General features: G+C 52.9%; 1 protein-coding gene across 1 annotated transcript; it reads right to left on the minus strand.

The window, feature by feature from the left end:
- Positions 1-12,607: 12,607 nt before the first annotated feature.
- On the minus strand, positions 12,608-121,244 carry LOC140109497 (uncharacterized). The gene is made up of 7 exons (XM_072132021.1): positions 121,223-121,244; positions 19,006-19,359; positions 17,993-18,106; positions 16,878-16,899; positions 16,494-16,528; positions 14,114-14,160; positions 12,608-14,020 (listed from the first exon to the last, which is right to left on the minus strand). Exons 1-7 carry the CDS (start codon positions 121,242-121,244, stop codon positions 13,922-13,924), a joined length of 693 nt encoding a protein of 230 aa, XP_071988122.1. The 3' UTR covers positions 12,608-13,921.
- Between the last annotated feature and the right edge of the window lie 22,935 nt (positions 121,245-144,179).

A 144,179-nucleotide genomic window follows, 5' to 3' on the forward strand; every position in this document is an offset into this window, starting at 1 on the left:
GCCTGGCGATTGAAGGGCTCGCCCTCAAGAAATCGCCAGGTCCGGATGGCTTAACATCCGAGTTTTATAAGACCTTTAAGGACGCCTTGGTTCCCCTCTTGACTGAGGTATTCAATGAGTGTCTTTCCTCGGGCGCTCTGCCGAAGTCAATGAGGAGGTCTGCCCTGATCATCCTGTCAAAGGGTAAGGACCGATCTCGTGTTGAGAACTGGCGTCCCATAGCGCTTCTCAATACGGACAGAAAGGTTTTCATAGTTTCATAGTTTATACGGTTGAAAAAAGACACTTGTCCATCAAGTTCAACCAAGGAAGGGAAGGGATTGGATGAGGAAGGGATTTAGGGGAAACAATTCTATATAACATAACCATCAATGTTATTTAGGTGTAAAAAGGCATCTAGACCCTTCTTAAAGCTCTCTGCTGTCCCTGCTGTGACCAGCGCCTGAGGCAGGCTATTCCACAGAGTGACAGTTCTTATAGTAAAAAAGCCCTGTCGCCTCCGGTGATTAAACCTTGTTTTCTCCAGACGGAGACAGTGCCCCCTCGTCTTTTGATTTGATCTAATCTGAAACAACTTTCCACCATATTTTTTATATGGACCATTCATATATTTAAATAAATTAATCATGTCCCCTCGTAGTCGTCTCTTTTCCAGACTAAATAAATCTAGTTGATTTAATCTTTCCTCATAACCAAGACCCTCCATACCCCTTATCATTTTTGTGGCTCTACGTTGAACCCTCTCCAGCTCCAGGGCATCCTTTTTATGGACCGGTGCCCAGAACTGGACAGCATATTCCAGGTGAGGCCGAACCAGTGCCTTGTTCAGGGGTAATATTACATCCCTATCACGAGAGTCCATACCACTTTTGATACACGACAAGATCCTACTAGCTTTAGAGGCAGCTGATTGACATTGCATGCTGTTATTCAATTTATGATCTACTAGTACCCCCAGGTCCTTCTCAACAAGGGACTCTCCCAGATTTACTCCCCCAAGTACATATTTTGCCTTTGGATTATTGGCCCCCAGGTGCATAACCTTACATTTATCCACATTAAACCTCATTTGCCAAGTGGATGACCAAACATTCAGTTTGTCCAAGTCACCCTGCAGCCTATGTACATCCTCCATAGACTGGCAAAGGTGCTGTTTAATCGGCTGGTGCAGTTTGCGCCCCGGCTCCTTTCGGGGACCCAGCACTGCTCTGTTCCAGGCCGCAGTACATTTAGTGCTGTGCTTTGTGTCCGGGAGGCAGTGGAGCAGGGCAGGGCTGGTAACTGGAAGGGGTACTTGCTGTCCTTGGATCAGGCAAAAGCGTTTGATCGGGTTAACCACGAGTACCTCTGGTCTGTCCTTCTGAGGTATGGCCTGCCGGGTTGGTTTGTCAATTGGCTTAAGGTTTTGTACGCAGGGGCAGAGAGTTTCCCGCTTGTGAACGGTTGGATTGGCCGCTCTTTTGATGTCGGGTCTGGTGTTCGCCAGGGTTGTCCTCTGAGCCCACTACTGTACGTGTTCGCGATCGACCCATTCCTTAGGAGGGTTGATCGTGGGCCATTGGTGGGAGTCGGGATGGATCGGGCAGCACCGGAAGCCACTCTTAGAGTGGTAGCGTATGCCGATGATGTCACCGTTTTCGTGTCCTCGGGATGGGAGGCGCAATGGGTGATGTCAGAGGTTGACCGCTACTCAGAGGCTTCTGGGTCCAAGATCAACCGGGATAAGTGTGAGAGTCTCTGGCTGGGAGAGGGAGGTCCAGGCTTTGATCTCCCGGACACTCTTCCAGGGCCCCAGGACTCTGCCAAAGTTCTCGGCATCGAATTTGGCCAGGGGGATTACCCCATGCAAAACTGGGACGGCAGGCTTAAGATCGCCGCCCAGAAGGTGGACCAGTGGAAGGGTTGGTCTTTGACCCTCAGAGAAAGGGTTAATCTGATCAAAACCTACCTGCTCCCGTTGATGATTTATCTGGGCAGTGTGTGCATGTTGCCAGAACCCCTCTGGACTCGGGTGTACAGTCTGTTCTTCCAGCTGTTATGGGGGAATAGGCTGAACCTTATCAAGAGGGAGGTTACTTACCGCACGAGGAGACAAGGAGGGTTGTGTATGGTCAACCCTGTGGTGTTCCTAGTGAATACCTTTCTTAAGATCAATGTAGCAAACCTCTGGAAAGAGAGGGCTCCTCCGTGGGTATACTCCTGTAGGGGATGGTTTCGGCCTTTCTTCCAGGAATGGGAGACAGGAGGGCAAGTGAAGGATCTTCGCACACCGCATGGGCATCTTCCGGCTTACGCTACCCCGGTTCTGAAGGTGATTCGCCGGTGGGGTCTGGGAATGTGGGAGATCAGGACCATGTCGAGGAAAGTCCTTGACAAGAGGGTTCTGTTGACCCATTTCCAGAAGCCTCAGGGCCCTCAGGGATTGCCTAAGTCGGGATCTGGGGGTGGGTTTGAGTTTATTGAATTCCATCAGGATCCCCTTGAAGTTTTGGGACGTGACTTGGCGCTGCTTCCATGGAAAGCTGTGTGTGAGGGACAATCTGAAGTGTAGGAGCTCTGAGGAAAGGGGTTGTCCCCGGGAGGAGTGCGGTGGTCTGCTGGAGAGCATGGACCACTTCCTGCTTCATTGTCCTTTTAACACAGAGGTGTACAGCCGGGTGGGCGCTTCCATCCATTGGCCCGGGTTGGCCGGTCTCTCCTATGCGGAGTGGGCCTATGGAGCATTCAGAGGCCTGGGTGGCCGGGACCGCTGCACGTTATTCCTAGTCAGTCTAGTGGTCAGGTACCACACGTGGAACGCACGGTGTTTAGTATCGACGCAGCGTAAAATCCTCCCAGTGGATGAGGTGGTTAGGAACATTCTGGGTGACCTGGTGAAGGTGCGCTCTCTGGAGTATGAGAGGCTGGGCACGGGGAGGGCCTCTCTCCTTAGTGTCCCTTAGTCTGTCCTCTCCCTCCTGATGAAGGTGCGCTCTCTGGAGTATGAGAGGCTGGGCACGGGGAGGACCTCTCTCCTTAGTGCCCCTTAGTCTGTCCTCTCCCTCCTGGTGAAGGTGCGCTCTCTGGAGTATGAGAGGCTGGGCACGGGGAGGGCCTCTCTTTTTTGGAGGGGGTTCTCCTTTAGTGTCCCTTAGTCTGTCATCTCCTCTCCTGGTGTTGGGCTGATGCTGCACTGTAGATTTTTGTTTTGTGTTCTGAGCATGTAGTGATGTTGAGCTTGCAGGCGCCGAACCTGGGCTTTATGTGGTTTGTATTTATGTTGTTGAGATTTTATTTGTATTCTGTTTTCTTTATGTTGTGTTGTAAATACTGTATATATTGTATATATTGTATATAGTGGGGTTTGGGATTAGTGTTAGGTTGAGAGGGGGGTGATGGTGGTGGGATTTACGAACTGACCTTGGACTCTATGACCCTGGGCACTGGTCTGGACTACTTAACGCAAACTTTGGACGTTAGACCAGTGTCTGGGGGGAAGGGGAGGTTGCGGGCGAGGGATTTAGTTTAGTGTAGTGTTGTGTGTATTATGTATTATATATTTAAAAAAAAAAAAAAAAACGGGTGTGGGATGTGGTCTGTGTGGGGTGGTTTGTTATTAGAGGGTGTGGGGTGGGTTTATGTATATTTATAGTCATTTTTGTTTATTTGTGGGTGTGGCTTGTCTTATTGTTTATTGGTTTGGTTTAGGTTGTGATAATCGGTTGGGTGGGGGTTGTGGTATTTGGTGTTCATTCATTTCGGTGTATTGTAAGTTATTGTTTTTGCTAGGAGTGAATGTGGCTGGACCAGCAGGTAAGATATTGTATATAGTGTATATTAGGTTTTGTTTGTATTGTTATGTTTTTTTACTTTTATATAAAATAAAAGATCTACAGGATGTAACTCAGGATCAGTACAGGATAAGTAATGTCATGTATGTACACAGTGACTGCACCAGCAGCAGAATAGTGAGTGCAGCTCTGGGGTATAATACAGGATGTAACTCAGGATCAGTACAGGATAAGTAATGTCATGTATGTACACAGTGACTGCACCAGCAGCAGAATAGTGAGTGCAGCTCTGGGGTATAATACAGGATGTAACTCAGGATCAGTACAGGATAAGTAATGTCATGTATGTACACAGTGACTACACCAGCAGCAGAATAGTGAGTGCAGCTCTGGGGTATAATACAGGATGTAACTCAGGATCAGTACAGGATAAGTAATGTCATGTATGTACACAGTGACTGCACCAGCAGCAGAATAGTGAGTGCAGCTCTGGGATATAATACAGGATGTAACTCAGGATCAGTACAGGATAAGTAATGTCATGTATGTACAGTGACTGCACCAGCAGCAGAATAGTGAGTGCAGCTCTGGAGTATAATACAGGATGTAACTCAGGATCAGTACAGGATAAGTAATGTCATGTATGTACACAGTGACTGCACCAGCAGCAGAATAGTGAGTGCAGCTCTGGTGTATAATACAGGATGTAACTCCGTATCAGTACAGGATAAGTAATGTCATGTATGTACAGTGACTGCACCAGCAGCAGAATAGTGAGAGCAGCTCTGGGGTATAATACAGGATGTAACTCAGGATCAGTACAGGATAAGTAATGTCATGTATGTACACAGTGACTGCACCAGCAGCAGAATAGTGAGTGCAGCTCTGGGATATAATACAGGATGTAACTCAGGATCAGTACAGGATAAGTAATGTCATGTATGTACAGTGACTGCACCAGCAGCAGAATAGTGAGTGCTGGATCATTCTGCTGTGAACTGCTGACGGGTGTGGTTGTGTTCAGCTGAGCTCCTGCACCACCTGGAGCAAACCCAATCCACCCAGGCCTGCTCTCTCCTCCCCAGGGAGGGAGTGGGTTCTGTGGGATGAATCCTGCAGGAAAGTCCCAGGCTCCTGTCTCCCGGACCAGGCCGGCGGGGGGCAGGAGAAGCCAGTTACCGGCCAAATCGGAGGGGGTGAGAAGATCTGCCCGGAGCCAAGGACGCAGCGATGTGACCTCGGCTGCCACCCCCAAGACCCAGGGAAGCCGCAAGGTCTCCGGAACACAGAAGATCAAGGCAAGTGACATCAGCCTGAGTGCTCCTCCTGGAAAGCTGGATGTATGTGCGGGAAAGCTGGGTGGTTCAGCTGGAAAGCTGGGTGCTCACGGAGGTGTGCAAAAAGCATGGGGTGATCTTAAGGCCCGGGAGTCTGCTACCATCTATGGCTCCCGGATTGCTGAGCACCTCCGTGAGTACGAGGAAGCTGGAAAAGCGCTGAGGAGGCTCCAGGAGGAGATAAGGGAGACCTTGGCCCTAGCGGGGGTGGCTACGCAGAGAAAGAAAAAGTCTGATCTACTTACCACCATAGACAGACTAAAAGCCGAGGTCACCGCTCTGCAGGAGAAGCGACATCTAATCCGCAAGCACAGCGGTCCGTTCCGCGAAAAGTTGGAGAATGATGCCCGGTTTGAGGAAATGCGCCTGGAGCAGTTAAGAAAACTGAAGGGGCTTCAGATCCAGGCGGATGATGGCGATGATGAGGAGGATGAGGAAGACCTGCCGTGTCCGTCTGGTGGCCTGCACCAACACCAGCAGGCCTCGCACGACAGGCTGCCTGCGGAGCAAGCGCCATTACCATCAGGCTGCGGCTCTGCCAACCTGGAGGAGGAAAGTGATGACAGCGGCCAGGGGGGGGCGCTAATGGCTCAAATACGTCAGCTTGAGTCTCCAGTTCACCTCCAGAACTTTTCCTTTGGTGATGATATCCCGAGTGACGACCAAAAGAGGAAGAAGACGAGACCCAAGAAGACCAAGGCGTCTCAGGAGGTGAATCTGGTGTTTCGTCCCCTCCCTGTTCCCTCCGGGCGGGCAGCAGTGCCAGCCTGTCGTGTAGGCCCCGTTACCCAGCCCAGCACGAATCCTGCAGTGGACTCGGTGCCAGGGTGCGGGGAGAGTGCAAAGCCACGTTCCATCATGGCGCAGAGCACCAGCCTTGTTTGCAGTAGCAAGGATGGTGCAGGGAAGGCATCGGCCGAAAGGCCGGACAGTGAGGGCGATCCGGCAGGTCCTGGTACTGTGCGCTGCCCCCCAGTGGGAGGGGGGGGTGGCCCGGTGCCAGGGGCAGTGGCGGTGGCTCCTGTGGCCCCTAGCACTGTGGCTGCATCTAGCTCCGGTGAGCAGCGGCAGTGTGATGGGGCTGCTGGGGCTTGTGGTGCGGCGCCTCCCAAGCATCCCGAACAGCCTGCAGAGAAAGGCGCAGGAAAAGTGTTGTTTTGCATTGGATCATCAGACCCTGGAGAGGGCACAAAAAGACTGTCCGGAGTCTGCAAGGGCAAGTGGCCTCTTGCATCCAGCGAGCAGCAGAGCAGAAATATTAAAAAAACTACTGGACAACAAGGGGTTAATGCCAATGAGGCAGAGGGCACAAGTAAGATCGGGGTTGGAGCTGCCTCTTCTCAGGCTGTATCAGCTATGGAGGTGGCTCTACCCCCAGTGCCCAGTGACGCCGAGGCAACCCCAGGTCCTCCTGGCCCAGCTGGTGTGAGTGATGCAAGGAAGCGAGGCAGTGATGCAAGGAAGCGAGGCAGTAATGCACATAGTGTGGTGAATGTGGGAGTGGTGAATGGTGCTGAGGGGGGTGATCCTGTTGTGCGTGCTGGACCTTCTGCACCCCCAGTGGTGGCCGCTCCCATAAGGAGCTATGCGAGTGTCACTGCTGGGGCAAGTGGGGTTAACTCCTTGTCTCCTGGCTCTGGGAACAGCGTTTTGCAAAGGCGTCTTCTGGAGGCTCTCAGGAGAGGGGAAAAGTCAATCACTGTAGAGGGGAGAGATGTTGATCTGTCCTTCTGGACAGACAGGCATGGTCTGGCAGCCTTCCAAGAGAAAAGGGGGGGAGAGACTGTATGGTCTTTACCCACAACTGGGCCCGGAGCTTCCCGTAGGAATGTGGTTCGTCTTCGCTGGAGGGGCAGTGACGCATGCCCACCCAGGTCAAGGGTGGTGGAGCTCCTCCTGAAGATGAACTTCAGGGCTAGTGACATCTTTGCCCTGATACATCCTTATGGTACTCCGGAGTTCGATGTCAGCTTTGTTCGGCCGGAGGGCTTAGAGCTCTTCTGGTCAAATTATGAGCTGGCAAAGAACGAGCCCGCATGGCGAGACTTTGCTGTGCAAGCAGTGTCTCGCCAAAACACAGTCAAGAAGGTGACCGTTTTGACCCGTAACGAGTCACTTTCTTGCATGGACATCATGACTTGGCTAAGTCGTTATGGTGAGGTTGTACAGGTACCTCAGAAAAACCGCGATGAATTTGGCATTTGGTCTGGAGCCTGGACCTTCATGATGAAGTTGAAGTGTTCAGGCGGCACAGTCGCCCACATTCCTTCTTCAGCCTTTCTTGGACGGGACAGAATCCTGATTTTCTACCAGGGGCAGCCGAAGATCTGTCACAGGTGCGGTGACCCCACACACTTTAGCGCCAGCTGCCAAGTGCAGAAGTGCGCTTTGTGTGGTGGGCTAGGTCATCTCGCTGCATCCTGTAAGGACATTAGGTGTAACCTGTGTGGTGAGCTCGGTCACCCTTTCAGCCGTTGTCCTCGCTCCTTTGCCAATGCGGTTGTGACCCCAGTGGAGGAGAGCCATGAGGTTGCTTCTGCTGGGGAAGGTACCAGCAGAGGTGGAGGAGCTGAGGGGCCTGTGAAGAAAAGTAAGAATAAGTCACCTTCTCAGTTGAGGCGGCTTGAAGCCAGACAAAAAGGGAGAGAACTGGGGAAGCCTCAGGTTGCTGGGGTGACCCTTGGTCCTTCCTCAGAGGCTGGTCTTGCTACTGAGGCCCTGAGGGATGATGAGTTGGATGAGGAGGTCAGGAGGATGGAGCGCGAGAAAGGTGCCATGTCCTCCACGTCCTCCCATTATGAGAGTATGGATGAGGATAACAGGATTTGGCTAGAAAATAAGCGCAAGCAGAAAAAGAAAAAGCGCAGCGCATCTAAGGTACCTAAGGAAGGGAAAACTTCCTCCCCTCTGGTTGAGCTTTCCAACCGGTTCCTCACCCTCGATGAGATCGCCTCCTCGGGAAGAGAGGCTGAGGGTGGGGTTCTGGAGGTGGCGGCGGAGCAGCCTGTAGGGGGCGCCGAGTCTCTATCCTCTGGGGAAGCTGGGTCCTCAGAGTGGGAGACTGACTCAGAGTCAGGAGACAAGGACGAAGGAGAGGGTGGTCCGGGTGGGTCCTTGGGGTCCAATAATAACATGGACACCACAATTTCATTAAAAAGAAGTTGCCCTAAATCTGATGGGAAAAAAGAAAGGGGATCATCGTCAGAGGAGAGTCGGGGGAGGGGAAGCAATAAGAAAAAAGCCGTTTAACTCAATCACTCATGATGGCGGCACCCACTCCGTTGACGCTGGCGTCCATTAATGTCGCCAGCATTAAGTCTGATGCGGCTAGATTTGCAGCCTTTGATTTTCTCGGCCGTGTTGAAGCCGACATTTTATTTTTGCAGGAGACCAGGCTGCCAGATTTGGCGGCCGTGTTTAAAGCTAAGAGGGAATGGAGACACGGGCCTTCCTATTGGTCTCTTGCGGCCGAGCCGTATAGCGGAGTGGCGGTCCTCTTTACCGCACCGGTAGAATGCCGACGAGTTATTGAGTTAGAAATGGGGAGGTGCCTGATCCTGGATGTCCTCATGAAGGGACAAGAACTTCGCCTAATTAATATCTATGGTCCCCAGTCCAAGTGGGACAGGAAGTGTCTCTTTATGAGGATCAAGCCCTACCTTTTTACTAGTCGGCAGGTGGTCTTTGGAGGGGACTTCAATGCTGTCACGAGGTCCCAGGATAGGGGAGGTTCCAGAGACAAGCTGACTTATGATAGCGTCGCTCTTAATAGCATAGCCAGTGAGGCTCGCCTGGTGGATGTCCACATCCGGCACACCCCAGGCCACGCGGGGTTCACCTATTATAGGGGTAGCTGCAGGTCTAGAATAGACAGGTTTTATTTAAAGGAGGAAGCCATTTCTTCAGCAGTGTCCGTTGTTGAGGTGGAGTTCTCCGACCACTGTCTAATTTTGTTTTCTCTGAATGTTACAGAGACCCCCCGGATGGGAAGAGGCTACTGGAAGCTCAATTCGTCTCTCCTGGAAGAAGCGGAAATAAGACAATCCTTTGAGGACTTTCTTCAGAGCCAGGTACCATTGCTGGGCCTTTGTAGCAGTAAGTCAGAGTGGTGGGAGATGCTCAAGAAAAGGGTGGCGAGATTCTTCCGCCAGCTCTCGAGCCTCAGGAGCCTGGACAGGTACCGCCTGTATCAGGGCCTGAGGAGGAAACTCGAGCATCTCGTCTCGACTGGAGGTAGTCGTGAGGACATCTCCAGAGTGAAATCCTTGCTGAAGAGGTGTCAGTACGATAGACACGCATCTTTGGTTTTTGAGAGGGATTACGGGAAATACCGCTCGCCCGACCCTTACAGAAACTGCAAGATGTCAGTGAATGGTAAAGTTGTCACAGGACTGGTTGACAGTACGGGATCCCTGAAAAGGTCCAGATCAGGGATTCTGGAGGTCGTCAGATCCTTCTACTCGCACCTCTTGGGCAGGAAGGATCTAGATCGGGATGTGATGTCGGCTTTCCTGGCTGAAACTGTCCCTGAGCCAGGAGTAGACCCCTCTCTTGATGTTTTGACAGAGATGATCAGTGAAGAGGAAGTTAGCCGGGCGATTGAAGGGCTCGCCCTCAAGAAATCGCCAGGTCCGGATGGCTTAACATCTGAGTTTTATAAGACCTTTAAGGACGCCTTGGTTCCCCTCTTGACTGAGGTATTCAATGAGTGTCTTTCCTCGGGCGCTCTGCCGAAGTCAATGAGGAGGTCTGCCCTGATCATTCTGTCAAAGGGTAAGGACCGATCTCGTATTGAGAACTGGCGTCCCATAGCGCTTCTCAATACGGACAGAAAGGTTTTGGCAAAGGTGCTGTTTAATCGGCTGGTGCAGTTTGCGCCCCGGCTCCTTTCGGGGACCCAGCACTGCTCTGTTCCAGGCCGCAGTACATTTAGTGCTGTGCTCTGTGTTCGGGAGGCAGTGGAGCAGGGCAGGGCTGGTAACTGGAAGGGGTACTTGCTGTCCTTGGATCAGGCAAAAGCGTTTGATCGGGTTAACCACGAGTACCTCTGGTCTGTCCTTCTGAGGTATGGCCTGCCGGGGGAGTTTGTCAATTGGCTAAAGGTTTTGTACGCAGGGGCAGAGAGTTTCCCGCTTGTGAACGGTTGGATTGGCCGCTCTTTTGAGGTCGGGTCTGGTGTTCGCCAGGGTTGTCCTCTGAGCCCACTCTTATACGTGTTCGCGATTGACCCATTCCTTAGGAGGGTTGATCGTGGGCCGTTGGTGGGAGTCGGGATGGACCAGGCGGCACCGGAAGCCACTCTAAGGGTGGTAGCGTACGCCGATGACGTCACTGTTTTTGTGTCCTCGAGAGGGGAGGCGCAATGGGTGATGTCAGAGGTTGACCGCTACTCAGAGGCTTCTGGGTCCAAGATCAACCGGGATAAGTGTGAGAGTCTCTGGCTGGGAGAGGGGGATCCAGGCTTTGATCTCCCGGACACTCTTCCAGGGCCCCAGGACTCTGCCAAAGTTCTCGGCATCGAATTTGGCCAGGGGGATTACCCCATGCAAAACTGGGACGGCAGGCTTAAGATCGCCGCTCAGAGGGTAGACCAGTGGAAGGGTTGGTCTTTGACCCTCAGAGAAAGGGTTAATCTGATCAAAACCTACCTGCTCCCATTGCTGATATATCTGGGCAGTGTGTGCATGTTGCCAGAACCCCTCTGGACTCGGGTCTACAGTCTGTTCTTCCAGCTGTTATGGGGGAATAGGCTGAACCTAATCAAGAGGGAGGTTACTTACCGCACGAGGAGACAAGGAGGGTTGTGTATGGTCAACCCTGTGGTGTTCCTAGTGAATACCTTTCTTAAGATCAATATCGCCAACCTCTGGAAAGAGAGGGCTCCTCCGTGGGTATACTCCTGCAGGGGATGGTTTCGGCCTTTCTTCCAGGAATGGGAGACAGGAGGGCGAGTGAAGGATCTCCGTACACCACATGGGCATCTTCCGGCTTACGCTACCCCGGTTCTGAAGGTGATTCGCCGGTGGGGTCTGGGAATGTGGGAGATCAGGACCATGTCGAGGAAACTCCTTGACAAGAGGGTTCTGTTTGCCCGTTTCCAGAAGCCTCTGGCCCTCAGGGATTGCCCAAGTCGGGATCTGGGGGTGGGTTTAGGTCTTTTGAATTCTATCAGGATCCCCTTGAAGTTTTGGGACGTGACTTGGCGCTGCTTCCATGGAAAGCTGTGTGTGAGGGACAATCTGAAGTGTAGGAGCTCTGAGGAAAGGGGTTGTCCCCGGGAGGAGTGCGGTGGTCTGCTGGAGAGCATGGACCACTTCCTGCTTCAGTGCCCCTTTAACACAGAGGTGTACAACCGGGTGGGTGCTTCCATCCATTGGCCCGGGTTGGCCGGTCTCTCCTATGCGGAGTGGGCCTATGGAGCATTCAGAGGCCTGGGTGGCCGGGACCGCTGCACGTTATTCCTAGTCAGTCTAGTGGTCAGGTACCACACGTGGAACGCACGGTGCTTAGTGTCGACGCAGCGTAAAATCCTCCCGGTGGATGAGGTGGTTAGGAACATTCTGGGTGACCTGGTGAAGGTGCGCTCTCTGGAGTATGAGAGGCGGGGCACGGGGAGGGCCTCTCTCCTTTGGAGGGGGTTCTCCTTTAGTGTCCCTTAGTCTGTCATCTCCTCTCCTGGTGTTGGGCTGAAGCTGACACTGTAGATTTTTGTTTTGTGTCCTGAGGTTATAGTGATGTTGGGCTTGCAGGTGCCGAACCTGGGCTTTATGTGGTTGGGATTTGTTATGTTGATTTGTTTAATGTGTTTGTATTTTGTGTACATTGTGTATTTATGTAGTTATAGTTCTTGTGTATATAGGTTGGTTGGTTTTGGGGTGTTGATGTTAGGGTGTTAGGTTGGGAGGGGGGTGGACGGGATGTGGACAGTATGATCCTGGGCACTGGTCTGGACTATATAGCGCGGACTTTGGACGTTAGACCAGTGTCTGGGTGGGAGGGTGATGGGCGTGGGGATTTAGTTAGTTATATTTAATGTTTTTATTTCCTGTTTATGTCTTTTTTTGTGTATTCTTTAGTTATTCATAAAAAAAAAAAAAAAAAAAAATAATTAATAGGTGGTGGGATTGGGTGAAGGTTTTGTTTTATAATGCTGATTGTGTGGTGTGTGTGTGGCTGGGCCAGGAGATTTTCGTAAGACTCTTTTAGTTTGTATTATTGTTTTGTTATTATTATTATTATTGTTTTATTTTGCCAGAAGTTATGGCTTGATTTATGTTTATGATTGTTTTGTTTTTCATTTTTATATATAAAATAAAAGATTTACAGGATGTAACTAAGGATCAGTACAGGATAAGTAATGTCATGTATGTACACAGTGACTGCACCAGCAGCAGAATAGTGAGTGCAGCTCTGGAGTATAATACAGGATGTAACTCAGGATCAGTACAGGATAAGTAATGTCATGTATGTACAGTGACTGCACCAGCAGCAGAATAGTGAGTGCAGCTCTGAGGTATAATACAGGATGTAACTCAGGATCAGTACAGGATAAGTAATGTCATGTATGTACAGTGACTGCACCAGCAGCAGAATAGTGAGTGCAGCTCTGGAGTATAATACAGGATGTAACTCAGGATCAGTACAGGATAAGTAATGTCATGTATGTACACAGTGACTGCACCAGCAGCAGAATAGTGAGTGCAGCTCTGGAGTATAATACAGGATGTAACTCAGGATCAGTACAGGAGAAGTAATGTCATGTATGTACACAGTGACTGCACCAGCAGCAGAATAGTGAGTTCTATCTCCTCAGACTGTAAGCTCTGGTGATCTTTTGTCTCCTGTTGGGGTTTTGCTCTAATATTTGGGTCGGTGGTGATGATTCTTCCTCAGTCGGTTTATGGTCCAAACTGTGCGTTTACTTTGCAAACATCCAGCATCAAATAAAACATAAAATAAAAAAGTTCTTCGTTGCTGGGCTCTAAGTATTCCCCAGCGGAGGCCTCGGACCTCTGCACCTCCCGGCCTGAGGACTGGTTACTGGTACTGGTTCTCTATGGGTTCCGGGTCAGTACTCTGGTGGTGGCGTCTTTATGTGATCCGGGTCGGTACTCTGGTGGTGGGGTCTTCTCTATGGGATCCGGGTTGGTTCTCTGGTGGTGGGGTCCTCTCTATGGGATCCGGGTCAGTTCTCTGGTGGTGGGGTCTTCTCTATGGGATCCGGGTTGGTTCTCTGGTGGTGGGGTCTTCTCTATGGGATCCGGGTCGGTACTCTGGTGGTGGGGTCTTCTCTATGGGATCCGGGTCAGTTCTCTGGTGGTGGGGTCTTCTCTATGGGATCCGGGTTGGTTCTCCGGTGGTGGGGTCTTCTCTATGGGATCCGGGTTGGTTCTCCGGTGGTGGGGTCTTCTCTGTGGGATCTGGGTGGTACTCTGGTGGTGGGGTCTTCTCTATGAGGTCCTAGTCGGTTCTCCTGTGGTGGGGGCTTCTCCATGGGATCCGGGTCAGTTCTCCTGTGGGGGGGGGGGTCTTCTCTATGTGATCCGGGTCGGTACTCTGGTGGTGGGGTCTTCTCTATGTGATCCGGGTCGGTACTCTGGTGGTGGGGTCTTCTCTATGGGATCCGGGTCGGTACTCTGGTGTAGGGGACTTCTCTATGGGATCCGGGTCAGTTCTCCTGTGGGGGGGTCTTCTCTATGTGATCCGGGTCAGTACTCTGGTGGTGGGGTCTTCTCTATGTGATCCGGGTCGGTACTCTGGTGGTGGGGTCTTCTCTATGGGATCCGGGTTGGTACTCCAGTGGTGGGGACTTCTCTATGGGATGACACTGTACAGGTTCACAAGCTGATTGTCCTCCGGCAGGAATTGGTTGTATTGTTGGTTTTCGATCATGTAGGGTGATATCTCCATATTCTGCAAAGTCATGACCAGAAGAAAGACAGATGAGAAATATTCTCCCCCACCCCCATGGTCCCCCCCCCCCCCGGAGTATATAACGTCTGATACCTGAAGCTCAGGGCGGCCGCGGGATCCACACTGCTCCACACCTGCAACTACACACATCATATCAGAGGAGGAAAAGGAACACTCAAGTCTGTAAAGTCCACCCTATAAGGTGGATCCTCGAAGAACACAACATTCATCCAGGTCCAGTCTAGATATACGACATCCACAGCCTCCTCCAGGTCCAGTCTAGATATACGACATCCACAGCCTCCTCCAGGTCCAGTCTAGATACACAACATCCACGGCCTCCTCCAGGTCCAGTCTAGATACACAACATCCACAGCCTCCTCCAGCTCCAGTCTAGATACACAACATCCACAGCCTCCTCCAGGCCCAGTCTAGATACACAACATCCACAGCCTCCTCCAGGCCCAGTCTAGATACACAACATCCACACCCTCCTCCAGCTCCAGTCTAGATACACAACATCCACAGCCTCCTCCAGGTCCAGTCTAGATACACAACATCCACACCCTCCTCCAGCTCCAGTCTAGATACACAACATCCACAGCGTCCTCCAGCTCCAGTCTAGATACACAACATCCACAGCGTCCTCCAGCTCCAGTCTAGATACACAACATCCACAGCCTCTTCCAGGTCCAGTCTAGATATACAACATCCACAGCCTCCTCCAGCTCCAGTCTAGATACACAACATCCACACCCTCCTCCAGCTCCAGTCTAGATACACAACATCCACAGCCTCTTCCAGGTCCAGTCTAGATACACAACATCCACAGCCTCCTCCAGGTCCAGTCTAGATACACAACATCCACAGCCTCCTCCAGGTCCAGTCTAGATACACAACATCCACAGCCTCCTCCAGGTCCAGTCTAGATACACAACATCCACAGCCTCCTCCAGGTCCAGTCTAGATACACAACATCCACAGCCTCCTCCAGGTCCAGTCTAGATACACAACATCCACAGCCTCCTCCAGGTCCAGTCTAGATACACAACATCCACAGCCTCCTCCAGGTCCAGTCTAGATACACAACATCCACAGCCTCCTCCAGGTCCAGTCTAGATACACAACATCCACAGCCTCCTCCAGGTCCAGTCTAGATACACAACATCCACAGCCTCCTCCAGGTCCAGTCTAGATACACAACATCCACAGCCTCCTCCAGGTCCAGTCTAGATACACAACATCCACAGCCTCCTCCAGGTCCAGTCTAGATACACAACATCCACAGCCTCCTCCAGGTCCAGTCTAGATACACAACATCCACAGCCTCCTCCAGGTCCAGTCTAGATACACGACATCCACAGCCTCCTCCAGGTCCAGTCTAGATACACGACATCCACAGCCTCCTCCAGGTCCAGTCTAGATACACGACATCCACAGCCTCCTCCAGGTCCAGTCTAGATACACGACATCCACAGCCTCCTCCAGGTCCAGTCTAGATACACGACATCCACAGCCTCCTCCAGGTCCAGTCTAGATACACGACATCCACAGCCTCCTCCAGGTCCAGTCTAGATACACGACATCCACAGCCTCCTCCAGGTCCAGTCTAGATACACGACATCCACAGCCTCCTCCAGGTCCAGTCTAGATACGCAACTACACACCCTCCTCCAGGTCCAGTCTAGATACGCAACTACACACCCTCCTCCAGGTCCTGTCTAGATACGCAACTACACACCCTCCTCCAGGTCCAGTCTAGATAAGAGAGCTTACAGTCTATGAGGATGAGGGGAGGACACAAGAGCTTACAGTCTATGAGGATGAGGGGGTGACACAAGAGCTTACAGTCTATGAGGATGAGGGAGGACACAAGAGCTTACAGTCTATGAGGATGAGGGGGGACACAAGAGCTTACAGTCTATGAGGATGAAGGGGGGGGACACAAGAGCTTACAGTCTATGAGGATGAGGGGGTGGCACAAGAGCTTACAGTCTATGAGGATGAGGGAGGACACAAGAGCTTACAGTCTATGAGGATGAGGGGGTGACACAAGAGCTTACAGTCTATGAGGATGAGGGGGGACACAAGAGCTTACAGTCTATGAGGATGAGGGGGTGACACAAGAGCTTACAGTCTATGAGGATGAGGGGGGGACACAAGAGCTTACAGTCTATGAGGATGAGGGGGGACACAAGAGCTTACAGTCTATGAGGATGAGGGGGTGACACAAGAGCTTACAGTCTATGAGGATGAGGGGGGACACAAGAGCTTACAGTCTATGAGGATGAGGGGGGACATAGAGCTTACAGTCTATGAGGATGAGGGGGGGGGCACATGTATTTGCATATTTCCCAGAATCGTACAGTGGAGCATCCACAGGCCTGTAATGTAATATGGAGCCTTCATGTCATTCACATCCCCCCTCTTATAACAGCCTGTAGTATTATATTGTAGTATTATATGTTAGTACCTGGAGCGGAGTAATCGCTGTAGACAATGTGACTCCTAACAGAGAAGAGAAATATGTAAAATACAACATTATATACAGCACATACATGCTAAACGCTGTGTATCATGTGTGTATTGTATATGTATAAAGTACAGAAGGGAAATACTGTGTACCTACATTTCACACGCCCAGGACACGCACTGCACCTACATGTCACACGCCCAGGACACGCGCTGCACCTACATGTCACACGCCCAGGACACGCGCTGCACCTACATGTCACACGCCCAGGACACGCGCTGCACCTACATGTCACACGCCCAGGACACGCGCTGCACCTACATGTCACACGCCCAGGACACGCGCTGCACCTACATGTCACACGCACAGTAACGTGTAACTTACTCTTCCTGTCTGGATCTTGGTTCTGAGGAGAAAAGAGAATTGTTAGTAGTTGAATTGCCTGGTTCCCGTTATCCTTCTCCTTCCACCGTTATCCGTCACCCCCCCCTCCCGTTATCCATCTCCCCCCCCCTCCCGTTATCCTTCACCTCTAACCCCCCTCCCGTTATCCGTCTCCTCTAACCCCCCTCCCGTTATCTGTCTCCTCTAACCCCCCTCCCGTTATCTGTCTCCTCTAACCCCCCTCCCGTTATCCGTCTCCTCTAACCCCCCTCCCGTTATCCGTCTCCTCTAACCCCCCTCCCGTTATCCGTCTCCTCTAACCCCCCTCCCGTTATCCGTCTCCTCTAACCCCCCTCCCGTTATCCGTCTCCTCTAACCCCCCTCCCGTTATCCGTCTCCTCTAACCCCCCTCCCGTTATCCGTCTCCTCTAACCCCCCTCCCGTTATCCGTCTCCTCTAACCCCCCTCCCGTTATCCGTCTCCCCTAACCCCCCTCCCGTTATCCGTCTCCCCTAACCCCCCTCCCGTTATCCGTCTCCCCTAACCCCCCTCCCGTTATCCGTCTCCCCTAACCCCCCTCCCGTTATCCGTCTCCCCTAACACCCCTCCCGTTATCCGTCTCCCCTAACCCCCCTCCCGTTATCCGTCTCCCCTAACCCCCCTCCCGTTATCCGTCTCCTCTAACCCCCCTCCCGTTATCCGTCTCCCCTAACCCCCCTCCCGTTATCCGTCTCCCCTCCCCAAACCCCCCCCCCCCCCCCGGTTATCGGTCTTCCCCCACCTCCCTTATCCGTCTCCTCTAACCCCCCTCCCTTATCCGTCTCCTCCCCCCGTTATCCGTCTCCTCCCTCCCCCGTTATCCGTCTCCTCCCTCCCCCGTTATCAGTCTCCTCCCTCCCCCGTTATCAGTCTCCTCCCTCCTCCATTATCAGTCTCCTCCCTCCTCCATTATCAGTCTCCTCCCCCCGTTATCCATCTCCTTACCCCCCCCCCCCCCGTTATCAGTCTCCAACCCCCTCCCCCTGGTTATCCGTCTCCTTCCCCCCTCCGTTATCCATCTCTCCCCCCCCCCCCTTTCCCCTTTTATCCTTATTCGTCTCGCAGTTCATAGTCACCTCTTTTGGAGATCCTGTAAGACGCGACCACCAGGAGGAGGAGAGCTACCACAGATACGACTCCCAGAGAGACAGAGAGAGAGAGGTGATCCCAGGAGCCGCGGGTCACTGCATCTACACAACAGAGGGTCAAAGGTCACCTGGGCCCACACCCCCCAAATAAATAAACTTTCCTGTAATCAGATGTCACAAACCTACAAAGTACAAAGAGATGGGGAGAGAGAGAGAGAGATGGGGAGAGAGAGAGAGAGATGGGGAGAGAGAGAGAGATATAGAGAGATAGATAGATAGGAGAAACAGATAGATAGATAGATAGGAGAGAGAGAGAGACAGATATATAGATAGGAGAGAGATAGGAGAGAGATGGACAGATAGAGAGATAGGATCGAGAGAGATGGATAGATAGGAGATAGATAGATAGATAGGGGAGAGAGAGATAGATAAGAGAGAGACGTAGAGATAGATAGAGGGGAGATAGATAGGAGCAGGGCTGGATTAAGGGTGGTGGGGGTCCCTGGGCGCAAACTGTTAGGGGCCCTTCCAACAATGTTTTTGGAAGTATATAGCCTGCCAGCCCCCTGTAGTATATAGCCTGCCATAGGGGTTTAGGATGTCAGCTGTGCCATCGCTGGGGGAGATTTTGTGCAGCAGCATGTTGTGATTGGACGCCGACAGCATGACGTCATCACTCGCCGCCAGTGTCCCATTACAACCTGCTACCAAAACAGTGCATCGGCAAACTCCCCCAGTGATGGCAGCTGTGTCTCACTGACACAGCTGACATCCTAGACCCCTATGTGCGATGCGGGCGGCCACGGGCCACTGCCTATCACACACAGAGACAGTCAGCGACTCAGCTGGAAACTGGTGGGGGCCCCTTAAAAAGTGAAAGTGGTGGGGGCCCCGGGGGTAGAGCCCAAGGAGCCCCTCCTTTAATCCGGCCCTGGATAGGAGAGAGATGGATAGATAGCAGAGAGATAGATAGGAGAGGGAGAGAGAGAGATGGATCTGACCTGTGACATTGAGGAAGGTCCCGTTGCCTTCCACGGATACATTTAGGGTGATGAAGGACACCCGGCAGTAGTACATTGCGGTGTCTGTGGTGTCCGTGTTGCGGATGGTGATTTGCGCTTCTCTCTTCTGGATAAATTGTTCGGTGTTCGCTCTAAAGATCCGTCCGGTGAATCCCTCGGTGTCATCCAGCACCTCTGACCCGCTGCTCACCACGTGTCGGTACCACTTGGAGAAGCCGGCGGTCACCTCCTCCACTCCAGACAGGCTGTAGGTGCAGGGCAGGGTGACATCGCAGCCCGCCCTGGTGTGGAGCTCCGGGACCTGAAAGACCTGGATCTCCTGGGAGAGGAGCCCTGGGACATAGAGAAGATGGATGTAGGGAGAACATGAGGAGATCCTGGGAGAGGAGCCCTGGGACAGAGAGAAGATGTATGTAAGGAGAACATGTGGAGATCCCGGGAGAGGAGCCTGGGACAGAGAGAAGATGGATGTAGGGAGAACATGTGAAGATCGTGGGAGAGGAGTCCTGGGATGGAGAGAAGATGGATGTAGGGAGAACATGAGGAGATCCTGGGAGAGGAGCCCAGGGACAGAGAGAAGATGGATGTATGAAGAACATGTGGAGATCCCGGGAGAGGAGCCTGGGACAGAGAGAAGATGGATGTAGGGAGAACATGTGGAGATCGTGGGAGAGGAGCCCTGGGACAGAGAGAAGATGGATGTAGGGAGAACATGTGGAGATCCTGGGAGAGGAGCCCTGGGACAGAGAGAAGATGGATGTAGGGAGAACATGAGGAGATCCTGGGAGAGGAGCCCTGGGACAGAGAGAAGATGTATGTAAGGAGAACATGTGGAGATCCCGGGAGAGGAGCCTGGGACAGAGAGAAGATGGATGTAGGGAGAACATGTGAAGATCGTGGGAGAGGAGTCCTGGGATGGAGAGAAGATGGATGTAGGGAGAACATGAGGAGATCCTGGGAGAGGAGCCCAGGGACAGAGAGAAGATGGATGTATGAAGAACATGTGGAGATCCCGGGAGAGGAGCCTGGGACAGAGAGAAGATGGATGTAGGGAGAACATGTGGAGATCGTGGGAGAGGAGCCCTGGGACAGAGAGAAGATGGATGTAGGGAGAACATGTGGAGATCCTGGGAGAGGAGCCCTGGGACAGAGAGAAGATGGATGTAGGGAGAACATGAGGATCTCCTTTGAGAGGAGCCCTGGCACAGAGAGAAGATGGATGTATGGAGTACATGAGGAGATCCCGGGAGAGGAGCCCTGGGACAGAGAGAAGATGGATGTAGGGAGAACATGAGGAGATCCTGGGAGAGGAGCCCTGGGACAGAGAGAAGATGGATGTAGGGAGAACATGAGGAGATCCTGGGAGAGGAGCCCTGGGACAGAGAGAAGATGGATGTATGGAGAACATGAGGAGATCCCGGGAGAGGAGCCTTGGGACAGAGAGAAGATGGATGTAGGGAGAACATGTGGAGATCCTGGGAGAGGAGCCTGGGACAGAGAGAAGATGGATGTATGGAGAACATGTGGAGATCCCGGGAGAGGAGCCTGGGACAGAGAGAAGATGGATGTAGGGAGAACATGTGAAAATCGTGGGAGAGGAGTCCTGGGATGGAGAGAAGATGGATGTAGGGAGAACATGAGGAGATCCTGGGAGAGGAGCCCTGGGACAGAGAGAAGATGGATGTATGGAGAACATGTGGAGATCCCGGGAGAGGAGCCTGAGACAGAGAGAAGATGGATGTAGGGAGAACATGTGGAGATCCTGGGAGAGGAGCCTGGGACAGAGAGAAGATGGATGTAGGGAGAACATGTGGAGATCCTGGGAGAGGAGCCTGGGACAGAGAGAAGATGGATGTAGGGAGAACATGAGGAGATCCCGGGAGAGGATCCTTGGGACAGAGAGAAGATGGATGTATGGAGAACATGAGGAGATCCCGGGAGAGGAGCCCTGGGACAGAGAGAAGATGGATGTAGGGAGAACATGTGGAGATCCTGGGAGAGGAGCCCTGGGACAGAGAGAAGATGGATGTAGGGAGAACATGTGGAGATCCTGGGAGAGGAGCCCTGGGACAGAGAGAAGATGGATGTAGGGAGAACATGAGGAGTTCCCGGGAGAGGATCCTTGGGACAGAGAGAAGATGGATGTATGGAGAACATGAGGAGATCCCGGGAGAGGAGCCCTGGGACAGAGAGAAGATGGATGTAGGGAGAACATGAGGAGATCCTGGGAGAGGAGCCTGGGACAGAGAGAAGATGGATGTAGGGAGAACATGTGAAAATCGTGGGAGAGGAGTCCTGGGATGGAGAGAAGATGGATGTAGGGAGAACATGAGGAGATCCTGGGAGAGGAGCCCTGGGACAGAGAGAAGATGGATGTATGGAGAACATGTGGAGATCCCGGGAGAGGAGCCTGAGACAGAGAGAAGATGGATGTAGGGAGAACATGTGGAGATCCTGGGAGAGGAGCCTGGGACAGAGAGAAGATGGATGTAGGGAGAACATGTGGAGATCCTGGGAGAGGAGCCTGGGACAGAGAGAAGATGGATGTAGGGAGAACATGAGGAGATCCCGGGAGAGGATCCTTGGGACAGAGAGAAGATGGATGTATGGAGAACATGAGGAGATCCCGGGAGAGGAGCCCTGGGACAGAGAGAAGATGGATGTCGGGAGAACATGTGGAGATCCTGGGAGAGGAGCCTGGGACAGAGAGAAGATGGATGTAGGGAGAACATGTGGAGATCCTGGGAGAGGAGCCTGGGACAGAGAGAAGATGGATGTAGGGAGAACATGAGGAGATCCCGGGAGAGGATCCTTGGGACAGAGAGAAGATGGATGTATGGAGAACATGTGGAGATCCCGGGAGAGGAGCCTGAGACAGAGAGAAGATGGATGTAGGGAGAACATGTGGAGATCCTGGGAGAGGAGCCTGGGACAGAGAGAAGATGGATGTAGGGAGAACATGTGGAGATCCTGGGAGAGGAGCCTGGGACAGAGAGAAGATGGATGTAGGGAGAACATGAGGAGATCCCGGGAGAGGATCCTTGGGACAGAGAGAAGATGGATGTATGGAGAACATGAGGAGATCCCGGGAGAGGAGCCCTGGGACAGAGAGAAGATGGATGTAGGGAGAACATGAGGAGATCCTGGGAGAGGAGCCTGGGACAGAGAGAAGATGGATGTAGGGAGAACATGAGGAAATCTTGGGAGAGGAGCCTGGGACAGAGAGAAGATGGATGTAGGGAGAACATGAGGAGATCCTGGGAGAGGAGCCCTGGGACAGAGAGAAGATGGATGTATGGAGAACATGAGGAGATCCTGGGAGAGGAGCCTGGGACAGAGAGAAGATGGATGTAGGGAGAACATGAGGAGATCCTGGGAGAGGAGCCTGGGACAGAGAGAAGATGGATGTAGGGAGAACATGAGGAGATCCCGTGAGAGAGGAGCCTTGGGACAGAGAGAAGATGGATGTAGGGAGAACATGTGGAGATCCCGGGAGAGGAGCCCTGGGACAGAGAGAAGATGGATGTAGGGAGAACATGAGGAAATCTTGGGAGAGGAGCCTGGGACAGAGAGAAGATGGATGTAGGGAGAACATGAGGAGATCCTGGGAGAGGAGCCCTGGGACAGAGAGAAGATGGATGTATGGAGAAGATGAGGAGATCCTGGGAGAGGAGCCTGGGACAGAGAGAAGATGGATGTAGGGAGAACATGAGGAGATCCTGGGAGAGGAGCCTTGGGACAGAGAGAAGATGGATGTAGGGAGAACATGAGGAGATCCCGTGAGAGAGGAGCCTTGGGACAGAGAGAAGATGGATGTAGGGAGAACATGTGGAGATCCCGGGAGAGGAGCCCTGGGACAGAGAGAAGATGGATGTAGGGAGAACATGAGTAGATCCTGGGAGAGGAGCCTGGGACAGAGAGAAGATGGATGTAGGGAGAACGTGAGGAGATCCTGGGAGAGGAGCCTGGGACAGAGAGAAGATGGATGCAGGGAGAACATGGGGAGATCCTGGGAGAGGAGCCCTGGTACAGAGAGTAGATGGATGTAGGGAGAACATGAGGAGATCCTGGGAGAGGAGCCCTGGCACAAAGAGAAGATGGATGTAGGGAGAACATGAGGAGATCCCGGGAAAGGAGCCCTGGGACAGAGAGAAGATGGATGTAGGGAGATCATGAAGAGATCCTTGGAGAGGAGCCTTGGCACAGAGAGAAGATGGATGTAAGGAGAACATGAGGAGATCCTGGGAGAGGAGCCTGGGAAAGAGAGAAGATGGATGTATGGAGTACATGTGGAGATCCCGGGAGAGGAGCCTGAGACAGAAAGAAGATGGATGTAGGGAGAACATGAGGAGATCCTGGGAGAGGAGCCCTGGGACGGAGAGAAGATGGATGTATGGAGTACATGTGGAGATCCCGGGAGAGGAGCCTGAGACAGAAAGAAGATGGATGTAGGGAGAACATGTGAAGATCGTGGGAGAGGAGTCCTGGGATGGAGAGAAGATGGATGTAGGGAGAACATGAGAAGATCCTGGGAGAGGAGCCCTGGGACGGAGAGAAGATGGATGTATGGAGTACATGTGGAGATCCCGGGAGAGGAGCCTGAGACAGAAAGAAGATGGATGTAGGGAGAACATGAGGAGATCCTGGGAGAGGAGTCCTGGGATGGATAGAAGATGGGTGTAGGGAGAACATGAGGAGATCCTGGGAGAGTAGCTTGGGACAGAGAGAAGATGGATGTAGGAAGAACATGAGGAGATCCTGGTAGAGGAGCCCTGGGACAGAGAGAAGATGGATGTAGGGAGAACATGTGGAGATCCTGGGAGAGGAGCCTGGCACAGAGAGAAGATGGATGTAGGGAGAACATGTGGAGATCCTGGGAGAGGAGCCTGGCACAGAGAGAAGATGGATGTAGGGAGAACATGTGGAGATCCTGGGAGAGGAGCCGGAGACAGAGAGAAGATGGATGTAGGGAGAACATGTGGAGATCGTGGGAGAGGAGCCCTGGGACAGAGAGAAGATGGATGTAGGGAGAACATGTGGAGATCGTGGGAGAGGAGCTCTGGGACAGAGAGAAGATGGATGTATGGAGAACATGTGGAGATCCTGGGAGAGGAGCTCTGGGACAGAGAGAAGATGGATGTAGGGAGAACATGTGGAGATCGTGGGAGAGGAGCCTGGGACAGAGAGAAGATGGATGTAGGGAGAACATGAGGAGATCCTGGGAGAGGAGCCTGGGACAGAGAGAAGATGGATGTAGGGAGAACATGAGGAGATCCTGGGAGAGGAGCCTGGGACAGAGAGAAGATGGATGTAAGGAGAACATGAGGAGATCCTGGGAGAGGAGCCTGCGACAGAGAGAAGATGGATGTAGGGAGAACATGAGGAGATCCTGGGAGAGGAGCCCTGGGACAGAGAGAAGATGGATGTATGGAGAACATGAGGAGATCCTGGGAGAGGAGCCCTGGGAAAGAGAGAAAATGGATGTATGGAGAACATGAGGAGATCCTGGGAGAGGAGCCCTGGGAAAGAGAGAAGATGGATGTATGGAGAACATGAGGAGATCCTGGGAGAGGAGCCTAGGAAAGAGAGAAGATGGATGTAGGGAGAACATGGAGAGATCCTGGGAGAGGAGCCTGGGACAGAGATACGATGGATGTAGGGAGAACATGAGGAGATCCCGGGAGAGGAGCCCTGGGACAGAGAGAAGATGGATGTAGGGAGAACATGAGGAGATCCTGGGAGAGGAGCCCTGGCATAGAGAGAAGATGGATGTAGGGTGAACATGAGGAGATCCCGGGAGAGGAGCCCTGGGACAGAGGGAAGATGGATGTAGGGAGAACATGTGGAGATCCTGGGAGAGTAGCCTGGGACAGAGAGAAGATGGATGTAGGGAGAACATGAGGAGATCCTGGGAGAGGAGCCTGGGACATAGAGAAGATGGATGTAGGGAGAACATGAGGAGATCCCGGGAGAGGAGCCCTGGGACAGAGAGAAGATGGATGTAGGGAGAACATGAGGAGATCCTGGGAGAGCAGCATTGGACAGAGAGAAGATGGATGTAGGGAGAACATGAGGAGATCCTGGGAGAGTAGCCCTGGGACAGAGAGAAGATGGATGTAGGGAGAACATGGAGAGATCCTGGGAGAGGAGCCCTGGGACAGAGAGAAGATGGATGTAGAGAGAACATGAGGAGATCCTGGGAGAGGAGCCCTGGGACAGAGAGAAGATGGATGTATGGAGAACATGAGGAGATCCGGGGAGAGGAGCCCTGGGACAGAGAGAAGATGGATGAAGGGAGAACATGAGGAGATCCTGGGAGAGGAGCCCTGGGACAGAGAGAAGATAGGAGAACATGAGGAGATCCTGGGAGAGGAGCCCTGGGAAAGAGAGAAGATGGATGTATGGAGAACATGAGGAGATCCCGGGGAGGAGCCCTGGGACAGAGAGAAGATGGATGTATGGAGAACATGTGGAGATCCTGGGAGAGGAGCCCTGGGACAGAGAGAAGATGGATGTAGGGAGAACATGAGGATATTCTGGGAGAGGAGCCCTGGGACAGAGAGAAGATGGATGTAGGGAGAACATGAGGAGATTCTGGGAGAGGAGCCTGGTACAGAGAGAAGATGGATGTAGGGAGAACATGAGGAGATCCTGGGAGAGGAGCCCTGGGACAGAGAGAAGATGGATGTAGGGAGAACATGTGGAGATCCTGAGAGAGGAGCCCTGGGACAGAGAGAAGATGGATGTATGGAGAACACTAGGAGATCCTGGGAGAGGAGCCCTGGGACAGAGAGAAGATGGATGTAGGGAGAACATGAGGAGATCCTGGGAGAGGAGCCCTGGCTTAGAGAGAAGATGGATGTATGGAGAACATGATGAGATCCTGGGAGAGGAGCCCTGGGACAGAGAGAAGATGGATGTATCTAGAACATGAGGATATCCTGGGAGAGGAGCCCTGGGAAAGAGAGAAGATGGATGTAGGGAGAACATGAGGAGATCCTGGGAGAGGAGCCCTTTGACAGAGAGAAGATGGATGTAAGGAGAACATGGAGAGATCCTGGGAGAGGAGCCCTGGGACAGAGAGAAGATGGATGTAGGGAGAACATGAGGAGATCCCGGGAGAGGAGCCCTGGGACAGGGAGAAGATGGATGTAAGGAGAACATGGAGAGATCCTGGGAGAGGAGCCCTGGGACAGAGAGAAGATGGATGTAGGGAGAACATGAGGAGATCCTGGGAGAGGAGCCCTGGGACAGAGAGAAGATGGATGTAGGGAGAACATGAGGAGAACCCGGGAAAGGAGCCTGGGACAGAGAGAAGATGGATGTATGGAGAACATGAGGAGATCCCGGGAGAGGAGCCTGGGACAGAGAGAAGATGGATGTAGGGAGAACATGAGGAGATCCTGGGAGAGGAACCTGGGACAGAGAGAAGATGGATGTAGGGAGAACATGAGGAGATCCTGGGAGAGGAGCCTGGGACAGAGAGAATATGGATGTAGGGAGAACATGAGGAGATCCTGGGAGAGGAGCCTGGGACAGAGAGAAGATGGATGTATGGAGAACATGAGGAGATCCTGGGAGAGGAGCCTGGGACAGAGAGAAGATGGATGTAAGGAGAACATGGAGAGATCCTGGGAGAGGAGCCTGGGACAGAGAGAAGATGGATGTAGGGAGAACATGAGGAGATCCTGGGAGAGGAGTCCGGGGACAGAGAGAAGATGGATATATGGAGAACATGAGAAGATCCTGGGAGAGGAGCCTGGGTCAGAGAGAATATGGATGTAGGGAGAACATGAGGAGATCCTGGGAGAGTAGCCTGGGACAGAGAGAAGATGGATGTAGGGAGAACATGAGGAGATCCTGGGAGAGGAGCCCTGGGACGGAGAGAAGATGGATGTATGGAGTACATGTGGAGATCCCGGGAGAGGAGCCTGAGACAGAAAGAAGATGGATGTAGGGAGAACATGAGGAGATCCTGGGAGAGGAGTCCTGGGATGGATAGAAGATGGGTGTAGGGAGAACATGAGGAGATCCTGGGAGAGTAGCTTGGGACAGAGAGAAGATGGATGTAGGAAGAACATGAGGAGATCCTGGTAGAGGAGCCCTGAGACAGAGAGAAGATGGATGTAGGGAGAACATGTGGAGATCCTGGGAGAGGAGCCTGGCACAGAGAGAAGATGGATGTAGGGAGAACATGTGGAGATCCTGGGAGAGGAGCCTGGCACAGAGAGAAGATGGATGTAGGGAGAACAATTGGAGATCCTGGGAGAGGAGCCGGAGACAGAGAGAAGATGGATGTAGGGAGAACATGTGGAGATCGTGGGAGAGGAGCCCTGGGACAGAGAGAAGATGGATGTAGGGAGAACATGTGGAGATCGTGGGAGAGGAGCTCTGGGACAGAGAGAAGATGGATGTATGGAGAACATGTGGAGATCCTGGGAGAGGAGCTCTGGGACAGAGAGAAGATGGATGTAGGGAGAACATGTGGAGATCGTGGGAGAGGAGCCTGGGACAGAGAGAAGATGGATGTAGGGAGAACATGAGGAGATCCTGGGAGAGGAGCCTGGGACAGAGAGAAGATGGATGTAGGGAGAACATGAGGAGATCCTGGGAGAGGAGCCTGGGACAGAGAGAAGATGGATGTAAGGAGAACATGAGGAGATCCTGGGAGAGGAGCCTGGGACAGAGAGAAGATGGATGTAGGGAGAACATGAGGAGATCCTGGGAGAGGAGCCCTGGGACAGAGAGAAGATGGATGTATGGAGAACATGAGGAGATCCTGGGAGAGGAACCCTGGGAAAGAGAGAAGATGGATGTATGGAGAACATGAGGAGATCCCGGGAGAGGAGCCTTGGGACAGAGAGAAGATGGATGTATGGAGAACATGTGGAGATCCCGGGAGAGGAGCCTGGGACAGAGAGAAGATGGATGTAGGGAGAACATGTGAAAATCGTGGGAGAGGAGTCCTGGGATGGAGAGAAGATGGATGTAGGGAGAACATGAGGAGATCCTGGGAGAGGAGCCCTGGGACAGAGAGAAGATGGATGTATGGAGAACATGTGGAGATCCCGGGAGAGGAGCCTGAGACAGAGAGAAGATGGATGTAGGGAGAACATGTGGAGATCCTGGGAGAGGAGCCTGGGACAGAGAGAAGATGGATGTAGGGAGAACATGTGGAGATCCTGGGAGAGGAGCCTGGGACAGAGAGAAGATGGATGTAGGGAGAACATGAGGAGATCCCGGGAGAGGATCCTTGGGACAGAGAGAAGATGGATGTATGGAGAACATGAGGAGATCCCGGGAGAGGAGCCCTGGGACAGAGAGAAGATGGATGTAGGGAGAACATGAGGAGATCCTGGGAGAGGAGCCTGGGACAGAGAGAAGATGGATGTAGGGAGAACATGAGGAAATCTTGGGAGAGGAGCCTGGGACAGAGAGAAGATGGATGTAGGGAGAACATGAGGAGATCCTGGGAGAGGAGCCCTGGGACAGAGAGAAGATGGATGTATGGAGAACATGAGGAGATCCTGGGAGAGGAGCCTGGGACAGAGAGAAGATGGATGTAGGGAGAACATGAGGAGATCCTGGGAGAGGAGCCTGGGACAGAGAGAAGATGGATGTAGGGAGAACATGAGGAGATCCCGTGAGAGAGGAGCCTTGGGACAGAGAGAAGATGGATGTAGGGAGAACATGTGGAGATCCCGGGAGAGGAGCCCTGGGACAGAGAGAAGATGGATGTAGGGAGAACATGAGTAGATCCTGGGAGAGGAGCCTGGGACAGAGAGAAGATGGATGTAGGGAGAACGTGAGGAGATCCTGGGAGAGGAGCCTGGGACAGAGAGAAGATGGATGCAGGGAGAACATGGGGAGATCCTGGGAGAGGAGCCCTGGTACAGAGAGTAGATGGATGTAGGGAGAACATGAGGAGATCCTGGGAGAGGAGCCCTGGCACAAAGAGAAGATGGATGTAGGGAGAACATGAGGAGATCCCGGGAAAGGAGCCCTGGGACAGAGAGAAGATGGATGTAGGAAGATCATGAAGAGATCCTTGGAGAGGAGCCTTGGCACAGAGAGAAGATGGATGTAAGGAGAACATGAGGAGATCCTGGGAGAGGAGCCTGGGACAGAGAGAAGATGGATGTATGGAGTACATGTGGAGATCCCGGGAGAGGAGCCTGAGACAGAAAGAAGATGGATGTAGGGAGAACATGAGGAGATCCTGGGAGAGGAGCCCTGGGACGGAGAGAAGATGGATGTATGGAGTACATGTGGAGATCCCGGGAGAGGAGCCTGAGACAGAAAGAAGATGGATGTAGGGAGAACATGTGAAGATCGTGGGAGAGGAGTCCTGGGATGGAGAGAAGATGGATGTAGGGAGAACATGAGAAGATCCTGGGAGAGGAGCCCTGGGACGGAGAGAAGATGGATGTATGGAGTACATGTGGAGATCCCGGGAGAGGAGCCTGAGACAGAAAGAAGATGGATGTAGGGAGAACATGAGGAGATCCTGGGAGAGGAGTCCTGGGATGGATAGAAGATGGGTGTAGGGAGAACATGAGGAGATCCTGGGAGAGTAGCTTGGGACAGAGAGAAGATGGATGTAGGAAGAACATGAGGAGATCCTGGTAGAGGAGCCCTGGGACAGAGAGAAGATGGATGTAGGGAGAACATGTGGAGATCCTGGGAGAGGAGCCTGGCACAGAGAGAAGATGGATGTAGGGAGAACATGTGGAGATCCTGGGAGAGGAGCCTGGCACAGAGAGAAGATGGATGTAGGGAGAACATGTGGAGATCCTGGGAGAGGAGCCGGAGACAGAGAGAAGATGGATGTAGGGAGAACATGTGGAGATCGTGGGAGAGGAGCCCTGGGACAGAGAGAAGATGGATGTAGGGAGAACATGTGGAGATCGTGGGAGAGGAGCTCTGGGACAGAGAGAAGATGGATGTATGGAGAACATGTGGAGATCCTGGGAGAGGAGCTCTGGGACAGAGAGAAGATGGATGTAGGGAGAACATGTGGAGATCGTGGGAGAGGAGCCTGGGACAGAGAGAAGATGGATGTAGGGAGAACATGAGGAGATCCTGGGAGAGGAGCCTGGGACAGAGAGAAGATGGATGTAGGGAGAACATGAGGAGATCCTGGGAGAGGAGCCCTGGGACAGAGAGAAGATGGATGTATGGAGAACATGAGGAGATCCTGGGAGAGGAGCCTGGGACAGAGAGAAGATGGATGTAGGGAGAACATGAGGAGATCCTGGGAGAGGAGCCTGGGACAGAGAGAAGATGGATGTAGGGAGAACATGAGGAGATCCCGTGAGAGAGGAGCCTTGGGACAGAGAGAAGATGGATGTAGGGAGAACATGTGGAGATCCCGGGAGAGGAGCCCTGGGACAGAGAGAAGATGGATGTAGGGAGAACATGAGTAGATCCTGGGAGAGGAGCCTGGGACAGAGAGAAGATGGATGTAGGGAGAACGTGAGGAGATCCTGGGAGAGGAGCCTGGGACAGAGAGAAGATGGATGCAGGGAGAACATGGGGAGATCCTGGGAGAGGAGCCCTGGTACAGAGAGTAGATGGATGTAGGGAGAACATGAGGAGATCCTGGGAGAGGAGCCCTGGCACAAAGAGAAGATGGATGTAGGGAGAACATGAGGAGATCCCGGGAAAGGAGCCCTGGGACAGAGAGAAGATGGATGTAGGAAGATCATGAAGAGATCCTTGGAGAGGAGCCTTGGCACAGAGAGAAGATGGATGTAAGGAGAACATGAGGAGATCCTGGGAGAGGAGCCTGGGACAGAGAGAAGATGGATGTATGGAGTACATGTGGAGATCCCGGGAGAGGAGCCTGAGACAGAAAGAAGATGGATGTAGGGAGAACATGAGGAGATCCTGGGAGAGGAGCCCTGGGACGGAGAGAAGATGGATGTATGGAGTACATGTGGAGATCCCGGGAGAGGAGCCTGAGACAGAAAGAAGATGGATGTAGGGAGAACATGTGAAGATCGTGGGAGAGGAGTCCTGGGATGGAGAGAAGATGGATGTAGGGAGAACATGAGAAGATCCTGGGAGAGGAGCCCTGGGACGGAGAGAAGATGGATGTATGGAGTACATGTGGAGATCCCGGGAGAGGAGCCTGAGACAGAAAGAAGATGGATGTAGGGAGAACATGAGGAGATCCTGGGAGAGGAGTCCTGGGATGGATAGAAGATGGGTGTAGGGAGAACATGAGGAGATCCTGGGAGAGTAGCTTGGGACAGAGAGAAGATGGATGTAGGAAGAACATGAGGAGATCCTGGTAGAGGAGCCCTGGGACAGAGAGAAGATGGATGTAGGGAGAACATGTGGAGATCCTGGGAGAGGAGCCTGGCACAGAGAGAAGATGGATGTAGGGAGAACATGTGGAGATCCTGGGAGAGGAGCCTGGCACAGAGAGAAGATGGATGTAGGGAGAACATGTGGAGATCCTGGGAGAGGAGCCGGAGACAGAGAGAAGATGGATGTAGGGAGAACATGTGGAGATCGTGGGAGAGGAGCCCTGGGACAGAGAGAAGATGGATGTAGGGAGAACATGTGGAGATCGTGGGAGAGGAGCTCTGGGACAGAGAGAAGATGGATGTATGGAGAACATGTGGAGATCCTGGGAGAGGAGCTCTGGGACAGAGAGAAGATGGATGTAGGGAGAACATGTGGAGATCGTGGGAGAGGAGCCTGGGACAGAGAGAAGATGGATGTAGGGAGAACATGAGGAGATCCTGGGAGAGGAGCCTGGGACAGAGAGAAGATGGATGTAGGGAGAACATGAGGAGATCCTGGGAGAGGAGCCTGGGACAGAGAGAAGATGGATGTAAGGAGAACATGAGGAGATCCTGGGAGAGGAGCCTGCGACAGAGAGAAGATGGATGTAGGGAGAACATGAGGAGATCCTGGGAGAGGAGCCCTGGGACAGAGAGAAGATGGATGTATGGAGAACATGAGGAGATCCTGGGAGAGGAGCCCTGGGAAAGAGAGAAGATGGATGTATGGAGAACATGAGGAGATCCTGGGAGAGGAGCCCTGGGAAAGAGAGAAGATGGATGTATGGAGAACATGAGGAGATCCTGGGAGTTGAGCCTGGGAAAGAGAGAAGATGGATGTAGGGAGAACATGGAGAGATCCTGGGAGAGGAGCCTGGGACAGAGATACGATGGATGTAGGGAGAACATGAGGAGATCCCGGGAGAGGAGCCCTGGGACAGAGAGAAGATGGATGTAGGGAGAACATGAGGAGATCCTGGGAGTGGAGCCCCGGGATAGAGAGAAGATGGATGTAGGGTGAACATGAGGAGATCCCGGGAGAGGAGCCCTGGGACAGAGGGAAGATGGATGTAGGGAGAACATGTGGAGATCCTGGGAGAGTAGCCTGGGACAGAGAGAAGATGGATGTAGGGAGAACATGAGGAGATCCTGGGAGAGGAGCCTGGGACATAGAGAAGATGGATGTAGGGAGAACATGAGGAGATCCCGGGAGAGGAGCCCTGGGACAGAGAGAAGATGGATGTAGGGAGAACATGAGGAGATCCTGGGAGAGCAGCCTTGGACAGAGAGAAGATGGATGTAGGGAGAACATGAGGAGATCCTGGGAGAGTAGCCCTGGGACAGAGAGAAGATGGATGTAGGGAGAACATGGAGAGATCCTGGGAGAGGAGCCCTGGGACAGAGAGAAGATGGATGTAGAGAGAACATGAGGAGATCCTGGGAGAGGAGCCCTGGGACAGAGAGAAGATGGATGTATGGAGAACATGAGGAGATCCGGGGAGAGGAGCCCTGGGACAGAGAGAAGATGGATGTAGGGAGAACATGAGGAGATCCTGGGAGAGGAGCCCTGGGACAGAGAGAAGATAGGAGAACATGAGGAGATCCTGGGAGAGGAGCCCTGGGAAAGAGAGAAGATGGATGTATGGAGAACATGAGGAGATCCCGGGGAGGAGCCCTGGGACAGAGAGAAGATGGATGTATGGAGAACATGTGGAGATCCTGGGAGAGGAGCCCTGGGACAGAGAGAAGATGGATGTAGGGAGAACATGAGGAGATCCTGGGAGAGGAGCCTTTTGACAGAGAGAAGATGGATGTAAGGAGAACATGGAGAGATCCTGGGAGAGGAGCCCTGGGACAGAGAGAAGATGGATGTAGGGAGAACATGAGGAGATCCTGGGAGAGGAGCCTTTTGACAGAGAGAAGATGGATGTAAGGAGAACATGGAGAGATCCTGGGAGAGGAGCCCTGGGACAGAGAGAAGATGGATGTAGGGAGAACATGAGGAGATCCCGGGAGAGGAGCCCTGGGACAGAGAGAAGATGGATGTAAGGAGAACATGGAGAGATCCTGGGAGAGGAGCCCTGGGACAGAGAGAAGATGGATGTAGGGAGAACATGAGGAGATCCTGGGAGAGGAGCCCTGGGACAGAGAGAAGATGGATGTAGGGAGAACATGAGGAGAACCCGGGAAAGGAGCCTGGGACAGAGAGAAGATGGATGTATGGAGAACATGAGGAGATCCCGGGAGAGGAGCCTGGGACAGAGAGAAGATGGATGTAGGGAGAACATGAGGAGATCCTGGGAGAGGAACCTGGGACAGAGAGAAGATGGATGTAGGGAGAACATGAGGAGATCCTGGGAGAGGAGCCTGGGACAGAGAGAATATGGATGTATGGAGAACATGGAGAGATCCTGGGAGAGGAGCCTGGGACAGAGAGAAGATGGATGTATGGAGAACATGAGGAGATCCTGGGAGAGGAGCCTGGGACAGAGAGAAGATGGATGTAAGGAGAACATGGAGAGATCCTGGGAGAGGAGCCTGGGACAGAGAGAAGATGGATGTAGGGAGAACATGAGGAGATCCTGGGAGAGAAGTCCGGGGACAGAGAGAAGATGGATATATGGAGAACATGAGAAGATCCTGGGAGAGGAGCCTGGGTCAGAGAGAATATGGATGTAGGGAGAACATGAGGAGATCCTGGGAGAGTAGCCTGGGACAGAGAGAAGATGGATGTAGGGAGAACATGAGGAGATCCCGGGAGAGGAGCCCTGGGACGGAGAGAAGATGGATGTATGGAGTACATGTGGAGATCCCGGGAGAGGAGCCTGAGACAGAAAGAAGATGGATGTAGGGAGAACATGAGGAGATCCTGGGAGAGGAGTCCTGGGATGGATAGAAGATGGGTGTAGGGAGAACATGAGGAGATCCTGGGAGAGTAGCTTGGGACAGAGAGAAGATGGATGTAGGAAGAACATGAGGAGATCCTGGTAGAGGAGCCCTGAGACAGAGAGAAGATGGATGTAGGGAGAACATGTGGAGATCCTGGGAGAGGAGCCTGGCACAGAGAGAAGATGGATGTAGGGAGAACATGTGGAGATCCTGGGAGAGGAGCCTGGCACAGAGAGAAGATGGATGTAGGGAGAACATGTGGAGATCCTGGGAGAGGAGCCGGAGACAGAGAGAAGATGGATGTAGGGAGAACATGTGGAGATCGTGGGAGAGGAGCCCTGGGACAGAGAGAAGATGGATGTAGGGAGAACATGTGGAGATCGTGGGAGAGGAGCTCTGGGACAGAGAGAAGATGGATGTATGGAGAACATGTGGAGATCCTGGGAGAGGAGCTCTGGGACAGAGAGAAGATGGATGTAAGGAGAACATGTGGAGATCGTGGGAGAGGAGCCTGGGACAGAGAGAAGATGGATGTAGGGAGAACATGAGGAGATCCTGGGAGAGGAGCCTGGGACAGAGAGAAGATGGATGTAGGGAGAACATGAGGAGATCCTGGGAGAGGAGCCTGGGACAGAGAGAAGATGGATGTAAGGAGAACATGAGGAGATCCTGGGAGAGGAGCCTGGGACAGAGAGAAGATGGATGTAGGGAGAACATGAGGAGATCCTGGGAGAGGAGCCCTGGGACAGAGAGAAGATGGATGTATGGAGAACATGAGGAGATCCTGGGAGAGGAGCCCTGGGAAAGAGAGAAGATGGATGTATGGAGAACATGAGGAGATCCTGGGAGAGGAGCCCTGGGTAAGAGAGAAGATGGATGTATGGAGAACATGAGGAGATCCTGGGAGAGGAGCCTGGGAAAGAGACAAGATGGATGTAGGGAGAACATGGAGAGATCCTGGGAGAGGAGCCTGGGACAGAGATACGATGGATGTAGGGAGAACATGAGGAGATCCCGGGAGAGGAGCCCTGGGACAGAGAGAAGATGGATGTAGGGAGAACATGAGGAGATCCTGGGAGAGGAGCCCTGGGATAGAGAGAAGATGGATGTAGGGTGAACATGAGGAGATCCCGGGAGAGGAGCCCTGGGACAGAGGGAAGATGGATGTAGGGAGAACATGTGGAGATCCTGGGAGAGTAGCCTGGGACAGAGAGAAGATGGATGTAGGGAGAACATGAGGAGATCCTGGGAGAGGAGCCTGGGACATAGAGAAGATGGATGTAGGGAGAACATGAGGAGATCCCGGGAGAGGAGCCCTGGGACAGAGAGAAGATGGATGTAGGGAGAACATGAGGAGATCCTGGGAGAGCAGCCTTGGACAGAGAGAAGATGGATGTAGGGAGAACATGAGGAGATCCTGGGAGAGTAGCCCTGGGACAGAGAGAACATGGAGAGATCCTGGGAGAGGAGCCCTGGGACAGAGAGAAGATGGATGGAGAGAGAACATGAGGAGATCCTGGGAGAGGAGCCCTGGGACAGAGAGAAGATGGATGTATGGAGAACATGAGGAGATCCGGGGAGAGGAGCCCTGGGACAGAGAGAAGATGGATGAAGGGAGAACATGAGGAGATCCTGGGAGAGGAGCCCTGGGACAGAGAGAAGATAGGAGAACATGAGGAGATCTTGGGAGAGGAGCCCTGGGAAAGAGAGAAGATGGATGTATGGAGAACATGAGGAGATCCCGGGGAGGAGCCCTGGGACAGAGAGAAGATGGATGTATGGAGAACATGTGGAGATCCTGGGAGAGGAGCCCTGGGACAGAGAGAAGATGGATGTAGGGAGAACATGAGGATATTCTGGGAGAGGAGCCCTGGGACAGAGAGAAGATGGATGTAGGGAGAACATGAGGAGATTCTGGGAGAGGAGCCTGGTACAGAGAGAAGATGGATGTAGGGAGAACATGAGGAGATCCTGGGAGAGGAGCCCTGGGACAGAGAGAAGATGGATGTAGGGAGAACATGTGGAGATCCTGAGAGAGGAGCCCTGGGACAGAGAGAAGATGGATGTATGGAGAACACTAGGAGATCCTGGGAGAGGAGCCCTGGGACAGAGAGAAGATGGATGTAGGGAGAACATGAGGAGATCCTGGGAGAGGAGCCCTGGCTTAGAGAGAAGATGGATGTATGGAGAACATGATGAGATCCTGGGAGAGGAGCCCTGGGACAGAGAGAAGATGTATGTATCTAGAACATGAGGATATCCTGGGAGAGGAGCCCTGGGAAAGAGAGAAGATGGATGTAGGGAGAACATGAGGAGATCCTGGGAGAGGAGCCCTGGGACAGAGAGAAGATGGATGTAAGGAGAACATGGAGAGATCCTGGGAGAGGAGCCCTGGGACAGAGAGAAGATGGATGTAGGGAGAACATGAGGAGATCCCGGGAGAGGAGCCCTGGGACAGAGAGAAGATGGATGTAAGGAGAACATGGAGAGATCCTGGGAGAGGAGCCCTGGGACAGAGAGAAGATGGATGTATGGAGAACATGAGGAGATCCTGGGAGAGGAGCCCTGGGACAGAGAGAAGATGGATGTAGGGAGAACATGAGGAGAACCCGGGAAAGGAGCCTGGGACAGAGAGAAGATGGATGTATGGAGAACATGAGGAGATCCCGGGAGAGGAGCCTGGGACAGAGAGAAGATGGATGTAGGGAGAACATGAGGAGATCCTGGGAGAGGAACCTGGGACAGAGAGAAGATGGATGTAGGGAGAACATGAGGAGATCCTGGGAGAGGAGCCTGGGACAGAGAGAATATGGATGTATGGAGAACATGGAGAGATCCTGGGAGAGGAGCCTGGGACAGAGAGAAGATGGATGTATGGAGAACATGAGGAGATCCTGGGAGAGGAGCCTGGGACAGAGAGAAGATGGATGTAAGGAGAACATGGAGAGATCCTGGGAGAGGAGCCTGGGACAGAGAGAAGATGGATGTAGGGAGAACATGAGGAGATCCTGGGAGAGGAGTCCGGGGACAGAGAGAAGATGGATATATGGAGAACATGAGAAGATCCTGGGAGAGGAGCCTGGGTCAGAGAGAATATGGATGTAGGGAGAACATGAGGAGATCCTGGGAGAGTAGCCTGGGACAGAGAGAAGATGGATGTAGGGAGAACATGAGGAGATCCTGGGAGAGGAGCCTGGGACAGAGATAAGATGAATGTAGGGAGAACATGAGGAGATCCCGGGAGAGGAGCCCTGGGACAGAGAGAAGATGAATATAGGGAGGACATGTGGACATCGTGGGAGAGGAGCCCTGGGACAGAGAGAAGATGGATGTATGGAGAACACGAGGAGATCCTGGGAGAGGAGCCCTGGGACAGAGAGAAGATGGATGTAGGGAGAACATGAGGAGATCCTGGGAGAGGAGCCCTGGGACAGAGAGAAGATGGATGTAGGGAGAACATGAGGAGATCCTGGGAGAGGAGCCTGGGACAGAGAGAAGATGGATGTAGGGAGAACATGGGGAGATCCTGGGAGAGGAGCCCTGGCACAGAGAGAAGATGGATGTAGGGAGAACATGTGAAAATCGTGGGAGAGGAGTCCTGGGATGGAGAGAAGATGGATGTAGGGAGAACACGAGGAGATCCTGGGAGAGGAGCCCTGGGACGGAGAGAAGATGGATGTAGGGAGAACATGAGGAGATCCTGGGAGAGGAGCCCTGGGAAAGAGAGAAGATGGATGTATGGAGAACATGTGGAGATCCCGGGAGAGGAGCCTGGGACAGAGAGAAGATGGATGTAGGGAGAACATGTGGAGATCATGGGAGAGGAGCCCTGGGACAGAGAGAAGATGGATGTATGGAGAACATGAGGAGATCCCGGGAGAGGAGCCCTGGGACAGAGAGAAGATGGATGTAGGGAGAACATGTGAAAATCGTGGGAGAGGAGTCCTGGGATGGAGAGAAGATGGATGTAGGGAGAACATGAGGAGATCCTGGGAGAGGAGCCTGGGACAAAGAGAAGATGGATGTATGGAGAACATGTGGAGATCCTGGGAGAGGAGCCCTGGGACAGAGAGAAGATGGATGTAGGGAGAACATGAGGAGATCCTGGGAGAGGAGCCCTGGGACAGAGAGAAGATGGATGTATGGAGAACATGAGGAGATCCCGGGAGAGGAGCCTTGGGACAGAGAGAAGAAGGATGTATGGAGGACATGAGGAGATTCTGGGACAGGAGCCCTGGGACAGAGAGAAGATGGATGTAGGGAGAACATGAGGAGATCCTGGGAGAGGAGCCCTGGGACAGAGAGAAGATGGATGTAGGGAGAACATGAGGAGATCCAGGGAGAGGAGCCTGGGACAGAGAGAAGATGGATGTAGGGAGAACATGTGGAGATCCTGGGAGAGGAGCCCTGGCACAGAGAGAAGATGGATGTATGGAGAACATGTGGAGATCCCGGGAGAGGAGCCTGGGACACAGAGAAGATGGATGTAGGGAGAACATGGGGAGAACCCGGGAGAGGGGCCTTGGGACAGAGAGAAGATGGATGTATGGAGAACATGGAGAGATCCTGGGAGAGGTGCCCTGGGACAGAGAGAAGATGGATGTAGGGAGAACATGAGGAGATCCCGGGAGAGGAGCCTTGGCACAGAGAGAAGATGGATGTAAGGAGAACATGAGGAGATCCTGGGAGAGGAGCCTGGGACAGAGAGAAGATGGATGTAGGGAGAACATGAGGAGATCCTGGGAGAGGAGCCTGGGACAGAGAGAAGATGGATGTAGGGAGAACATGGGGAGATCCTGGGAGAGGAGCCCTGGCACAGAGAGAAGATGGATGTAGGGAGAACATGTGAAAATCGTGGGAGAGGAGTCCTGGGATGGAGAGAAGATGGATGTAGGGAGAACACGAGGAGATCCTGGGAGAGGAGCCCTGGGACGGAGAGAAGATGGATGTAGGGAGAACATGAGGAGATCCTGGGAGAGGAGCCCTGGGAAAGAGAGAAGATGGATGTATGGAGAACATGTGGAGATCCCGGGAGAGGAGCCTGGGACAGAGAGAAGATGGATGTAGGGAGAACATGTGGAGATCATGGGAGAGGAGCCCTGGGACAGAGAGAAGATGGATGTATGGAGAACATGAGGAGATCCCGGGAGAGGAGCCCTGGGACAGAGAGAAGATGGATGTAGGGAGAACATGTGAAAATCGTGGGAGAGGAGTCCTGGGATGGAGAGAAGATGGATGTAGGGAGAACATGAGGAGATCCTGGGAGAGGAGCCTGGGACAAAGAGAAGATGGATGTATGGAGAACATGTGGAGATCCTGGGAGAGGAGCCCTGGGACAGAGAGAAGATGGATGTAGGGAGAACATGAGGAGATCCTGGGAGAGGAGCCCTGGGACAGAGAGAAGATGGATGTATGGAGAACATGAGGAGATCCCGGGAGAGGAGCCTTGGGACAGAGAGAAGAAGGATGTATGGAGGACATGAGGAGATTCTGGGACAGGAGCCCTGGGACAGAGAGAAGATGGATGTAGGGAGAACATGAGGAGATCCTGGGAGAGGAGCCCTGGGACAGAGAGAAGATGGATGTAGGGAGAACATGAGGAGATCCAGGGAGAGGAGCCTGGGACAGAGAGAAGATGGATGTAGGGAGAACATGTGGAGATCCTGGGAGAGGAGCCCTGGCACAGAGAGAAGATGGATGTATGGAGAACATGTGGAGATCCCGGGAGAGGAGCCTGGGACACAGAGAAGATGGATGTAGGGAGAACATGGGGAGAACCCGGGAGAGGGGCCTTGGGACAGAGAGAAGATGGATGTATGGAGAACATGGAGAGATCCTGGGAGAGGTGCCCTGGGACAGAGAGAAGATGGATGTAGGGAGAACATGAGGAGATCTCGGGAGAGGAGCCTTGGCACAGAGAGAAGATGGATGTAAGGAGAACATGAGGAGATCCTGGGAGAGGAGCCTGGGACAGAGAGAAGATGGATGTATGGAGAACATGTGGAGATCCCGGGAGAGGAACCTGGGACAGAGAGAAGATGGATGTATGGAGAACATGAGGAGATCCTGTCAGTGGAGCCCTGGCACCGAGAGAAGATGGATGTAGGGAGAACATGTGGAGATCCCGGGAGAGGAGTCCTGGCACAGAGAGAAGATGGATGTATGGAGAACATGTGGAGATCCCGGGAGAGGAGCCTGGGACACAGAGAAGATGGATGTATGGAGAACATGAGGAGATTCTGGGAGAGGAGCCCTGGGACAGAGAGAAGATGGATGTAGGGAGAACATGAGGAGATCCTGGGAGAGGAGCCCTGGGAAAGAGAAAAGCTGGTTGTAGGGAGAACATAAGGAAATCCTGGGAGAGGAGCCTGGGAAAGAGAGAAGATGGATGTATGGAGAACATGTGGAGATCCCAGGAGAGGAGCCTGGGACAGAGAGAAGATGGATGTAGGGAGAACATGTGGAGATCATGGGAGAGGAGCCCTGGGACAGAGAGAAGATGGATGTAGGGAGAACATGAGGAGATCCTGGGAGAGGAGCCTGGGACAGAGAGAAGATGGATGTAGGGAGAACATAAGGAAATCCTGGGAGAGGAGCCTGGGAAAGAGAGAAGATGGATGTATGGAGAACATGTGGAGATCCCGGGAGAGGAGCCTGGGAAAGAGAGAAGATGGATGTAGGGAGAACATGAGGAGATCCTGGGAGAGGAGCCCTGGGACAGAGAGAAGATGGATGTAGGGAGAACATGAGGAGATCCTGGGAGAGGAGCCTGGGACAGAGAGAAGATGGATGTAGGGAGAACATGTGGAGATCCCGGGAGAGGAGCCCTGGCACAGAGAGAAGATGGATGTATGGAGAACATGTGGAGATCCCGGGAGAGGAGCCTGGGACACAGAGAAGATGGATGTATGGAGAACATGAGGAGATTCTGGGAGAGGAGCCCTGGGACAGAGAGAAGATGGATGTAGGGAGAACATGAGGAGATCCTGGGAGAGGAGCCCTGGGAAAGAGAGAAGATGGATGTAGGGAGAACATAAGGAAATCCTGGGAGAGGAGCCTGGGAAAGAGAGAAGATGGATGTATGGAGAACATGTGGAGAACCCGGGAGAGGAGCCTGGGACAGAGAGAAGATGGATGTAGGGAGAACATGTGGAGATCGTGGGAGAGGAGCCCTGGGACAGAGAGAAGATGGATGTAGGGAGAACATGAGGAGATCCTGGGAGAGGAGCCTGGGACAGAGAGAAGATGGATGTAGGGAGAACATAAGGAAATCCTGGGAGAGGAGCCTGGGAAAGAGAGAAGATGGATGTATGTAGAACATGTGGAGATCCCGGGAGAGGAGCCTTGGGACAGAGAGAAGATGGCTGTAAGGAGAACATGAGGAGATCCTGGGAGAGGAGCCCTGGGACAGAGAGAAGATGGATGTATGGAGAACATGAGGAGATCCTGGGAGAGGAGCCTGGGACAGAGAGAAGATGGATGTATGGAGAACATGTGGAGATCCTGGCAGTGGAGCCCTGGGAAAGAGAGAAGATGGATGTAGGGAGAACATGGAGAGATCCTGGGAGAGGAGCCGGGGACAGAGATAAGATGGATGTAGGGAGAACATAGGGAGATCCTGGGAGAGGAGCCCTGGTACAGAGAGAAGATGGATGTAGGGAGAACATGAGGAGATCCTGGGAGAGGAGCCCTGGGAAAGAGAGAAGATGGATGTATGGAGAACATGGAGAGATCCTGGGAGAGGAGCCTGGGACAAAGAGAAGATGGATGTAGGGAGAACATGGGGAGATTCCGGGAGAGGAGCCTGGGACAGAGAGAAGATGGATGTATGGAGAACATGAGGAGATCCCGGGAGAGGAGCCTGGGAAAGAGAGAAGATGGATGTAGAAAGAACATGGAGAGATCCTGGGAGAGGAGCCCTGGGACAGAGATAAGATGGATGTAGGGAGAACATGTGGAGATCCTGGGAGAGGAGCCCTGGGACAGAGAGAAGATGGATGTAGGGAGGACATGAGGAGAGATCCTGGGAGAGGAGCCCTGGGACAGAGAGAAGATGGATGTAGGGAGAACATGAGGAGATCCTGGGAGAGTAGCCTGGGACAGAGAGAAGATGGATGTAGGGAGAACATGAGGAGATCTTGGGAGAGTAGCCTGGGACAGAGAGAAGATGGATGTAGGGAGAACATGTGGAGATCCTGGGAGAGGAGCCTTGGGAAAGAGAGAAGATGGATGTAGGGAGAACATGAGGAGATCCTGGGAGAGGAGCCTGGGACAGAGATAAGATGGATGTAGGGAGAACATGAGGAGATCCCGGGAGAGGAGCCCTGGGACAGAGAGAAGATGGATATAGGGAGAACATGTGGACATCCTGGGAGAGGAGCCCTGGGACAGAGAGAAGATGGATTTAGGGAGAACATGAGGAGATCCTGGGAGAGGAGCCTGGGAAAGAGAGAAGATGGATGTATGGAGAACATGAGGAGATCCTGGGAGAGGAGCCTGGGACGGAGAGAAGATGGATGTAGGGAGAACATGAGGAGATCCTGGGAGAGGAGCCTGGGACAGAGAGAAGATGGATATAGGGAGAACATGAGGAGATCCCGGGAGAGAAGCCTTGGGACAGAGAGAAGATGGAAGTAGGGAGAACATGGGGAGATCCCGGGAGAGGAGCCCTGGGACAGAGAGAAGGTGGATGTAGGGAGAACATTAGGAGATCCCGGGAGAGGAGCCCTGGGACAGAGAGAAGATGGATGTAGGGAGATCATGAAGAGATCCTTGGAGAGGAGCCTTGGCACAGAGAGAAGATGGATGTAGGGAGAACATGGGGAGATCCTGGGAGAGGAGCCCTGGGACAGAGAGAAGATGGATGTAGGGAGAACATGTGGAGATCCTGGGAGAGGAGCCCTGGGACAGAGAGAAGATGGATGTAGGGAGGACATGAGGAGAGATCCTGGGAGAGGAGCCCTGGGACAGAGAGAAGATGGATGTAGGGAGAACATGAGGAGATCCTGGGAGAGTAGCCTGGGACAGAGAGAAGATGGATGTAGGGAGAACATGAGGAGATCTTGGGAGAGTAGCCTGGGACCGAGAGAAGATGGATGTAGGGAGAACATGTGGAGATCCTGGGAGAGGAGCCCTGGGAAAGAGAGAAGATGGATGTAGGGAGAACATGAGGAGATCCTGGGAGAGGAGCCTGGGACAGAGAGAAGATGGATATAGGGAGAACATGTGCACATCCTGGGAGAGGAGCCCTGGGACAGAGAGAAGATGGATTTAGGGAGAACATGAGGAGATCCTGGGAGAGGAGCCTGGGAAAGAGAGAAGATGGAAGTAGGGAGAACATGGGGAGATCCCGGGAGAGGAGCCCTGGGACAGAGAGAAGATGGATGTAGGGAGAACATTAGGAGATCCCGGGAGAGGAGCCCTGGGACAGAGAGAAGATGGATGTAGGGAGAACATGAGGAGATCCTGGGAGAGGAGCCTGGGACAGAGAGAAGATGGATATAGGGAGAACATGTGCACATCCTGGGAGAGGAGCCCTGGGACAGAGAGAAGATGGATTTAGGGAGAACATGAGGAGATCCTGGGAGAGGAGCCTGGGAAAGAGAGAAGATGGAAGTAGGGAGAACATGGGGAGATCCCGGGAGAGGAGCCCTGGGACAGAGAGAAGATGGATGTAGGGAGAACATTAGGAGATCCCGGGAGAGGAGCCCTGGGACAGAGAGAAGATGGATGTAGGGAGAACATGAGGAGATCCTGGGAGAGGAGCCTGGGACAGAGAGAAGATGGATGTAGGGAGAACATGTGGAGATCCTGGGAGAGGAGCCCTGGGATAGAGAGAAGATGGATGTAGGGAGAACATGAGGAGATCCTGGGAGAGGAGCCTGGGACAGAGAGAAGATGGATGTATGGAGAACATGTGGAGATCCTGGGAGAGGAGCCTGGGACAGAGAGAAGATGGATGTAGGGAGAACATGAGGAGATTCTGGGAGAGGAGCCTGGGGCAGAGAGAAGATGGATGTAGGGAGAACATGAGGAGATTCTGGGAGAGGAGCCTGGGACAGAGAGAAGATGGATGTAGGGAGAACATGAGGAGATCCTGGGAGAGGAGCCCTGGCACAGAGAGAAGATGGATGTAGGGAGAACATGAGGAGATCCTGGGAGAGGAGCCCTGGGACAGAGAGAAGATGGATGTAGGGAGAACATGAGGAGATTCTGGGAGAGGAGCCTGGGACAGAGAGAAGATGGATGTAGGGAGAACATGAGGAGATCCTGGGAGAGGAGCCCTGGCACAGAGAGAAGATGGATGTATGGAGAACATGTGGAGATCCCGGGAGAGGAGCCCTGGGACAGAGAGAAGATGGATGTATGGAGAACATGAGGATCTCCTGGGAGAGGAGCCCTGGGACAGAGAGAAGATGGATGTATCTAGAACATGAGGAGATCCTGGGAGAGGAGCCCTGGGAAAGAGAGAAGATGGATGTAGGGAGAATATGAGGAGGTCTTGGGAGAAGAGCCCTGCGACAGAGAGAAGATGGATGTAGGGAGAACATGAGGAGATCATGGGAGAGGAGCCTGGGACACAGAGAAGATGGATGTAGGGAGAACAAGAGGAGATCCTGGGAGAGGAGCCTGGGACACAGAGAAGATGGATGTAGGGAGAACATGTGGAGATCCTAGGAGAAGAGCCTGGGACAGAGAGAAGATGGATGTAGGGAGAACATGAGGAGATCCTGGGAGAGGAGCCCTGGGACAGAGAGAAGATGGATGTAGGGAGAACATGAGGAGATCCTGGGAGAGATGCCCTGGGACAGAGAGAAGATGGATGTAGGGAGAACATGAGGAGATCCTGGGAGAGGAGCCCTGGGACAGAAAGAAGATGGATGTAGGGAGAACATGAGGAGATCCTGGGAGAGGAGCCCAGGGACAGAGAGAAGATGGATGTAGGGAGAACATGAGGAGATCCTGGGAGAGGAGCCTGGGACAGAGAGAAGATGGATGTAGGGAGAACATGAGGAGATCCTGGGAGAGGAGCCCTGGCACAGAAAGAAGATGGATGTAGGGAGAACATGAGGAGATCCTGGGAGAGGAGCCCTGGGACAGAAAGAAGATGGATGTAGGGAGAACATGAGGAGATCCTCGGAGAGAAGCCTGGGACAGAGAGAAGATGGATGTATGGAGAACATGAGGATCTCCTGGGAGAGGAGCCCTGGGACAGAGAGAAGATGGATGTATCTAGAACATGAGGAGATCCTGGGAGAGGAGCCCTGGGAAAGAGAGAAGATGGATGTAGGGAGAATATGAGGAGGTCTTGGGAGAAGAGCCCTGCGACAGAGAGAAGATGGATGTAGGGAGAACATGAGGAGATCATGGGAGATGAGCCTGGGACACAGAGAAGATGGATGTAGGGAGAACATGAGGAGATCCTGGGAGAGGAGCCTGGGACACAGAGAAGATGGATGTAGGGAGAACATGTGGAGATCCTAGGAGAAGAGCCTGGGACAGAGAGAAGATGGATGTAGGGAGAACATGAGGAGATCCTGGGAGAGGAGCCCTGGGACAGAGAGAAGATGGATGTAGGGAGAACATGAGGAGATCCTGGGAGAGAAGCCCTGGGACAGAGAGAAGATGGATGTAGGGATAACATGAGGAGATCCTGGGAGAGGAGCCCTGGGACAGAAAGAAGATGGATGTAGGGAGAACATGAGGAGATCCTGGGAGAGGAGCCCAGGGACAGAGAGAAGATGGATGTAGGGAGAACATGAGGAGATCCTGGGAGAGGAGCCTGGGACAGAGAGAAGATGGATGTAGGAAGAACATGAGGAGATCCTGGGAGAGGAGCCCTGGGACAGAAAGAAGATGGATGTAGGGAGAACATGAGGAGATCCTGGGAGAGGAGCCCTGGGACAGAAAGAAGATGGATGTAGGGAGAACATGAGGAGATCCTCGGAGAGAAGCCTGGGACAGAGAGAAGATGGATATAGGGAGAAGATGAGGAGATACAGGGAGAGGAGCCCTGGGACAGAGAGAAGATGGATGTATGGAGAACATGTGGAGATCCTGGGAGAGGAGCCCTGGGACAGAGAGAAGATGGATGTAGGGAGAACATGAGGAGATCCCGGGAGAGGATCCTTGGGACAGAGAGAAGATGGATGTAAGGAGAACATGAGGAGATCCTGGGAGAGGAGCCTGGGACAGAGAGAAGATGGAGGTAGGGAGAACATGAGGAGATCCTGAGAGAGGAGCCTAGGACAGAGAAAAGATGGTTGTAGGGAGAACATGAGGAGATACTGGGAGAGGAGCCCTGGGACAGAGAGAAGATTGATGTATGGAGAACATGTGCAGATCCTGGGAGAGGAGCCCTGGGACAGAGAGAAGATGGATGTATGGAGAACATGAGGAGATCCCGGGAGAGGATCCTTGGGACAGAGAGAAGATGGATGTAAGGAGAACATGAGGAGATCCTGGGAGAGGAGCCCTGGGACAGAGAGAAGATGGATGTATGGAGAACATGTGGAGATCTGGGAGAGGAGCCTGGGACAGAGAGAAGATGGATGTAAGGAGAACATGAGGAGATCCTGGGAGAGGAGCCCTGGGACAGAGAAAAGATGGATGTAGGGAGAACATGAGGAGATCCTGAGAGAGGAGCCCTGGGACAGAGAGAAGATGGATGTATGGAGAACATGAGGAGATCCCGGGAGAGGAGCCCTGGGACAGAGAGAAGATGGATGTAGGGAGAACATGAGGAGATCCTGGGAGAGGAGCCCAGGGACAGAGAGAAGATGGATGTAGGGAGAACATGTGGAGATCTGGGAGAGGAGCCTGGGACAGAGAGAAGATGGATGTAAGGAGAACATGAGGAGATCCTGGGAGAGGAGCCCTGGGACAGAGAAACGATGGATGTAGGGAGAACATGAGGAGATCCTGAGAGAGGAGCCCTGGGACAGAGAGAAGATGGATGTATGGAGAACATGAGGAGATCCCGGGAGAGGAGCCCTGGGACAGAGAGAAGATGGATGTAGGGAGAACATGAGGAGATCCTGGGAGAGGAGCCCAGGGAAAGAGAGAAGATGGATGTAGGGAGAACATGAGGAGATCTTGGGAGAGGAGCCCTGGGACAGAGAACAGATGGATGTATGGAGAACATGTGGAGATCCCGGGAGAGGACCTGGGACAGAGAGAAGATGGATGTAGGGAGAACATGAGGAGATCCCGGGAGAGGAGCCCTGGGACAGAGAGAAGATGGATGTAGGGAGAACATGTGGAGATCCTGGTAGAGGAGCCCTGGGAAAGAGTGAAGATGGATGTATGGAGAACATGAGGAGATCCTGGGAGAGGACCTGGGACAGAGAGAAGATGGATGTATGGAGAACATGAGGAGATCCTGGGATAGGAGCCTGGGACAGAGAGAAGATGGATGTAGAGAGAACATGAGGATATCCTGGGAGAGGAGCCCTGGGACAGAGAGAAGATGGATGTATGGAGAACATGTGGAGATCTGGGAGAGGAGCCTGGGACAGAGAGAAGATGGATGTAGGGAGAACATGAGGAGATCCCGGGAGAGGAGCCCTGGGACAGAGAGAAGATGGATGTAGGGAGAACATGAGGAGATCCTGGGAGAGGAGCCTGGGACAGAGAGAAGATGGATGTAGGGAGAACATGTGGAGATCCTGGGAGAGGACCTGGGACAGAGAGAAGATGGATGTAGGGAGAACATGAGGAGATCCCGGGAGAGGAGCCCTGGGACAGAGAGAAGATGGATGTAGGGAGAACATGTGGAGATCCTGGTAGAGGAGCCCTGGGAAAGAGTGAAGATGGATGTATGGAGAACATGAGGATATCCTGGGAGAGGAGCCCTGGGCCAGAGAGAAGATGGATGTAGGGAAAACATGAGGAGATCCCGGGAGAGGAGCCCTGGCACAGAGAGAAGATGGATGTAAGGAGAACATGAGGAGATCCTGGGAGAGGAGCCTGGGACAGATAGAAGATGGATGTAGAGAGAACATGAGGATATCCTGGGAGAGGAGCCCTGGGCCAGAGAGAAGATGGATGTAGGGAAAACATGAGGAGATCCCGGGAGAGGAGCCTTGGGACAGAGAGAAGATGGATGTAGGGAGAACATGGGGAGAACCCGGGAGAGGAGCCCTAGGATAGAGAGAAGATGGATGTAGGGAGAACATGAGGAGATCCTGGGAGAGGAGCGCTGGGACAGAGAGAAGATGGATGTAGGGAGAACATGAGGAGATCCTGGGAGAGGAGCCTGGGACAGAGAGAAGATGGATGTATGGAGAACATGTGGAGATCCTGGGAGAGGAGCCTGGGACAGAGAGAAGATGGATGTAGGGAGAACATGAGGAGATCCTGGGAGAGGAGCCTGGGACAGAGCGAAGATAAATGTAGGGAGAACATGAGGAGATCCTGGGAGAGGAGCCCTGGGACAGAGAGAAGATGGATGTAGGGAGAACATGAGGAGATCCCGGGAGAGGAGCCCTGGGACAGAGAGAAGATGGATGTAGGGAGAACATGTGGAGATCCTGGTAGAGGAGCCCTGAGAAAGAGTGAAGATGGATGTATGGAGAACATGAGGAGATCCTGGGAGAGGACCTGGGACAGAGAGAAGATGGATGTATGGAGAACATGAGGAGATCCTGGGATAGGAGCCTGGGACAGAGAGAAGATGGATGTAGGGAAAACATGAGGAGATCCCGGGAGAGGAGCCCTGGCACAGAGAGAAGATGGATGTAGAGAGAACATGAGGATATCCTGGGAGAGGAGCCCTGGGCCAGAGAGAAGATGGATGTAGGGAAAACATGAGGAGATCCCGGGAGAGGAGCCTGGGACAGAGAGAAGATGGATGTATGGAGAACATGTGGAGATCCTGGGAGAGGAGCCTGGGACAGAGAGAAGATGGATGTAGGGAGAACATGAGGAGATCCTGGGAGAGGAGCCTGGGACAGAGCGAAGATAAATGTAGGGAGAACATGAGGAGATCCTGGGAGAGGAGCCTGGGACAGAGAGAAGATGGATGTATGGAGAACAAGTGGAGATCCTGGGAGAGGAGCCTGGGACAGAGAGAAGATGGATGTATGGAGAACATGTGGAGATCCTGGGAGAGGAGCCTGGGACAGAGAGAAGATGGATGTAGGGAGAACATGAGGAGATCCTGGGAGAGGAGCCCTGGCACAGAGAGAAGATGGATGTAGGGAGAACATGTGGAGATCCTGGGAGAGGAGCCTGGGACAGAGCGAAGATAAATGTAGGGAGAACATGAGGAGATCGTGGGAGAGGAGCCCTGGGACACAGAGAAGATGGATGTAGGGAGAACATGAGGATCTCCTGGGAGAGGAGCCCTGGGACAGAGAGAAGATGGATGTATCTAGAACATGAGGAGATCCTGGGAGAGGAGACCTCGGACAGAGAGAAGATGGTTGTAGGGAGAATATGAGGAGACCTTGGGAGAAGAGCCCTGGGACAGAGAGAAGATGGATGTAGGGAGAACATGGAGAGATCCTGGGAGAGGAGCCCTGGGGCAGAGAGAAGATGGATTTAGGGAGAACATGGAGAGATCCTGGGAGAGGAGCCTGGGACAGAGAGAAGATGGATGTATCTAGAACATGAGGAGATCCTGGGAGAGGAGCCCTGGGACAGAGATAAGATGGATGTAGGGAGAACATGAGGAGATCCTGGGAGAGGAGCCCTGGGACAGTGAGAAGATGGATATAGGGAGAACATGTGGACATCCTGGGAGAGGAGCCCTGGGACAGAGAGATGATGGATTTAGGGAGAACATGAGGAGATCCTGGGAGAGGAGCCTGGGAAAGAGAGAAGATCGATGTATGGAGAACATGAGGAGATCCTGGGAGAGGAGCCTGGGATGGAGAGAAGATGGATGTAGGGAGAACATGAGGAGATCCTGGGAGAGGAGCCTGGGACAGAGAGAAGATGGATATAGGGAGAACATGAGGAGATCCCGGGAGAGAAGCCTTGGGACAGAGAGAAGATGGAAGTAGGGAGAACATGGGGAGATCCCGGGAGAGGAGCCCTGGGACAGAGAGAAGATGGATGTAGGGAGAACATTAGGAGATCCCGGGAGAGGAGCCCTGGGACAGAGAGATGATGGATGTAGGGAGATCATGAAGAGATCCTTGGAGAGGAGCCTTGGCACAGAGAGAAGATGGATGTAGGGAGAACATGGGGAGATCCTGGGAGAGGAGCCCTGGGACAGAGAGAAGATGGATGTAGGGAGAACATGTGGACATCCTTGGAGAGGAGCCCTGGGACAGAGAGAAGATGGATTTAGGGAGAACATGAGGAGATCCTGGGAGAGGAGCCTGGGAAAGAGAGAAGATGGATGTATGGAGAACATGAGGAGATCCTGGGAGAGGAGCCTTGGACAGAGAGAAGATGGATGTAGGGAGAACATGAGGAGATCCTGGGAGAGGAGCCTGGGACAGAGAGAAGATGGATATAGGGAGAACATGAGGAGATCCCGGGAGAGGAGCCTTGGGACAGAGAGAAGATGGAAGTAGGGAGAACATGGGGAGATCCCGGGAGAGGAGCCCTGGGACAGAGAGATGATGGATGTAGGGAGAACATTAGGAGATCCCGGGAGAGGAGCCCTGGGACAGAGAGAAGATGGATGTAGGGAGATCATGAAGAGATCCTTGGAGAGGAGCCTTGGCACAGAGAGAAGATGGATGTAGGGAGAACATGGGGAGATCCTGGGAGAGGAGCCCTGGGACAGAGAGAAGATGGATGTAGGGAGAACATGGGGAGATCCTGGGAGAGGAGCCCTGGGACAGAGAGAAGATGGATGTAGGAAGATCATGAAGAGATCCTGGGAGAGGAGCCTGGGACAGAGAGAAGATGGATGTATGGAGAACATGTGGAGATCCTGGGAGAGCACCTGGGACAGAGAGAAGATGGATGTATGGAGAACATGTGGAGATCCTGGGAGAGGAGCCCTGGGACAGAGAGAAGATGGATGTAGGGAGAACATGAGGAGATCCTGGGAGAGGAGCCTGGGAAAGAGAGAAGATGGATGTAGGGAGAACATAAGGAGATCTTGGGAGAGGAGCCTTGGGACAGAGAGAAGATGGATGTATGGAGAACATGAAGAGATTCTGGGAGAGGAGCCCTGGGACAGAGAGAAGATGGATGTAGGGAGAACATGAGGAGATCCTGGGAGAGGAGCCCTGGGACAGAGAGAAGATGGATGAATGGAGAACATGTGGAAATCCTGGGAGAGGAGCCCTGGGACAGAGAGAAGATGGATGTAGGGAGAACATGAGGAGATCCTGGGAGAGGAGCCTGGGACAGAGAGAAGATGGATGTATGGAGAACATGTGGAGATCCTGGGAGAGGACCTGGGACAGAGAGAAGATGGATGTAGGGAGAACATAAGGAAATCCTGGGAGAGGAGCCTGGGACAGAGAGAAGATGGATGTATGGAGAACATGTGGAGATTCTGGGAGAGGAGCCCTGGGACAGAGAGAAGATGGATGTAGGGAGAACATAAGGAAATCCTGGGAGAGGAGCCTGGGAAAGAGAGAAGATGGATGTATGGAGAAAATGTGGAGATCCTGGGAGAGGACCTGGGACAGAGAGAAGATGGATGTAGGGAGAACATGAGGAGATCCCGGGAGAGGAGCCTGGGACACAGAGAAGATGGATGTAGGGAAAACATGAGGATATCCTGGGAGAGGAGCCTGGGACAGAGAGAAGATGGATGTAGGGAGAACACGGGGAGAACCCGGGAGAGGAGCCCTGGCACAGAGAGAAGATGTATGTAAGGAGAACATGAGGAGATCCTGGGAGAGGAGCCTGGGACAGATAGAAGATGGATGTAGGGAGAACATGAGGAGATCCTGGGAGAGGAGCCCTGGGACAGAGAGAAGATGGATGTAGGGAGAACATGAGGAGATCCTGGGAGAGGAGCCTGGGACAGAGAGAAGATGGATGTAGGGAGAACATGAGGAGATTCTGGGAGAGGAGCCCTGGGACAGAGAGAAGATGGATGTAGGGAGAACATGAGGAGATCCTGGGAGAGGAGCCCTGGGACAGAGAGAAGATGGATGAATGGAGAACATGTGGAAATCCTGGGAGAGGAGCCCTGGGACAGAGAGAAGATGGATGTAGGGAGAACATGAGGAGATCCTGGGAGAGGAGCCTGGGACAGAGAGAAGATGGATGTATGGAGAACATGTGGAGATCCTGGGAGAGGACCTGGGACAGAGAGAAGATGGATGTAGGGAGAACATGAGGAGATCCCGGGAGAGGAGCCTGGGACAGAGAGAAGATGGATGTAGGGAGAACACGGGGAGAACCCGGGAGAGGAGCCCTGGGACAGAGAGAAGATGGATGTAAGGAGAACATGAGGAGATCCTGGGAGAGGAGCCTGGGACAGATAGAAGATGGATGTAGGTAGAACATGAGGAGATCCTGGGAGAGGAGCCCTGGGACAGAGAGAAGATGGATGTAGGGAGAACATGAGGAGATCCTGGGAGAGGAGCCTGGGACAGAGAGAAGATGGATGTAGGGAGAACATGTGGAGATCCTGGGAAAGGAGCCCTGGGATAGAGAGAAGATGGATGTAGGGAGAACATGAGGAGATCCTGGGAGAGAAGCGCTAGGACAGAGAGAAGATGGATGTAGGGAGAACATGAGGAGATCCTGGGAGAGGAGCCTGGGACAGAGAGAAGATGGATGTAGGGAGAACATGAGGAGATCCCGGGAGAGGAGCCTGGGACAGAGAGAAGATGGATGTAGGGAGAACACGGGGAGAACCCGGGAGAGGAGCCCTGGGACAGAGAGAAGATGGATGTAAGGAGAACATGAGGAGATCCTGGGAGAGGAGCCTGGGACAGATAGAAGATGGATGTAGGTAGAACATGAGGAGATCCTGGGAGAGGAGCCCTGGGACAGAGAGAAGATGGATGTAGGGAGAACATGAGGAGATCCTGGGAGAGGAGCCTGGGACAGAGAGAAGATGGATGTAGGGAGAACATGTGGAGATCCTGGGAAAGGAGCCCTGGGATAGAGAGAAGATGGATGTAGGGAGAACATGAGGAGATCCTGGGAGAGAAGCGCTAGGACAGAGAGAAGATGGATGTAGGGAGAACATGAGGAGATCCTGGGAGAGGAGCCTGGGACAGAGAGAAGATGGATGTATAAAGAACATGTGGAGATCCTGGGAGAGGAGCCTGGGACAGAGAGAAGATGGATGTAGGGAGAACATGAGGAGATTCTGGGAGAGGAGCCTGGGGCAGAGAGAAGATGGATGTAGGGAGAACATGAGGAGATTCTGGGAGAGGAGCCTGGGACAGAGAGAAGATGGATGTAGGGAGAACATGAGGAGATCCTGGGAGAGGAGCCCTGGCACAGAGAGAAGATGGATGTAGGGAGAACATGTGGAGATCCTGGGAGAGGAGCCCTGGGACAGAGAGAAGATGGATGTAGGGAGAACATGAGGAGATTCTGGGAGAGGAGCCTTGGGCAGAGAGAAGATGGATGTAGGGAGAACATGAGGAGATCCTGGGAGAGGAGCCCTGGCACAGAGAGAAGATGGATGTATGGAGAACAAGTGGAGATCCCGGGAGAGGAGCCCTGGGACAGAGAGAAGATGGATGTATGGAGAACATGAGGATCTCCTGGGAGAGGAGCCCTGGGACAGAGAGAAGATGGATGTATCTAGAACATGAGGAGATCCTGGGAGAGGAGCCCTGGGAAAGAGAGAAGATGGATGTAGGGGGAATATGAGGAGATCTTGGGAGAAGAGCCCTGGGACAGAGAGAAGATGGATGTAGGGAGAACATGAGGAGATCATGGGAGAGGAGCCTGGGACACAGAGAAGATGGATGGAGGGAGAACATGAGGAGATCCTGGGAGAGGAGCCTGGGACACAGAGAAGATGGATGTAGGGAGAGCATGTGGAGATCCTAGGAGAAGAGCCTGGGACAGAGAGAAGATGGATGTAGGGAGAACATGAGGAGATCCTGGGAGAGGAGCCCTGGGACAGAGAGAAGATGGATGTAGGGAGAACATGAGGAGATCCTGAGAGAGAAGCCCTGGGACAGAGAGAAGATGGATGTAGGGAGAACATGAGGAGATCCCGGGAGAGGAGCCCTGGGACAGAAAGAAGATGGATGTAGGGAGAACATGAGGAGATCATGGGAGAGGAGCCCAGGGACAGAGAGAAGATGGATGTAGGGAGAACATGAGGAGATCCTGGGAGAGGAGCCTGGGACAGAGAGAAGATGGATGTAGGGAGAACATGAGGAGATCCTGGGAGAGGAGCCCTGGGACAGAAAGAAGATGGATGTAGGGAGAACATGTGGAGATCCTGGGAGAGGAGCCCTGGGACAGAAAGAAGATGGATGTAGGGAGAACATGAGGAGATCCTCGGAGAGGAGCCTGGGACAGAGAGAAGATGGATATAGGGAGAACATGAGGAGATACAGGGAGAGGAGCCCTGGGACAGAGAAAAGTTGGATGTAGGGAGAACATGAGGAGATTCTGGGAGAGGAGCCTGGGGCAGAGAGAAGATGGATGTAGGGAGAACATGAGGAGATACTGGGAGAGGAGCCCTGGGACAGAGAAAAGATGGATGTAGGGAGAACATGAGGAGATACTGGGAGAGGAGCCCTGGGACAGAGAGAAGATGGATGTATGGAGAACATGTGGAGATCCTGGGAGAGGAGCCCTGGGACAGAGAGAAGATGGATGTAGGGAGAACATGAGGAGATCCCGGGAGAGGATCCTTGGGACAGAGAGAAGATGGATGTAAGGAGAACATGAGGAGATCCTGGGAGAGGAGCCTGGGACAGAGAGAAGATGGAGGTAGGGAGAACATGAGGAGATCCTGAGAGAGGAGCCCTGGGACAGAGAGAAGATGGATGTAAGGCGAACGTGAGGAGATCCTGGGAGAGGAGCCTAGGACAGAGAAAAGATGGATGTAGGGAGAACATGAGGAGATACTGGGAGAGGAGCCCTGGGACAGAGAGAAGATTGATGTAGGGAGAACATGTGCAGATCCTGGGAGAGGAGCCCTGGGACAGAGAGAAGATGGATGTATGGAGAACATGAGGAGATCCCGGGAGAGGATCCTTGGGACAGAGAGAAGATGGATATAAGGAGAACATGAGGAGATCCTGGGAGAGGAGCCTGGGACAGAGAGAAGATGGATGTAGGGAGAACATGAGGAGATCCTGGGAGAGGAGCCCTGGGACAGAGAGAAGATGGATGTATGGAGAACATGTGGAGATCTGGGAGAGGAGCCTGGGACAGAGAGAAGATGGATGTAAGGAGAACATGAGGAGATCCTGGGAGAGGAGCCCTGGGACAGAGAAAAGATGGATGTAGGGAGAACATGAGGAGATCCTGAGAGAGGAGCCCTGGGACAGAGAGAAGATGGATGTATGGAGAACATGAGGAGATCCCGGGAGAGGAGCCCTGGGACAGAGAGAAGATGGATGTAGGGAGAACATGAGGAGATCCTGGGAGAGGAGCCCAGGGACAGAGAGAAGATGGATGTAGGGAGAACATGAGGAGATCCTGGGAGAGGAGCCCTGGGACAGAGAGAAGATGGATGTATGGAGAACATGAGGAGATCCTGGGAGAGGAGCCTTGGGACAGAGAGAAGATGGATGTAGGGAGAACATGAGGAGATACTGGGAGAGGAGCCCTGGGACAGAGAGAAGATGGATGTAGGGAGAACATGAGGAGATCCTGGGAGAGGAGCCCTGGGACAGAGAGAAGATGGATGTAGGGAGAACATGAGGAGATACTGGGAGAGGAGCCCTGGGACAGAGAGAAGATGGATGTAGGGAGAACATGTGGAGATCCTGGGAGAGGAGCCCTGGGACAGAGAGAAGATGGATGTAAGGAGAACATGAGGAGATCCTGGGAGAGGAGCCCTGGGACAGAGAGAAGATGGATGTATGGAGAACATGTGGAGATCTGGGAGAGGAGCCTGGGACAGAGAGAAGATGGATGTAGGGAGAACATGAGGAGATACTGGGAGAGGAGCCCTGGGACAGAGAGAAGATGGATGTAGGGAGAACATGAGGAGATCCTGGGAGAGGAGCCCTGGCACAGAGAGAAGATGGATGTAGGGAGAACATGTGGAGATCCTGGGAGAGGAGCCCTGGGACAGAGAGAAGATGGATGTAGGGAGAACATGAGGAGATACTGGGAGAGGAGCCCTGGGACAGAGAGAAGATGGATGTAGGGAGAACATGAGGAGATCCTGGGAGAGGAGCCCTGGCACAGAGAGAAGATGGATGTAGGGAGAACATGTGGAGATCCTGGGAGAGGAGCCCTGGGACAGAGAGAAGATGGATGTAAGGAGAACATGAGGAGATCCTGGGAGAGGAGCCCTGGGACAGAGAGAAGATGGATGTAGGGAGAACATGAGGAGATCCCGGGAGAGGAGCCCTGGGACAGAGAGAAGATGGATGTAGGGAGAACATGAGGAGATCCTGGGAGAGGAGCCTGGGACAGAGAGAAGATGGATGTAGGGAGAACATGAGGAGATACTGGGAGAGGAGCCCTGGGACAGAGAGAAGATGGATGTAGGGAGAACATGAGGAGATCCTGGGAGAGGAGCCCTGGCACAGAGAGAAGATGGATGTAGGGAGAACATGTGGAGATCCTGGGAGAGGAGCCCTGGGACAGAGAGAAGATGGATGTAAGGAGAACATGAGGAGATCCTGGGAGAGGAGCCCTGGGACAGAGAGAAGATGGATGTAGGGAGAACATGAGGAGATCCCGGGAGAGGAGCCCTGGGACAGAGAGAAGATGGATGTAGGGAGAACATGAGGAGATCCTGGGAGAGGAGCCTGGGACAGAGAGAAGATGGATGTATGGAGAACATGTGGAGATCCTGGGAGAGGACCTGGGACAGAGAGAAGATGGATGTAGGGAGAACATGAGGAGATCCCGGGAGAGGAGCCCTGGGACAGAGAGAAGATGGATGTATGGAGAACATGAGGAGATCCTGGGATAGGAGCCTGGGACAGAGAGAAGATGGATGTAGAGAGAACATGAGGATATCCTGGGAGAGGAGCCCTGGGCCAGAGAGAAGATGGATGTAGGGAAAACATGAGGAGATCCCGGGAGAGGAGCCCTGGCACAGAGAGAAGATGGATGTAAGGAGAACATGAGGAGATCCTGGGAGAGGAGCCATGGGACAGATAGAAGATGGATGTAGGGAGAACATGAGGAGTTCCTGGGAGAGGAGCCCTGGGATAGAGAGAAGATGGATGTAGGGAGAACATGAGGAGATCCTGGGAGAGGAGCCCTGGGACAGAAAGAAGATGGATGTAGGGAGAACATGGGGAGATCCTGGGAGAGGAGCCTGAGACAGAGAGAAGATGGATGTAGGGAGAACATGAGGAGATCCTGGGAGAGGAGCCTTCGACAGAGAGAAGATGGATGTATGGAGAACATGTGGAGATCCTGGGAGAGGAGCCTGGGACAGAGAGAAGATGGATGTAGGGAGAACATGAGGAGATTCTGGGAGAGGAGCCTGGGGCAGAGAGAAGATGGATGTAGGGAGAACATGAGGAGATTCTGGGAGAGGAGCCTGGGGCAGAGAGAAGATGGATGTAGGGAGAACATGAGGAGATCCTGGGAGAGGAGCCCAGGGACAGAGAGAAGATGGATGTAGGGAGAACATGAGGAGATTCTGGGAGAGGAGCCTGGGGCAGAGAGAAGATGGATGTAGGGAGAACATGAGGAGATCCTGGGAGAGGAGCCTGGGACAGAGAGAAGATGGATGTAGGGAGAACATGAGGAGATCCTGGGAGAGGAGCCCTGGCACAGAGAGAAGATGGATGTAGGGAGAACATGTGGAGATCCTGGGAGAGGAGCCTGGGACAGAGCGAAGATAAATGTAGGGAGAACATGAGGAGATCGTGGGAGAGGAGCCCTGGGACACAGAAGATGGATGTAGGGAGAACATGAGGAGATCCTGGGAGAGGAGCCCTGGTACAGAGAGAAGATGGATGTAGGGAGAACATGGGGAGATCCTGGGAGAGGAGCCTGAGACAGAGAGAAGATGGATGTAGGGAGAACATGAGGAGATCCTGGGAGAGGAGCCTGGGACAGAGAGAAGATGGATGTATGGAGAACATGTGGAGATCCTGGGAGAGGAGCCTGGGACAGAGAGAAGATGGATGTAGGGAGAACATGAGGAGATTCTGGGAGAGGAGCCTGGGGCAGAGAGAAAATGGATGTAGGGAGAACATGAGGAGATTCTGGGAGAGGAGCCCTTGGACAGAGAGAAGATGGATGTAGGGAGAACATGAGGAGATTCTGGGAGAGGAGCCTGGGGCAGAGAGAAGATGGATGTAGGGAGAACATGAGGAGATCCTGGGAGAGGAGCCTGGGACAGAGAGAAGATGGATGTAGGGAGAACATGAGGAGATCCTGGGAGAGGAGCCCTGGCACAGAGAGAAGATGGATGTATGGAGAACATGTGGAGATCCTGGGAGAGGAGCCTGGGACAGAGCGAAGATAAATGTAGGGAGAACATGAGGAGATCGTGGGAGAGGAGCCCTGGGACACAGAGAAGATGGATGTAGGGAGAACATGAGGAGATCCTGGGAGAGGAGCCCTGGTACAGAGAGAAGATGGATGTAGGGAGAACATGTGGAGATCGTGGGAGAGGAGCCCTGGGACACAGAGAAGATGGATGTAGAGAGAACATAAGGAGATCATGGGAGAGGAGCCTGGGACAGAGAGAAGATGGATGTAGGGAGAACATGTGGAGATCCTGGGAAAGGAGCCTGGGACAGAGAGAAGATGGATGTAGGGAGAACATGAGGAGATCCCGGGAGAGGAGCCTGGGACAGAGAGAAGATGGATGTAGGGAGAACATGGGGAGATCCTGGGAGAGGAGCCCTGGGACAGAGAGAAGATGGATGTAGGAAGATCATGAAGAGATCCTTGGAGAGGAGCCTGGGACAGAGAGAAGATGGATGTATGGAGAACATGTGGAGATCCTGGGAGAGCACCTGGGACAGAGAGAAGATGGATGTATGGAGAACATGTGGAGATCCTGGGAGAGGAGCCCTGGGACAGAGAGAAGATGGATGTAGGGAGAACATGAGGAGATCCTGGGAGAGGAGCCTGGGAAAGAGAGAAGATGGATGTAGGGAGAACATAAGGAGATCTTGGGAGAGGAGCCTTGGGACAGAGAGAAGATGGATGTATGGAGAACATGAGGAGATTCTGGGAGAGGAGCCCTGGGACAGAGAGAAGATGGATGTAGGGAGAACATGAGGAGATCCTGGGAGAGGAGCCCTGGGACAGAGAGAAGATGGATGAATGGAGAACATGTGGAAATCCTGGGAGAGGAGCCCTGGGACAGAGAGAAGATGGATGTAGGGAGAACATGAGGAGATCCTGGGAGAGGAGCCTGGGACAGAGAGAAGATGGATGTATGGAGAACATGTGGAGATCCTGGGAGAGGACCTGGGACAGAGAGAAGATGGATGTAGGGGGGAGAACATAAGGAAATCCTGGGAGAGGAGCCTGGGACAGAGAGAAGATGGATGTATGGAGAACATGTGGAGATTCTGGGAGAGGAGCCCTGGGACAGAGAGAAGATGGATGTAGGGAGAACATAAGGAAATCCTGGGAGAGGAGCCTGGGAAAGAGAGAAGATGGATGTATGGAGAAAATGTGGAGATCCTGGGAGAGGACCTGGGACAGAGAGAAGATGGATGTAGGGAGAACATGAGGAGATCCCGGGAGAGGAGCCTGGGACAGAGAGAAGATGGATGTAGGGAAAACATGAGGATATCCTGGGAGAGGAGCCTGGGACAGAGAGAAGATGGATGTAGGGAGAACACGGGGAGAACCCGGGAGAGGAGCCCTGGCACAGAGAGAAGATGTATGTAAGGAGAACATGAGGAGATCCTGGGAGAGGAGCCTGGGACAGATAGAAGATGGATGTAGGGAGAACATGAGGAGATCCTGGGAGAGGAGCCCTGGGACAGAGAGAAGATGGATGTAGGGAGAACATGAGGAGATCCTGGGAGAGGAGCCTGGGACAGAGAGAAGATGGATGTAGGGAGAACATGAGGAGATTCTGGGAGAGGAGCCCTGGGACAGAGAGAAGATGGATGTAGGGAGAACATGAGGAGATCCTGGGAGAGGAGCCCTGGGACAGAGAGAAGATGGATGAATGGAGAACATGTGGAAATCCTGGGAGAGGAGCCCTGGGACAGAGAGAAGATGGATGTAGGGAGAACATGAGGAGATCCTGGGAGAGGAGCCTGGGACAGAGAGAAGATGGATGTATGGAGAACATGTGGAGATCCTGGGAGAGGACCTGGGACAGAGAGAAGATGGATGTAGGGAGAACATAAGGAAATCCTGGGAGAGGAGCCTGGGACAGAGAGAAGATGGATGTATGGAGAACATGTGGAGATTCTGGGAGAGGAGCCCTGGGACAGAGAGAAGATGGATGTAGGGAGAACATAAGGAAATCCTGGGAGAGGAGCCTGGGACAGAGAGAAGATGGATGTATGGAGAAAATGTGGAGATCCTGGGAGAGGACCTGGGACAGAGAGAAGATGGATGTAGGGAGAACATGAGGAGATCCCGGGAGAGGAGCCTGGGACAGAGAGAAGATGGATGTAGGGAAAACATGAGGATATCCTGGGAGAGGAGCCTGGGACAGAGAGAAGATGGATGTAGGGAGAACACGGGGAGAACCCGGGAGAGGAGCCCTGGCACAGAGAGAAGATGTATGTAAGGAGAACATGAGGAGATCCTGGGAGAGGAGCCTGGGACAGATAGAAGATGGATGTAGGGAGAACATGAGGAGATCCTGGGAGAGGAGCCCTGGGACAGAGAGAAGATGGATGTAGGGAGAACATGAGGAGATCCTGGGAGAGGAGCCTGGGACAGAGAGAAGATGGATGTAGGGAGAACATGTGGAGATCCTGGGAAAGGAGCCCTGGGATAGAGAGAAGATGGATGTAGGGAGAACATGAGGAGATCCTGGGAGAGAAGCGCTAGGACAGAGAGAAGATGGATGTAGGGAGAACATGAGGAGATCCTGGGAGAGGAGCCTGGGACAGAGAGAAGATGGATGTATAAAGAACATGTGGAGATCCTGGGAGAGGAGCCTGGGACAGAGAGAAGATGGATGTAGGGAGAACATGAGGAGATTCTGGGAGAGGAGCCTGGGGCAGAGAGAAGATGGATGTAGGGAGAACATGAGGAGATTCTGGGAGAGGAGCCTGGGACAGAGAGAAGATGGATGTAGGGAGAACATGAGGAGATCCTGGGAGAGGAGCCCTGGCACAGAGAGAAGATGGATGTAGGGAGAACATGTGGAGATCCTGGGAGAGGAGCCCTGGGACAGAGAGAAGATGGATGTAGGGAGAACATGAGGAGATTCTGGGAGAGGAGCCTTGGGCAGAGAGAAGATGGATGTAGGGAGAACATGAGGAGATCCTGGGAGAGGAGCCCTGGCACAGAGAGAAGATGGATGTATGGAGAACAAGTGGAGATCCCGGGAGAGGAGCCCTGGGACAGAGAGAAGATGGATGTATGGAGAACATGAGGATCTCCTGGGAGAGGAGCCCTGGGACAGAGAGAAGATGGATGTATCTAGAACATGAGGAGATCCTGGGAGAGGAGCCCTGGGAAAGAGAGAAGATGGATGTAGGGGGAATATGAGGAGATCTTGGGAGAAGAGCCCTGGGACAGAGAGAAGATGGATGTAGGGAGAACATGAGGAGATCATGGGAGAGGAGCCTGGGACACAGAGAAGATGGATGTAGGGAGAACATGAGGAGATCCTGGGAGAGGAGCCTGGGACACAGAGAAGATGGATGTAGGGAGAGCATGTGGAGATCCTAGGAGAAGAGCCTGGGACAGAGAGAAGATGGATGTAGGGAGAACATGAGGAGATCCTGGGAGAGGAGCCCTGGGACAGAGAGAAGATGGATGTAGGGAGAACATGAGGAGATCCTGAGAGAGAAGCCCTGGGACAGAGAGAAGATGGATGTAGGGAGTACATGAGGAGATCCCGGGAGAGGAGCCCTGGGACAGAAAGAAGATGGATGTAGGGAGAACATGAGGAGATCATGGGAGAGGAGCCCAGGGACAGAGAGAAGATGGATGTAGGGAGAACATGAGGAGATCCTGGGAGAGGAGCCTGGGACAGAGAGAAGATGGATGTAGGGAGAACATGAGGAGATCCTGGGAGAGGAGCCCTGGGACAGAAAGAAGATGGATGTAGGGAGAACATGTGGAGATCCTGGGAGAGGAGCCCTGGGACAGAAAGAAGATGGATGTAGGGAGAACATGAGGAGATCCTCGGAGAGGAGCCTGGGACAGAGAGAAGATGGATATAGGGAGAACATGAGGAGATACAGGGAGAGGAGCCCTGGGACAGAGAAAAGTTGGATGTAGGGAGAACATGAGGAGATTCTGGGAGAGGAGCCTGGGGCAGAGAGAAGATGGATGTAGGGAGAACATGAGGAGATACTGGGAGAGGAGCCCTGGGACAGAGAAAAGATGGATGTAGGGAGAACATGAGGAGATACTGGGAGAGGAGCCCTGGGACAGAGAGAAGATGGATGTATGGAGAACATGTGGAGATCCTGGGAGAGGAGCCCTGGGACAGAGAGAAGATGGATGTAGGGAGAACATGAGGAGATCCCGGGAGAGGATCCTTGGGACAGAGAGAAGATGGATGTAAGGAGAACATGAGGAGATCCTGGGAGAGGAGCCTGGGACAGAGAGAAGATGGAGGTAGGGAGAACATGAGGAGATCCTGAGAGAGGAGCCCTGGGACAGAGAGAAGATGGATGTAAGGCGAACGTGAGGAGATCCTGGGAGAGGAGCCTAGGACAGAGAAAAGATGGATGTAGGGAGAACATGAGGAGATACTGGGAGAGGAGCCCTGGGACAGAGAGAAGATTGATGTATGGAGAACATGTGCAGATCCTGGGAGAGGAGCCCTGGGACAGAGAGAAGATGGATGTATGGAGAACATGAGGAGATCCCGGGAGAGGATCCTTGGGACAGAGAGAAGATGGATATAAGGAGAACATGAGGAGATCCTGGGAGAGGAGCCTGGGACAGAGAGAAGATGGATGTAGGGAGAACATGAGGAGATCCTGGGAGAGGAGCCCTGGGACAGAGAGAAGATGGATGTATGGAGAACATGTGGAGATCTGGGAGAGGAGCCTGGGACAGAGAGAAGATGGATGTAAGGAGAACATGAGGAGATCCTGGGAGAGGAGCCCTGGGACAGAGAAAAGATGGATGTAGGGAGAACATGAGGAGATCCTGAGAGAGGAGCCCTGGGACAGAGAGAAGATGGATGTATGGAGAACATGAGGAGATCCCGGGAGAGGAGCCCTGGGACAGAGAGAAGATGGATGTAGGGAGAACATGAGGAGATCCTGGGAGAGGAGCCCAGGGACAGAGAGAAGATGGATGTAGGGAGAACATGAGGAGATCCTGGGAGAGGAGCCCTGGGACAGAGAGAAGATGGATGTATGGAGAACATGAGGAGATCCTGGGAGAGGAGCCTTGGGACAGAGAGAAGATGGATGTAGGGAGAACATGAGGAGATACTGGGAGAGGAGCCCTGGGACAGAGAGAAGATGGATGTAGGGAGAACATGAGGAGATCCTGGGAGAGGAGCCTGGCACAGAGAGAAGATGGATGTAGGGAGAACATGTGGAGATCCTGGGAGAGGAGCCCTGGGACAGAGAGAAGATGGATGTAAGGAGAACATGAGGAGATCCTGGGAGAGGAGCCCTGGGACAGAGAGAAGATGGATGTATGGAGAACATGTGGAGATCTGGGAGAGGAGCCTGGGACAGAGAGAAGATGGATGTAGGGAGAACATTAGGAGATCCCGGGAGAGGAGCCCAGGGACAGAGAGAAGATGGATGTAGGGAGAACATGAGGAGATCCTGGGAGAGGAGCCTGGGACAGAGAGAAGATGGATGTATGGAGAACATGTGGAGATCCTGGGAGAGGACCTGGGACAGAGAGAAGATGGATGTAGGGAGAACATGAGGAGATCCCGGGAGAGGAGCCCTGGGACAGAGAGAAGATGGATGTATGGAGAACATGAGGAGATCCTGGGATAGGAGCCTGGGACAGAGAGAAGATGGATGTAGAGAGAACATGAGGATATCCTGGGAGAGGAGCCCTGGGCCAGAGAGAAGATGGATGTAGGGAAAACATGAGGAGATCCCGGGAGAGGAGCCCTGGCACAGAGAGAAGATGGATGTAAGGAGAACATGAGGAGATCCTGGGAGAGGAGCCTGGGACAGATAGAAGATGGATGTAGGGAGAACATGAGGAGTTCCTGGGAGAGGAGCCCTGGGATAGAGAGAAGATGGATGTAGGGAGAACATGAGGAGATCCTGGGAGAGGAGCCCTGGGACAGAAAGAAGATGGATGTAGGGAGAACATGGGGAGATCCTGGGAGAGGAGCCTGAGACAGAGAGAAGATGGATGTAGGGAGAACATGAGGAGATCCTGGGAGAGGAGCCTTCGACAGAGAGAAGATGGATGTATGGAGAACATGAGGAGATCCTGGGAGAGGACCTGGGACAGAGAGAAGATGGATGTATGGAGAACATGTGGAGATCCTGGGAGAGGAGCCTGGGACAGAGAGAAGATGGATGTAGGGAGAACATGAGGAGATTCTGGGAGAGGAGCCTGGGGCAGAGAGAAGATGGATGTAGGGAGAACATGAGGAGATTCTGGGAGAGGAGCCCTGGGACAGAGAGAAGATGGATGTAGGGAGAACATGAGGAGATTCTGGGAGAGGAGCCTGGGGCAGAGAGAAGATGGATGTAGGGAGAACATGAGGAGATCCTGGGAGAGGAGCCTGGGACAGAGAGAAGATGGATGTAGGGAGAACATGAGGAGATCCTGGGAGAGGAGCCCTGGCACAGAGAGAAGATGGATGTAGGGAGAACATGTGGAGATCCTGGGAGAGGAGCCTGGGACAGAGCGAAGATAAATGTAGGGAGAACATGAGGAGATCGTGGGAGAGGAGCCCTGGGACACAGAAGATGGATGTAGGGAGAACATGAGGAGATCCTGGGAGAGGAGCCCTGGTACAGAGAGAAGATGGATGTAGGGAGAACATGGGGAGATCCTGGGAGAGGAGCCTGAGACAGAGAGAAGATGGATGTAGGGAGAACATGAGGAGATCCTGGGAGAGGAGCCTGAGACAGAGAGAAGATGGATGTATGGAGAACATGTGGAGATCCTGGGAGAGGAGCCTGGGACAGAGAGAAGATGGATGTAGGGAGAACATGAGGAGATTCTGGGAGAGGAGCCTGGGGCAGAGAGAAAATGGATGTAGGGAGAACATGAGGAGATTCTGGGAGAGGAGCCCTGGGACAGAGAGAAGATGGATGTAGGGAGAACATGAGGAGATTCTGGGAGAGGAGCCTGGGGCAGAGAGAAGATGGATGTAGGGAGAACATGAGGAGATCCTGGGAGAGGAGCCTGGGACAGAGAGAAGATGGATGTAGGGAGAACATGAGGAGATCCTGGGAGAGGAGCCCTGGCACAGAGAGAAGATGGATGTATGGAGAACATGTGGAGATCCTGGGAGAGGAGCCTGGGACAGAGCGAAGATAAATGTAGGGAGAACATGAGGAGATCGTGGGAGAGGAGCCCTGGGACACAGAGAAGATGGATGTAGGGAGAACATGAGGAGATCCTGGGAGAGGAGCCCTGGTACAGAAAGAAGATGGATGTAGGGAGAACATGTGGAGATCGTGGGAGAGGAGCCCTGGGACACAGAGAAGATGGATGTAGAGAGAACATGAGGAGATCATGGGAGAGGAGCCTGGGACAGAGAGAAGATGGATGTAGGGAGAACATGTGGAGATCCTGGGAAAGGAGCCTGGGACAGAGAGAAGATGGATGTAGGGAGAACATGAGGAGATCCCGGGAGAGGAGCCTGGGACAGAGAGAAGATGGATGTAGGGAGAACATGAGGAGATCCTGGGAGAGGAGCCCTGGGACAGAGAGAAGATGGATGTAGGGAGATCATGAGGAAATCCTGGGAGAGGAGCCTGGGACACAGAGAAGATGGATGTAGGGAGAACATGAGGAGATCCAGGGAGAGGAGCCCTGAGAGAGAGAGAAGATGGATGTAGGGAGAACATGAGGAGATACTGGTAGAGGAGCCTGGGACAGAGAGAAGATGGATGTAGGGAGAACATGAGGAAATCCTGGGAGAGGAGCCTGGGACAGAGAGAAGATGGAAATATGGAGAACATGAGAAGATCCTGGGAGAGTAGCCTGGTACAGAGAGAAGATGGATGTAGGGAGAACATGAAGAGATCCTGGGAAAGGAGCCCTGGGACAGAGAGAAGATGGATGTATGGAGAACATGAGGAGATCCTGGGAGAGGAGCCCTGGGACAGAGAGAAGATGGATGTATGGAGAACATGAGGAGATCCTGGGAGAGGAGCCCTGGGACAGAGAGAAGATGGATGTATCTAGAACATGAGGAGATCCTGGGAGAGGAGCCCTGGGGCAGAGAGAAGATGGATGTATGGAGAACATGGAGAGATCCTGGCAGAGGAGCCTGGGACACAGAGAAGATGGATGTATGGAGAACATGAGGAGATCCTGGGAGAGGAGCCCTGGGACAGAGAGAAGATGGATGTATCTAGAACATGAGGAGATTGTGGGAGAGGAGCCCTGGGGCAGAGAGAAGATGGATGTAGGGAGAACATGGAGAGATCCTGGGAGATGAGCCTGGGACACAGAGAAGATGGATGTAGGGAGAACATGTGGAGATCCCGGGAGAGGAGCCTGGGACAGAGAGAAGATGGATGTATGGAGAACATGTGGAGATCCTGGGAGAGGACCTGGGACAGAGAGAAGATGGATGTAGGGAGAACATGAGGAAATCCTGGGAGAGGAGCCTGGGACAGAGAGAAGATGGATGTATGGAGAACATGTGGAGATTCTGGGAGAGGAGCCCTGGGACAGAGAGAAGATGGATGTAGGGAGAACATAAGGAAATCCTGGGAGAGGAGCCTGGGACAGAGAGAAGATGGATGTATGGAGAAAATGTGGAGATCCTGGGAGAGGACCTGGGACAGAGAGAAGATGGATGTAGGGAGAACATGAGGAGATCCCGGGAGAGGAGCCTGGGACAGAGAGAAGATGGATGTAGGGAAAACATGAGGATATCCTGGGAGAGGAGCCTGGGACAGAGAGAAGATGGATGTAGGGAGAACACGGGGAGAACCCGGGAGAGGAGCCCTGGCAAAGAGAGAAGATGTATGTAAGGAGAACATGAGGAGATCCTGGGAGAGGAGCCTGGGACAGATAGAAGATGGATGTAGGGAGAACATGAGGAGATCCTGGGAGAGGAGCCCTGGGACAGAGAGAAGATGGATGTAGGGAGAACATGAGGAGATCCTGGGAGAGGAGCCCAGGGACAGAGAGAAGATGGATGTAGGGAGAACATGTGGAGATCCTGGGAAAGGAGCCCTGGGATAGAGAGAAGATGGATGTAGGGAGAACATGAGGAGATCCTGGGAGAGAAGCGCTAGGACAGAGAGAAGATGGATGTAGGGAGAACATGAGGAGATCCTGGGAGAGGAGCCTGGGACAGAGAGAAGATGGATGTATGGAGAACATGTGGAGATCCTGGGAGAGGAGCCTGGGACAGAGAGAAGATGGATGTAGGGAGAACATGAGGAGATTCTGGGAGAGGAGCCTGGGGCAGAGAGAAGATGGATGTAGGGAGAACATGAGGAGATTCTGGGAGAGGAGCCTGGGACAGAGAGAAGATGGATGTAGGGAGAACATGAGGAGATCCTGGGAGAGGAGCCCTGGCACAGAGAGAAGATGGATGTAGGGAGAACATGTGGAGATCCTGGGAGAGGAGCCCTGGGACAGAGAGAAGATGGATGTAGGGAGAACATGAGGAGATTCTGGGAGAGGAGCCTTGGGCAGAGAGAAGATGGATGTAGGGAGAACATGAGGAGATCCTGGGAGAGGAGCCCTGGCACAGAGAGAAGATGGATGTATGGAGAACAAGTGGAGATCCCGGGAGAGGAGCCCTGGGACAGAGAGAAGATGGATGTATGGAGAACATGAGGATCTCCTGGGAGAGGAGCCCTGGGACAGAGAGAAGATGGATGTATCTAGAACATGAGGAGATCCTGGGAGAGGAGCCCTGGGAAAGAGAGAAGATGGATGTAGGGGGAATATGAGGAGATCTTGGGAGAAGAGCCCTGGGACAGAGAGAAGATGGATGTAGGGAGAACATGAGGAGATCATGGGAGAGGAGCCTGGGACACAGAGAAGATGGATGTAGGGAGAACATGAGGAGATCCTGGGAGAGGAGCCTGGGACACAGAGAAGATGGATGTAGGGAGAACATGTGGAGATCCTAGGAGAAGAGCCTGGGACAGAGAGAAGATGGATGTATGGAGAACATGAGGAGATCCTGGGAGAGGAGCCCTGGGACAGAGAGAAGATGGATGTAGGGAGAACATGAGGAGATCCTGAGAGAGAAGCCCTGGGACAGAGAGAAGATGGATGTAGGGAGAACATGAGGAGATCCCGGGAGAGGAGCCCTGGGACAGAAAGAAGATGGATGTAGGGAGAACATGAGGAGATCATGGGAGAGGAGCCCAGGGACAGAGAGAAGATGGATGTAGGGAGAACATGAGGAGATCCTGGGAGAGGAGCCTGGGACAGAGAGAAGATGGATGTAGGGAGAACATGAGGAGATCCTGGGAGAGGAGCCCTGGGACAGAAAGAAGATGGATGTAGGGAGAACATGTGGAGATCCTGGGAGAGGAGCCCTGGGACAGAAAGAAGATGGATGTAGGGAGAACATGAGGAGATCCTCGGAGAGGAGCCTGGGACAGAGAGAAGATGGATATAGGGAGAACATGAGGAGATACAGGGAGAGGAGCCCTGGGACAGAGAAAAGTTGGATGTAGGGAGAACATGAGGAGATTCTGGGAGAGGAGCCTGGGGCAGAGAGAAGATGGATGTAGGGAGAACATGAGGAGATACTGGGAGAGGAGCCCTGGGACAGAGAAAAGATGGATGTAGGGAGAACATGAGGAGATACTGGGAGAGGAGCCCTGGGACAGAGAGAAGATGGATGTATGGAGAACATGTGGAGATCCTGGGAGAGGAGCCCTGGGACAGAGAGAAGATGGATGTAGGGAGAACATGAGGAGATCCCGGGAGAGGATCCTTGGGACAGAGAGAAGATGGATGTAAGGAGAACATGAGGAGATCCTGGGAGAGGAGCCTGGGACAGAGAGAAGATGGATGTAGGGAGAACATGAGGAGATCCCGGGAGAGGAGCCCTGGGACAGAGAGAAGATGGAGGTAGGGAGAACATGAGGAGATCCTGAGAGAGGAGCCCTGGGACAGAGAGAAGATGGATGTAAGGAGAACGTGAGGAGATCCTGGGAGAGGAGCCTAGGACAGAGAAAAGATGGATGTAGGGAGAACATGAGGAGATACTGGGAGAGGAGCCCTGGGACAGAGAGAAGATTGATGTATGGAGAACATGTGCAGATCCTGGGAGAGGAGCCCTGGGACAGAGAGAAGATGGATGTATGGAGAACATGAGGAGATCCCGGGAGAGGATCCTTGGGACAGAGAGAAGATGGATATAAGGAGAACATGAGGAGATCCTGGGAGAGGAGCCTGGGACAGAGAGAAGATGGATGTAGGGAGAACATGAGGAGATCCTGGGAGAGGAGCCCTGGGACAGAGAGAAGATGGATGTATGGAGAACATGTGGAGATCTGGGAGAGGAGCCTGGGACAGAGAGAAGATGGATGTAAGGAGAACATGAGGAGATCCAGGGAGAGGAGCCCTGGGACAGAGAAAAGATGGATGTAGGGAGAACATGAGGAGATCCTTAGAGAGGAGCCCTGGGACAGAGAGAAGATGGATGTATGGAGAACATGAGGAGATCCCGGGAGAGGAGCCCTGGGACAGAGAGAAGATGGATGTAGGGAGAACATGAGGAGATCCTGGGAGAGGAGCCCAGGGACAGAGAGAAGATGGATGTAGGGAGAACATGAGGAGATCCTGGGAGAGGAGCCCTGGGACAGAGAGAAGATGGATGTATGGAGAACATGAGGAGATCCTGGGAGAGGAGCCTTGGGACAGAGAGAAGATGGATGTAGGGAGAACATGAGGAGATACTGGGAGAGGAGCCCTGGGACAGAGAGAAGATGGATGTAGGGAGAACATGAGGAGATCCTGGGAGAGGAGCCCTGGCACAGAGAGAAGATGGATGTAGGGAGAACATGTGGAGATCCTGGGAGAGGAGCCCTGGGACAGAGAGAAGATGGATGTAAGGAGAACATGAGGAGATCCTGGGAGAGGAGCCCTGGGACAGAGAGAAGATGGATGTATGGAGAACATGTGGAGATCTGGGAGAGGAGCCTGGGACAGAGAGAAGATGGATGTAGGGAGAACATGAGGAGATCCCGGGAGAGGAGCCCTGGGACAGAGAGAAGATGGATGTAGGGAGAACATGAGGAGATCCTGGGAGAGGAGCCTGGGACAGAGAGAAGATGGATGTATGGAGAACATGTGGAGATCCTGGGAGAGGACCTGGGACAGAGAGAAGATGGATGTAGGGAGAACATGAGGAGATCCTGGGATAGGAGCCTGGGACAGAGAGAAGATGGATGTAGAGAGAACATGAGGAGATCCTGGGAGAGGAGCCCTGGGCCAGAGAGAAGATGGATGTAGGGAAAACATGAGGAGATCCCGGGAGAGGAGCCCTGGCACAGAGAGAAGATGGATGTAAGGAGAACATGAGGAGATCCTGGGAGAGGAGCCTGGGACAGATAGAAGATGGATGTAGGGAGAACATGAGGAGTTCCTGGGAGAGGAGCCCTGGGATAGAGAGAAGATGGATGTAGGGAGAACATGAGGAGATCCTGGGAGAGGAGCCCTGGGACAGAAAGAAGATGGATGTAGGGAGAACATGAGGAGATCCTGGGAGAGGAGCCCTGGGACAGAAAGAAGATGGATGTAGGGAGAACATGGGGAGATCCTGGGAGAGGAGCCTGAGACAGAGAGAAGATGGATGTAGGGAGAACATGAGGAGATCCTGGGAGAGGAGCCTGGGACAGAGAGAAGATGGATGTATGGAGAACATGTGGAGATCCTGGGAGAGGAGCCTGGGACAGAGAGAAGATGGATGTAGGGAGAACATGAGGAGATTCTGGGAGAGGAGCCTGGGGCAGAGAGAAGATGGATGTAGGGAGAACATGAGGAGATTCTGGGAGAGGAGCCCTGGGACAGAGAGAAGATGGATGTAGGGAGAACATGAGGAGATTCTGGGAGAGGAGCCTGGGGCAGAGAGAAGATGGATGTAGGGAGAACATGAGGAGATCCTGGGAGAGGAGCCTGGGACAGAGAGAAGATGGATGTAGGGAGAACATGAGGAGATCCTGGGAGAGGAGCCCTGGCACAGAGAGAAGATGGATGTAGGGAGAACATGTGGAGATCCTGGGAGAGGAGCCTGGGACAGAGCGAAGATAAATGTAGGGAGAACATGAGGAGATCGTGGGAGAGGAGCCCTGGGACACAGAGAAGATGGATGTAGGGAGAACATGAGGAGATCCTGGGAGAGGAGCCCTGGTACAGAGAGAAGATGGATGTAGGGAGAACATGGGGAGATCCTGGGAGAGGAGCCTGAGACAGAGAGAAGATGGATGTAGGGAGAACATGAGGAGATCCTGGGAGAGGAGCCTGGGACAGAGAGAAGATGGATGTATGGAGAACATGTGGAGATCCTGGGAGAGGAGCCTGGGACAGAGAGAAGATGGATGTAGGGAGAACATGAGGAGATTCTGGGAGAGGAGCCTGGGGCAGAGAGAAGATGGATGTAGGGAGAACATGAGGAGATTCTGGGAGAGGAGCCCTGGGACAGAGAGAAGATGGATGTAGGGAGAACATGAGGAGATTCTGGGAGAGGAGCCTGGGGCAGAGAGAAGATGGATGTAGGGAGAACATGAGGAGATCCTGGGAGAGGAGCCTGGGACAGAGAGAAGATGGATGTAGGGAGAACATGAGGAGATCCTGGGAGAGGAGCCCTGGCACAGAGAGAAGATGGATGTAGGGAGAACATGTGGAGATCGTGGGAGAGGAGCCCTGGGACAGAGAGAAGATGGATGTAGAGAGAACATGAGGAGATCATGGGAGAGGAGCCTGGGACAGAGAGAAGATGGATGTAGGGAGAACATGTGGAGATCCTGGGAAAGGAGCCTGGGACAGAGAGAAGATGGATGTAGGGAGAACATGAGGAGATCCCGGGAGAGGAGCCTGGGACAGAGAGAAGATGGATGTAGGGAGAACATGAGGAGATCCTGGGTGAGGAGCCCTGGGACAGAGAGAAGATGGATGTAGGGAGATCATGAGGAAATCCTGGGAGAGGAGCCTGGGACACAGAGAAGATGGATGTAGGGAGAACATGAGGAGATCCCGGGAGAGGAGCCCTGAGAGAGAGAGAAGATGGATGTAGGGAGAACATGAGGAGATACTGGTAGAGGAGCCTGGGACAGAGAGAAGATGGATGTAGGGAGAACATGAGGAAATCCTGGGAGAGGAGCCTGGGACAGAGAGAAGATGGAAATATGGAGAACATGAGAAGATCCTGGGAGAGTAGCCTGGTACAGAGAGAAGATGGATGTAGGGAGAACATGAAGAGATCCTGGGAAAGGAGCCCTGGGACAGCGAGAAGATGGATGTATGGAGAACATGAGGAGATCCTGGGAGAGGAGCCCTGGGACAGAGAGAAGATGGATGTAGGGAGAACATGGAGAGATCCTGGGAGATGAGCCTGGGACACAGAGAAGATGGATGTAGGGAGAACATGTGGAGATCCCGGGAGAGGAGCCCTGGGACAGAGAGAAGATGGATGTATGGAGAACATGAGGATCTCCTGGGAGAGGAGCCCTGGGACAGAGAGAAGATGGATGTATCTAGAACATGAGGAGATCCTGGGAGAGGAGCCCTGGGAAAGAGAGAAGATGGATGTAGGGAGAAAATGAGGAGATCCTGGGAGAGGAGCCCTGGGACAGAGAGAAGATGGATGTAGGGAGATTATGAGGAGATCTTGGGAGAAGAGCCCTGGGACAGAGAGAAGATGGATGTAGGGAGAACATGAGGAGATCCCGGGAGAGGAGCCCTGGCACAGAGAGAAGATGGATGTAGGGAGAACATGAGGAGATCCCGGGAGAGGAGCCCTGGGAAAGAGATAAGATGGATGTAGGGAGAACATGAGGAGATCCTGGGAGAGGAGCCTGGGACACAGAGAAGATGGATGTAGGGAGAACATGAGGAGATCCTTGGAGAGGAGCCTGGGACACAGAGAAGATGGATGTAGGGAGAACATGTGGAGATCCTGGGAGAAGAGCCTGGGACAGAGAGAAGATGGATGTAGGGAGAACATGAGGAGATCCTGGGAGAAGAGCCCTGGGACAGAGAGAAGATGGATGTAGGGAGAACATGAGGAGATCCTGGGAGAGGAGCCCTGGGACACAGAGAAGATGGATGTAGGGAGAACATGAGGAGATCCCGAGAGAGGAGCCCTGGGACAGAGAGAAGATGGATGTTGGGAGAACATGAGGAGATCCTGGGAGAGGAGCCTGGGACAGAGAGAAGATGGATGTAGGGAGAACATGAGGAGATACAGGGAGAGGAGCCCTGGGACAGAGAAAAGATGGATGTAGGGAGAACATGAGGAGATACTGGGAGAGGAGCCCTGGGACAGAGAGAAGATGGATGTATGGAGAACATGTGGAGATCCTGGGAGAGGAGCCCTGGGACAGAGAGAAGATGGATGTAGGGAGAACATGAGGAGATCCCGGGAGAGGATCCTTGGGACAGAGAGAAGATGGATGTAAGGAGAACATGAGGAGATCCTGGGAGAGGAGCCTGGGAAAGAGAGAAGATTGAGGTAGGGAGAACATGAGGAGATCCTGGGAGAGGAGCCTAGGACAGAGAAAAGAAGGATGTAGGGAGAACATGAGGAGATCCTGGTAGAGGAGCCCTGGGAAAGAGTGAAGATGGATGTATGGAGAACATGTGGAGATCCTGGGAGAGGAGCCCTGGGACAGAGAGAAGATGGATGTAGGGAGAACATGAGGAGATCCCGGGAGAGGATCCTTGGGACAGAGAGAAGATGGATGTAAGGAGAACATGAGGAGATCCTGGGAGAGGAGCCTGGGAAAGAGAGAAGATTGAGGTAGGGAGAACATGAGGAGATCCTGGGAGAGGAGCCTAGGACAGAGAAAAGAAGGATGTAGGGAGAACATGAGGAGATCCTGGTAGAGGAGCCCTGGGAAAGAGTGAAGATGGATGTATGGAGAACATGAGGAGATCCTGGGAGAGGACCTGGGACAGAGAGAAGATGGATGTATGGAGAACATGAGGAGATCCTGGGATAGGAGCCTGGGACAGAGAGAAGATGGATGTAGAGAGAACATGAGGATATCCTGGGAGAGGAGCCCTGGGACAGAGAGAAGATGGATGTAGGGAAAACATGAGGAGATCCCGGGAGAGGAGCCTGGGACAGAGAGAAGATGGATGTAGGGAGAACATGGGGAGAACCCGGGAGAGGAGCCCTGGCACAGAGAGAAGATGGATGTAAGGAGAACATGAGGAGATCCTGGGAGAGGAGCCTGGGACAGATAGAAGATGGATGTAGGGAGAACATGAGTTGATCCTGGGAGAGGAGCCCTGGGATAGAGAGAAGATGAGGAGATCCTGGGAGAGGAGCCCTGGGACAGAAAGAAGATGGATGTAGGGAGAACATGGGGAGATCCTGGGAGAGGAGCCTGAGACAGAGAGAAGATGGATGTAGGGAGAACATGAGGAGATCCTGGGAGAGGAGCCTGGGACAGAGAGAAGATGGATGTATGGAGAACATGTGGAGATCCTGGGAGAGGAGCCTGGGACAGAGAGAAGATGGATGTAGGGAGAACATGAGGAGATTCTGGGAGAGGAGCCTGGGGCAGAGAGAAGATGGATGTAGGGAGAACATGAGGAGATTCTGGGAGAAGAGCCTGGGACACAGAGAAGATGGATGTAGGGAGAACATGAGGAGATTCTGGGAGAGGAGCCCTGGGACAGAGAGGAGATGGATGTAGGGAGAACATGAGGAGATTTTGGGAGAGGAGCCTTGGACAGAGAGAAGATGGATGTAGGGAGAACATGAGGAGATCCTATGGGAGGAGCCCTGGCACAGAGAGAAGATGGATGTAGGGAGAACATGTGGAGATCCTGGGAGAGGAGCCTGGGACAGAGCGAAGATAAATGTAGGGAGAACATGAGGAGATCGTGGGAGAGGAGCCCTGGGACACAGAGAAGATGGATGTAGGGAGAACATGAGGAGATCCTGGGAGAGGAGCCCTGGTACAGAGAGAAGATGGATGTAGGGAGAACTTGTGGAGATCGTGGGAGAGGAGCCCTGGGACACAGAGAAGATGGATGTAGGGAGAACATGGGGAGATCCTGGGAAAGGAGCCTGGGACAGAGAGAAGATGGATGCAGGGAGATCATGAGGAAATCCTGGGAGAGGAGCCTGGGACACAGAGAAGATGGATGTAGGGAGAACATGAGGAGATCCCGGGAGAGGAGCCCTGAGAGAGAGAGAAGATGGATGTAGGGAGAACATGAGGAGATACTGGGAGAGGAGCCTGGGACAGAGAGAAGATGGATGTAGGGAGAACATGAGGAAATCCTGGGAGAGGAGCCTGGGACAGAGAGAAGATGGATATATGGAGAACATGAGGAGATCCTGGGAAAGGAGCCCTGGGACAGAGAGAAGATGGATGTAGGGAGAACATGAGGAGATCCTGGGAGAGGAGCCCTGGGACAGAGAGAAGATGGATGTAGGGAGAACATGAAGAGATCCTGGGAAAGGAGCCCTTGGACAGAGAGAAGATGAATGTATCTAGAACATGAGGAGATCCTGGGAGAGGAGCCTGGGACACAGAGAAGATGGATGTAGGGAGAACATGAGGAGATCCTGGGAGAGGAGCCTGGGACACAGAGAAGATGGATGTAGGGAGAACATGAGGAGATCCTGGGAGAGGAGCCCTGGGACAGAGAGAAGATGGATGTATGGAGAACATGAGGAGATCCTGGGAGAGGAGCCCTGGGACAGAGAGAAGATGGATGTATCTAGACCATGAGGAGATCCTGGGAGAGGAGCCCTGGGGCAGAGAGAAGATGGATGTATGGAGAACATGGAGAGATCCTGGGAGAGGAGCCTGGGACACAAAGAAGATGGATGTATGGAGAACATGAGGAGATCCTGGGAGAGGAGCCCTGGGACAGAGAGAAGATGGATGTATCTAGAACATGAGGAGATTGTGGGAGAGGAGCCCTGGGGCAGAGAGAAGATGGATGTAGGGAGAACATGGAGAGATCCTGGGAGATGAGCCTGGGACACAGAGAAGATGGATGTAGGGAGAACATGTGGAGATCCCGGGAGAGGAGCCCTGGGACAGAGAGAAGATGGATGTATGGAGAACATGAGGATCTCCTGGGAGAGGAGCCCTGGGACAGAGAGAAGATGGATGTATCTAGAACATGAGGAGATCCTGGGAAAGGAGCCATGGGACAGAGAGAAGATGGATGTAGGGAGAACATGTGGAGATCCTGGTAGAGGAGCCCTGGGAAAGAGAGAAGATGGATGTATGGAGAACATGAGGAGATCCTGGGAGAGGACCTGGGACAGAGAGAAGATGGATGTATGGAGAACATGAGGAGATCCTGGGAGAGGAGCCTGGGACAGAGAGAAGATGGATGTAGGGAGAACATGAGGATATCCTGGGAGAGGAGCCTGGGACAGAGAGAAGATGGATGTAGGGAAAACATGAGGAGATCCCGGGAGAGGAGCCTTGGGACAGAGAGAAGATGGATGTAGGGAGAACATGGGGAGAACCCGGGAGAGGAGCCCTGGGATAGAGAGAAGATGGATGTAGGGAGAACATGAGGAGATCCTGGGAGAGGAGCGCTGGGACAGAGAGAAGATGGATGTAGGGAGAACATGAGGAGATCCTGGGAGAGGAGCCTGGGACAGAGAGAAGATGGATGTATGGAGAACATGTGGAGATCTGGGAGAGGAGCCCTGGGACAGAGAGAAGATGGATGTAGGGAGAACATGAGGAGATCCCGGGAGAGGAGCCCTGGGACAGAGAGAAGACGGATGTAGGGAGAACATGAGGAGATCCTGGGAGAGGAGCCTTGGGACAGAGAGAAGGTGGATGTATGGAGAACATGAGGAGATACTGGGAGAAGAGCCCTGGGACAGAGAGAAGATGGATGTATGGAGAACATGTGGAGATCCTGGGAGAGGACCTGGGACAGAGAGAAGATGGATGTAGGGAGAACATGAGGAGATCCCGGGAGAGGAGCCCTGGGACAGAGAGAAGATGGATAAAGGGAGAACATGAGGAGATCCTGGGAGAGGAGCCTGGGACAGAGAGAAGATGGATGTAGGGAGAACATAAGGAGATCCTGGGAGAGGAGCCCTGGGACAGAAAGAAGATGGATTTAGGGAGAACATGAGGAGATCCTGGGAGAGGAGCCTGGGAAAGAGAGAAGATGGATGTATGGAGAACATGGGGAGATCCTGGGAGAGGAGCCTGGGACGGAGAGAAGATGGATATAGGGAGAACATGAGGAGATCCCGGGAGAGAAGCCTTGGGACAGAGAGAAGATGGAAGTAGGGAGAACATGGGGAGATCCCGGGAGAGGAGCCCTGGGACAGAGAGAAGATGGATGTAGGGAGAACATTAGGAGATCCCGGGAGAGGAGCCCTGGGACAGAGAGAAGATGGATGTAGGGAGATCATGAAAAGATCCTTGGAGAGGAGCCTTGGCACAGAGAGAAGATGGATGTAGGGAGAACATGGGGAGATCCTGGGAGAGGAGCCCTGGGACAGAGAGAAGATGGATGTAGGGAGAACATGTGGACATCCTGGGAGAGGAGCCCTGGGACAGAGAGAAGATGGATTTAGGGAGAACATGAGGAGATCCTGGGAGAGGAGCCTGGGAAAGAGAGAAGATGGATGTATGGAGAACATGAGGAGATCCTGGGAGAGGAGCCTTGGACAGAGAGAAGATGGATGTAGGGAGAACATGAGGAGATCCTGGGAGAGGAGCCTGGGACAGAGAGAAGATGGATATAGGGAGAACATGAGGAGATCCCGGGAGAGGAGCCTTGGGACAGAGAGAAGATGGAAGTAGGGAGAACATGGGGAGATCCCGGGAGAGGAGCCCTGGGACAGAGAGATGATGGATGTAGGGAGAACATTAGGAGATCCCGGGAGAGGAGCCCTGGGACAGAGAGAAGATGGATGTAGGGAGATCATGAAGAGATCCTTGGAGAGGAGCCTTGGCACAGAGAGAAGATGGATGTAGGGAGAACATGGGGAGATCCTGGGAGAGGAGCCCTGGGACAGAGAGAAGATGGATGTAGGGAGAACATGGGGAGATCCTGGGAGAGGAGCCCTGGGACAGGGAGAAGATGGATGTAGGGAGAACATGAGGAGATTCTGGGAGAGGAGCCCTGGGACAGAGAAAAGATGGATGTAGGGAGAACATGAGGAGATACTGGGAGAGGAGCCCTGGGACAGAGAGAAGATGGATGTATGGAGAACATGTGGAGATCCTGGGAGAGGAGCCCTGGGACAGAGAGAAGATGGATGTAGGGAGAACATGAGGAGATCCCGGGAGAGGATCCTTGGGACAGAGAGAAGATGGATGTAAGGAGAACATGAGGAGATCCTGGGAGAGGAGCCTGGGAAAGAGAGAAGATTGAGGTAGGGAGAACATGAGGAGATCCTGAGAGAGGAGCCCTGGGACAGAGAGAAGATGGATGTAAGGAGAACATGAGGAGATCCTGGGAGAGGAGCCTAGGACAGAGAAAAGAAGGATGTAGGGAGAACATGAGGAGATCCTGGTAGAGGAGCCCTGGGAAAGAGTGAAGATGGATGTATGGAGAACATGAGGAGATCCTGGGAGAGGACCTGGGACAGAGAGAAGATGGATGTATGGAGAACATGAGGAGATCCTGGGATAGGAGCCTGGGACAGAGAGAAGATGGATGTAGAGAGAACATGAGGATATCCTGGGAGAGGAGCCCTGGGACAGAGAGAAGATGGATGTAGGGAAAACATGAGGAGATCCCGGGAGAGGAGCCTGGGACAGAGAGAAGATGGATGTAGGGAGAACATGGGGAGAACCCGGGAGAGGAGCCCTGGCACAGAGAGAAGATGGATGTAAGGAGAACATGAGGAGATCCTGGGAGAGGAGCCTGGGACAGATAGAAGATGGATGTAGGGAGAACATGAGTTGATCCTGGGAGAGGAGCCCTGGGATAGAGAGAAGATGAGGAGATCCTGGGAGAGGAGCCCTGGGACAGAAAGAAGATGGATGTAGGGAGAACATGGGGAGATCCTGGGAGAGGAGCCTGAGACAGAGAGAAGATGGATGTAGGGAGAACATGAGGAGATCCTGGGAGAGGAGCCTGGGACAGAGAGAAGATGGATGTATGGAGAACATGAGGAGATCCCGGGAGAGGAGCCCTGGGACAGAGAGAAGATGGATGTAGGGAGAACATGAGGAGATTCTGGGAGAGGAGCCTGGGGCAGAGAGAAGATGGATGTAGGGAGAACATGAGGAGATTCTGGGAGAAGAGCCTGGGACACAGAGAAGATGGATGTAGGGAGAACATGAGGAGATTCTGGGAGAGGAGCCCTGGGACAGAGAGAAGATGGATGTAGGGAGAACATGAGGAGATTTTGGGAGAGGAGCCTTGGACAGAGAGAAGATGGATGTAGGGAGAACATGAGGAGATCCTATGGGAGGAGCCCTGGCACAGAGAGAAGATGGATGTAGGGAGAACATGTGGAGATCCTGGGAGAGGAGCCTGGGACAGAGCGAAGATAAATGTAGGGAGAACATGAGGAGATCGTGGGAGAGGAGCCCTGGGACACAGAGAAGATGGATGTAGGGAGAACATGAGGAGATCCTGGGAGAGGAGCCCTGGTACAGAGAGAAGATGGATGTAGGGAGAACTTGTGGAGATCGTGGGAGAGGAGCCCTGGGACACAGAGAAGATGGATGTAGGGAGAACATGGGGAGATCCTGGGAAAGGAGCCTGGGACAGAGAGAAGATGGATGCAGGGAGATCATGAGGAAATCCTGGGAGAGGAGCCTGGGACACAGAGAAGATGGATGTAGGGAGAACATGAGGAGATCCCGGGAGAGGAGCCCTGAGAGAGAGAGAAGATGGATGTAGGGAGAACATGAGGAGATACTGGGAGAGGAGCCTGGGACAGAGAGAAGATGGATGTAGGGAGAACATGAGGAAATCCTGGGAGAGGAGCCTGGGACAGAGAGAAGATGGATATATGGAGAACATGAGGAGATCCTGGGAAAGGAGCCCTGGGACAGAGAGAAGATGGATGTAGGGAGAACATGAGGAGATCCTGGGAGAGGAGCCTGGGGCAGAGAGAAGATGGATGTAGGGAGAACATGTGGAGATCCTGGGAGAGGAGCCCTGGGACAGAGAGAAGATGGATGTAGGGAGAACATGTGGAGATCCTGGGAGAGGAGCCCTGGGACAGAGAGAAGATGGATGTATGGAGAACATGAGGAGATCCTGGGAGAGGAGCCCTGGGACAGAGAGAAGATGGATGTAGGGAGAACATGAAGAGATCCTGGGAAAGGAGCCCTTGGACAGAGAGAAGATGAATGTATCTAGAACATGAGGAGATCCTGGGAGAGGAGCCTGGGACACAGAGAAGATGGATGTAGGGAGAACATGAGGAGATCCTGGGAGAGGAGCCTGGGACACAGAGAAGATGGATGTAGGGAGAACATGAGGAGATCCTGGGAGAGGAGCCCTGGGACAGAGAGAAGATGGATGTATGGAGAACATGAGGAGATCCTGGGAGAGGAGCCCTGGGACAGAGAGAAGATGGATGTATCTAGACCATGAGGAGATCCTGGGAGAGGAGCCCTGGGGCAGAGAGAAGATGGATGTATGGAGAACATGGAGAGATCCTGGGAGAGGAGCCTGGGACACAAAGAAGATGGATGTATGGAGAACATGAGGAGATCCTGGGAGAGGAGCCCTGGGACAGAGAGAAGATGGATGTATCTAGAACATGAGGAGATTGTGGGAGAGGAGCCCTGGGGCAGAGAGAAGATGGATGTAGGGAGAACATGGAGAGATCCTGGGAGATGAGCCTGGGACACAGAGAAGATGGATGTAGGGAGAACATGTGGAGATCCCGGGAGAGGAGCCCTGGGACAGAGAGAAGATGGATGTATGGAGAACATGAGGATCTCCTGGGAGAGGAGCCCTGGGACAGAGAGAAGATGGATGTATCTAGAACATGAGGAGATCCTGGGAAAGGAGCCATGGGACAGAGAGAAGATGGATGTAGGGAGAACATGTGGAGATCCTGGTAGAGGAGCCCTGGGAAAGAGAGAAGATGGATGTATGGAGAACATGAGGAGATCCTGGGAGAGGACCTGGGACAGAGAGAAGATGGATGTATGGAGAACATGAGGAGATCCTGGGAGAGGAGCCTGGGACAGAGAGAAGATGGATGTAGGGAGAACATGAGGATATCCTGGGAGAGGAGCCTGGGACAGAGAGAAGATGGATGTAGGGAAAACATGAGGAGATCCCGGGAGAGGAGCCTTGGGACAGAGAGAAGATGGATGTAGGGAGAACATGGGGAGAACCCGGGAGAGGAGCCCTGGGATAGAGAGAAGATGGATGTAGGGAGAACATGAGGAGATCCTGGGAGAGGAGCGCTGGGACAGAGAGAAGATGGATGTAGGGAGAACATGAGGAGATCCTGGGAGAGGAGCCTGGGACAGAGAGAAGATGGATGTATGGAGAACATGTGGAGATCTGGGAGAGGAGCCCTGGGACAGAGAGAAGATGGATGTAGGGAGAACATGAGGAGATCCCGGGAGAGGAGCCCTGGGACAGAGAGAAGACGGATGTAGGGAGAACATGAGGAGATCCTGGGAGAGGAGCCTTGGGACAGAGAGAAGGTGGATGTATGGAGAACATGAGGAGATACTGGGAGAAGAGCCCTGGGACAGAGAGAAGATGGATGTATGGAGAACATGTGGAGATCCTGGGAGAGGACCTGGGACAGAGAGAAGATGGATGTAGGGAGAACATGAGGAGATCCCGGGAGAGGAGCCCTGGGACAGAGAGAAGATGGATAAAGGGAGAACATGAGGAGATCCTGGGAGAGGAGCCTGGGACAGAGAGAAGATGGATGTAGGGAGAACATAAGGAGATCCTGGGAGAGGAGCCCTGGGACAGAAAGAAGATGGATTTAGGGAGAACATGAGGAGATCCTGGGAGAGGAGCCTGGGAAAGAGAGAAGATGGATGTATGGAGAACATGGGGAGATCCTGGGAGAGGAGCCTGGGACGGAGAGAAGATGGATATAGGGAGAACATGAGGAGATCCCGGGAGAGAAGCCTTGGGACAGAGAGAAGATGGAAGTAGGGAGAACATGGGGAGATCCCGGGAGAGGAGCCCTGGGACAGAGAGAAGATGGATGTAGGGAGAACATTAGGAGATCCCGGGAGAGGAGCCCTGGGACAGAGAGAAGATGGATGTAGGGAGATCATGAAAAGATCCTTGGAGAGGAGCCTTGGCACAGAGAGAAGATGGATGTAGGGAGAACATGGGGAGATCCTGGGAGAGGAGCCCTGGGACAGAGAGAAGATGGATGTAGGGAGAACATGTGGACATCCTGGGAGAGGAGCCCTGGGACAGAGAGAAGATGGATTTAGGGAGAACATGAGGAGATCCTGGGAGAGGAGCCTGGGAAAGAGAGAAGATGGATGTATGGAGAACATGAGGAGATCCTGGGAGAGGAGCCTTGGACAGAGAGAAGATGGATGTAGGGAGAACATGAGGAGATCCTGGGAGAGGAGCCTGGGACAGAGAGAAGATGGATATAGGGAGAACATGAGGAGATCCCGGGAGAGGAGCCTTGGGACAGAGAGAAGATGGAAGTAGGGAGAACATGGGGAGATCCCGGGAGAGGAGCCCTGGGACAGAGAGATGATGGATGTAGGGAGAACATTAGGAGATCCCGGGAGAGGAGCCCTGGGACAGAGAGAAGATGGATGTAGGGAGATCATGAAGAGATCCTTGGAGAGGAGCCTTGGCACAGAGAGAAGATGGATGTAGGGAGAACATGGGGAGATCCTGGGAGAGGAGCCCTGGGACAGAGAGAAGATGGATGTAGGGAGAACATGGGGAGATCCTGGGAGAGGAGCCCTGGGACAGGGAGAAGATGGATGTAGGGAGAACATGAGGAGATCCCGGAAAAGTAGCCCTGGGACAGAGAGAAGATGGATGTAGGGAGATCATGAAGAGATCCTTGGAGAGGAGCCTTGGCACAGAGAGAAGATGGATGTAAGGAGAACATGAGGAGATCCTGGGAGAGGAGCCTGGGACAGAGTGAAGATGGATGTATTGAGAACATGTGGAGATCCCGGGAGAGGAGCCCTGGGACAGAGAGAAGATGGATGTATGGAGAACATGAGGAGATCCTGGGAGAGGAGCCTGGGACAGAGAGAAGATGGATGTATGGAGAACATGTGGAGATCCTGGGAGAGCACCTGGGACAGAGAGAAGATGGATGTATGGAGAACATGTGGAGATCCTGGGAGAGGAGCCCTGGGACAGAGAGAAGATGGATGTAGGGAGAACATGAGGAGATCCTGGGAGAGGAGCCTGGGAAAGAGAGAAGATGGATGTAGGGAGAACATAAGGAGATCTTGGGAGAGGAGCCTTGGGACAGAGAGAAGATGGATGTATGGAGAACATGAGGAGATCCTGGGAGAGGAGCCCTGGGACAGAGAGAAGATGGATGAATGGAGAACATGTGGAAATCCTGGGAGAGGAGCCCTGGGACAGAGAGAAGATGGATGTAGGGAGAACATGAGGAGATCCTGGGAGAGGAGCCTGGGACAGAGAGAAGATGGATGTATGGAGAACATGTGGAGATCCTGGGAGAGGACCTGGGACAGAGAGAAGATGGATGTAGGGAGAACATAAGGAAATCCTGGGAGAGGAGCCTGGGACAGAGAGAAGATGGATGTATGGAGAACATGTGGAGATTCTGGGAGAGGAGCCCTGGGACAGAGAGAAGATGGATGTAGGGAGAACATAAGGAAATCCTGGGAGAGGAGCCTGGGACAGAGAGAAGATGGATGTATGGAGAAAATGTGGAGATCCTGGGAGAGGACCTGGGACAGAGAGAAGATGGATGTAGGGAGAACATGAGGAGATCCCGGGAGAGGAGCCTGGGACAGAGAGAAGATGGATGTAGGGAAAACATGAGGATATCCTGGGAGAGGAGCCTGGGACAGAGAGAAGATGGATGTAGGGAGAACACGGGGAGAACCCGGGAGAGGAGCCCTGGCACATAGAGAAGATGTATGTAAGGAGAACATGAGGAGATCCTGGGAGAGGAGCCTGGGACAGATAGAAGATGGATGTAGGGAGAACATGAGGAGATCCTGGGAGAGGAGCCCTGGGACAGAGAGAAGATGGATGTAGGGAGAACATGAGGAGATCCTGGGAGAGGAGCCTGGGACAGAGAGAAGATGGATGTAGGGAGAACATGTGGAGATCCTGGGAAAGGAGCCCTGGGATAGAGAGAAGATGGATGTAGGGAGAACATGAGGAGATCCTGGGAGAGAAGCGCTAGGACAGAGAGAAGATGGATGTAGGGAGAACATGAGGAGATCCTGGGAGAGGAGCCTGGGACAGAGAGAAGATGGATGTATGGAGAACATGTGGAGATCCTGGGAGAGGAGCCTGGGACAGAGAGAAGATGGATGTAGGGAGAACATGAGGAGATTCTGGGAGAGGAGCCTGGGGCAGAGAGAAGATGGATGTAGGGAGAACATGAGGAGATTCTGGGAGAGGAGCCTGGGACAGAGAGAAGATGGATGTAGGGAGAACATGAGGAGATCCTGGGAGAGGAGCCCTGGCACAGAGAGAAGATGGATGTAGGGAGAACATGTGGAGATCCTGGGAGAGGAGCCCTGGGACAGAGAGAAGATGGATGTAGGGAGAACATGAGGAGATTCTGGGAGAGGAGCCTGGGACAGAGAGAAGATGGATGTAGGGAGAACATGAGGAGATCCTGGGAGAGGAGCCCTGGCACAGAGAGAAGATGGATGTATGGAGAACATGTGGAGATCCCGGGAGAGGAGCCCTGGGACAGAGAGAAGATGGATGTATGGAGAACATGAGGATCTCCTGGGAGAGGAGCCCTGGGAAAGAGAGAAGATGGATGTAGGGGGAATATGAGGAGATCTTGGGAGAAGAGCCCTGGGACAGAGAGAAGATGGATGTAGGGAGAACATGAGGAGATCATGGGAGAGGAGCCTGGGACACAGAGAAGATGGATGTAGGGAGAACATGAGGAGATCCTGGGAGAGGAGCCTGGGACACAGAGAAGATGGATGTAGGGAGAACATGTGGAGATCCTAGGAGAAGAGCCTGGGACAGAGAGAAGATGGATGTAGGGAGAACATGAGGAGATCCTGGGAGAGGAGCCCTGGGACAGAGAGAAGATGGATGTAGGGAGAACATGAGGAGATCCTGAGAGAGAAGCCCTGGGACAGAGAGAAGATGTATGTAAGGAGAACATGTGGAGATCCTGGGAGAGGAGCCTGGGACAGAGAGAAGATGGATGTAGGGAGAACATGAGGAGATCCTGGGAGAGGAGCCCTGGGACAGAGAGAAGATGGATGTAGGGAGAACATGAGGAGATCCTGAGAGAGAAGCCCTGGGACAGAGAGAAGATGTATGTAAGGAGAACATGTGGAGATCCTGGGAGAGGAGCCTGGGACAGAGAGAAGATGGATGTAGGGAGAACATGAGGAGATTCTGGGAGAGGAGCCCAGGGACAGAGAGAAGATGGATGTAGGGAGAACATGAGGAGATCCTGGGAGAGGAGCCTGGGACAGAGAGAAGATGGATGTAGGGAGAACATGAGGAGATCCTGGGAGAGGAGCCCTGGGACAGAAAGAAGATGGATGTAGGGAGAACATGAGGAGATCCTGGGAGAGGAGCCCTGGGACAGAAAGAAGATGGATGTAGGGAGAACATGAGGAGATCCTCGGAGAGGAGCCTGGGACAGAGAGAAGATGGATATAGGGAGAACATGAGGAGATACAGGGAGAGGAGCCCTGGGACAGAGAAAAGTTGGATGTAGGGAGAACATGAGGAGATTCTGGGAGAGGAGCCTGGGGCAGAGAGAAGATGGATGTAGGGAGAACATGAGGAGATACTGGGAGAGGAGCCCTGGGACAGAGAAAAGATGGATGTAGGGAGAACATGAGGAGATACTGGGAGAGGAGCCCTGGGACAGAGAGAAGATGGATGTATGGAGAACATGTGGAGATCCTGGGAGAGGAGCCCTGGGACAGAGAGAAGATGGATGTAGGGAGAACATGAGGAGATCCCGGGAGAGGATCCTTGGGACAGAGAGAAGATGGATGTAAGGAGAACATGAGGAGATCCTGGGAGAGGAGCATGGGACAGAGAGAAGATGGAGGTAGGGAGAACATGAGGAGATCCTGAGAGAGGAGCCCTGGGACAGAGAGAAGATGGATGTAAGGAGAACATGAGGAGATCCTGGGAGAGGAGCCTAGGACAGAGAAAAGATGGATGTAGGGAGAACATGAGGAGATACTGGGAGAGGAGCCCTGGGACAGAGAGAAGATTGATGTATGGAGAACATGTGCAGATCCTGGGAGAGGAGCCCTGGGACAGAGAGAAGATGGATGTATGGAGAACATGAGGAGATCCCGGGAGAGGATCCTTGGGACAGAGAGAAGATGGATGTAAGGAGAACATGAGGAGATCCTGGGAGAGGAGCCTGGGACAGAGAGAAGATGGATGTAGGGAGAACATGAGGAGATCCTGGGAGAGGAGCCCTGGGACAGAGAGAAGATGGATGTATGGAGAACATGTGGAGATCTGGGAGAGGAGCCTGGGACAGAGAGAAGATGGATGTAAGGAGAACATGAGGAGATCCTGGGAGAGGAGCCCTGGGACAGAGAAAAGATGGATGTAGGGAGAACATGAGGAGATCCTGAGAGAGGAGCCCTGGGACAGAGAGAAGATGGATGTATGGAGAACATGAGGAGATCCCGGGAGAGGAGCCCTGGGACAGAGAGAAGATGGATGTAGGGAGAACATGAGGAGATCCTGGGAGAGGAGCCCAGGGACAGAGAGAAGATGGATGTAGGGAGAACATGAGGAGATCCTGGGAGAGGAGCCCTGGGACAGAGAACAGATAGATGTATGGAGAACTTGAGGAGATCCTGGGAGAGGAGCCTTGGGACAGAGAGAAGATGGATGTAGGGAGAACATGAGGAGATCCTGGGAGAGGAGCCCTGGGACAGAGAGAAGATGGATGTAGGGAGAACATGAGGAGATCCTGGGAGAGGAGCCCTGGCACAGAGAGAAGATGGATGTAGGGAGAACATGTGGAGATCCTGGGAGAGGAGCCCTGGGACAGAGAGAAGATGGATGTAAGGAGAACATGAGGAGATCCTAGGAGAGGAGCCCTGGGACAGAGAGAAGATGGATGTATGGAGAACATGTGGAGATCTGGGAGAGGAGCCTGGGACAGAGAGAAGATGGATGTAGGGAGAACATGAGGAGATCCCGGGAGAGGAGCCCTGGGACAGAGAGAAGATGGATGTAGGGAGAACATGAGGAGATCCTCGGAGAGGAGCCTGGGACAGAGAGAAGATGGATGTATGGAGAACATGTGGAGATCCTGGGAGAGGACCTGGGACAGAGAGAAGAAGGATGTAGGGAGAACATGAGGAGATCCCGGGAGAGGAGCCCTGGGACAGAGAGAAGATGGATGTAGGGAGAACATGTGGAGATCCTGGTAGAGGAGCCCTGGGAAAGAGTGAAGATGGATGTATGGAGAACATGAGGAGATCCTGGGAGAGGACCTGGGACAGAGAGAAGATGGATGTATGGAGAACATGAGGAGATCCTGGGATAGGAGCCTGGGACAGAGAGAAGATGGATGTAGAGAGAACATGAGGATATCCTGGGAGAGGAGCCCTGGGCCAGAGAGAAGATGGATGTAGGGAAAACATGAGGAGATCCCGGGAGAGGAGCCCTGGCACAGAGAGAAGATGGATGTAAGGAGAACATGAGGAGATCCTGGGAGAGGAGCCTGGGACAGATAGAAGATGGATGTAGGGAGAACATGAGGAGTTCCTGGGAGAGGAGCCCTGGGATAGAGAGAAGATGGATGTAGGGAGAACATGAGGAGATCCTGGGAGAGGAGCCCTGGGACAGAAAGAAGATGGATGTAGGGAGAACATGGGGAGATCCTGGGAGAGGAGCCTGAGACAGAGAGAAGATGGATGTATGGAGAACATGTGGAGATCCTGGGAGAGGAGCCTGGGACAGAGAGAAGATGGATGTATGGAGAACATGTGGAGATCCTGGGAGAGGAGCCTGGGACAGAGAGAAGATGGATGTAGGGAGAACATGAGGAGATTCTGGGAGAGGAGCCTGGGGCAGAGAGAAGATGGATGTAGGGAGAACATGAGGAGATTCTGGGAGAGGAGCCCTGGGACAGAGAGAAGATGGATGTAGGGAGAACATGAGGAGATTCTGGGAGAGGAGCCTGGGGCAGAGAGAAGATGGATGTAGGGAGAACATGAGGAGATCCTGGGAGAGGAGCCTGGGACAGAGAGAAGATGGATGTAGGGAGAACATGAGGAGATCCCGGGAGAGGAGCCCTGGCACAGAGAGAAGATGGATGTAGGGAGAACATGTGGAGATCCTGGGAGAGGAGCCTGGGACAGAGGGAAGATAAATGTAGGGAGAACATGAGGAGATCGTGGGAGAGGAGCCCTGGGACACAGAGAAGATGGATGTAGGGAGAACATGAGGAGATCCTGGGAGAGGAGCCCTGGTACAGAGAGAAGATGGATGTAGGGAGAACATGGGGAGATCCTGGGAGAGGAGCCTGAGACAGAGAGAAGATGGATGTAGGGAGAACATGAGGAGATCCTGGGAGAGGAGCCTGGGACAGAGAGAAGATGGATGTATGGAGAACATGTGGAGATCCTGGGAGAGGAGCCTGGGACAGAGAGAAGATGGATGTAGGGAGAACATGAGGAGATTCTGGGAGAGGAGCCTGGCCAGAGAGAAGATGGATGTAGGGAGAACATGAGGAGATTCTGGGAGAGGAGCCCTGGGACAGAGAGAAGATGGATGTAGGGAGAACATGAGGAGATTCTGGGAGAGGAGCCTGGGGCAGAGAGAAGATGGATGTAGGGAGAACATGAGGAGATCCTGGGAGAGGAGCCCTGGCACAGAGAGAAGATGGATGTAGGGAGAACATGTGGAGATCCTGGGAGAGGAGCCTGGGACAGAGCGAAGATAAATGTAGGGAGAACATGAGGAGATCGTGGGAGAGGAGCCCTGGGACAGAGAGAAGATGGATGTAGGGAGAACATGAGGAGATCCTGGGAGAGGAGCCCTGGTACAGAGAGAAGATGGATGTAGGGAGAACATGTGGAGATCGTGGGAGAGGAGCCCTGGGACACAGAGAAGATGGATGTAGAGAGAACATGAGGAGATCATGGGAGAGGAGCCATGGACAGAGAGAAGATGGATGTAGGGAGAACATGAGGAGATACTGGTAGAGGAGCCTGGGACAGAGAGAAGATGGATGTAGGGAGAACATGAGGAAATCCTGGGAGAGGAGCCTGGGACAGAGAGAAGATGGATATATGGAGAACATGAGGAGATCCTGGGAGAGGAGCCTGGTACAGAGAGAAGATGGATGTAGGGAGAACATGAAGAGATCCTGGGAAAGGAGCCCTGGGACAGAGAGAAGATGGATGTATGGAGAACATGAGGAGATCCTGGGAGAGGAGCCATGGGACAGAGAGAAGATGGATGTATGGAGAACATGAGGAGATCCTGGGAGAGGAGCCCTGGGACAGAGAGAAGATGGATGTATCTAGAACATGAGGAGATCCTGGGAAAGGAGCCCTGGGGCAGAGAGAAGATGGATGTATGGAGAACATGGAGAGATCCTGGGAGATGAGCCTGGGACACAGAGAAGATGGATGTAGGGAGAACATGTGGAGATCCCGGGAGAGGAGCCCTGGGACAGAGAGAAGATGGATGTATGGAGAACATGAGGATCTCCTGGGAGAGGAGCCCTGGGACAGAGAGAAGATGGATGTATCTAGAACATGAGGAGATCCTGGGAGAGGAGCCCTGGGAAAGAGAGAAGATGGATGTAGGGAGAAAATGAGGAGATCCTGGGAGAGGAGCCCTGGGACAGAGAGAAGATGGATGTAGGGAGAACATGTGGAGATCCCGGGAGAGGAGCCCTGGCACAGAGAGAAGATGGATGTAGGGAGAACATGAGGAGATCCCGGGAGAGGAGCCCTGGGACAGAGATAAGATGGATGTAGGGAGAACATGAGGAGATACTGGTAGAGGAGCCTGGGACAGAGAGAAGATGGATGTAGGGAGAACATGAGGAAATCCTGGGAGAGGAGCCTGGGACAGAGAGAAGATGGATATATGGAGAACATGAGGAGATCCTGGGAGAGGAGCCTGGTACAGAGAGAAGATGGATGTAGGGAGAACATGAAGAGATCCTGGGAAAGGAGCCCTGGGACAGAGAGAAGATGGATGTATGGAGAACATGAGGAGATCCTGGGAGAGGAGCCATGGGACAGAGAGAAGATGGATGTATGGAGAACATGAGGAGATCCTGGGAGAGGAGCCCTGGGACAGAGAGAAGATGGATGTATCTAGAACATGAGGAGATCCTGGGAAAGGAGCCCTGGGGCAGAGAGAAGATGGATGTATGGAGAACATGGAGAGATCCTGGGAGATGAGCCTGGGACACAGAGAAGATGGATGTAGGGAGAACATGTGGAGATCCCGGGAGAGGAGCCCTGGGACAGAGAGAAGATGGATGTATGGAGAACATGAGGATCTCCTGGGAGAGGAGCCCTGGGACAGAGAGAAGATGGATGTATCTAGAACATGAGGAGATCCTGGGAGAGGAGCCCTGGGAAAGAGAGAAGATGGATGTAGGGAGAAAATGAGGAGATCCTGGGAGAGGAGCCCTGGGACAGAGAGAAGATGGATGTAGGGAGAACATGTGGAGATCCCGGGAGAGGAGCCCTGGCACAGAGAGAAGATGGATGTAGGGAGAACATGAGGAGATCCCGGGAGAGGAGCCCTGGGACAGAGATAAGATGGATGTAGGGAGAACATGAGGAGATCCTGGGAGAGGAGCCTGGGACACAGAGAAGATGGATGTAGGGAGAACATGAGGAGATCCTGGGAGAGGAGCCTGGGACACAGAGAAGATGGATGTAGGGAGAACATGTGGAGATCCTGGGAGAAGAGCCTGGGACAGAGAGAAGATGGATGTAGGGAGAACATGAGGAGATCCTGGGAGAGGAGCCCTGGGACAGAGAGAAGATGGATGTAGGGAGAACATGAGGAGATCCTGGGAGAGGAGCCCTGGGACAGAGAGAAGATGGATGTAGGGAGAACATGAGGAGATCCCGAGAGAGGAGCCCTGGGACAGAGAGAAGATGGATGTAGGGAGAACATGAGGAGATCCTGGGAGAGGAGCCTGGGACAGAGAGAAGATGGATGTAGGAAGAACATGAGGAGATCCTGGGAGAGGAGCCTGGGACAGAGAGAAGATGGATGTAGGGAGAACATGAGGAGATACAGGGAGAGGAGCCCTGGGACAGAGAAAAGATGGATGTAGGGAGAACATGAGGAGATACTGGGAGAGGAGCCCTGGGACAGAGAGAAGATGGATGTATGGAGAACATGTGGAGATCCTGGGAGAGGAGCCCTGGGACAGAGAGAAGATGGATGTAGGGAGAACATGAGGAGATCCTGGGAGAGGAGCCTGGGACAGAGAGAAGATGGATGTATCTAGAACATGAGGAGATCCTGGGAGAGGAGCCCTGGGAAAGAGAGAAGATGGATGTAGGGAGAAAATGAGGAGATCCTGGGAGAGGAGCCCTGGGACAGAGAGAAGATGGATGTAGGGAGATTATGAGGAGATCTTGGGAGAAGAGCCCTGGGACAGAGAGAAGATGGATGTAGGGAGAACATGTGGAGATCCCGGGAGAGGAGCCCTGGCACAGAGAGAAGATGGATGTAGGGAGAACATGAGGAGATCCCGGGAGAGGAGCCCTGGGACAGAGAGAAGATGGATGTAGGGAGAACATGAGGAGATCCTGGGAGAGGAGCCTGGGACAGAGAGAAGATGGATGTAGGGAGAACATGAGGAGATCCTGGGAGAGGAGCCTGGGACACAGAGAAGATGGATGTAGGGAGAACATGTGGAGATCCTGGGAGAAGAGCCTGGGACAGAGAGAAGATGGATGTAGGGAGAACATGAGGAGATCCTGGGAGAGGAGCCCTGGGACAGAGAGAAGATGGATGTAGGGAGAACATGAGGAGATCCTGGGAGAGGAGCCCTGGGACAGAGAGAAGATGGATGTAGGGAGAACATGAGGAGATCCCGAGAGAGGAGCCCTGGGACAGAGAGAAGATGGATGTAGGGAGAACATGAGGAGATCCTGGGAGAGGAGCCCAGGGACAGAGAGAAGATGGATGTAGGAAGAACATGAGGAGATCCTGGGAGAGGAGCCCTGGGACAGAGAGAAGATGGATGTAGGGAGAACATGAGGAGATACAGGGAGAGGAGCCCTGGGACAGAGAAAAGATGGATGTAGGGAGAACATGAGGAGATACTGGGAGAGGAGCCCTGGGACAGAGAAAAGATGGATGTAGGGAGAACATGAGGAGATACTGGGAGAGGAGCCCTGGGACAGAGAGAAGATGGATGTATGGAGAACATGTGGAGATCCTGGGAGAGGAGCCCTGGGACAGAGAGAAGATGGATGTAGGGAGAACATGAGGAGATCCCGGGAGAGGATCCTTGGGACAGAGAGAAGATGGATGTAAGGAGAACATGAGGAGATCCTGGGAGAGGAGCCTGGGACAGAGAGAAGATGGAGGTAGGGAGAACATGAGGAGATCCTGAGAGAGGAGCCCTGGGACAGAGAGAAGATGGATGTAAGGAGAACATGAGGAGATCCTGGGAGAGGAGCCTAGGACAGAGAAAAGAAGGATGTAGGGAGAACATGAGGAGATACTGGGAGAGGAGCCCTGGGACAGAGAGAAGATGGATGTATGGAGAACATGTGGAGATCCTGGGAGAGGAGCCCTGGGACAGAGAGAAGATGGATGTATGGAGAACATAAGGAGATCCCGGGAGAGGATCCTTGGGACAGAGAGAAGATGGATGTAAGGAGAACATGAGGAGATCCTGGGAGAGGAGCCTGGGACAGAGAGAAGATGGATGTAGGGAGAACATGAGGAGATCCTGGGAGAGGAGCCCTGGGACAGAGAGAAGATGGATGTATGGAGAACATGTGGAGATCTGGGAGAGGAGCCTGGGACAGAGAGAAGATGGATGTAAGGAGAACATGAGGAGATCCTGGGAGAGGAGCCCTGGGACAGAGAAAAGATGGATGTAGGGAGAACATGAGGAGATCCTGAGAGAGGAGCCCTGGCACAGAGAGAAGATGGATGTATGGAGAACATGAGGAGATCCCGGGAGAGGAGCCCTGGGACAGAGAGAAGATGGATGTAGGGAGAACATGAGGAGATCCTGGGAGAGGAGCCCAGGGACAGAGAGAAGATGGATGTAGGGAGAACATGAGGAGATCCTGGGAGAGGAGCCCTGGGACAGAGAACAGATGGATGTATGGAGAACATGAGGAGATCCTGGGAGAGGAGCCTTGGGACAGAGAGAAGATGGATGTAGGGAGAACATGAGGAGATACTGGGAGAGGAGCCCTGGGACAGAGAGAAGATGGATGTAGGGAGAACATGAGGAGATCCTGGGAGAGGAGCCCTGGCACAGAGAGAAGATGGATGTTGGGAGAACATGTGGAGATCCTGGGAGAGGAGCCCTGGGACAGAGAGAAGATGGATGTGAGGAGAACATGAGGAGATCCTGGGAGAGGAGCCCTGGGACAGAGAGAAGATGGATGTATGGAGAACATGTGGAGATCTGGGAGAGGAGCCTGGGACAGAGAGAAGATGGATGTAGGGAGAACATGAGGAGATCCCGGGAGAGGAGCCTGGGACAGAGAGAAGATGGATGTAGGGAGAACATGAGGAGATCCTGGGAGAGGAGCCTGGGACAGAGAGAAGATGGATGTAGGGAGAACATGTGGAGATCCTGGGAGAGGACCTGGGACAGAGAGAAGATGGATGTAGGGAGAACATGAGGAGATCCCGGGAGAGGAGCCCTGGGACAGAGAGAAGATGGATGTAGGGAGAACATGAGGAGATCCTGGTAGAGGAGCCCTGGGAAAGAGTGAAGATGGATGTATGGAGAACATGAGGAGATCCTGGGAGAGGACCTGGGACAGAGAGAAGATGGATGTAGGGAGAACATGGGGAGATCCTGGGAGAGGAGCCTGAGACAGAGAGAAGATGGATGTATGGAGAACATGTGGAGATCCTTGGAGAGGAGCCTAGGACAGAGAGAAGATGGATGTATGGAGAACATGTGGAGATCCTGGGAGAGGAGCCTGGGACAGAGAGAAGATGGATGTAGGGAGAACATGAGGAGATTCTGGGAGAGGAGCCTGGGGCAGAGAGAAGATGGATGTAGGGAGAACATGAGGAGATTCTGGGAGAGGAGCCCTGGGACAGAGAGAAGATGGATGTAGGGAGAACATGAGGAGATTCTGGGAGAGGAGCCTGGGGCAGAGAGAAGATGGATGTAGGGAGAACATGAGGAGATCCTGGGAGAGGAGCCTGGGACAGAGAGAAGATGGATGTAGGGAGAACATGAGGAGATCCCGGGAGAGGAGCCCTGGCACAGAGAGAAGATGGATGTAGGGAGAACATGTGGAGATCCTGGGAGAGGAGCCTGGGACAGAGCGAAGATAAATGTAGGGAGAACATGAGGAGATCGTGGGAGAGGAGCCCTGGGACACAGAGAAGATGGATGTAGGGAGAACATGAGGAGATCCTGGGAGAGGAGCCCTGGTACAGAGAAAAGATGGATGTAGGGAGAACATGGGGAGATCCTGGGAGAGGAGCCTGAGACAGAGAGAAGATGGATGTAGGGAGAACATGAGGAGATCCTGGGAGAGGAGCCTGGGACAGAGAGAAGATGGATGTATGGAGAACATGTGGAGATCCTGGGAGAGGAGCCTGGGACAGAGAGAAGATGGATGTAGGGAGAACATGAGGAGATTCTGGGAGAGGAGCCTGGGGCAGAGAGAAGATGGATGTAGGGAGAACATGAGGAGATTCTGGGAGAGGAGCCCTGGGACAGAGAGAAGATGGATGTAGGGAGAACATGAGGAGATTCTGGGAGAGGAGCCTGGGGCAGAGAGAAGATGGATGTAGGGAGAACATGAGGAGATCCTGGGAGAGGAGCCCTGGCACAGAGAGAAGATGGATGTAGGGAGAACATGTGGAGATCCTGGGAGAGGAGCCTGGGACAGAGCGAAGATAAATGTAGGGAGAACATGAGGAGATCGTGGGAGAGGAGCCCTGGGACAGAGAGAAGATGGATGTAGGGAGAACATGAGGAGATCCTGGGAGAGGAGCCCTGGTACAGAGAGAAGATGGATGTAGGGACAACATGTGGAGATCGTGGGAGAGGAGCCCTGGGACTCAGAGAAGATGGATGTATGGAGAACATGAGGAGATCATGGGAGAGGAGCCTGGGATAGAGAGAAGATGGATGTAGGGAGAACATGAGGAGATACTGGTAGAGGAGCCTGGGACAGAGAGAAGATGGATGTAGGGAGAACATGAGGAAATCCTGGGAGAGGAGCTTGGGACAGAGAGAAGATGGATATATGGAGAACATGAGGAGATCCTGGGAGAGGAGCCTGGTACAGAGAGAAGATGGATGTAGGGAGAACATGAAGAGATCCTGGGAAAGGAGCCCTGGGACAGAGAGAAGATGGATGTATGGAGAACATGAGGAGATCCTGGGAGAGGAGCCCTGGGACAGAGAGAAGATGGATGTATGGAGAACATGAGGAGATCCTGGGAGAGGAGCCCTGGGACAGAGAGAAGATGGATGTATCTAGAACATGAGGAGATCCTGGGAGAGGAGCCCTGGGGCAGAGAGAAGATGGATGTATGGAGAACATGGAGAGATCCTGGGAGAGGAGCCTGGGACACAGAGAAGATGGATGTATGGAGAACATGAGGAGATCCTGGGAGAGGAGCCCTGGGACAGAGAGAAGATGGATGTATCTAGAACATGAGGAGATTGTGGGAGAGGAGCCCTGGGGCAGAGAGAAGATGGATGTAGGGAGAACATGGAGAGATCCTGGGAGATGAGCCTGGGACACAGAGAAGATGGATGTAGGGAGAACATGTGGAGATCCCGGGAGAGGAGCCCTGGGACAGAGAGAAGATGGATGTATGGAGAACATGAGGATCTCCTGGGAGAGGAGCCCTGGGACAGAGAGAAGATGGATGTATCTAGAACATGAGGAGATCCTGGGAGAGGAGCTCTGGGAAAGAGAGAAGATGGATGTAGGGAGAAAATGAGGAGATCCTGGGAGAGGAGCCCTGGGACAGAGAGAAGATGGATGTAGGGAGATTATGAGGAGATCTTGGGAGAAGAGCCCTGGGACAGAGAGAAGATGGATGTAGGGAGAACATGTGGAGATCCCGGGAGAGGAGCCCTGGCACAGAGAGAAGATGGATGTAGGGAGAACATGAGGAGATCCCGGGAGAGGAGCCCTGGGACAGAGATAAGATGGATGTAGGGAGAACATGAGGAGATCCTGGGAGAGGAGCCTGGGACACAGAGAAGATGGATGTAGGGAGAACATGAGGAGATCCTGGGAGAGGAGCCTGGGACACAGAGAAGATGGATGTAGGGAGAACATGTGGAGATCCTGGGAGAAGAGCCTGGGACAGAGAGAAGATGGATGTAGGGAGAACATGAGGAGATCCTTGGAGAGGAGCCCTGGGACAGAGAGAAGATGGATGTAGGGAGAACATGAGGAGATCCTGGGAGAGGAGCCCTGGGACAGAGAGAAGATGGATGTAGGGAGAACATGAGGAGATCCCGAGAGAGGAGCCCTGGGACAGAGAGAAGATGGATGTAGGGAGAACATGAGGAGATCCTGGGAGAGGAGCCCAGGGACAGAGAGAAGATGGATGTAGGAAGAACATGAGGAGATCCTGGGAGAGGAGCCTGGGACAGAGAGAAGATGGATGTAGGGAGAACATGAGGAGATACAGGGAGAGGAGCCCTGGGACAGAGAAAAGATGGATGTAGGGAGAACATGAGGAGATACTGGGAGAGGAGCCCTGGGACAGAGAGAAGATGGATGTATGGAGAACATGTGGAGATCCTGGGAGAGGAGCCCTGGGACAGAGAGAAGATGGATGTAGGGAGAACATGAGGAGATCCCGGGAGAGGATCCTTGGGACCGAGAGAAGATGGATGTAAGGAGAACATGTGGAGATCTGGGAGAGAAGCCTGGGACAGAGAGAAGATGGATGTAAGGAGAACATGAGGAGATCCTGGGAGAGGAGCCCTGGGACAGAGAAAAGATGGATGTAGGGAGAACATGAGGAGATCCTGAGAGAGGAGCCCTGGCACAGAGAGAAGATGGATGTATGGAGAACATGAGGAGATCCCGGGAGAGGAGCCCTGGGACAGAGAGAAGATGGATGTAGGGAGAACATGAGGAGATCCTGGGAGAGGAGCCCAGGGACAGAGAGAAGATGGATGTAGGGAGAACATGAGGAGATCCTGGGAGAGGAGCCCTGGGACAGAGAACAGATGGATGTATGGAGAACATGAGGAGATCCTGGGAGAGGAGCCTTGGGACAGAGAGAAGATGGATGTAGGGAGAACATGAGGAGATACTGGGAGAGGAGCCCTGGGACAGAGAGAAGATGGATGTAGGGAGAACATGAGGAGATCCTGGGAGAGGAGCCCTGGCACAGAGAGAAGATGGATGTTGGGAGAACATGTGGAGATCCTGGGAGAGGAGCCCTGGGACAGAGAGAAGATGGATGTGAGGAGAACATGAGGAGATCCTTGGAGGGGAGCCCTGGAACAGAGAGAAGATGGATGTAGGGAGAACATGAGGAGATCCCGGGAGAGGAGCCCTGGGACAGAGAGAAGATGGATGTAGGGAGAACATGAGGAGATCCTGGTAGAGGAGCCCTGAGAAAGAGTGAAGATGGATGTATGGAGAACATGAGGAGATCCTGGGAGAGGACCTGGGACAGAGAGAAGATGGATGTATGGAGAACATGAGGAGATCCTGGGATAGGAGCCTGGGACAGAGAGAAGATGGATGTAGAGAGAACATGAGGATATCCTGGGAGAGGAGCCCTGGGACAGAGAGAAGATGGATGTAGGGAAAACATGAGGAGATCCCGGGAGAGGAGCCTTGGGAAAGAGAGAAGATGGATGTAGGGAGAACATGGGGAGAACCCGGGAGAGGAGCCCTGGCACAGAGAGAAGATGGATGTAAGGAGAACATGAGGAGATCCTGGGAGAGGAGCCTGGGACAGATAGAAGATGGATGTAGGGAGAACATGAGTTGATCCTGGGAGAGGAGCCCTGGGATAGAGAGAAGATGGATGTAGGGAGAACATGAGGAGATCCTGGGAGAGGAGCCCTGGGACAGAAAGAAGATGGATGTAGGGAGAACATGGGGAGATCCTGGGAGAGGAGCCTGAGACAGAGAGAAGATGGATGTAGGGAGAACATGAGGAGATCCTGGGAGAGGAGCCTGGGACAGAGAGAAGATGGATGTAGGGAGATTATGAGGAGATTCTGGGAGAGGAGCCTGGGGCAGAGAGAAGATGGATGTAGGGAGAACATGAGGAGATTCTGGGAGAGGAGCCTGGGACACAGAGAAGATGGATGTAGGGAGAACATGAGGAGATTCTGGGAGAGGAGCCCTGGGACAGAGAGAAGATGGATGTAGGGAGAACATGAGGAGATTCTGGGAGAGGAGCCTGGGACAGAGAGAAGATGGATGTAGGGAGAACATGAGGAGATCCTATGGGAGGAGCCCTGGCACAGAGAGAAGATGGATGTAGGGAGAACATGTGGAGATCCTGGGAGAGGAGCCCTGGGACAGAGCGAAGATAAATGTAGGGAGAACATGAGGAGATCGTGGGAGAGGAGCCCTGGGACACAGAGAAGATGGATGTAGGGAGAACATGAGGAGATCCTGGGAGAGGAGCCCTGGTACAGAGAGAAGATGGATGTAGGGAGAACATGTGGAGATCGTGAGAGAGGAGCCCTGGGACACAGAGAAGATGGATGTAGGGAGAACATGGGGAGATCCTGGGAAAGGAGCCTGGGACAGAGAGAAGATGGATGCAGGGAGATCATGAGGAAATCCTGGGAGAGGAGCCTGGGACACAGAGAAGATGGATGTAGGGAGAACATGAGGAGATCCCGGAAGAGGAGCCCTGAGAGAGAGAGAAGATGGATGTAGGGAGAACATGAGGAGATACTGGGAGAGGAGCCTGGGACAGAGAGAAGATGGATGTAGGGAGAACATGAGGAAATCCTGGGAGAGGAGCCTGGGACAGAGAGAAGATGGATGTAGGGAGAACATGAGGAAATCCTGGGAGAGGAGCCCTGGGACAGAGAGAAGATGGATGTATCTAGAACATGAGGAGATCCTGGGAGAGGAGCCCTGGGGCAGAGAGAAGATGGATGTATGTAGAACATGGAGAGATCCTGGGAGAGGAGCCTGGGACACAAAGAAGATGGATGTATGGAGAACATGAGGAGATCCTGGGAGAGGAGCCCTGGGACAGAGAGAAGATGGATGCATCTAGAACATGAGGAGATTGTGGGAGAGGAGCCCTGGGGCAGAGAGAAGATGGATGTAGGGAGAACATGGAGAGATCCTGGGAGATGAGCCTGGGACACAGAGAAGATGGATGTAGGGAGAACATGTGGAGATCCCGGGAGAGGAGCCCTGGGACAGAGAGAAGATGGATGTAGGGAGAACATGAGGATCTCCTGGGAGAGGAGCCCTTGGACAGAGAGAAGATGGATGTATCTAGAACATGAGGAGATCCTGGGAAAGGAGCCATGGGACAGAGAGAAGATGGATGTAGGGAGAACATGTGGAGATCCTGGTAGAGGAGCCCTGGGAAAGAGAGAAGATGGATGTATGGAGAACATGAGGAGATCCTGGGAGAGGACCTGGGACAGAGAGAAGATGGATGTATGGAGAACATGAGGAGATCCTGGGAGAGGAGCCTGGGACAGAGAGAAGATGGATGTAGGGAGAACATGAGGATATCCTGGGAGAGGAGCCTGGGACAGAGAGAAGATGGATGTAGGGAAAACATGAGGAGATCCCGGGAGAGGAGCCTTGGGACAGAGAGAAGATGGATGTAGGGAGAACATGGGGAGAACCCGGGAGAGGAGCCCTGGGATAGAGAGAAGATGGATGTAGGGAGAACATGAGGAGATCCTGGGAGAGGAGCGCTGGGACAGAGAGAAGATGGATGTAGGGAGAACATGAGGAGATCCTGGGAGAGGAGCCTGGGACAGAGAGAAGAAGGATGTATGGAGAACATGTGGAGATCTGGGAGAGGAGCCCTGGGACAGAGAGAAGATGGATGTAGGGAGAACATGAGGAGATCCCGGGAGAGGAGCCCTGGGACAGAGAGAAGATGGATGTAGGGAGAACATGAGGAGATCCTGGGAGAGGAGCCTTGGGACAGAGAGATGATGGATGTATGGAGAACATGAGGAGATACTGGGAGAAGAGCCCTGGGACAGAGAGAAGATGGATGTATGGAGAACATGTGGAGATCCTGGGAGAGGACCTGGGACAGAGAGAAGATGGATGTAGGGAGAACATGAGGAGATCCCGGGAGAGGAGCCCTGGGACAGAGAGAAGATGGATGTAGGGAGAACATGTGGAGATCCTGGTAGAGGAGCCCTGGGAAAGAGAGAAGATGGATGTATGGAGAACATGTGGAGATCTGGGAGAGGACCTGGGACAGAGAGAAGATGGATGTATGGAGAACAGGAGGAGATCCTGGGAGAGGAGCCTGGGACAGAGAGAAGATGGATGTAGGGAGAACATGAGGATATCCTGGGAGAGGAGCCTGGGATAGAGAGAAGATGGATGTAGGGAAAACATGAGGAGATCCCGGGAGAGGAGCCTTGGGACAGAGAGAAGATGGATGTAGGTAGAACATGGGGAGAACCCGGGAGAGGAGCCCTGGGATAGAGAGAAGATGGATGTAGGGAGAACATGAGGAGATCCTGGGAGAGGAGCGCTGGGACAGAGAGAAGATGGATGTAGGGAGAACATGAGGAGATCCTGGGAGAGGAGCCCAGGGACAGAGAGAAGATGGATGTATGGAGAACATGTGGAGATCCTGGGAGAGGAGCCTGGGACAGAGAGAAGATGGATGTAGGGAGAACATGAGGAGATCCTGGGAGAGGAGCCTGGGACAGAGCGAAGATAAATGTAGGGAGAACATGAGGAGATCCTGGGAGAGGAGCCTGGGACAGAGAGAAGATGGATGTATGGAGAACATGTGGAGATCCTGGGAGAGGAGCCTGGGACAGAGAGAAGATGGATGTAGGGAGAACATGAGGAGATCCTGGGAGAGGAGCCCTGGCACAGAGAGAAGATGGATGTAGGGAGAACATGTGGAGATCCTGGGAGAGGAGCCTGGGACAGAGCGAAGATAAATGTAGGGAGAACATGAGGAGATCGTGGGAGAGGAGCCCTGGGACACAGAGAAGATGGATGTAGGGAGAACATGAGGAGATCCTGGGAGAGGAGCCCTGGTACAGAGAGAAGATGAATGTAGGGAGAACATGTGGAGATCGTGGGAGAGGAGCCCTGGGACACAGAGAAGATTGATGTAGAGAGAACATGAGGAGATCCTGGGAGAGGAGCCCTGGGACAGAGAGAAGATGGATGTAGGGAGAACATGTGGAGATCCTGGGAAAGGAGCCTGGGACAGAGAGAAGATGGATGTAGGGAGAACATGAGGAGATCCCGGGAGAGGAGCCCTGGGACAGAGAGAAGATGGATGTAGGGAGATCATGAGGAAATCCTGGGAGAGGAGCCTGGGACACAGAGAAGATGGATGTAGGGAGAACATGAGGAGATCCTGGGAGAGGAGCCCTGGGAGAGAGAGAAGATGGATGTAGGGAGAACATGAGGAGATCCTGGGAGAGGAGCCTGGGACAGAGAGAAGATGGATGTAGGGAGAACATGAGGAGATCCTGGGAGAGGAGCCCTGGGACAGAGAGAAGATGGATATATGGAGAACATGAGGAGATCCTGGGAGAGGAGCCCTGGGACAGAGAGAAGATGGATATATGGAGAACATGAGGAGATCCTGGGAGAGGAGCCTGGTACAGAGAGAAGATGGATGTAGGGAGAACATGTGGAGATCCTGGGAAAGGAGCCCTGGGACAGAGAGAAGATGGATGTATGGAGAACATGAGGAGATCCTGGGAGAGGAGCCCTGGGACAGAGAGAAGATGGATGTAGGGAGAACATGAGGAGATCCTGGGAGAGGAGCCCTGGGAGAGAGAGAAGATGGATGTAGGGAGAACATGAGGAGATCCTGGGAGAGGAGCCTGGGACAGAGAGAAGATGGATGTAGGGAGAACATGAGGAGATCCTGGGAGAGGAGCCCTGGGACAGAGAGAAGATGGATATATGGAGAACATGAGGAGATCCTGGGAGAGGAGCCCTGGGACAGAGAGAAGATGGATATATGGAGAACATGAGGAGATCCTGGGAGAGGAGCCTGGTACAGAGAGAAGATGGATGTAGGGAGAACATGTGGAGATCCTGGGAAAGGAGCCCTGGGACAGAGAGAAGATGGATGTATGGAGAACATGAGGAGATCCTGGGAGAGGAGCCCTGGGACAGAGAGAAGATGGATGTAGGGAGAACATGAGGAGATCCTGGGAGAGGAGCCCTGGGGCAGAGAGAAGATGGATGTATCTAGAACATGAGGAGATCCTGGGAGAGGAGCCCTGGGGCAGAGAGAAGATGGATGTATCTAGAACATGAGGAGATCCTGGGAGAGGAGCCCTGGGGCAGAGAGAAGATGGATGTATCTAGAACATGAGGAGATCCTGGGAGAGGAGCCCTGGGGCAGAGAGAAGATGGATGTATGGAGAACATGAGGAGATCCTGGGAGAGGAGCCTGGGACAGAGAGAAGATGGATGTAGGGAGAACATGAGGAGATTGTGGGAGAGGAGCCCTGGGGCAGAGAGAAGATGGATGTATCTAGAATAGAGATGAGCGAACATGCTCGTCCGAGCTTGATGCTCGGTCGAGCATTAGGGTACTCGAAACTGCTCGTTACTCGGACGAATACTTCGCCCGCTCGAGAAAATGGCAGCTCCCGCCGTTTTGCTTTTTGGCGGCCAGAAACAGAGCCAATCACAAGCCAGGAGACTCTGCACTCCACCCAGCATGACGTGGTACCCTTACACGTCGATAGCAGTGGTTGGCTGGCCAGATCAGGTGACCCTGGGATAGACTAGCCGCTGGCCGCGCTGCTCGGATCATTCTGTCTCTGGATGCCGCTAGGGAGAGAGCTGCTGCTGGTCAGGGAAAGCGTTAGGGTGTTCTATTAGCTTACTGTTAGGCAGGAGTGATTCTCAAAGAACCCAACAGCCCTTCTTAGGGCTACAATAACGTTCTACTTTTTTTATTTTAATTTGCATCTTTTACCATTTTGTGAGGAATTAGCAGGGGGACTTGCTACCGTTGTGTTTAGCTCTTAGTGGCACACATATCCATAGCAAAGACCGAAGTGGGAAAATTCAGTAGGGGTTGGATTTCTATTAGGCAATAACTCAGTGTCATCTCATCTGGCATAGTAGTGTGCTTCCTTTGATACTTGGCTAGAAAATAGCCATAGGAGAATACAAACAGCTTCTTGAAGCCTACAGTAGCGTTCTATATATTTGATTTCTGGTTGATCTGCTGGTGGCTTTAGTTTCTGCAGTGCATGTACTTGCCAATTCTGAGCAATTTGTAGTGAGACTTGCGACCGCTGTGTTCTGCGCTTAGTGGCGCACATATCCATAGCAAAGGCTGAAGTGGGAAAATTCAGTAGGGGTTGGATTTCTATTAGGCACTAACTCAGTGTCATCTCATCTGGCATAGTAGTGTGCTTCCTTTGATACTTGGCTAGAAAATAGCCATAGGAGAATACAAACAGCTTCTTGAAGCCTACAGTAGCGTTCTATATATTTGATTTCTGGTTGATCTGCTGGTGGCTTTAGTTTCTGCAGTGCATGTACTTGCCAATTCTGAGCAATTTGTAGTGAGACTTGCGACCGCTGTGTTCTGCGCTTAGTGGCGCACATATCCATAGCAAAGGCTGAAGTGGCAAAATTCAGTAGGGGTTGGATTTCTATTAGGCACTAACTCAGTGTCATCTCATCTGGCATAGTAGTGTGCTTCCTTTGATACTTGGCTAGAAAATAGCCATAGGAGAATACAAACAGCTTCTTGAAGCCTACAGTAGCGTTCTATATATTTGATTTCTGGTTGATCTGCTGGTGGCTTTAGTTTCTGCAGTGCATGTACTTGCCAATTCTGAGCAATTTGTAGTGAGACTTGCGACCGCTGTGTTCTGCGCTTAGTGGCGCACATATCCATAGCAAAGGCTGAAGTGGGAAAATTTAGTAGGGGTTGGATTTCTATTAGGCACTAACTCAGTGTCATCTCATCTGGCATAGTAGTGTGCTTCCTTTGATACTTGGCTAGAAAATAGCCATAGGAGAATACAAACAGCTTCTTGAAGCCTACAGTAGCGTTCTATATATTTGATTTCTGGTTGATCTGCTGGTGGCTTTAGTTTCTGCAGTGCATGTACTTGCCAATTCTGAGCAATTTGTAGTGAGACTTGCGACCGCTGTGTTCTGCGCTTAGTGGCGCACATATCCATAGCAAAGGCTGAAGTGGGAAAATTCAGTAGGGGTTGGATTTCTATTAGGCACTAACTCAGTGTCATCTCATCTGGCATAGTAGTGTGCTTCCTTTGATACTTGGCTAGAAAATAGCCATAGGAGAATACAAACAGCTTCTTGAAGCCTACAGTAGCGTTCTATATATTTGATTTCTGGTTGATCTGCTGGTGGCTTTAGTTTCTGCAGTGCATGTACTTGCCAATTCTGAGCAATTTGTAGTGAGACTTGCGACCGCTGTGTTCTGCGCTTAGTGGCGCACATATCCATAGCAAAGGCTGAAGTGGGAAAATTCAGTAGGGGTTGGATTTCTATTAGGCACTAACTCAGTGTCATCTCATCTGGCATAGTAGTGTGCTTCCTTTGATACTTGGCTAGAAAATAGCCATAGGAGAATACAAACAGCTTCTTGAAGCCTACAGTAGCGTTCTATATATTTGATTTCTGGTTGATCTGCTGGTGGCTTTAGTTTCTGCAGTGCATGTACTTGCCAATTCTGAGCAATTTGTAGTGAGACTTGCGACCGCTGTGTTCTGCGCTTAGTGGCGCACATATCCATAGCAAAGGCTGAAGTGGGAAAATTCAGTAGGGGTTGGATTTCTATTAGGCACTAACTCAGTGTCATCTCATCTGGCATAGTAGTGTGCTTCCTTTGATACTTGGCTAGAAAATAGCCATAGGAGAATACAAACAGCTTCTTGAAGCCTACAGTAGCGTTCTATATATTTGATTTCTGGTTGATCTGCTGGTGGCTTTAGTTTCTGCAGTGCATGTACTTGCCAATTCTGAGCAATTTGTAGTGAGACTTGCGACCGCTGTGTTCTGCGCTTAGTGGCGCACATATCCATAGCAAAGGCTGAAGTGGGAAAATTCAGTAGGGGTTGGATTTCTATTAGGCACTAACTCAGTGTCATCTCATCTGGCATAGTAGTGTGCTTCCTTTGATACTTGGCTAGAAAATAGCCATAGGAGAATACAAACAGCTTCTTGAAGCCTACAGTAGCGTTCTATATATTTGATTTCTGGTTGATCTGCTGGTGGCTTTAGTTTCTGCAGTGCATGTACTTGCCAATTCTGAGCAATTTGTAGTGAGACTTGCGACCGCTGTGTTCTGCGCTTAGTGGCGCACATATCCATAGCAAAGGCTGAAGTGGCAAAATTCAGTAGGGGTTGGATTTCTATTAGGCAATAACTCAGTGTCATCTCATCTGGCATAGTAGTGTGCTTCCTTTGATACTTGGCTAGAAAATAGCCATAGCAATAGGATAGGATTGTTTGGTTCTAAAAACTCAAAAAAAAAAAAAAAACACAAAAAAAAACAAAAAACACAAAAAAACACAAAAAAAACAAAAAAAAGTAAAAAAAAAAAAAAAGTTATAACTCTCATTTTAAAAATGTTTAACCCCAGGGCTAGGGGTAGAGGACGAGGGCGGGGACGTGGGCGTCCAACTACTGCAGGGGTCAGAGGCCGTGGTCCTGGGCGGGGTGAGACACCACCTGCTGATGAGGGAGCAGGGGAACGCCGCAGAGCTACACTCCCTAGGTTCATGTCTGAAGTTACTGGGACTCGTGGTAGAGCACTGTTGAGGCCAGAACAGTGCGAACAGGTGATGTCGTGGATTGCTGACAATGCTTCGAGCAATTTGTCCACCACCAGTCAGTCTTCCACGCAGTCCACCCATGTCACCGAAATCCCCACTCCTCCAGCTCCTGCACCTCAGCCTCCTCCCCCCCAGTCTGCCCCCTCCCAGGAAAATTTGCCATTTGAACCGGCATACTCTGAGGAACTGTTTTCTGGACCCTTCCCACAGTCACAAACCACTTGTCCGGTTGCTGCTGAGCAATTTTCCGATGCCCAGGTTTTCCACCAGTCACAGTCTGTGGGTGATGATGACCTTCTTGACGTAGTGGAAGTGTGTAAAGAGGTGTCCGACGATGAGGAGACACGGTTGTCAGACAGTGGGGAAGTTGTTGTCAGGGCAGGAAGTCCGAGGGGGGAGCAGACTGAGGGATCGGAGGATGATGAGGTGACAGACCCAAGCTGGGTTGAGAGGCCGGGTGAACACAGTGCTTCTGAGACGGAGGAGAGTCCTCGACCTGAACAGGTTGGAAGAGGCAGTGGTGGGGCCAGACGGAGAGGCAGGGCCAGAGCTGGTGCATCAGCGCCACTGTCAACTAGTGAAGCTCCCGTGGTGAGGGCTCTTGCGGCGAGGGCTAGATCTTCAGAAGTGTGGAGGTTCTTTAAGGAAACACCGGATGACCGACGGACTGTGGTGTGCAACATTTGCCAAACCAGGCTCAGCAGGGGTTCCACCACTACTAGCTTAACTACCACCAGTATGCGCAGGCATATGAATGCTAAGCACCCCACTCAGTGGCAACAAGCCCGTTCACCTCCGGCCGTGCACACCACTGCTCCTTCCCCTGTGTCAGCTGCTAGTCAGCCCCCTGCCCAGGACCCTGGCCCAAAAACCCCATCGTCGCCTCCACGATCCTCCACAGCATCCACCAGCGTTCAGCTCTCCATACCCCAGACGCTGGAGCGGAAACGCAAATATAGTGCAACCCACCCGCACGCCCAAGCCCTTAATGTGCACATCTCCAGATTGCTTAGCCTGGAGATGCTGCCCTATAGGCTAGTAGAGACCGAGGCCTTTCGCAACCTCATGGCGGCGGCCGCCCCTCGGTATTCGGTCCCCAGCCGCCACTACTTTTCCCGATGTGCCGTCCCAGCCCTGCACCAGCACGTGTCAGACAACATCATCCGTGCCCTGACCAACGCCGTTTCTGACAAGGTCCACCTGACCACGGACACGTGGACGAGTGCTGCCGGGCAGGGCCACTATATATCGCTGACGGCACATTGGGTTAACTTGGTGGAGGCTGGGACCGAGACTGACCCTGGGGCTGCTCATATACTGCCGACGCCGAGGATTGCGGGGCCTACCTCGGTCCAGGTGTTTCAGGCCTACTATGCCTCCTCCTCCTCCCACCCCTCCTCCACCTCCTCCTCCGAACTACCATCCGTGGGCACGGCGCCATCAGTCGGTAGCTCTAGGCACAGCAGCAGTGCCGTCGCTAAGCGACAGCAGGCGGTGCTCAAACTGCTGAGCCTAGGCGACAAAAGGCACACCGCCCAAGAGCTATTACAGGGCATCACGGCGCAGACTGATCTGTGGCTGGCACCGCTGAACCTCAAGCCGGGAATGGTTGTGTGTGACAACGGCCGTAACCTGGTGGCGGCTCTGCAACTCGGCAGACTGACACATGTGCCATGCCTGGCCCATGTGTTAAATCTGATAGTGCAGCGTTTCCTCAAGACATACCCCAATCTGTCTGATTTGCTCACGAAGGTGCGCCGCATCTGTGCGCATTTCAGGAAGTCCAGCCCAGATGCTGCCACTCTCAGGGCAGCGCAGCGCCGCCTCCAACTGCCCGCTCACCGACTGTTGTGCGACGTGCCCACGAGGTGGAATTCAACACTGACCATGTTATCCAGAGTTTACCAGCAGCGCAGAGCGATTGTAGACTGCCAGATGTCAACTTCCACCAGAACTGGTAGTCAGGTCAGTCAGCTTCCTCAAGTCTACAATGAGGAGTGGACGTGGATGTCTGATATCTGTCAGGTGCTGAGTAACTTTGAGGAGTCAACACAGATGGTCAGTGGCGATGCCGCCATCATCAGCCTCACCATCCCGCTGCTTGGCCTGTTGAAAAACTCTCTGGTCAGCATGAAGTCGGAAGCTTTGCGCTCGTCACAAGAGACGGGGGAAGAATATTCCCTTGTTGATAGCCAAAGCACCCTGAGGTCTGTTTCTCAGCGCATATCGGAGGAGGTGGAGGTGGAGGAGGATGAGGAGGAAGAGGAGGAGAATGTTGGCGAGACACAAGAGGGGACCATTGTTGAGTCCTTCACTGTTCAGCGTGTATGGGCAGAAGAAGAGGAGTTGGAGGAGTTGGAGGAGGAGGAAATGGACAGTCAGGCCAGTGAGGGGAGTGAATTCTTACGCGTTGGTACTCTGGCGCATATGGCAGATTTCATGCTAGGCTGCCTATCCCGTGACCCTCGCGTTCAAAGAATTTATTCCAGCACCGATTACTGGGTGTTCACTCTCCTGGACCCACGGTACAAGCAAAATCTTGCCACTCTCATCCCTGCAGAGGAAAGGAGTGTGAGAATGCATGAATACCAGCAGGCCCTGGTGCACAAGCTGAAACAGTATTTCCCTTCTGACAGCGCTAGCGGCAGAGTGCGTAGTTCTGCGGGACAAGTAGCGAGGGAGAGTAGGCGAGCAGGCAGCTTGTCCAGCACTGGCAAGGGTACGCTTTACAAGGCTTTTGCCAGCTTTATGTCACCCCAGCAAGACACTGTCACCTGTCCCCAGTCTCGGCAGAGTAGGGCTGATCTTTACAGAAAGATGGTGAGGGAGTACGTAGCTGACCATACCATCGTCCTAAATGATCACACAGCTCCCTACAACTACTGGGTTTCAAAGCTGGACATGTGGCACGAACTGGCGCTGTACGCGTTGGAGGTTCTTGCCTGCCCTGCCGCTAGCGTCTTGTCCGAGCGGGTTTTCAGTGCAGCTGGTGGCATCATCACCGATAAGCGTACACGCCTGTCGACTGACAGCGCTGACAGGCTGACGCTTATTAAAATGAATAAAGGCTGGATTTCTCAGAATTTCCAATCTCCACCAGGTGAAGGAAGCTCAACCTGAATAATTGATCCACTCCTCCTCCTCCTCCTCATTTTCCTCCTTCTCCTCCTCTTTGTACAGTAAAGCAGAGGAAAATGGCTATTTTTTGACAGGGCCCACTGGCTCTTGCTATACTTCATGCATTTAATTTTTCTGGAGGGCCACCTACCCGGTCCTCTGTTTGAAACAATTTTTGTGAGTGCCACATACAGGCACTCAATCTATTCCATTTTTCTGGAGGGCCACCTACCCGGTCCTCTGGTTTGAACAATTTTTGGGACTGCCACATACAGGCACTCAATCTATTCCATTTTACTGGAGGGCCACCTACCTGCTCCTCTGGTTTGAAGAATTTTTGGGACTGCCACATACAGGCACTCAATCTATTCCATTTTACTGCAGGGCCACCTACCTGCTCCTCTGGTTTGAAACATTTTTGGGACTGCCACATACAGGCACTCAATCTATTCCATTTTACTGGAGGGCCACCTACCTGCTCCTCTGGTTTGAAAAATTTTTGGGACTGCCACATACAGGCACTCAATCTATTCCATTTTACTGGAGGGCCACCTACCTGCTCCTCTGGTTTGAAGAATTTTTGGGACTGCCACATACAGGCACTCAATCTATTCCATTTTACTGGAGGGCCACCTACCTGCTCCTCTGGTTTGAAGAATTTTTGGGACTGCCACATACAGGCACTCAATCTATTCCATTTTACTGGAGGGCCACCTACCTGCTCCTCTGGTTTGAACAATTTTTGGGACTGCCACATACAGGCACTCAATCTATTCCATTTTACTGGAGGGCCACCTACCTGCTCCTCTGGTTTGAAGAATTTTTGGGACTGCCACATACAGGCACTCAATCTATTCCATTTTACTGGAGGGCCACCTACCTGCTCCTCTGGTTTGAAAAATGTTTGGGACTGCCACATACAGGCACTATCCAAATTAAATTGTCTCCATAGCAGCCTCCACACGTTGTCTCCATTGCTACCTCCAAAAGTCGTCCATATAGCTGCCTCCATACATCGTCCCTTTATCAAACGAGGTGTGTCAGGCAGAAATTTGGGTTGTTTTCATGGATTCCACATCAAAGTTGTTAACTTTGTCGCCACCCTGCTGTGTTATCCACAAAATATACTGGCAAACTTTTACCATTTAGGGATATTATTTCAGCGCTTCTTGCGCATCTGTTTACATTCCCCTCACCCGGCATATCCTAAACTTATAAGAACGCTACTACACTTGATCTTATACAAAAGGTTCTTAGAAGTGCTGTTTGGGGAGTAGCCTAGAGACAGGGGCTTGGATTGGCGAAAGCTCGCCTGGCAGCGGAACGCCAGCTCCATGCGCATCATGCGCTTCTTGCGCATCTGTTTACATTCCCCTAACCCGCCATATCCCAAACTTATAAGAACGCTACTACACTTAACTTGGTGCAGGCTGGGACCGAGTCTGACCCTGGGGCTGGTCATATACTGCCGACGCAGAGAATTGCGGGGCCTACCTCGGTCCAGGTCTCAAAGGCCTACTATACCTCCTCCCACCCCTCCTCCACCTCCTCCTCCTCCGAATTACCATCCGTGGGCATGGCGCCATCAGTCGGTAGCTCTAGGCACAGCAGCAGTGCCGTCGCTAAGCGACAGCAGGCGGTGCTGAAACTGCTGAGCCTAGGCGATAAAAGGCACACCGCCCAAGAGCTATTACAGGGCATTCCACATCAAAGTTGTTAACTTTGTCGCCACCCTGCTGTGTAAGCCACAAAATATACTGGAAAACTTTTACCATTTAGGGATATTATTTCAGCGCTTCTTGCGCATCTGTTTACATTCCCCTCACCCGCCATATCCTAAACTTATAAGAACGCTACTACACTTGATCTTATACAAAAGTGCTGTTTGGGGAGTAGCCTAGAGACAGGGGCTTGGATTTGCGAAAGCTCGCCTGGCAGCGGAGCGCCAGCTCCATGCGCATCATGCGCTTCTTGCGCATCTGTTTACATTCCCCTCACCCGGCATATCCTAAACTTATAAGAACGCTACTACACTTGATCTTATACAAAAGTGCTGTTTGGGGAGTAGCCTAGAGACAGGGGCTTGGATTGGCGAAAGCTCGTCTGGCAGCGGAGCGCCAGCTCCATGCCAAGATCCAACTAACATAGTTTTAACTGCAGCACCTTTAATCTACTACTAGTTCACTGCCTCCATACATGGTCCCCTTATCAAACGAGCTGTGTCAGGCAGAATTTTGGGTTGTTTTCATGGCTTCCATGTTAACTTTGTCGCCACCCTGCTGTGTAATCCACAAAATATACTGGCAAACTTTTATCATGTACCGATATTATTTGAGCACTTCTTGCTCACCTCCTTTGGTTCCTCTCTGCCACCCATTGGTTTGAAGCCTGAGTCCATTTAGGGTATGTCGCCATGACACTCTCTAGCCTGCTGCCGCTGCCTCTGCATGCCGTCCCCTATAGTGTCAGGGTCAATTATTGCATGTTTTAGATACTATCTAGCTTCATTCTGTCACTCTGTCATGGCCATGCTGTTGCCCATAATTTTGGCATAATGGTGCGTTTAAGCAGCCTCAGAGGCATCCATGCATGCTGCCCCTGCTGTTTCCTGTCCATTTCCGTGGTGTTTCCATCCTTTTCTGAGGTTCCCAGGTGTTTGGCCAAGCTTCCCTGTGCAGAGCCTTGGTCCCCTTGAAAAATGCTCGAGTCTCCCATTGACTTCAATGGGGTTCGTTATTCGAGACGAGCACTCGAGCATCGGGAAAAGTTCGTCTCGAATAACGAGTACCCGAGCATTTTAGTGTTCGCTCATCTCTAATCTAGAACATAAGGAGATTGTGGGAGAGGAGCCCTGGGGCAGAGAGAAGATGGATGTAGGGAGAACATGGAGAAATCCTGGGAGAGGAGCCTGGGACACAGAGAAGATGGATGTAGGGAGAACATGTGGAGATCCCGGGAGAGGAGCCCTGGGACAGAGAGAAGATGGATGTATGGAGAACATGAGGATCTCCTGGGAGAGGAGCCCTGGGACAGAGAGAAGATGGATGTATCTAGAACATGAGGAGATCCTGGGAGAGGAGCCCTGGGACAGAGAGAAGATGGATGTAGGGAGAATATGAGGAGACCTTGGGAGAAGAGCCCTGGGACAGAGAGAAGATGGATGTATGGAGAACATGGAGAGATCCTGGGAGAGGAGCCCTGGGGCAGAGAGAAGATGGATGTAGGGAGAACATGGAGAGATCCTGGGAGAGGAGCCTGGGACACAGAGAACATGGATGTAGGGAGAACATGTGGAGATCCTGGGAGAAGAGCCTGGGACAGAGAGAAGATGGATGTAGGGAGAACATGAGGAGATCCTGGGAGAGGAGCCCTGGGACAGAGAGAAGATGGATGTAGGGAGAACATGAGGAGATCCTGGGAGAGGAGCCCTGGGACAGAGAGAAGATGGATGTAGGGAGAACATGAGGAGATCCCGGGAGAGGAGCCCTGGGACAGAGAGAAGATGGATGTAGGGAGAACATGAGGAGATCCTGGGAGAGGAGCCTGGGACAGAGAGAAGATGGATGTAGGGAGAACATAAGGAGATCCTGGGAGAGGAGCCCTGGGACAGAAAGAAGATGGATGTAGGGAGAACATGAGGAGATCCTGGGAGAGGAGCCTGGGACAGAGAGAAGATGGATGTAGGGAGAACATGAGGAGATACAGGGAGAGGAGCCCTGGGACAGAGAAAAGATGGATGTAGGGAGAACATGAGGAGATCCTGGGAGAGGAGCCTGGGACAGAGAGAAGATGGATGTAGGGAGAACATGAGGAGATCCTGGGAGAGGAGCCTGGGACAGAGAGAAAATGGATGTAGGGAGAACATGAGGAGATCCTGGGAGAGGAGTTTGGGACAGAGAGAAGATGGATGTATGGAGAACATGTGGAGATCCTGGGAGAGGACCTGGGACAGAGAGAAGATGGATGTAAGGAGAACGTGAGGAGATCCTGGGAGAGGAGCCTGGGACAGAGAGAAGATGGATGTAGGGAGAACATGAGGAGATCCTGAGAGAGGAGCCCTGGGACAGAGAAAAGATGGATGTAGGGAGAACATGAGGAGATACTGGGAGAGGAGCCCTGGGACAGAGAGAAGATTGATGTATGGAGAACATGAGGAGATCCCGGGAGAGGATCCTTGAGACAGAGAGAAGATGGATGTAAGGAGAACATGAGGAGATCCTGGGAGAGGAGCCTGGGACAGAGAGAAGATGGATATAGGGAGAACATGTGGAGATCCTGGGAGAGGAGCCCTGGGAAAGAGAGAAGATGGATGTAGGGAGAACATGAGGAGATCCTGGGAGAGGAGCCCTGGGACAGAGAGAAGATGGATGTATGGAGAACATGTGGAGATCTGGGAGAGGAGCCTGGGACAGAGAGAAGATGGATGTAGGGAGAACATGAGGAGATCCCGGAAGAAGAGCCCTGGGACAGAGAGAAGATGGATGTATGGAGAACATGTGGAGATCCTGGGAGAGGACCTGGGAAAGAGAGAAGATGGATGTAGGGAGAACATGAGGAGATCCCGGGAGAGGATCCTTGGGACAGAGAGAAGATGGATGTAGGGAGAACATGTGGAGATCCCGGGAGAGGAGCCCTGGGACAGAGAGAAGATGGATGTATGGAGAACATGAGGATCTCCTGGGAGAGGAGCCCTGGGACAGAGAGAAGATGGATGTATCTAGAACATGAGGAGATCCTGGGAGAAGAGCCCTGGGACAGAGAGAAGATGGATGTATGGAGAACATGGAGAGATCCTGGGAGAGGAGCCCTGGGGCAGAGAGAAGATGGATGTAGGGAGAACATGGAGAGATCCTGGGAGAGGAGCCTGGGACACAGAGAACATGGATGTAGGGAGAACATTTGGAGATCCTGGGAGAAGAGCCTGGGACAGAGAGAAGATGGATGTAGGGAGAACATGAGGAGATCCTGGGAGAGGAGCCCTGGGACAGAGAGAAGATGGATGTAGGGAGAACATGAGGAGATCCTGGGAGAGGAGCCCTGGGACAGAGAGAAGATGGATGTAGGGAGAACATGAGGAGATCCCGGGAGAGGAGCCCTGGGACAGAGAGAAGATGGATGTAGGGAGAACATGAGGAGATCCTGGGAGAGGAGCCTGGGACAGAGAGAAGAGTGATGTAGGGAGAACATAAGGAGATCCTGGGAGAGGAGCCCTGGGACAGAAAGAAGATGGATGTAGGGAGAACATGAGGAGATCCTGGGAGAGGAGCCTGGGACAGAGAGAAGATGGATGTAGGGAGAACATGAGGAGATACAGGGAGAGGAGCCCTGGGAAAGAGAAAAGATGGATGTAGGGAGAACATGAGGAGATCCTGGGAGAGGAGCCTGGGACAGAGAGAAGATGGATGTAGGGAGAACATGAGGAGATCCTGGGAGAGGAGCCTGGGACAGAGAGAAAATGGATGTAGGGAGAACATGAGGAGATCCTGGGAGAGGAGCCTGGGACAGAGAGAAGATGGATGTATGGAGAACATGTGGAGATCCTGGGAGAGGACCTGGGACAGAGAGAAGATGGATGTAAGGAGAACGTGAGGAGATCCTGGGAGAGGAGCCTGGGACAGAGAGAAGATGGATGTAGGGAGAACATGAGGAGATCCTGAGAGAGGAGCCCTGGGACAGAGAAAAGATGGATGTAGGGAGAACATGAGGAGATACTGGGAGAGGAGCCCTGGGACAGAGAGAAGATTGATGTATGGAGAACATGAGGAGATCCCGGGAGAGGATCCTTGGGACAGAGAGAAGATGGATGTAAGGAGAACATGAGGAGATCCTGGGAGAGGAGCCTGGGACAGAGAGAAGATGGATATAGGGAGAACATGTGGAGATCCTGGGAGAGGAGCCCTGGGAAAGAGAGAAGATGGATGTAGGGAGAACATGAGGAGATCCTGGGAGAGGAGCCCTGGGACAGAGAGAAGATGGATGTATGGAGAACATGTGGAGATCTGGGAGAGGAGCCTGGGACAGAGAGAAGATGGATGTAGGGAGAACATGAGGAGATCCCGGAAGAGGAGCCCTGGGACAGAGAGAAGATGGATGTATGGAGAACATGTGGAGATCCTGGGAGAGGACCTGGGAAAGAGAGAAGATGGATGTAGGGAGAACATGAGGAGATCCCGGGAGAGGATCCTTGGGACAGAGAGAAGATGGATGTAAGGAGAACATGAGGAGATCCTGGGAGAGGAGCCTGGGACAGAGAGAAGATGGATGTAGGGAGAACATGTGGAGATCCTGGGAGAGGAGCCTGGGACAGAGAGAAGATGGATGTAGGGAGAACATGAGGAGATCCCGGGAGAGGATCCTTGGGACAGAGAGAAGATGGATGTATGGAGAACATGAGGAGTTCCCGGGAGAGGAGCCATGGGACAGAGAGAAGATGGATGTAGGGAGAACATGAGGAGATCCTGGGAGAGGAGCCTGGGACAGAGAGAAGATGGATGTAGGGAGAACATGAGGAGATCCTGAGAGAGGAGCCCTGGGACAGAGAAAAGATGGATGTAGGGAGAACATGAGGAGATACTGGGAGAGGAGCCCTGGGACAGAGAGAAGATTGATGTATGGAGAACATGTGGAGATCCAGGGAGAGGAGCCCTGGGACAGAGAGAAGATTGATGTATGGAGAACATGTGGAGATCCAGGGAGAGGAGCCCTGGGACAGAGAGAAGATGCATGTATGGAGAACTTGAGGAGATCCCGGGAGAGGAGCCTGGGACAGAGAGAAGATGGATGTAGGGAGAACATGAGGAGATCCCGGGGAGGAGCCTGGGGCAGAGAGAAGATGGATGTAGGGAGAACATGAGGAGATCCTGGGTGAGGAGCCCTGGGACAGAGAGAAGATGGATGTATGGAGAACATGTGGAGATCTGGGAGAGGAGCCTGGGACAGAGAGAAGATGGATGTAGGGAGAACATGAGGAGATCCCGGGAGAGGAGCCCTGGGACAGAGAGAAGATGGATGTTGGGAGAACATGAGGAGATCCTGGGAGAGGAGCCCAGGGACAGAGAGAAGATGGATGTAGGGAGAACATGTGGAGATCTGGGAGAGGAGCCTGGGACAGAGAGAAGATGGATGTAGGGAGAACATGAGGAGATCCTGGGAGAGGAGCCCTGGGACAGAGAGATGATGGATGTATGGAGAACATGTGGAGATCTGGGAGAGGAGCCTGGGACAGAGAGAAGATGGATGTAGGGAGAACATAAGGAGATCCCGGGAGAGGAGCCCTGGGACAGAGAGAAGATGGATGTAGGGAGAACATGAGGAGATCCTGGGAGAGGAGCCCTGGGACAGAGAAAAGATGGATGTATGGATAACATGAGGAGATCCTGGGAGAGGAGCCTAGGGCAGAGAGAAAATGGATGCAGGGAGAACATGGGGAGATCCTGGGAGAGGAGCCTGGGGCAGAGAGAACATGGATGTAGGGAAAATATGTGGAGATCCTGGGAGAGGAGCCCTGGGACAGAGAAAAGATGGATGTATGGAGAACATGAGGAGATCCTGGGAGAGGAGCCTGGGACAGAGAGAAAATGGATGTAGGGAGAACATGTGGAGATCCTGGGAGAGGAGCCCTGGGACAGAGAGAAGATGGATGTAGGGAGAACATGAGGAGATCCTGGGAGAGGAGCCCTTTGACAGAGAGAAGATGGATGTAGGGAGAACATGAGGAGATCCTGGGAGAGGAGCCCTGGGACAGAGAGAAGATGGATGTAGGGAGAACATGAGGAGATCCCGGGAGAGGATCCTTGGGACAGAGAGAAGATGGATGTAAGGAGAACATGAGGAGATCCTGGGAGAGGAGCCCTGGGACAGAGAGAAGATGGATGTAGGGAGAACATGTGGAGATCCTGGGAGAGGAGCCCTGGGACAAAGAGAAGATGGATGTAGGGAGAACATGAGGAGATCCTGGGAGAGGAGCCTGGGACAGAGAGAAGATGGATGTATGGAGTACATGTGGAGATCTGGGAGAGGAGCCTGGGACAGAGAGAAGATGGATGTATGGAGAACATTAGGAGATCCTGGGAGAGGAGCCCTGGGACAGAGAGAAGATGGATATATGGAGAACATGAGAAGATCCTGGGAGAGGAGCCTGCTACAGAGAGAAGATGGATGTAGGGAGAACATGTGGAGATCCTGGGAAAGGAGCCCTGGGACAGAGAGAAGATGGATGTATGGAGAACATGAGGAGATCCTGGGAGAGGAGCCCTGGGACAGAGAGAAGATGGATGTATCTAGAACATGAGGAGATCCTGGGAGAGGAGCCCTGGGGCAGAGAGAAGATGGATGTATCTAGAACATGAGGAGATCCTGGGAGAGGATCCTTGGGACAGAGAGAAGATGGATGTAGGGAGAACATGAGGATCTCCTGGGAGAGGAGCCCTGGGACAGAGAGAAGATGGATGTATGGAGAACATGAGGAGATCCTGGGAGAGGAGCCCTGGGACAGAGAGAAGATGGATGTAGGGAGAACATGAGGAGATACTGGGAGAGCAGCCTGGGACAGAGAGAAGATGGATGTAGGGAGAACATGAGGAGATTGTGGGAGAGGAGCCCTGGGGCAGAGAGAAGATGGATGTAGGGAGAACATGTGGAGATCCCGGGAGAGGAGCCTGGGACAGAGAGAAGATGGATGTATCTAGAACATGAGGAGATTGTGGGAGAGGAGCCCTGGGGCAGAGAGAAGATGGATGTAGGGAGAACATGGAGAGATCCTGGGAGAGGAGCCTGGGACACAGAGAAGATGGATGTAGGGAGAACATGTGGAGATCCCGGGAGAGGAGCCCTGGGACAGAGAGAAGATGGATGTAGGGAGAACATGAGGATCTCCTGGGAGAGGAGCCCTGGGACAGAGAGAAGATGGATGTATCTAGAACATGAGGAGATCCTGGGAGAGGAGCCCTGGGACAGAGAGAAGATGGATGTAGGGAGAATATGAGGAGATCTTGGGAGAAGAGCCCTGGGACAGAGAGAAGATGGATGTAGGGAGAACATGGAGAGATCCTGGGAGAGGAGCCCTGGGGCAGAGAGAAGATGGATGTAGGGAGAACATGGAGAGATCCTGGGAGAGGAGCCTGGGACAAAGAGAAGATGGATGTAGGGAGAACATGTGGAGATCCTGGGAGAAGAGCCTGGGACAGAGAGAAGATGGATGTAGGGAGAACATGAGGAGATCCTGGGAGAGGAGCCTGGGACAGAGAGAAGATGGATGTAGGGAGAACATGAGGAGATCCCGGGAGAGGAGCCCTGGGACAGAGAGAAGATGGATGTAGGGAGAACATGAGGAGATCCCGGGAGAGGAGCCTGGGACAGAGAGAAGATGGATGTATGGAGAACATGAGGAGATCCTGGGAGAGGAGCCTGGTACAGAGAGAAGATGGATGTAGGGAGAACATGAGGAGATCCTGGGAGAGGAGCCTGGTACAGAGAGAAGATGGATGTAGGGAGAACATGAGGAGATCCTGGGAGAGGAGCCTGGGACAGAGAGAAGATGGATGTATGGAGAACATGTGGAGATCCTGGGAGAGGAGCCCTGGGACAGAGAGAAGATGGATGTAGGGAGAACATGAGGAGATCCCGGGAGAGGAGCCCTGGGACAGAGAGAAGATGGATGTAGGGAGAACATGAGGAGATCCTGGGAGAGGAGCCTGGGACAGAGAGAAGATGGATGTAGGGAGAACATAAGGAGATCCTGGGAGAGGAGCCCTGGGACAGAAAGAAGATGGATGTAGGGAGAACATGAGGAGATCCTGGGAGAGGAGCCTGGGACAGAGAGAAGATGGATGTAGGGAGAACATGAGGAGATACAGGGAGAGGAGCCCTGGGACAGAGAAAAGATGGATGTAGGGAGAACATGAGGAGATCCTGGGAGAGGAGCCTGGTACAGAGAGAAGATGGATGTAGGGAGAACATGAGGAGATTGTGGGAGAGGATCCTTGGGACAGAGAGAAGATGGATGTATGGAGAACATGAGGAGATCCCGGGAGAGGATCCTTGGGACAGAGAGAAGATGGATGTAGGGAGAACATGAGGAGATCCTGGGAGAGGAGCCTGGGACAGAGAGAAGATGGATGTAGGGAGAACATGAGGAGATCCTGAGAGAGGAGCCCTGGGACAGAAAGAAGATGGATGTAAGGAGAACATGAGGAGATCCTGGGAGAGGAGCCTGGGACAGAGAGAAGATGGATGTAAGGAGAACAAGAGGAGATCCTGGGAGAGGAGCCCTGGGACAGAGAGAAGATGGATGTAGGGAGAACATGAGGAGATCCCGGGAGAGGAGCCTGGGACAGAGAGAAGATGGATGTAGGGAGAACATGAGGAGATCCTGAGAGAGGAGCCCTGGGACAGAGAGAAGATGGATGTAGGGAGAACATGAGGAGATCCTGGGAGAGGAGCCTGGGACAGAGAGAAGATGGATGTAGGGAGAACATGAGGAGATCCTGGGAATGGCCTCTAGTGTGTGAGGTCCCATCATGAAGATCAGGAGAAGATCCTTACCCTGCAGTGCGGCCAGGACCAGCAGCACCCGCCTTATCTTCTAGGTCTAGCAGCTTTTGCTGCAGATGTGTGGGTGCAGAGAAGATACAATCTACAGGAGGTGACGCCTCAGGCACAGAGTATTTATAGACTTAACTTCTGCTTCAGTAGCAGCGAGGAGACGCGTACATAACATCCTGATAACATAGAGAACAATAGTCAGGAGGGCCACAGCTTGGGATCGGGTCCATGGTCCAGAAAATGTGCAAAACTGCCTGAGCTCTCAGACCTCAGCGACCATCGCCTTGTCCTCTGGGCCTGTCATTGGCTGGACATGGGACTCACGATCAGATGACATTACACACAGAGGTTTCTGCTCATCATAGGGCCAGACAGGCAGGGATTGCCCTTGTCAGGGCACTGAGGTGGATAGAAGAGGCTCCTATTATTAGGGACAGGTGAATATCTGAAATAATTGCCCTTGGACCTGTGGGGTATACTTTTTTTAAATTTAAAAAAAAATTTTTTTGAGGTCTTACAGGAATTAACTTGATATCCTGGAATATAAGAGGTCTAAATAATCAGAAAAAAAAATTACCTAAAAGATGGCTGCCAGCCATGGTGGTCCTTCTGGAAACATCTGTGACCAGGGGGACAGTGATATTCCTGGTGTTCTGAGATTATTCCAGAGGCAGATCTCGTACAGTCACTGATAGAGAGGGCGCTTTATATTCCTACATGGAACTTTAATGGGGGGTAAATGTTCCCCGGGATTTGTATGTTCCACCCCATTTAAGTTGGAGGTCCTAAAAAAATTTATGACGAGAACCGTCCGGCATTGATCATGGTTCCTGGTGAGGAGAAGTGGAGTCCGAGTGGTGAGTCGCGTAATTCGGGACCCAATTGTTTATGTTCTGTGGGGAGACGTCTGGAGAGAGATGGGGGATGGGGCGTAGAGGACAAGGTCTCGGATTCATCTAGTTCTGGTAAATGGTCTGTTTTTTCATTATTTGCAGATATGAAGTTTGGGAACAGATCGGTGTCAGAGGGTTAGGAAGTAACAAGGGGGCTCAGACTTTTCATGGATTCTGGGCTCGGCCGCCATTAATGTGGTTCGGGAGATTCTTACATTACATTTCAAAGATTTTTATGCAGAAAGATCTCTGGAGGTCGGAGAACATTCCATGAGAAAGAAGACGTCAAGCTGAAAGCTGAAGAGGCAAATCAAGAATCAGGAAGATGTCCGAGGGATTACAACTCCCACCCAAAGGAGAAGGCCCAAAATAACGAGTCCTGGAGGGGGCAGAGCGGGGAGCGGCGGGGGGATGAGCCGGTTATATCAGACTCTACACAAATCTCACTGCATCAGATGTAGAGGCCACGGAAGCCGAGGTCCCGGAATACTGAGACCAGAGGGAATTCCCTACGGAAGAAGCTCCAACTTTACCCCAATATCCATCCAGGAACTACAGGAGGCCTTAGACCTGCCGGGGGAGTCCATCGCCCGCCCCAGCGCCTTTCCCTCTGAGATGTATGGGATATTCAGTGACATTTTATTTCCGGCGCTGTTGAAGGTTTGGGAGGTCAGAAATGACCCTGATTCATCGTATGAAACATTTATGAGATTAATCTGTAAGAACAATAAAAATCCAACAAGGAAGATCAGAGGCTTCATCCCGGCTGTAACACTAAACGTAACATTGGGGCCCCTGCGCAGCGATACAGAGGGGCCCGGGAGGCGCCACTAAGGCTAGGACAGGGGGGAGGGGATCCTCCTCTGGAAAATAATGAAGACATTTGGTATCGGAGACGGATATAAAGAGTTTGTAAGGTTATTCTATTCTGAACCAACAGCCAGAGTAAAAGTAACTGGAGGCTCTCAGATGGATCATGGATTACAGGCGTCTTCTCCTCTCGTCTGGCCAGTCACATTCAGAGTCTTTTTCTTTTTTAATCAACTCTTTATTTTTGTATTTTTTCAAAAGAAACAAAAACATATATCGAAATGCAGAGAAAGTACATAAAGCACCCGAGGGGAGTACATAAAGCACCCGAGGGGAGTACATAAAGCACCCGAGGGGAGTACATAAAGCACCCGAGGGGAGTGCATAAAGGACACGAGGGGAGTGCATAAAGCACCCGAGGGGAGTACATAAAGCACCCGAGGGGAGTGCATAAAGGACACGAGGGGAGTGCATAAAGCGACCGAGGGGAGTACATAAAGGACACGAGGGGAGTGCATAAAGCACCCGAGGGGAGTACATAAAGCACCCGAGGGGAGTGCATAAAGGACACGAGGGGAGTGCATAAAGCGACCGAGGGGAGTGCATAAAGGACCCGAGGGGAGTGCATAAAGGACACGAGGGGAGTACATAAAGGACACGAGGGGAGTGCATAAAGCACCCGAGGGGAGTACATAAAGCACCCGAGGGGAGTGCATAAAGCACCCGAGGGGAGTACATAAAGCACCCGAGGGGAGTGCATAAAGGACCCGAGGGGAGTGCATAAAGCACCCGAGGGGAGTGCATAAGGGACCCGAGGGGAGTGCATAAAGCACCCGAGGGGAGTACATAAAGGACCCGAGGGGAGTGCATAAAGCACCCGAGGGGAATGCATAAAGCACCCGAGGGGAGTACATAAAGGACCCGAGGGGAATGCATAAAGCACCCGAGGGGAGTACATAAAGGACCCGAGGGGAATGCATAAAGCACCCGAGGGGAGTGCATAAAGCACCCGAGGGGAATGCATAAAGCACCCGAGGGGAATGCATAAAGCACCCGAGGGGAATGCATAAAGCACCCGAGGGGAGTGCATAAAGCACCCGAGGGGAGTGCATAAAGCACCCGAGGGGAATGCATAAAGCACCCGAGGGAGTACATAAAGCACCCGAGGGGAATGCATAAAGGACCCGAGGGGAGTACATAAAGGACCCGAGGGGAGTGCATAAAGGACCCGAGGGGAGTGCATAAAGGACCCGAGGGGAGTGCATAAAGGACCCGAGGGGAGTACATAAAGCACCCGAGGGAAGTACATAAAGCACCCGAGGGGAATGCATAAAGCACCCGAGGGGAATGCATAAAGCACCCGAGGGGAATGCATAAAGCACCCTAGGGGAATGCATAAAGCACCCGAGGGGAATACATAAAGCACCCGAGGGGAATGCATAAAGCACCCGAGGGGAGTGCATAAAGCACCCGAGGGGAGTGCATAAAGCACCCGAGGGGAGTACATAAAGCACCCGAGGGGAATGCATAAAGCACCCGAGGGAGTACATAAAGCACCCGAGGGGAATGCATAAAGGACCCGAGGGGAGTACATAAAGGACCCGAGGGGAGTGCATAAAGGACCCGAGGGGAGTGCATAAAGGACCCGAGGGGAGTGCATAAAGGACCCGAGGGGAGTACATAAAGCACCCGAGGGAAGTACATAAAGCACCGAGGGGAGTGCATAAAGCAACCGAGGGGAGTGCATAAAGCACCCGAGGGGAGTACATAAAGCACCCGAGGGGAATGCATAAAGGACACGAGGGGAGTACATAAAGGACCCGAGGGGAGTGCATAAAGGACCCGAGGGGAGTGCATAAAGCACCCGAGGGGAGTGCATAAAGGACCCGAGGGGAGTGCATAAAGGACCCGAGGGGAGTGCATAAAGGACACGAGGGGAGTGCATAAAGGACACGAGGGGAGTGCATAAAGGACACGAGGGGAGTGCATAAAGCACCCGAGGGGAGTGCATAAAGGACCCGAGGGGAGTGCATAAAGCACCCGAGGGGAGTACATAAAGCACCCGAGGGGAGTGCATAAAGCACCCGAGGGGAATGCATAAAGGACACGAGGGGAGTACATAAAGCACCCGAGGGGAGTGCATAAAGGACACGAGGGGAGTGCATAAAGCACCCGAGGGGAGTGCATAAAGGACACGAGGGGAGTGCATAAAGGACCCGAGGGGAGTGCATAAAGCACCCGAGGGGAATGCATAAAGCACCCGAGGGGAGTACATAAAGCACCCGAGGGGAGTGCATAAAGCACCCGAGGGGAGTGCATAAAGGACACGAGGGGAGTGCATAAAGGACCCGAGGGGAGTACATAAAGCATCCGAGGGGAATGCATAAAGCACCCGAGGGGAGTGCATAAAGCACCCGAGGGGAGTGCATAAAGCACCCGAGGGGAGTGCATAAAGGACACGAGGGGAGTGCATAAAGCACCCGAGGGGAATGCATAAAGGACACGAGGGGAGTGCATAAAGGACACGAGGGGAGTGCTTAAAGCACCCGAGGGGAGTGCATAAAGGACACGAGGGGAGTACATAAAGCACCCGAGGGGAGTGCATAAAGGACCCGAGGGGAGTGCATAAAGGACCCGAGGGGAGTGCATAAAGGACCCGAGGGGAGTGCATAAAGCACCCGAGGGGAGTACATAAAGCACCCGAGGGGAGTGCATAAAGCACCCGAGGGGAGTGCATAAAGGACACGAGGGGAGTGCATAAAGGACCCGAGGGGAGTACATAAAGCATCCGAGGGGAATGCATAAAGCACCCGAGGGGAGTGCATAAAGCACCCGAGGGGAGTGCATAAAGGACACGAGGGGAGTGCATAAAGCACCCGAGGGGAATGCATAAAGGACACGAGGGGAGTGCATAAAGGACACGAGGGGAGTGCTTAAAGCACCCGAGGGGAGTGCATAAAGGACACGAGGGGAGTGCATAAAGGACCCGAGGGGAGTGCATAAAGGACACGAGGGGAGTGCATAAAGCACCCGAGGGGAGTGCATAAAGGACCTGAGGGGAGTGCATAAAGGACCCGAGGGGAGTGCATAAAGGACCCGAGGGGAGTGCATAAAGGACACGAGGGGAGTGCATAAAGCACCCGAGGGGAGTGCATAAAGCACCCGAGGGGAGTGCATAAAGCACCCGAGGGGAGTGCATAAAGGACACGAGGGGAGTGCATAAAGCACCCGAGGGGAATGCATAAAGGACACGAGGGGAGTGCATAAAGGACACGAGGGGAGTGCTTAAAGCACCCGAGGGGAGTGCATAAAGGACACGAGGGGAGTGCATAAAGGACCCGAGGGGAGTGCATAAAGGACACGAGGGGAGTGCATAAAGCACCCGAGGGGAGTGCATAAAGGACCCGAGGGGAGTGCATAAAGGACCCGAGGGGAGTGCATAAAGGACACGAGGGGAGTGCATAAAGCACCCGAGGGGAGTGCATAAAGCACCCGAGGGGAGTGCATAAAGCACCCGAGGGGAATGCATAAAGCACCCGAGGGGAGTGCATAAAGCACCCGAGGGGAGTGCATAAAGGACACGAGGGGAGTGCATAAAGCACCCGAGGGGAATGCATAAAGGACACGAGGGGAGTGCATAAAGGACCCGAGGGGAGTGCTTAAAGCACCCGAGGGGAGTGCATAAAGGACCCGAGGGGAGTGCATAAAGGACACGAGGGGAGTGCATAAAGCACCCGAGGGGAGTGCATAAAGGACACGAGGGGAGTGCATAAAGCACCCGAGGGGAGTGCATAAAGAACCCGAGGGGAGTGCATAAAGGACACGAGGGGAGTGCATAAAGCACCCGAGGGGAGTGCATAAAGCACCCGAGGGGAGTGCATAAAGCACCCGAGGGGAGTGCATAAAGCACCCGAGGGGAATGCATAAAGCACCCGAGGGGAATGCATAAAGCACCCGAGGGGAGTACATAAAGCACCCGAGGGAGTACATTAAGCACCCGAGGGCAGTACATAAAGCACCCGAGGGGAATGCATAAAGCACCCGAGGGGAGTACATAAAGCACCCGAGGGAGTACATTAAGCACCCGAGGGGAGTACATAAAGCACCCGAGGGGAGTACATAAAGCACCGAGGGGAGTGCATAAAGCACCCGAGGGGAATGCATAAAGCACCCGAGGGGAGTACATAAAGCACCCGAGGGGAGTACATAAAGCACCCGAGGGGAGTACATAAAGGACCCGAGGGGAGTGCATAAAGCACCCGAGGGGAATGCATAAAGCACCCGAGGGAGTACATAAAGCACCCGAGGGGAATGCATAAAGGACCCGAGGGGAGTACATAAAGGACACGAGGGGAGTGCATAAAGCACCCGAGGGGAATGCATAAAGGACACGAGGGGAGTGCATAAAGGACACGAGGGGAGTGCATAAAGCACCCGAGGGGAGTACATAAAGGACACGAGGGGAGTGCATAAAGCACCCGAGGGGAGTGCATAAAGGACACGAGGGGAGTGCATAAAGCACCCGAGGGGAGTGCATAAAGCACCCGAGGGGAATGCATAAAGCACCCGAGGGAGTACATAAAGCACCCGAGGGGAATGCATAAAGGACCCGAGGGGAGTACATAAAGGACCCGAGGGGAGTGCATAAAGGACCCGAGGGGAGTACATAAAGCACCCGAGGGAAGTACATAAAGCACCCGAGGGGAATGCATAAAGCACCCGAGGGGAGTACATAAAGCACCGAGGGGAGTGCATAAAGCACCCGAGGGGAGTTCATAAAGCACCCGAGGGGAATGCATAAAGGACACGAGGGGAGTACATAAAGAACCCGAGGGGAGTGCATAAAGGACCCGAGGGGAGTGCATAAAGGACACGAGGGGAGTGCATAAAGCACCCGAGGGGAGTGCATAAAGGACCCGAGGGGAGTGCATAAAGCACCCGAGGGGAGTACATAAAGCACCCGAGGGGAGTGCATAAAGCACCCGAGGGGAATGCATAAAGGACACGAGGGGAGTACATAAAGCACCCGAGGGGAGTGCATAAAGGACACGAGGGGAGTGCATAAAGGACCCGAGGGGAGTGCATAAAGCACCCGAGGGGAATGCATAAAGCACCCGAGGGGAGTACATAAAGCACCCGAGGGGAGTGCATAAAGGACCCGAGGGGAGTGCATAAAGCACCCGAGGGGAGTGCATAAAGGACACGAGGGGAGTGCATAAAGGACCCGAGGGGAGTACATAAAGCATCCGAGGGGAATGCATAAAGCACCCGAGGGGAGTGCATAAAGCACCCGAGGGGAGTGCATAAAGGACACGAGGGGAGTACATAAAGCACCCGAGGGGAGTACATAAAGCACCCGAGGGGAGTACATAAAGCACCCGAGGGGAGTACATAAAGCACCCGAGGGGAGTACATAAAGCACCCGAGGGGAGTACATAAAGCACCCAAGGGGAGTACATAAAGCACCCGAGGGGAGTACATAAAGCACCCGAGGGGAGTACATAAAGCACCCGAGGGGAGTACATAAAGCACCCGAGGGGAGTACATAAAGCACCCGAGGGGAGTACATAAAGCACCCGAGGGGAGTGCATAAAGGACACGAGGGGAGTGCTTAAAGGACACGAGGGGAGTGCATAAAGGACCCGAGGGGAGTGCATAAAGGACACGAGGGGAGTGCATAAAGCACCCGAGGGGAGTGCATAAAGGACCCGAGGGGAGTGCATAAAGGACCCGAGGGGAGTGCATAAAGGACACGAGGGGAGTGCATAAAGCACCCGAGGGGAGTGCATAAAGCACCCGAGGGGAGTGCATAAAGCACCCGAGGGGAGTGCATAAAGCACCCGAGGGGAATGCATAAAGCACCCGAAGGGAGTACATAAAGCACCCGAGGGGAATGCATAAAGCACCCGAGGGGAGTACATAAAGCACCCGAGGGAGTACATTAAGCACCCGAGGGGAGTACATAAAGCACCCGAGGGGAGTACATAAAGCACCGAGGGGAGTGCATAAAGCACCCGAGGGGAATGCATAAAGCACCCGAGGGGAGTACATAAAGCACCCGAGGGGAGTGCATAAAGCACCCGAGGGGAGTGCATAAAGCACCCGAGGGGAGTGCATAAAGGACCCGAGGGGAGTGCATAAAGCACCCGAGGGGAGTGCATAAAGCACCCGAGGGGAATGCATAAAGGACCCGAGGGGAGTGCATAAAGCACCCGAGGGGAGTGCAGAAAATGACCCGAGGGGAGTACATAAAGGACCCGAGGGGAGTGCATAAAGGACCCGAGGGGAGTGCATAAAGGACACGAGGGGAGTGCATAAAGGACACGAGGGGAGTGCATAAAGGACACGAGGGGAGTGCATAAAGGACCCGAGGGGAGTACATAAAGCACCCGAGGGGAGTGCATAAAGGACACGAGGGGAGTGCATAAAGGACCCGAGGGGAGTGCATATAGCACCCGAGGGGAGTGCATAAAGCACCCGAGGGGAGTGCATAAAGCACCCGAGGGGAGTGCATAAAGCACCCGAGGGGAGTACATAAAGCACCCGAGGGGAGTGCATAAAGGACACGAGGGGAGTACATAAAGGACACGAGGGGAGTGCATAAAGCACCCGAGGGGAGTGCATAAAGGACACGAGGGGAGTGCATAAAGGACCCGAGGGGAGTGCATAAAGGACACGAGGGGAGTACATAAAGGACACGAGGGGAGTACATAAAGGACCCGAGGGGAATGCATAAAGGACACGAGGGGAGTACATAAAGGACACGAGGGGAGTACATAAAGGACACGAGGGGAGTACATAAAGCACCCGAGGGGAGTGCATAAAGGACCCGAGGGGAGTGCATAAAGCACCCGAGGGGAGTGCATAAAGCACCCGAGGGGAATGCATAAAGGACCCGAGGGGAGTGCATAAAGCACCCGAGGGGAGTGCAGAAAATGACCCGAGGGGAGTACATAAAGGACCCGAGGGGAGTGCATAAAGGACCCGAGGGGAGTGCATAAAGGACACGAGGGGAGTGCATAAAGGACACGAGGGGAGTGCATAAAGGACACGAGGGGAGTGCATAAAGGACCCGAGGGGAGTACATAAAGGACACGAGGGGAGTGCATAAAGCACCCGAGGGGAGTGCATAAAGGACACGAGGGGAGTGCATAAAGCACCCGAGGGGAGTGCATAAAGCACCCGAGGGGAATGCATAAAGCACCCGAGGGAGTACATAAAGCACCCGAGGGGAATGCATAAAGGACCCGAGGGGAGTACATAAAGGACCCGAGGGGAGTGCATAAAGGACCCGAGGGGAGTACATAAAGCACCCGAGGGAAGTACATAAAGCACCCGAGGGGAATGCATAAAGCACCCGAGGGGAGTACATAAAGCACCGAGGGGAGTGCATAAAGCACCCGAGGGGAGTTCATAAAGCACCCGAGGGGAATGCATAAAGGACACGAGGGGAGTACATAAAGAACCCGAGGGGAGTGCATAAAGGACCCGAGGGGAGTGCATAAAGGACACGAGGGGAGTGCATAAAGCACCCGAGGGGAGTGCATAAAGGACCCGAGGGGAGTGCATAAAGCACCCGAGGGGAGTACATAAAGCACCCGAGGGGAGTGCATAAAGCACCCGAGGGGAATGCATAAAGGACACGAGGGGAGTACATAAAGCACCCGAGGGGAGTGCATAAAGGACACGAGGGGAGTGCATAAAGGACCCGAGGGGAGTGCATAAAGCACCCGAGGGGAATGCATAAAGCACCCGAGGGGAGTACATAAAGCACCCGAGGGGAGTGCATAAAGGACCCGAGGGGAGTGCATAAAGCACCCGAGGGGAGTGCATAAAGGACACGAGGGGAGTGCATAAAGGACCCGAGGGGAGTACATAAAGCATCCGAGGGGAATGCATAAAGCACCCGAGGGGAGTGCATAAAGCACCCGAGGGGAGTGCATAAAGGACACGAGGGGAGTACATAAAGCACCCGAGGGGAGTACATAAAGCACCCGAGGGGAGTACATAAAGCACCCGAGGGGAGTACATAAAGCACCCGAGGGGAGTACATAAAGCACCCAAGGGGAGTACATAAAGCACCCGAGGGGAGTACATAAAGCACCCGAGGGGAGTACATAAAGCACCCGAGGGGAGTACATAAAGCACCCGAGGGGAGTACATAAAGCACCCGAGGGGAGTACATAAAGCACCCGAGGGGAGTGCATAAAGGACACGAGGGGAGTGCTTAAAGGACACGAGGGGAGTGCATAAAGGACCCGAGGGGAGTGCATAAAGGACACGAGGGGAGTGCATAAAGCACCCGAGGGGAGTGCATAAAGGACCCGAGGGGAGTGCATAAAGGACCCGAGGGGAGTGCATAAAGGACACGAGGGGAGTGCATAAAGCACCCGAGGGGAGTGCATAAAGCACCCGAGGGGAGTGCATAAAGCACCCGAGGGGAATGCATAAAGCACCCGAAGGGAGTACATAAAGCACCCGAGGGGAATGCATAAAGCACCCGAGGGGAGTACATAAAGCACCCGAGGGAGTACATTAAGCACCCGAGGGGAGTACATAAAGCACCCGAGGGGAGTACATAAAGCACCGAGGGGAGTGCATAAAGCACCCGAGGGGAATGCATAAAGCACCCGAGGGGAGTACATAAAGCACCCGAGGGGAGTGCATAAAGCACCCGAGGGGAGTGCATAAAGCACCCGAGGGGAGTGCATAAAGGACCCGAGGGGAGTGCATAAAGCACCCGAGGGGAGTGCATAAAGCACCCGAGGGGAATGCATAAAGGACCCGAGGGGAGTGCATAAAGCACCCGAGGGGAGTGCAGAAAATGACCCGAGGGGAGTACATAAAGGACCCGAGGGGAGTGCATAAAGGACCCGAGGGGAGTGCATAAAGGACACGAGGGGAGTGCATAAAGGACACGAGGGGAGTGCATAAAGGACACGAGGGGAGTGCATAAAGGACCCGAGGGGAGTACATAAAGCACCCGAGGGGAGTGCATAAAGGACACGAGGGGAGTGCATAAAGGACCCGAGGGGAGTGCATAAAGCACCCGAGGGGAGTGCATAAAGGACACGAGGGGAGTACATAAAGGACCCGAGGGGAGTGCATAAAGGACACGAGGGGAGTACATAAAGCACCCGAGGGGAGTGCATAAAGCACCCGAGGGGAGTGCATAAAGCACCCGAGGGGAGTGCATAAAGCACCCGAGGGGAGTACATAAAGCACCCGAGGGGAGTGCATAAAGGACACGAGGGGAGTACATAAAGGACACGAGGGGAGTGCATAAAGCACCCGAGGGGAGTGCATAAAGGACACGAGGGGAGTGCATAAAGGACCCGAGGGGAGTGCATAAAGGACACGAGGGGAGTACATAAAGGACACGAGGGGAGTACATAAAGGACCCGAGGGGAATGCATAAAGGACACGAGGGGAGTACATAAAGGACACGAGGGGAGTACATAAAGGACACGAGGGGAGTACATAAAGCACCCGAGGGGAGTGCATAAAGGACACGAGGGGAGTACATAAAGCACCCGAGGGGAGTACATAAAGCACCCGAGGGGAGTACATAAAGCACCCGAGGGGAGTGCATAAAGGACCCGAGGGGAGTGCATAAAGGACACGAGGGGAGTGCATAAAGGACACGAGGGGAGTGAATAAAGGACCCGAGGGGAGTGCATAAAGGACACGAGGGGAGTACATAAAGCACCCGAGGGGAGTGCATAAAGCACCCGAGGGGAGTGCATAAAGGACCCGAGGGGAGTACATAAAGCACCCGAGGGGAGTACATAAAGCACCCGAGGGGAGTGCATAAAGGACCTGTTGGGAGTGCATAAAGCACCTGAGGGGAGTGCATAAAGGACACGAGGGGAGTACATAAAGCACCCGAGGGGAGTACATAAAGCACCCGAGGGGAGTGCATAAAGGACCCGAGGGGAGTGCATAAAGGACACGAGGGGAGTGCATAAAGGACCCGAGGGGAGTACATAAAGCACCCGAGGGGAGTACATAAAGGACACGAGGGGAGTGCATAAAGGACCCGAGGGGAATGCATAAAGCACCCGAGGGGAGTGCATAAAGCACCCGAGGGGAGTGTATAAAGGACCCGAGTGGAGTGCATAAAGCACCCGAGGGGAGTGCATAAAGGACACGAGGGGAGTGCATAAAGGACACGAGGGGAGTGCATAAAGGACCCGAGGGGAGTGCATAAAGGACACGAGGGGAGTGCATAAAGCACCCGAGGGGAGTGCATAAAGGACCCGAGGGGAGTGCATAAAGGACCCGAGGGGAGTGCATAAAGCACCCGAGGGGAGTGCATAAAGGACCCGAGGGGAGTACATAAAGCACCCGAGGGGAGTACATAAAGCACCCGAGGGGAGTACATAAAGCACCCGAGGGGAATGCATAAAGCACCCGAGGGGAGTACATAAAGCACCCGAGGGGAGTGCATAAAGGACACAAGGGGAGTGCATAAAGGACCCGAGGGGAGTGCATAAAGGACACAAGGGGAGTGCATAAAGCACCCGAGGGGAGTGCATAAAGGGCACAAGGGGAGTGCATAAAGCACCCGAGGGGAGTGCATAAAGGACACAAGGGGAGTGCATAAAGCACCCGAGGGGAGTGCATAAAGGACACAAGGGGAGTGCATAAAGCACCCGAGGGGAGTGCATAAAGCACCCGAGGGGAGTGCATAAAGGACACGAGGGGAGTGCATAAAGCACCCGAGGGGAATGCATAAAGGACACGAGGGGAGTGCATAAAGGACACGAGGGGAGTGCTTAAAGCACCCGAGGGGAGTGCATAAAGGACACGAGGGGAGTGCATAAAGGACCCGAGGGGAGTGCATAAAGGACCCGAGGGGAGTGCATAAAGCACCCGAGGGGAATGCATAAAGCACCCGAGGGGAGTGCATAAAGCACCCGAGGGGAGTGCATAAAGGACACGAGGGGAGTGCATAAAGCACCCGAGGGGAGTACATAAAGCACCCGAGGGGAGTACATAAAGCACCCGAGGGGAGTACATAAAGCACCCGAGGGGAGTGCATAAAGCACCCGAGGGGAGTACATAAAGCACCCGAGGGGAATGCATAAAGCACCCGAGGGGAGTACATAAAGCACCCGAGGGGAGTACATAAAGGACACGAGGGGAGTGCATAAAGGACCCGAGGGGAGTACATAAAGGACACGAGGGGAGTACATAAAGGACCCGAGGGGAGTGCATAAAGCACCCGAAGGGAATGCATAAAGCACCCGAGGGGAGTGCATAAAGCACCCGAGGGGAATGCATAAAGCACCCGAAGGGAATGCATAAAGCACCCGAGGGGAGTACATAAAGCACCCGAGGGGAGTACATAAAGCACCCGAGGGGAGTGCATAAAGGACCCGAGGGGAGTGCATAAAGCACCCGAGGGGAGTACATAAAGCACCCGAGGGGAGTGCATAAAGGACCCGAGGGGAGTGCATAAAGCACCCGAGGGGAGTACATAAAGCACCCGAGGGGAATGCATAAAGGACCCGAGGGGAGTGCATAAAGCACCCGAGGGGAGTGCATAAAGCACCCGAGGGGAGTGCATAAAGGACCCGAGGGGAGTACATAAAGCACACGAGGGGAATGCATAAAGCACCCGAGGGGAGTGCATAAAGGACCCGAGGGGAGTACATAAAGGACACGAGGGGAGTGCATAAAGCACCCGAGGGGAGTGCATAAAGGACCCGAGGGGAGTACATAAAGGACACGAGGGGAGTGCATAAAGGACACGAGGGGAGTGCATAAAGCACCCGAGGGGAGTACATAAAGGACCCGAGGGGAGTGCATAAAGGACCCGAGGGGAGTGCATAAAGGACCCGGGGGGAGTGCATAAAGGACCCGAGGGGAGTACATAAAGCACCCGAGGGGAGTGCATAAAGGACCCGAGGGGAGTACATAAAGCACCCGAGGGGAGTACATAAAGGACACGAGGGGAGTACATAAAGGACACGAGGGGAGTGCATAAAGGACACGAGGGGAGTGCATAAAGGACCCGAGGGGAATGCATAAAGCACCCGAGGGGAGTGCATAAAGGACACGAGGGGAGTACATAAAGGACACGAGGGGAGTGCATAAAGGACACGAGGGGAGTGCATAAAGGACCCGAGGGGAGTACATAAAGGACCCGAGGGGAGTGCATAAAGGACCCGAGGGGAGTACATAAAGCACCCGAGGGGAATGCATAAAGCACCCGAGGGGAGTACATAAAGCACCCGAGGGGAATGCATAAAGCACCCGAGGGGAGTACATAAAGCACCCGAGGGGAGTGCATAAAGGACACGAGGGGAGTGCATAAAGCACCCGAGGGGAGTACATAAAGCACCCGAGGGGAGTGCATAAAGGACACGAGGGGAATGCATAAAGGACACGAGGGGAGTGCATAAAGGACCCGAGGGGAGTGCATAAAGGACACGAGGGGAGTGCATAAAGGACACGAGGGGAGTGCATAAAGCACCTGAGGGGAGTGCATAAAGGACACGAGGGGAATGCATAAAGGACACGAGGGGAGTGCATAAAGGACCCGAGGGGAGTGCATAAAGGACACGAGGGGAGTGCATAAAGCACCTGAGGGGAGTGCATAAAGGACCCGAGGGGAGTGCATAAAGGACACGAGGGGAGTGCATAAAGCACCTGAGGGGAGTACATAAAGCACCCGAGGGAGTACATTAAGCACCCGAGGGGAGTACATAAAGCACCCGAGGGGAGTACATAAAGGACCTGAGGGGAGTGCATAAAGGACACGAGGTAGAAGATGACCACGCATCTTCCAGAAAAGTTGTTAATGCTCTCCATTCTCGTCTTCTGGAGCAATCTGAGAAAATACAAGACCTCCAGTTGCATATAGAGGATCTCGATAATCGAGGTCGCAGGAACAACATCAGGGTTCGGGTTATCCCGGAGTCGCAGAACGTTGAAAATGTTCCGGAGGTTCTTAATCTCCTGTTCTCCACCATATTGGGAAGAAATCCAGGTGATCGTGTTAAAATGGATAGGGCCCACAGGGCACTTAGACCAAAGCCAGTTTCTGGACGTCCTAGGGACATTATTTGTTGCATTACGGACTTTCTATTGAAAGAAGAGATTATGGCTAAAGCACGTAATAGGCCTCATATTGACTTTAAGGGTGCCCAGGTACAACTATTCCAAGATCTCTCATGGATCACTCTGCAGCGCCGGAGAACTTTGCGCCCCTTACTAGAGGTTCTGCGGAAAGCTGATGTGCCCTACAGATGGGGATTCCCCTTCAGTTTGACAGCCCGCAAAGAGGGCAGAACAGCTACACTGCGCTCACCAGCGGATCTGAATGACTTTTGCGCTTCCCTAGACCTGCAGGTACCAGTCATCCCGGAATGGAAATTACCAACACAAGATCCACCACTTTCACCGACCTGGCAACGCAATGTCCCTAGAAAACAACAGAGGAGATCCCCGGAGCCATCTGGATCTTCTCCGTCCTTTGCTCGCCTGCGCACAACACCAAAAGGCCCCAGAAACTAGGACGAAGAGTCACAAGATTCGTGAGGAGCCTTAGTGGTTTTGACCACCGGCAAGATGGTAGCTGTTTGTTACCCATGGTATCCTTTCTGTGTGAATAAGGCAGGCCCGAGGTGGTCGGTTTCAAACTGTTGGTTCTTTTTATTTTTTTTTTTTTGGCGGGTTGAAGGTTTGATGTCTGATACGCCACCCCCTACTGGGTTAGTCTGCCTCCCTGTGTGTTGGTCCCGGATTCGGGACTCTGGCACAACGGGAGGCATCACCCGATTCTTGGACTCCATGTTGGGCATTTTAGGCCCTGCATGTAGTCTGAGGCATGTAATCAAAAATGTTTTTGTTGGATCTGTAATTTTCATTTTCACTGTACTGTTGATTGTTCATATTGTTGATGTCACATTAAGTATGTACATGTATCATATGATGCCATCTGAGCGTAGGAAACAACCTGGCACTCTCTGCACTGCACCTCGTCCATGCTTGAGGATCACACCTAACTCAACCACACATTGTAAAAAATGGTTAAGATTGTTACTTTAAATGTCAAAGGGCTGAATTCTAACTCCAAGCGTCAGTTGTTGCTGCAGGAGCTGAAAAGACTCAAACCAGATATAGCGTTCTTACAGGAAACCCACCTGACGGCTTCAGGATCATTTAGATTTATTAGGAGAGACTATCCTCAGAGCTTTCAGGCTACTGCAGCAACAAAGACGGCGGGGGTGGCAATTCTGATATCCCGCTCCTGCTCTTTCCGGGTACAGGACACTTACTCAGACCCAGAAGGACGGTTTATTATTCTGAGGGGGGCCCTTGGGGGACGCCAGCTTGTTTTATGTAATGTATACTCCCCGAACTCCGGACAATTGGGATTTTTATCAAGGGTTCTCTCTCATTTAGCCCAATATCGGTCGGTGCCATCATTGATAGGAGGAGATTTTAATGTTATATTTTCTGAGGTTCGAGATCGCATGTCCATACAGGATACCCCCCCATCACAACAGCAAAGTAGGCTCTCATTAGGCTTCAGGAAATTGGTTCGCAGAAATGATCTTTTTGATTTATGGCGGGTAGATAACCCTACAGCTCGGGGATATTCCTTTTATTCGCCCCCACATAAGACACATACACGTATAGATATCTTTCTCGGAGATGTCTCGGTGCCTCGAACTTTACATTCTGCAGACATAGGGTTAATTACTAGAGATGAGCGAACACTAAAATGCTCGGGTACTCGTTATTCGAGACGAACTTTTCCCGATGCTCGAGTGCTCGTCTCGAATAACGAACCCCATTGAAGTCAATGGGAGACTCGAGCATTTTTCAAGGGGACCAAGGCTCTGCACAGGGAAGCTTGGCCAAACACCTGGGAACCTCAGAAAAGGATGGAAACACCACGGAAATGGACAGGAAACAGCAGGGGCAGCATGCATGGATGCCTCTGAGGCTGCTTAAACGCACCATTATGCCAAAATTATGGGCAACAGCATGGCCATGACAGAGTGACAGAATGAAGCTAGATAGCATCTAAAACATGCAATAATTGACCCTGACACTATAGGGGACGGCATGCAGAGGCAGCGGCAGCAGGCTAGAGAGTGTCATGGCGACATACCCTAAATGGACTCAGGCTTCAAACCAATGGGTGGCAGAGAGGAACCAAAGGAGGTGAGCAAGAAGTGCTCAAATAATATCGGTACATGATAAAAGTTTGCCAGTATATTTTGTGGATTACACAGCAGGGTGGCGACAAAGTTAACATGGAAGCCATGAAAACAACCCAAAATTCTGCCTGACACAGCTCGTTTGATAAGGGGACCATGTATGGAGGCAGTGAACTAGTAGTAGATTAAAGGTGCTGCAGTTAAAACTATGTTAGTTGGATCTTGGCATGGAGCTGGCGCTCCGCTGCCAGGCGAGCTTTCGCCAATCCAAGCCCCTGTCTCTAGGCTACTCCCCAAACAGCACTTCTAAGAACCTTTTGTATAAGATCAAGTGTAGTAGCGTTCTTATAAGTTTAGGATATGGCGGGTGAGGGGAATGTAAACAGATGCGCAAGAAGCGCATGATGCGCATGGAGCTGGCGCTCCGCTGCCAGGCGAGCTTTCGCAAATCCAAGCCCCTGTCTCTAGGCTACTCCCCAAACAGCACTTTTGTATAAGATCAAGTGTAGTAGCGTTCTTATAAGTTTAGGATATGGCGGGTGAGGGGAATGTAAACAGATGCGCAAGAAGCGCTGAAATAATATCCCTAAATGGTAAAAGTTTGCAAGTATATTTTGTGGATTACACAGCAGGGTGGCGACAAAGTTAACAACTTTGATGTGGAATCCATGAAAACAACCCAAATTTCTGCCTGACACACCTCGTTTGATAAAGGGACGATGTATGGAGGCAGCTATATGGACGACTTTTGGAGGTAGCAATGGAGACAACGTGTGGAGGCTGCTATGGAGACAATTTAATTTGGATAGTGCCTGTATGTGGCAGTCCCAAACATTTTTCAAACCAGAGGAGCAGGTAGGTGGCCCTCCAGTAAAATGGGATAGATTGAGTGCCTGTATGTGGCAGTCCCAAAAATTGTTCAAACCAGAGGAGCAGGTAGGTGGCCCTCCAGTAAAATGGAATAGATTGAGTGCCTGTATGTGGCAGTCCCAAAAATTGTTCAAACCAGAGGAGCAGGTAGGTGGCCCTGCAGTAAAATGGGATAGATTGAGTGCCTGTATGTGGCAGTCCCAAAAATGTTTCAAACCAGAGGAGCAGGTAGGTGGCCCTCCAGTAAAATGGGATAGATTGAGTGCCTGTATGTGGCAGTCCCAAAAATGTTTCAAACCAGAGGAGCAGGTAGGTGGCCCTCCAGTAAAATGGAATAGATTGAGTGCCTGTATGTGGCAGTCCCAAAAATTGTTCAAACCAGAGGAGCAGGTAGGTGGCCCTCCAGTAAAATGGGATAGATTGAGTGCCTGTATGTGGCAGTCCCAAAAATGTTTCAAACCAGAGGAGCAGGTAGGTGGCCCTCCAGTAAAATGGAATAGATTGAGTGCCTGTATGTGGCAGTCCCAAAAATTCTTCAAACCAGAGGAGCAGGTAGGTGGCCCTCCAGTAAAATGGAATAGATTGAGTGCCTGTATGTGGCAGTCCCAAAAATTCTTCAAACCAGAGGAGCAGGTAGGTGGCCCTCCAGTAAAATGGAATAGATTGAGTGCCTGTATGTGGCAGTCCCAAAAATTGTTCAAACCAGAGGAGCAGGTAGGTGGCCCTGCAGTAAAATGGAATAGATTGAGTGCCTGTATGTGGCAGTCCCAAAAATGTTTCAAACCAGAGGAGCAGGTAGGTGGCCCTCCAGTAAAATGGGATAGATTGAGTGCCTGTATGTGGCAGTCCCAAAAATGTTTCAAACCAGAGGAGCAGGTAGGTGGCCCTCCAGTAAAATGGGATAGATTGAGTGCCTGTATGTGGCAGTCCCAAAAATGTTTCAAACCAGAGGAGCAGGTAGGTGGCCCTCCAGTAAAATGGAATAGATTGAGTGCCTGTATGTGGCAGTCCCAAAAATTGTTCAAACCAGAGGAGCAGGTAGGTGGCCCTCCAGTAAAATGGGATAGATTGAGTGCCTGTATGTGGCAGTCCCAAAAATGTTTCAAACCAGAGGAGCAGGTAGGTGGCCCTCCAGTAAAATGGAATAGATTGAGTGCCTGTATGTGGCAGTCCCAAAAATTCTTCAAACCAGAGGAGCAGGTAGGTGGCCCTCCAGTAAAATGGAATAGATTGAGTGCCTGTATGTGGCAGTCCCAAAAATTGTTCAAACCAGAGGACCGGGTAGGTGGCCCTCCAGAAAAATGGAATAGATTGAGTGCCTGTATGTGGCACTCACAAAAATTGTTTCAAACAGAGGACCGGGTAGGTGGCCCTCCAGAAAAATTAAATGCATGAAGTATAGCAAGAGCCAGTGGGCCCTGTCAAAAAATAGCCATTTTCCTCTGCTTTACTGTACAAAGAGGAGGAGAAGGAGGAAAATGAGGAGGAGGAGGAGGAGTGGATCAATTATTCAGGTTGAGCTTCCTTCACCTGGTGGAGATTGGAAATTCTGAGAAATCCAGCCTTTATTCATTTTAATAAGCGTCAGCCTGTCAGCGCTGTCAGTCGACAGGCGTGTACGCTTATCGGTGATGATGCCACCAGCTGCACTGAAAACCCGCTCGGACAAGACGCTAGCGGCAGGGCAGGCAAGAACCTCCAAGGCGTACAGCGCCAGTTCGTGCCACATGTCCAGCTTTGAAACCCAGTAGTTGTAGGGAGCTGTGTGATCATTTAGGACGATGGTATGGTCAGCTACGTACTCCCTCACCATCTTTCTGTAAAGATCAGCCCTACTCTGCCGAGACTGGGGACAGGTGACAGTGTCTTGCTGGGGTGACATAAAGCTGGCAAAAGCCTTGTAAAGCGTACCCTTGCCAGTGCTGGACAAGCTGCCTGCTCGCCTACTCTCCCTCGCTACTTGTCCCGCAGAACTACGCACTCTGCCGCTAGCGCTGTCAGAAGGGAAATACTGTTTCAGCTTGTGCACCAGGGCCTGCTGGTATTCATGCATTCTCACACTCCTTTCCTCTGCAGGGATGAGAGTGGCAAGATTTTGCTTGTACCGTGGGTCCAGGAGAGTGAACACCCAGTAATCGGTGCTGGAATAAATTCTTTGAACGCGAGGGTCACGGGATAGGCAGCCTAGCATGAAATCTGCCATATGCGCCAGAGTACCAACGCGTAAGAATTCACTCCCCTCACTGGCCTGACTGTCCATTTCCTCCTCCTCCAACTCCTCCAACTCCTCTTCTTCTGCCCATACACGCTGAACAGTGAAGGACTCAACAATGGTCCCCTCTTGTGTCTCGCCAACATTCTCCTCCTCTTCCTCCTCATCCTCCTCCACCTCCACCTCCTCCGATATGCGCTGAGAAACAGACCTCAGGGTGCTTTGGCTATCAACAAGGGAATATTCTTCCCCCGTCTCTTGTGACGAGCGCAAAGCTTCCGACTTCATGCTGACCAGAGAGTTTTTCAACAGGCCAAGCAGCGGGATGGTGAGGCTGATGATGGCGGCATCGCCACTGACCATCTGTGTTGACTCCTCAAAGTTACTCAGCACCTGACAGATATCAGACATCCACGTCCACTCCTCATTGTAGACTTGAGGAAGCTGACTGACCTGACTACCAGTTCTGGTGGAAGTTGACATCTGGCAGTCTACAATCGCTCTGCGCTGCTGGTAAACTCTGGATAACATGGTCAGTGTTGAATTCCACCTCGTGGGCACGTCGCACAACAGTCGGTGAGCGGGCAGTTGGAGGCGGCGCTGCGCTGCCCTGAGAGTGGCAGCATCTGGGCTGGACTTCCTGAAATGCGCACAGATGCGGCGCACCTTCGTGAGCAAATCAGACAGATTGGGGTATGTCTTGAGGAAACGCTGCACTATCAGATTTAACACATGGGCCAGGCATGGCACATGTGTCAGTCTGCCGAGTTGCAGAGCCGCCACCAGGTTACGGCCGTTGTCACACACAACCATTCCCGGCTTGAGGTTCAGCGGTGCCAGCCACAGATCAGTCTGCGCCGTGATGCCCTGTAATAGCTCTTGGGCGGTGTGCCTTTTGTCGCCTAGGCTCAGCAGTTTGAGCACCGCCTGCTGTCGCTTAGCGACGGCACTGCTGCTGTGCCTAGAGCTACCGACTGATGGCGCCGTGCCCACGGATGGTAGTTCGGAGGAGGAGGTGGAGGAGGGGTGGGAGGAGGAGGAGGCATAGTAGGCCTGAAACACCTGGACCGAGGTAGGCCCCGCAATCCTCGGCGTCGGCAGTATATGAGCAGCCCCAGGGTCAGTCTCGGTCCCAGCCTCCACCAAGTTAACCCAATGTGCCGTCAGCGATATATAGTGGCCCTGCCCGGCAGCACTCGTCCACGTGTCCGTGGTCAGGTGGACCTTGTCAGAAACGGCGTTGGTCAGGGCACGGATGATGTTGTCTGACACGTGCTGGTGCAGGGCTGGGACGGCACATCGGGAAAAGTAGTGGCGGCTGGGGACCGAATACCGAGGGGCGGCCGCCGCCATGAGGTTGCGAAAGGCCTCGGTCTCTACTAGCCTATAGGGCAGCATCTCCAGGCTAAGCAATCTGGAGATGTGCACATTAAGGGCTTGGGCGTGCGGGTGGGTTGCACTATATTTGCGTTTCCGCTCCAGCGTCTGGGGTATGGAGAGCTGAACGCTGGTGGATGCTGTGGAGGATCGTGGAGGCGACGATGGGGTTTTTGGGCCAGGGTCCTGGGCAGGGGGCTGACTAGCAGCTGACACAGGGGAAGGAGCAGTGGTGTGCACGGCCGGAGGTGAACGGGCTTGTTGCCACTGAGTGGGGTGCTTAGCATTCATATGCCTGCGCATACTGGTGGTAGTTAAGCTAGTAGTGGTGGAACCCCTGCTGAGCCTGGTTTGGCAAATGTTGCACACCACAGTCCGTCGGTCATCCGGTGTTTCCTTAAAGAACCTCCACACTTCTGAAGATCTAGCCCTCGCCGCAAGAGCCCTCACCACGGGAGCTTCACTAGTTGACAGTGGCGCTGATGCACCAGCTCTGGCCCTGCCTCTCCGTCTGGCCCCACCACTGCCTCTTCCAACCTGTTCAGGTCGAGGACTCTCCTCCGTCTCAGAAGCACTGTGTTCACCCGGCCTCTCAACCCAGCTTGGGTCTGTCACCTCATCATCCTCCGATCCCTCAGTCTGCTCCCCCCTCGGACTTCCTGCCCTGACAACAACTTCCCCACTGTCTGACAACCGTGTCTCCTCATCGTCGGACACCTCTTTACACACTTCCACTACGTCAAGAAGGTCATCATCACCCACAGACTGTGACTGGTGGAAAACCTGGGCATCGGAAAATTGCTCAGCAGCAACCGGACAAGTGGTTTGTGACTGTGGGAAGGGTCCAGAAAACAGTTCCTCAGAGTATGCCGGTTCAAATGGCAAATTTTCCTGGGAGGGGGCAGACTGGGGGGGAGGAGGCTGAGGTGCAGGAGCTGGAGGAGTGGGGATTTCGGTGACATGGGTGGACTGCGTGGAAGACTGACTGGTGGTGGACAAATTGCTCGAAGCATTGTCAGCAATCCACGACATCACCTGTTCGCACTGTTCTGGCCTCAACAGTGCTCTACCACGAGTCCCAGTAACTTCAGACATGAACCTAGGGAGTGTAGCTCTGCGGCGTTCCCCTGCTCCCTCATCAGCAGGTGGTGTCTCACCCCGCCCAGGACCACGGCCTCTGACCCCTGCAGTAGTTGGACGCCCACGTCCCCGCCCTCGTCCTCTACCCCTAGCCCTGGGGTTAAACATTTTTAAAATGAGAGTTATAACTTTTTTTTTTTTTTTTTGTGTGTTTTTTTTGTGTTTTTTGTTTTTTTTTGTGTTTTTTGTTTTTTTTTGAGTTTTTAGAACCAAACAATCCTATCCTATTGCTATGGCTATTTTCTAGCCAAGTATCAAAGGAAGCACACTACTATGCCAGATGAGATGACACTGAGTTATTGCCTAATAGAAATCCAACCCCTACTGAATTTTGCCACTTCAGCCTTTGCTATGGATATGTGCGCCACTAAGCGCAGAACACAGCGGTCGCAAGTCTCACTACAAATTGCTCAGAATTGGCAAGTACATGCACTGCAGAAACTACAGCCACCAGCAGATCAACCAGAAATCAAATATATAGAACGCTACTGTAGGCTTCAAGAAGCTATTTGTATTCTCCTATGGCTATTTTCTAGCCAAGTATCAAAGGAAGCACACTACTATGCCAGATGAGATGACACTGAGTTATTGCCTAATAGAAATCCAACCCCTACTGAATTTTGCCACTTCAGCCTTTGCTATGGATATGTGCGCCACTAAGCGCAGAACACAGCGGTCGCAAGTCTCACTACAAATTGCTCAGAATTGGCAAGTACATGCACTGCAGAAACTACAGCCACCAGCAGATCAACCAGAAATCAAATATATAGAACGCTACTGTAGGCTTCAAGAAGCTATTTGTATTCTCCTATGGCTATTTTCTAGCCAAGTATCAAAGGAAGCACACTACTATGCCAGATGAGATGACACTGAGTTATTGCCTAATAGAAATCCAACCCCTACTGAATTTTCCCACTTCAGCCTTTGCTATGGATATGTGCGCCACTAAGCGCAGAACACAGCGGTCGCAAGTCTCACTACAAATTGCTCAGAATTGGCAAGTACATGCACTGCAGAAACTACAGCCACCAGCAGATCAACCAGAAATCAAAT

The sequence above is a fragment of the Engystomops pustulosus genome, unplaced genomic scaffold, assembly GCF_040894005.1.
Source record: "Engystomops pustulosus unplaced genomic scaffold, aEngPut4.maternal MAT_SCAFFOLD_206, whole genome shotgun sequence".
In the NCBI taxonomy this organism is placed as follows: domain Eukaryota; kingdom Metazoa; phylum Chordata; class Amphibia; order Anura; family Leptodactylidae; genus Engystomops; species Engystomops pustulosus.

Excerpts from the sequence above, each read along its gene's own strand:
- LOC140109497 (XM_072132021.1), bottom strand. The coding sequence starts at position 121,244 with ATGGCTGGCAGCCATCTTTTAG. Across the intron at positions 19,360-121,222 it reads GGCTGGCAGCCATCTTTTAG|GGCTCCTCTCCCAGGAGATC; the intron begins GTAATTTTTTTT and ends TCTATGTCCCAG. Across the intron at positions 16,900-17,992 it reads TTACAGGATCTCCAAAAGAG|AACCAAGATCCAGACAGGAA; the intron begins GTGACTATGAAC and ends TTTTCTCCTCAG.